The sequence below is a fragment of the Tauraco erythrolophus genome, chromosome Z (genome assembly GCF_009769465.1).
Source record: "Tauraco erythrolophus isolate bTauEry1 chromosome Z, bTauEry1.pri, whole genome shotgun sequence".
Lineage (NCBI taxonomy): Eukaryota > Metazoa > Chordata > Aves > Musophagiformes > Musophagidae > Tauraco > Tauraco erythrolophus.
In genome coordinates this window covers 52,045,557-52,180,260 of record NC_141496.1, presented here as the reverse complement: position 1 = coordinate 52,180,260, position 134,704 = coordinate 52,045,557, and the positions used below count along the sequence as shown (strand labels likewise).

The window sequence follows — 134,704 nt, the reverse complement described above, 5'->3', positions numbered from 1 at the left end:
GGGGACACGATTCCCCTTGTGATTTGTGTGGAACTTAAGACTGAGGGCCAAACTGGCCAATTAGTATTCCATATCATGCAGCGTCATGCCCAGTATAAAAGCGAGGGGCAGCCGGGAAGAAGGGCTTTTGCGCTTTGGCTCTTTTGCGCTTTGGCTTTTGCGCTTGCTGCGCTTTCGCTCTGTTGCTTTTCCTTCCTTCTCGCTCTCTCTCTCTCTCTCTCTCTCTCTGCCTCTCTCTATTTCGGGGCCTCATGTTTGTCCGGGATTGCAGCTTCGGGACGAGACGGGCTTCGCATACGAGGGGGTGGTGAGCACCTACACTGTATTAAATCATCTGTATTAAATCACTCTTATCTCAACCCACGGGTTTCCCATTTCTTCTTTAATTCTCTCCCTCATTCCTGGGGGTGGGGGAGGGGGAGTGACCAGCTGTGTGTGTGGGGTGGTTTACAACCTAACCCACGACATCCGGATATCTGTCTTTTGAAAATCTGCATCTATTCAGAAAGTTCCTAGCTCTAGCTTACCCTCCATAAACAATTTCAAACCACCTAGACATTATTAATCTCCTATAACAGTGTAACTCTCTTTTTAAGACTCTTTCATGATGACAAAATCTCTGATAAGGGCTCGTAGTACATCAAGCTTTATCATCATCACCATGGCTATAACAGTACCACTCTACAACACACAAACAAACTGGCTTTTGAAAATTGTTTTAGATTGCACAGAGTATCCATTAGACAGACACGTACAGTATGTCACATACCTACACTGGATAGCAAGAAAGAGCCCATTTTTTGGATGAGGGTCTGACCCACTGAATCATTTGTGTATTACTGACTGACTCACTGGATGAACCAAACATTGCAAAGAAGGGAATTATGTCAGATGAAAATGGTGACTAATAGTTCAGTTAAAAACTGAAATAGAGATAGGTGCATTATCCCATATTGCTTTATTCAGAAAGCAGAAGGATAGTGAACCCGTGGAGGTAAATGTATTTTTATTTCTTTTGATTTACAAATCCACTCATTTGGGGGTCTTTTGGCTGGGCACATTTTGTCATGTAGTAAAGATTCATAATCTGAAGCATAAATCAGTGTATGTATCTAGACACAAGGTAACGATCTTTTAATTCCATAATAGCCTCTATATGAGTATATACACAAATATATAGCATCAGTCACCAAGTGCTTTGGTGTTCCCTGTCAAGTGTAGGGCTCTGCTGAGCTAGGTGCTATACTAATAGGGAAATATTTAATGCCTTTTGTACTAAACAGAATGCCTTTCATTTTATCCCTGTGGTTACGGTCAGGCTTAAGGATAGAAGCAGCAATAACACATGGTCAGGGAAAGGTAGATAAGAGGCACTGCCATGAAAGATTGTGTATTTGCACAGCCAGAGATGTACTGTACCCTAGCTGCTGGCATGGCTATGCAACATTTATACCCTTGAGACACCATGGAGGACTAGAGAGAGAGAGAGTGAGCGGGAGACAGAGAGTGAGAATAAGAGGAAGAGGAGGGAGAAAAGGAGGAGACGATGGTTGTTCAAAGCGCAGGAGGAGCAGTGGTGAAGTGGGGGAAAAAGCAACTTATTAGCAGCAGTCAGCTATGAGGAGCTCCACTGGGGAGACAGAAAACGCAGCTTGAAGGCATTGGTGTGAAAACCATTGGCTGTGGTGTCAGTTTTGATGTGGTTCTGTCTCTAGCTGCTACTGTGGTTGCTCGCGCTGCTCACATCTATCACTCCCACCAGCCTGAAGGAGAAGGCAGGCTCTGCAGTACTGTTGGGTAGGTGTAAAAAATAGACAGCGAGACGGAGGACTGAGAGGAGGAAGGAAATTCTTGCCTGCAAGGACATGTCGAGCCTGTCCCACTAGCAACCCCATCGTTTAAATCACCAAAGCAACAGCTTAAGCTCCTCCAAGCACCCCAGCAGTAACGTGCTGTGCTGTGCTTGCTGTGCTGTGCAGGGAGTTACGGTTTCTTGGGTATGCAGGTTTGTGCCAGAAACCATCAGCGCCAGTGCATGACGTTGGATGGGAGGATTTGTGCTAGTTCTGTGAGTAAAGCTTTATACTCCAAGCTTCACAGCTTTATCACAAAGATTTCTTAAGGAAGAAGCTGAAAAGATGGTGCTCAGTGACTAATTTCAGACACTGTAAACCAAGAGAAAGGGAAAAGATATTCAGTGAATGTCGAACACATTCATGTCAGTCAACCAGCAATATCTTCTTGCTTGCTCTAGATGAATTATTGTCCTTGTTCAAGTCTTCATGGATTTCTTTCGTGTTTCAGTGGTATAATTATTATATAGGCAGAATCACGGCTGTAAATGAATTCCTTGTTCTATTTGTCAAAGCAGAGGGATCCAAGGTATGCTTTACTAGCTACGTGTAAATGACAAAGACTAAAAAGAAGTCAAGTTAATTAAAAAGAGATGAGAATGTGAATCGATTGTTTTCCACGGTTGCAATTTTTTCTTATAACCCTTTATGCTCTTTCTTGATGCACTCATGTGAAAAATAATGCTGCTACTTGAATCAGTCTTCCAAACTCTTTTCAAGTCTACTGTGCACTTCAACCTTTAACGACAAGCACTTAAACAAAATGCACTGTTCCACTGGATTTACTGTGAGCCTCTTAAGAGATTCCTCTGGTCAGCAAACTCACTTGAAAGCTTGACAATCTAGCCTTCTTTTTAAGTTGAAGAGGAGCTAATTTAAAATCACCAGGGAAATCAAATGTAGCAAATTAAAGCAGCAAATCAACAGAGGAAAGGTGAACAGAATTAAATGGCCAGTGATTTAACTTGTATTATCTCCTCTGATCATGGATACGTTATGTGAACGTCACCCCGCTTACTACCAGTGCTTCTTTGAGATCAGTAGGGTTGCAATAGCTACTTAACACACCTACTACGAGTAAGAATAATCTTAAAATACTTTTCCTTAAATGCCTCCTTTTGACTTCAGATAGCTGCAGTGGAATAAATCAGTACAAGCTATACGTCTAAACCACTTTCCAGGTAGCACGGTTTCTGATGTGATCACTTAATAAGAATTAGACAATAACAGAACTATGTTCAGATATATTTTTTCTTTTGAAATCAGTTACGAGCCTATTTATTTAAGCCATAACCCTGGCTTAGTGATCCTGAAACTAGTTATAAACTTGCTAAATCATTTTGACTTTAAAAAAAAAAAAAAAAAGAAAAGGAAAGCAATCTTCAAAGTAGGCTTTAGAAAACTGAGGAAGAAATACTGATGCTATCTATGCCCTTTTCCATTTCACAGGCTAGTGATATGTGTGCTTGCCCCAGATCAGCTCCCTCGTCACCCTCACAGGGATTTCAGCTGACATCTCTTGCAGCACGTTGCCTCCATCAACATGCAAGTTTATTCCAGGATGATCAACCTCCCTGTTCATGTCTTGTCAGACTCACCACTGTCTCCATGCGATGGCTCCCCGGTTACGTGAAGTAGAATAGTGTCATAAATAAGGCTGGGAGTAATTCAGCCTCATGCGGTCGGCAGTGTGGCCCCTGGGGTCTCCGAGCTCCCGGTCTTCTTAGAGAGAGGAGAGGACTGAACCCAAGCCTTGCCCGAGCCATTGAATGGTCCCCAGACTACAAGATGGACGAAGCTGCCACTTCAACTACATCAATGCCAACATAGCGCTACTAAAAGCTCTCCCAATGGAAGAAGACTGCACGACCTGAAGCGGAGCACATGAAGTTTTCCTCTTTTCACCCCGCAGCCTCCTGGTCTGATCACCCTAGCTGAAACACACCTTGTGTTAACCTTTGGATGCACAGTCCTGTATGACTGTGGTTTATCACTTGACCTTTTAAAAACTCCATTGCCCTGTGGAGCTCTCAGCTCTCTGAGGTCAGCCTTCTGACCAGCTCACCAGGGTTACCATCCTCTTGGATCTGCCAGGGGCGACGCTTGTGTGATTCTCTCTTTAATACATCTCAATCTGGACGTGTCAGGCTGGCAAAACCCCACCACTTGAATTGTTTAAGTCAGATAAAACACTGTTTAGACAGGCACATGAGGCCCTTTCACACCTATTCTCCCTGAAAATATTTCAGAGACAAAACAGACCTTGCGCTAAGCAGGAGTAATGTAGAACTGTTGTGACTTTCTAAATGGCTAAAAATAGCACATCATGGGAACTTCTTTTTCTTTTCCCCAGGTCTGGTAAAATGAGAGAAAAGTAATCATAAAAACACTGTCCTGTTTTACACAGGACTAGATCTCAGAGCTGAGATATAGTTATGAGCTGTCAAATCACACACAGGTTTTCATAAGATGCAGAACAAAAACCTTCAACCATATTTTAGGTCTTTGTTTTTGCTTTTGAGTTTTTTTTCAACCTCTGTACTGTCTACTGACTCTTTGCATTTTATCTTCTGTGCAGAAAACAGGGATCTCTTAATTTTCCAATAATTTTACAGGAAAACAGGTTTTCATGCATTTTTTGGACTTGGCTTTTTCAATATCTCGGCCCTGAGATATGCACATGAAAAGATCTTCAAGATGCTATCTCGATCTGCTCCCGGTTAACAGGCTCTGTGAAATCCTGCCCCACTGAACTCAAAGGTATTTTAAGGTAGATTGCTGAAGCGTTGGACTCCTTACGTATTTCCAGGGGCAGCCTAGAGAAATCTAGCAACACATGTTGCTCTTTGAATCTAATGGATGAAAAGCAGTTCAGGGCAGACTCACGTCTCTGGCTTTCTGCTTGCTGCTGCAGCTCTATTTATTAATTCTGCAGTGGGTATTTTATAGGCACCATGCAATGCCAGCTGAAGGTTACCACAGTAAAGCAGAAAAAAAGATGAGGACTACAAAGTCATTGGCAGTTTATTTTAATTCAGCTGGAAAGAGCAACTTCTGCTTTTATCATCCTTTGTATTTGGCAAAGGTTAGAGTTTATCCGAGTTTCACAAGCTGCCAAAATGCTGAGTAGATCCTGCCATTGTCTCAGTGAACACTGAATTGCATATTAATTGAAGATCTGAGGCTCTACATCAAACAATGGAAGCGTAACCAAACATTGCAAACCTAGGACGTGAATGTCTCTGGAGCTAGATGGGAATGTTTCATTTAACAAGACCCTTTAATTGTTTCCTACAGAAATGTTGCTAAATCCTTTGAAACTTTGGCAGCGTTTTGCTACTAGCCGCAGTTATTTTCTGGAGATCAGTCCAGCCTGCTTGCCTTGTGGTCATATCCAAATGACCAGGGTTAGGAACAGCCCCAGCATCCCAGCTCCTACAGCTGCTCGAGATGACATGCCTCATGGAGATTAAACACCTCACCTCCCACAAGGCCTATTGATCATGCACACAGGCGTGTTCTTACCTTTCTGCTTCCTAATAAAAGGAGAAATAAGATGAGGCCTATGAGAGGAGCTGTGTATCTCATCCTTCCAGGAGGTGTTTGAGTGCTGCAAAGGCAGAAAGCAGCAGCCAAGGGAGGAGACCTACACTGGCAAAGTGACATTTGCACGCTGTTTGAATAAACAGGAGAATCCAGTCATGCTGGAATGCATTAAGAATTTCCACCAGCCACAGACAATACAACATCTCCTGGATGCCATTTAATGCACGCATATAGATAAAATAGAAGGAGGCAGAGAGAACTGAGCATTTATCCAATATGAGATACTAATAATATAACATATATTACTAGAGGTGGAAATCAGGAATAATGCCAAGGAATTTAATGTATTCAAACACATACAAAAACAGGTCTGGTAATGATTACAACATATTTGAATTGTGGAAATTGTTCTAAGCTCTTTAACTGCATAGGTTTATTCATTTATGGAAATTTGCCTTGGATCTGGGTCCAGCTTTGTTGCTCAGTCCTTCTTTTGTAGCAGTCCTGATCAAAAACACAGAATTCCAGCATTTATAAGTTTACACATCTAGGTATGACTCCTCTCTTGCACGATTTGTTTGTCCCAGGAAACACTGTGAATTGAATCCCAGCTTCAACAATGTAGAGGTAACTGGCAATAGTTAGTATCATTGTGGCTATCCCTTGCTTTAGAAGTAGAGTCACAAATCCAGGTTATAGTGTTGATATGGTATCTTAATTGCATACCTACATCCCTTTCTGGATCTGACTCCACCAGACTGCCCTATGTATATTGTGTGCCATTTACACAGGATATTTTGCTGAGTATATCCCTAGACATTGTTTTTCTCATTATATTTGTAATGCAAAAAGCAAATAGTGCACAAATGTAGAAGACTTGCAAGTGTAAGTGATTAATGATAACGTATGTAGTTTTAATGGATCTTATTTTAATGGAGAATGGATTACAATCTTCAGCATGCAATGGTGTAATTTTAGATGTGGTCCAAATGTCTAGGAATCAGACATTCAAGTAGGAAGTAGTTGAAAGTACTAAGTATGTGCCATAATTTTAGACTCTCAATGCTGTAAACTGCAGCCAGGAAAATTTGTATCCCAGGGTTGGATATCATCCAGAGAGGATCGTCAGGCTCCTACAACTTCTTACAGACTTACCATAGCAACTTCCTTCTCCACCTCATCCATACAGCTGACTGCTTTCCTTCTGTCCCATGCTTTGGAGATGCACTCATAGACACTTCCAGTAAATGCATAGGGCAACCGACTCTTAAGATTGCAAAGAAAGGATCGGTGAACTAAAAGATGTTAAGGCTCTATTTCCATATTCAGTACACATACTTTAAGTAATAGAGATTTCTTGAGTTTCTTCTATTTCTTCTCTCATGGGCATATAACTGATACATTATAAAAACATTGTCCTACAGCTACTGGAGCCAGAACAAAGCGGTCATGGTTTTGAAAAGTCATTTATCACCAAGTGCCTCCTCTATATAGTTAGACACGCATAACCTGTGATTCTAAGAGGCAGCAATAAAAAAAAATAAAAACAACAAACAAACAGCAGTGAGATAAGGGAGATAAATTCGGTGAGATAAGATCTATTTTATATAAAAAGCTCTGTATCTCTCTCCTATCTGTATAGCAACATTATTTTGCCTGTTGTCTGTATTTCACCTAATTCTTCCAAATGCTGTTTTATTTCATAGTTACTATTTACACACACTAGCATTTACATGTTATACGTTATAGATAAATCATATTTAGCGCTGCTGTTGCAATGTTAAGTTCCACAAACAAGAAAGTGTGCGCCAGAGCATCACCTCTGAAAGAAAAAGTTACAATGTAAAACTGAGTTCCTAAGGTAAAAGATAACTATTTGCGATTTACGTACATGTTCAGATGTGACTAAAAACCCCCACGCTGCTTCTGGGTCTGACAGGTCTGACAATAAAAGAATACTTCCTAAGTACAACTTCAAAGAAAAGAGTAACTTCATTCATAAAATAGGTCACCAACAAGAGCTGTCAGGTGGAAGGAAACGTAGCAAGCAAGAAGCATGGAAAAGTGGAAAGTAAATTTACTGAGATCTCCTTCACGGAGAACCTCCACCTGTTTTCATTATTTCTGGAGAATTTTATAGCCCTGCTTTTCTAACACTGGATACAGAAACTTTAGCAACAACAACAACAAAAAAGCCATGCAAAGATTACAGAATTTTCTTTTTTTTTCTAGCGGGTGTTATTCACAGTGCAAAGTCAGCTGGAACATATAACAAAATATCTTACAAAGCTTCGCCTCCATATTGCTACACGCAATACAAATAAGGAATAGACTATATTTAAACTCCGCTATTTTATTTATTTTCTCATTCACCACTGAATTCATTCAGTCTTGATCTTCCAATCTTGCAACTTGATGGCAATTAGTTCTGTACTGGAACTCCCTCTTCAAAGTGTTCAAAAAAAGTTAATTGCTTAGCCAGCAATTTGGAGACAATGGTTACATAGGGGCCCCATTAGCAAAAATCTGCATCCAATATGTTACCTGTTCTTTAGGAATTGCTGTCTTCTTTCCATCGGTTTGCTTGCAAAACACGTTACAAGCATCTCCCATTCTTGTGTACAGCATAGCTGGGGCTTTTCAAAGAGGTGGCCACCCTTACTTAATTACCTGTGCAGTCATACAAGCTGAGCTAATAAGGCTAATTGAGTTTCCCGTGTCACGCTGTAAACTCATCCATTGAAGGGATCCGTCTGCTGATCTAAATTGCTGGTGCGTTTTGCCTGTCTTCTAACAACTGGTGGACAGAGAAAATACAGCAGTCACCGATCTTTAAAAGTCCTCATTTATTGCTGTTTGCCATACAGTACTGTTTACAATGCTCCCCTACCACACACACTTAAACACACGTGGACATAGGGCACTCGCTATAGAGGGAGCATTGTAAGAGTCAGTTGTATTTTAAGTTTGCAACATGAGCCGTTTGTCTGGCAGCACAGTGCGTACTGTTTTCTCATCCTAAATCTAGAAGGCCGAGAAGTTGAGTCTATCAGTTCAAAACTAAATATGGATCTACAGGACTCCCCAGTTTTTTTGCAGCCACATATGCAGCACTGGAATACCCAGCTTGCTTTTTCCCTTGTACTTCCTCCCAAAGAGGAGCTCTAAAGGGACATTTCTTTGGCTGCTGAATGCCCTGTATTTTCTCTCTTCACTAATCATGCATACTGTGCGATGCAGAGTTTGAACTGCTAAGCATGGTGTGATTCACTTTCTTATGTGAAAAAAAGGCAGGACTGCTGCACTTCACATCGAAGTCAGTGAGTTTGTAACTGCTGAGACTTTTAATGATTGATGAGAGCTTTGGCATGGTAGTTTCTGTTTGGAAAAGAGAGCTTTGAACTGGCGGATGAAATACGAAGAGGAGAGACTTACATAATGGGCCCATCTCCCCTAATCTCCTCACCAAAGAATACACAAGGAAGAAAAACAAGGAGGCCCTTGTAACCCTTGCAGTGACAAGCGCCTCACTTAATGTATTCAGTTACTTATTAGTAGGCAAATATCAATCTAGCACAACAGTGTGCAAAGTCAGCAGGGGGTCTGAATCCTGATGTTATTTTTCCCACCGCTGAATAAATGATGCCAACCACCAGCTTCAGAATCTCATGCTCATTAGTATGTATGGAATGAGTGGAATAAGCACTGGGAGATTTATATGGTTCTGTATTCAATTTAATTAATAAGAGACGGTGCTGATTTCTGGAGGAAAGAGGCAATGTCCATAGATTCCTGTGCACCTTTCATTGTTATTGGTGATGTGAATCTATCACAGCATGGAGACCTTAAAAAGTGCCCTCATCATCTTCTAATCCAACTGACCTTCATTAAGTAGACATTTTAGCAACATGCACATTATAATCTGCCACCACCATTAAGGTCACTGTAGAGTTTTCATTATAAGCCTCTTTCTTACAAGGTTTTGTAACTCTGCTGGAAAATTTAAGGATAACCAAGAAGTACTTTTTGCAGTATTCTTGTCTATTTTTAAATTCTGGACAGGCCAAACCAAAAGGGAACAACATAAATGTCATTTAAAACAAACAAACAAATGTACATCTATCTGCTGGTGTCAGACACCCAAAAGCTGAATTAGGACTTGGAAATCAATGTCTTACCACACTGAGGTCAGCTACAGTTTCACCATTGACTCCAGTGAGACAAGGAATTGAATCAGGCTTTCCAGTCTTTATTTTATTTTATTTTATTTTATTTTTGTTTTATTTTCAGTTACAGTCTTCTGAATTTTCTGTTTGCACAGTTACGAGGCATGGTTACAAACTGGTTAATGTTAAGGATTTTGCATCTCGAGTGATGTTCTGGTCCCACGAAAGTTAGTGACAAAACTCCCAAAGACTTCTTTAAGGACACTTCCTTACCCCAAGCACTTTATCCCACATCAAACATAGCTCATTTATAACTCTACTTTGGTTTTTATTCAACTGAACACTCAAATTAAAGATTTCAATAGAATACAGGCCCAAGGAAAAACTTAATACTCTTAAATCAAGTTTTATTTGTGTCTTCGACATAGGATGTAAGTAGATATTAAAATGCACATATGTTTTCTGCTGTTTTCTGTGAAGACTAATGCATATTCCACACAGAGCTGAATGTACAATCCAAGCAACATCCACAGGAAGTCCCTGCCAAAAGCAAGGAATAATGTTGTTTTCAGGACAGCCCCAATAAAGAGTTAGTCACCAAGAATATTGCTATAAATGATACCCTTGGCAATAATGTGTGGATTTATTTTTCAGCTAGTGGGAGTTTCATCACTGATGGCACATAAATGAGGAAGCCTGTAGTTTATTTCATGCAAGCTGATGTTTTCCTCTACATTTCTTTTTTATACATAGTCTTGCCACTTCTGCACCTATGAGGTATCCTTCTTTATCTACTCAACTTCCACACATGCAATGGTAAGAACACACTACTACACTACCTTTGCTAAGATGGTTAAGGAAAGGATCATGGTTTGACTCGGAACTCAAATATGTGCCTCCAAGCAATGGAAACCCTCCTTTCATGGTGAGTCATAGAGGCTTTTCCTGGCAGTCAGCTTCTGCGTGGTCTCTTGCCCTTTCTGTTGAATCAGTGACAAATCATCCAAGCGTCTTTCACCCGCTTCCCCTGAATTTTGTTGCATCAGTATCAGGCCCAGTGGAGTGACTGAAACTCACTTAGGCAGGGCTGGAATGTCTAGCCTGTGATTTACCTGGGACAGTCACACCCGGGAGCACCCAGAGCTGGCTAATGATTGCCAGGAATGAGCAAACATGGGAAGTCTCCGCTCCCTTTCCCTCATTCCCTGGTAATAGTGCAGGCTTCATTAGTGAAATGCTTTTCAGCTCTAATAATCACCAGGAAACTCCAGTCTACAACTAGGGAGGGGCTGTAAGTGACAGTAACACTGTTGTCACCATCACCCTCTGACGGGCCAGAAGCTATCACCTCTGTGCCCAGTAAGAAACACCTAACCCCACAGATACCTGTACTAGCTTCAGTGCAACTTATTGGGGAATAAAACCCTTTTAAATATGAGTGCCACTGGTAGAGTATAGACAGTTATCTCAAAAAATCTAGACTACTGAATTTGCATCTCCAGTGTTGATGTTATTATTTTTCTGGCCTAATGCAATACAGGAAAAAGCGAAAGAGAGCCCTTTCTACGTCAGTAAATTGAACTAGTGCTAGAAACGCCATCCTGTCAGTTTTCCTCTTAGAAAATGGGCTATGGACAAGCAGACAATGGAAAATATCCATTTCAGCTCTTTTTCTTGCGTATTATCTTTTCTAGAAAAAGCATACTCAGAAATCACTGCAAAGACCCCAAAACCCCCCACTGCCAGTTCCCCATCGTATCCTGAAAAAGCCACGCTGTGCTACAAACAGACGGCTCATCCCATCTCCTCCCTTGGAGAGGAACCATTTTCTGCTCTTCCCCACAAGACATCAGGAGTATTAACTGGCCCGTGGCGAGGCCAGGTGCATGGAGAACACAAGAGAGATGTGTTCCCACTGCCTCCTGCTTTCGCCTCGCTCACAGGTGTGAGCCCAGAGGAGCCGAACTCCAGCCAGCCCACCCAGGGACGATGACCGCTGGTCGCCCCGGTGCCTTTCCAGACTGATCCACCATCCAACCCATGTCCCAGAGCTCTGTTACTTCCTGGCTATCCTGTGTCACTTTTTCCACGCAGAATCAGGTCCAAACAGCTCATCGGGCTGTGCAGGGAGGTGACTGACACTGATGAAAACCGCTTTGCCAAAAGCAGGACACGCTCTTTTCTTCCCAAATACTTTGTCATGTCTTTCAACACCTTTTCAGTCACTCCTCTGTATCTTAGCAGGCCATAATGTGTTTGACATTAATTTCTCCTTTAGTATGTAAAAATATTCATATTGTTTAAAAGCAAGTGTAAACCTAGAGCAACTCAGCCTCTCATTTCTTGTTGTTTTAATACAGTAATCTCGCAGGATTGAAGGATAAAACCTGACTAAAAGATCATTCTCCATCAGCTGCTCATTTGTCAAGCTTTAACCAATCCCATTTTTCCTACATTGCCTTACTATATCTTGCCAATCTTCTGCTTCACATACAGACTATTTGCTTTCTTCTTTTGTTGGTCCTCTTTCTCCCTTTCTCCTCCCTACCATTACTTCTCTCTGTTTTTTTCCTCTCTCTCCCCCCCACTGCACACTCTGCTTCATAAATTTTCTCAGCTGGAGCCTTCTCCTCGTCTCTTCCATTTTATCCTGGCTGCTCTTTTCCCCCTCTGTTCTTCTCTTTCCCCCTCCTTTTTTTTTTTTCTGTCTGTCAGTTGCAGACCGTTTTTTTCTTCCTACTGCCATCAATTTGAGGGTTAAAAAAAAAAGTCGTCAGCTGGATGAGATTTAGTGTTATGAATTAAAGTGTGTGTGTTGGGGAGGAGGATGGAATAAAGCCTCTTTATTTCAGATACTGAAACCATTAAAGGTTTCTCTTTGGTAATATTGTATTGCCTGGCAATTCCACTTACTGAGTGTTCCTAAGGGCTCAGTTCAGCTGAAGGGACACTGAAAGTAATGATTTTGATGTATTAAACTAACCACTTCTTATTATTTAAAATTGGATTTGCTCTCAGTTTGATGCTGTAATTGTATTTAAAACATTTTTTTATTATAATATTGACTTCTTTCAGTGATGTCTTTTCAATTATGATAATTTTACACTTAGTTCCCCCATCTAGATCTGAAATGTTCATTGCTTTTTTGAAAGCCAGTGCAATCGTTCACTTTGGACCATATTTATCTACTGCAAGAACACAGGAAAAGCCAAAATAAATCTCTTTTCTCACTATTTTCCTTAAGCTCTTGATCAATCCCTTGATTTTACAGAGTCCTGATGAGAACAGAAAATTTACCCCAGGAAAACTGCATGAATTTGACTTAACCTTCCAATCAAAATATAGTTTTCATGTTTTCAGAGAGTCTCTCTACACCTCTTCGCTTGCTGTCCAAACAACTCAGTAGTTAGTGTCAAACCTCAATCATATAAAGAGAAACAGTAGCTGAGAGACATATTTTATTCTGTTCAGTTCCTCGGCATACTGAAAAAGGACTCAACATCTAAGCGAGATGCTGCAAAAGCTGGAGGGGGGGAATTTCTGAAATGGTGAACTAAAAATGTAGAGCACAATACTCAAAAGGAAAACCAACATGAAGTAGCTGAGGAACATACTGTCCTCTTCCATAATAAAAACAATAGGAAAGAAACCCTGAAAACTCTCTTCAGATGCTCTCTCTACAGTTTCTGATTAATTTTCCTCTCAGAGACTCTAACTAGAAGAGACTAATGCGAGATCATCAACATCCAATGTGTGAAGAAACTAAGCTCCTCTCTGTGGAAAATCCGATAGAGTTCAATACCAAATAATTTTTCTAGTGACTGAAATAAGCACCTATGGAATACAACAGATCAGTTATATTCCTGTTGTGGAGCTCTACAGGCTGGTTAAAAATTACCACAGAGTCCATTCCTGGTGAAATTTCACAAAACAGATCATCAGCAGGTGAAATCAATATAGATGCACTAACATTCAATTTACGCCAGAGGACGATCTGCCCCATGTGTGTTTAGAGTAATTTGATAACGATCTCTGCAAATTTCTGTTGGTTTTAACAACTACTAAATTCTACATCACTTTCCCATATTGATCTTCCATGCTCTGTTGTTTTGGTTTTTTAACAGGGAACCAATCCCTTCACCATATGGTCCAGCCACTATCCACAGTATTCTCTGCTTATTTCACCGTCATGTAACACTCTCCTCTTCTGGGAACCAGATAACACAGTGACATGTGAATGTTGCTCACAGCGCAACATGAATTTCTGCTGATTTTTCTGGCACAGTACAGCAGGGTCTGACCAGGGCAGCCTCCTGCATAAAACATCTGCTCCGCAGCCTTGTTTGCCTTCCAAAATCCTCCATAGATGTACAGATCAACCTGCACAGAGTTGGCACAGAGAGACTCCCATTGGGTTCCCAGGCAGAGGCAAATCCTTCAGTGGAGCCGCTGGTATTTCCAGTGAATATTTCGAACTGCTTTCCTAAATTTTGCATGCTTTGGGTGCCCCTGCCAAGCACACTCCAGGTCAGCCTACAGTCATATGGGCATCCATTTGGAACATGTCTGAACAAAGGGATTAAGAAAAGCAAATCCATGTACACCATCCAGCAACCTAAAATGTGGTGTTTCTAGTAAGGTCCTTAGTTTCAGTAGGAATTTTGCAGGGATTCACCAACCGTTAAAAATCACATCCATGGAGGAAACTCATGGCTTACCTGTTCTTGATCTAACCTCACTTTACATGTTTACAGCAGTCTGTAAAATGTCTAGTGCTCGTAATTTTGACTCTGCAGGAGCCAATTAGGCAAAAGACCCGTTGCCGTTTTACATTAAGAGATTGAGAATTGGGTCCATGTTGGTTTTTATGAGTCTTCTTTCCTTTAGTTGCAGCATGTCCAAGAAGAGCTATGTGCTGATTAAAAACCTGCCCGCTTTCAGCCACATTTCCAGTAGAGCAGAGTTTGGTGAATTCCTCTGAAGTGATTAAAAGAAAGACTTTATTTTTCCCTGTGTAGGAGTAATTACTTTGCCAGGCATTCAATAATGTTGTCTTGACAAAAATCATATTTACAGTTTGATGAGCTTTCACTATTGCTGTAAGATGAAAGAAGTCAACACTCCTTTATGTTAAGATGTCCCTGCACTCAACATCTTGTTTTTATTTGTGGTGAGATATATCCCCACAGGTAAAAGCATCTCTTCTGATGCCAGAATGGGAGAGGGGGAAAACGAGGTACAACCCCTCCTAAGATTATAGGCTTCGAGTGCCTCCTGGACATCAAAATCATCTCATGCCTTTTTTTTTCCTTGGGCAAAACTCCCTAGTGTTTCTCCAAGAGCTGTCAAAATCCTCAGCTCTGCCACTCTTCTGTGTTGTTTCTTGTCAGCGTAAAACTCTGCCACACTTTGAACCTTTGAAACAGGGGCAAGAATGAACTGAACTGAATCTAATATGAACGCCTGACACAGAAATTGGGGAATGTTGCACAGGTTATTCTGACAGAGGACGACAATGAATATGTGCTCAATAACAAGGTGCCCTTACACCCCTGCAGTATCTCAACTCCTCAGAACTGTATGTAATGGGATGCTGCTCCTACAATCACATGGCTCTGAGAAGTTGGTAGAGTAGAAAATATGTATATACACAGTCTGGGGCTCAGCATGCCAATTGGCATCGAACTTCATAAACCCAACTGAAAGAGTCAGCTGCTGCCAGTGAAGGAGACCCAAGTGCCCTTCAGACCATGTGTCCCACAAACTTCAAGTCAACGTATTTCACACGTGTTTAGGAACGAGGAGAAGTAATGTTTTCATATGAACCCAAGTCAAATCTTTGGTAGAGATCTACTCTGAAGAGGAGCTGGAGTGAGTTGGAGAACTCTCTATAGCTTGTGTGGATTGTTCAGATAAGGCTTTTAAAATGCACAGCTCCATGGAGACCTCACCAAGAGTTCCCAACTGGAAAACCCACTGCAATCTACCTCTGCAGCTGCCAAAAAGCAGCCAGTGAAAAAATATGTCTTTTCTCATCAATAAGGATAATAATTCCCTTCTCCAAGCCAGTGTAAGTAGTCCACAGTTGTTAACTAGTCTAGGCAAAACAAATCAGGTTGTGTCTCTGTTTTCAGAAAATCTGTCAGCATGGAGAATCGAGATTTATATTCGAGTTCCACAAAAATAGTCTAAAAAGCTTGGTGGGAGAGAAAAGATGGGAATAGTTTACCGGCTTGGGTACAGACAGAGAAATGCATCAGGGAGTCAGGTGGAAAAAAAAGGGTGTTTTTTTAAGCCATGAAGACACGTCTGATTTTGCAGACTGATTCTAATAAGTCAAGAGCAGAAGGAGCAGCAAGGGAATGTGGGGCAGAAGAGCTGACTTTCATTTTGGCAGAAGGCTGAATGAAAAAAGGCCACAATGTGTGATGTAAGTGAAGGAATCAGACAGTGCAGGCTTGGAAATTAAAGACAGGGAAAGAAAATGGATGAATGGAAAACACTACTGTAAAAGAACCTGAACATAAAACTTTCAGCAACTGATGCCTTAGCTAGTACCAGTGCCTGGAAAACAGGACTTCTTAGTGCTTTTTGCTTCTTACAAAAATTTCATAATATAAAAATCTGGTCTGCACTTTTCAAAACCCTAAATATAGGAGGAGAAAATGCTCTCTGCCAGAGAGCCTTTTTTGATTAATGAAGAAATTCAAGTGTAAAACAAACCATTCAGTACTGCGGAAATATTTGTGAAGTATCTGAAGTACACAGTAAGGGCCCAATCTAGATCTGCTTACGGCTCAAACCCACAACAAAGTCAGTGGGAGTTTCGAACACCTCGAAACGTATTTAGTGATTAAGCGTAATGTAATGATTTAGTGTCAGCCTTTGGTATTGTTGAATGGGTATTTCCCGCAAATCCTGACTGTGTTCAGTCTCTGTCTTCGTTTCCTGACAGAGGGAGAAGGAGCACGAGAGGGCTCCTTTGTGGAAATGGGGTTAGGGGTCTTGGCAAATCAAGGTACATTGATCTGGTTTACCCCCCTGACACACGCTCGGGTACCCAGAAATTATTTGTACCAGTTCAGTTTCTCTAATTGCTTTCAGATCTAGGGTAAATTTGTTTCACTAAAATTTATCTGTCCCCAGCAATTACTCTGTTTGGTGCAGACCTCACTTCTGTTTTAGATTTTCAGGCAAAGAAAGAAAATATGTATTAAGTCTCAGTTCCTTTGGTTAGAAAATTACCCTAAGTATACATTCAGTTTAAATTGCCTGAAAGGAAAGAAGAACTTTTCCTTGATACAGATGAATGTTTTCCCTTGTAATCTAACAACTAGAAATTGAATGAATGTGTGCGTAATTTTAGATCCCAAATCAAATATCGAACCAAAACCAGTTTCTCAGAGTCCTTTCATTATCTGAAAATAAAAGGCAGAAAAACAGCTCTCATAAACAAGTAATTATTTTAATTTTAATACCACACTCCGTGGCCTGACAGTAAATCCCCTAGCTGCAGTCTGTCCTTTCACTTATCTACTTTGGGGGGAAAAAGAAAAAAAAAAAAAGTATAAACCATGTTAAAGCAATTGCACATGTAAATGAATCCCCTGGAAACTAGATACGTTCGCGCTGAAATAACTACCGGCTCTCCTCGCAGCGTTTTACTCCGGCGGGTCCTACAGGGTGGAAATCACTGCTAAAACTCTGGGGGGACTGCATGCCGCCGCCAAAGAAACGTGCACGCGGATTTCCAGCTCACCGACTTGGGGCTACTGTGTCGGGTCTGTACCGCAGCCCCCTCCCGCAGCTTGTCCGTCCCAGCCCCGGCGCTCCGAGAGGTCAGCGGGGCGCGGGGGGCCGCACCCACGGGGGGGCGGGTCGGACCCTACGGCGGCCGCGCCCGGGGGCAGCTGCTGAGCGCCTGGCCCCGCCGGGGTCTCTGAGCCCGCCGGCGGCCGCGCACCTCCCGCTCCCGGGGCCGCGGTGGCGGCGTCGGGGCGGAGGGAAGGCGCGGGAGCCGGGGCGGGCGGCTCAGCCCCCGTGCGCGGCGGGCGGGGAGCGGTCCCCGGTACAGCCCCCGCATCGGGGCCGGGCCGGGAGGATTAGCGCCGGCGGCGGCGGGGCGCCTCGACGCGGGGCTGGGGAGAGGGGGATTAATGTATTAAACGGCGCTTGCTCCCACTCCTGGCTGGATCGCCTCCGAGACGGGGATTAGCGCAGCGAGCGACCACCGAGGCGGGATGTGGCGGAGGGAGGGGGAAAGGAAAACAAGCGGACGGCCGAGACCTGCGCCAACTGCGGCCCCAGTCCCCGCTCCCCCCGGGGATACGCGGGAAGCGCCCGGGAGATACGGCCCGGCCCGGCGCCCTCTGCCAGGCAGCAACATGCGCGGGGCCTCGCCGCGGCCCCCGCTGCCGCGCCCGCAGCCCACGAAGGAGCCACACGCATCTCCTGGGGGCTGCGGATGCCCAGCACCGTCCCTCGCCGCTGCCGCCGCCGCCGCGGGCGGTCCGAGCTACTCTGGCCGCTCGTGGGCGCCTCCGCACCGCCGGCTTCGCGCCCCCCGCCGCCTTGCCGCGCCCCGCAGGCGCGGAACGACCGTGACGGTTCGGGGCGGCGGCAGTTCCAGCGGGGGCCGGGGGTGGCGGGTCCCCTTCGCTTGCACCTGCTCGACATAAGCCCGGTAACGTCCAGCACCGGCCCCGCGCCAGCGGGGAGGTGTCGCTGGCAGCAGCGTCACCGGTAGAGAGCACTGAAACGAGGAGCCGCCCCCAGCCCGCATCGACAGGCAGCGGCTCAGCACCAGCCCCGCCGCCGGCCTCCTCCTCCCGGAGCTCAGCGACCCCCACCCACCGCGCCCGCCAGCACCGCCCCCTCCGAAGCACCGCCCCCCGCCCGGCGGGGCGGGGCTGCCGGGGCGGGGCGAGAAGAGGGGCGGGGCGAGAAGAGGGGCGGGGAGCGCGGTGCGCCGGTCCGCCCGCCCGCCGTGATCCAGTCCGGGCTTTGTCTCCGCCTCCGCCGGCGGAGCCGCGTCCCAGGGGAAGGGAGGGGGGCGGCGGGCGCCGAGGGGAGGCAGGGCAGCGGCGGGCAGCGGCAGGGAGACAGCGGGAGACAGCGGCTCCCCCGTCCTCGCCGCGCACAGTCCAATGCCCGGCAGCCCGGGGCGAGGAGCGACTGCGCTTTCCTGCCGTGGCACGGCCAGTGCCTCCAGCCTAGGAGTTTTCCTGAAGCAGCCGTCACACCGGGAGCACTTTTGGTAGAGAGGGAGCAGGAGGAGACCCCGAAATGACTTACCTCCCGAGGCGCCACTGAAGGGGACTTACTGGAGTGGAACCGTAGTGGAATTTGGGTCCGGAGAGGAGTTGCTAACGCGCTTTTTTTTTTTTTTATTTTTTTGCTTCTTCTCCCTGTTCCCTCCTCTCTTTTCGCCCATCATTGGAAATGAACAAATTGCATTTGCAATTCAGAAAGTAGAAATATTAAATACTCCGTCCCCCAGGAAGCACACATGTAGTAATGACAAAGGATTGCAAAGGAGAGAGTGGCTCCAGTTTCCCAGAGAGATCCCCTTAAATGGATTACTAAATGGGACACTCCATCAGCTAGTTCTGTCCTCTAGCTGCCTAGATACATGCACCGGAAAGGTACAGTACTCCCCCGTCCGTATCCCTACCTAATGTTCTGGGGTTGCTCGGCAAGGAAGGCTCCCGGGTCGCCCCGGCAGGCCCGGGAGGAGCGAGGATGGTGCGTGGTTTAAGGCTGGCTGCAGCTTTTCTGTCTCGACAGCGTTTGCAGCGCCCAGGGAGGAGCAGAGCCGCCTGCAAGTGCACACGCTGCGCTTGCTGCTGCCACTTTCCAGGCATCTCGTGGTTTCGCCTTTCTTTTTTTCTTCTTTTTCTACCCGCCTCCCCCCCACCCCCGTCCCCAACTGCTGAACGTGTTAGCCTTCCTCCCTAGCCCCTTGTCACGGCTTGCATGCGCGGTGCTCGGGCTCCCCTCCGCCTCCCCAGCCCCGAGCCCCGCTCGCAGCCGGCCGGCGGCAGGGGGTCGTAACCGCCGGGGCGCCGCCGGCGGGGGCCGGGCCCGGGGCCACCGCCCGCTCAGCGCCGGGCATCGTGTGGGGCTGGGTCGGGGAGGGGTGTCTTTGTTAGGGGGACAATGTGGGCGCTCCGTGCAGAAGCGTAATGCGCGGTCTCCGCTCTTCTATGCAGGGTAGTTGGGTTGCGGTTGATTTATTTTATTTTATTTTTTATTTTTGTTTTCCAAGGCTGGGGTTGCGTTTTGGGGGAAGGGGCCGGGAACCGAGGAAAGTTCTTCCATGGCGCAGCCGCGGGCTTTGTTCGCGATCGTGGGCTGGGGCCGCGGGCTCCCCTCCCCACCCGCTCCCCGCGGACAGCGGCCGCCTTCCCCTCCGCCCCGGCCCCGGTAGAGGGGGGCTGCCGGCTGCCCTCCCACAGCCCCGGGGAGAAGGGTAGCTGTCGGCAGGGCTGCTCCCCGCCCCCTTCTGCCGGACGCCGCCAGCTTCTCCCTCGCGGGCCGGTGGCTCTGACCGCCGCTTCTCCCCGGCTGGCGAGCGCAGGCAGGCGGGCTGGTCCCGGCGCCGAGCCCGAAGGAGACCAGATCCCTCGGGGCAACCAGGCGGGCGGGGAGCATCGCGGGGCAGCCCCAGCTCCTCTCCCCGGCCCTACAGCTTGTTCAGCCCCTCTCCTCCCTCTGGCCCCGGGGGAGCCGGGCGAAAGGGCGGAAAAGAGAAAGTTTTTCTAAGGGGGAATAACAGGGTCGGCCGGCACAAAGGAATTCTGTTCGGCCGGCCCTCCCAGAGGGACTGCGGGCTGGCGGCGGGGCGCCCCGCGTACGTCCCGCGCCCCCGGAGAGCCCAGGGCCGGCGACGGGGCGCGGGGAGGCCGGGCGGGGGTCGGGAGCGGGGCGCCTCCGTGCCGCTGATGCTGAGATGGGGAGGGATGCTGAGGAGGGGGGACAGGATGCTGCTGAGGGGAAAGGATGCTGAGGAGGGGAGCGATTTTCCCCTACGTACACGCACACCCCGTCTCCGTGTACGCGCGGCCAGGGAAGGCTCCCAGCTGAGGGCAAGGTGCGTTAGGAGCCGTGGCTGCGGCTCCGCAGAGGCAGGAGCCCGCCCGCCCCGGGCTGCGCTCCCGCGGGCGGTGCGCTGGGGACGCGGAGCCGAGGCGCTGGGGGCGGCGGCGGCGGCTCGGGCAGCCCCTGGGGCCGGCTGAGGGTCAGCACCGCCCCGCGCTCCGCCGCTGGGGAGGGCGGCGAAAAGTTTGGGTCTCCTTCATCAGAGGTGGAGAAAAGTACCTGCTTCTTGCGAAGGCTCGGCCGTCCCACCGCCCCTTCCTTCCTTCCTTCCTTCCTTCCTTCCTGCCCGAGGGAGGCGTTTCCCGGGGGGTGGCTCCTGCCGGCGTGCGGGTGGGGGGCTGTGGGGGAAGCGGGGCTGAGGCTGAGGCTGGAGCCCGGTCAGTCGCAGCGGAGATGCCCTTCTGCCCGCCGCCACCGCCTTCGTCCTGCCTGGCTCTTCCCAGGGTGAGTCGCAAGGCGGTAACTGCTGGGTTTTCCTTAGGCAAACGGCTCTTGTCTGTTTTCTAACCTTGACCGCTTGTTCAGGGGGAAATTTGTTCTCCCGTTCCTCTCCCGAGCTAATTGCTGCTTTCGAAGTTTGTAAACATGCGCGTTTGTGCCGGCGTCCGTGCAGCGCCGATCTCTAGCTGCTGTAGACAGAAAATTATTTGACTAATAGTACGGCAAAGATAGAGGCTTTAGTCAGCTCGGTGATCAATTATAAAAGACGCTAATTCCTGACTCTGCGAGGTGAATGCTTGATCTTCCAAAGGGGCACACACGGCTTGCAGGTGGTGTAAATAATGAAGAGCTAAATCTCCATAACCATTTTCTGTCACAGGGCTGCATGCAGTGGCTTATTATTTGACACAGATTCTGCTAACTTTTGTTCAGTATCATCCGGCAACGATATTAATTATTAAGCTAACCTCAAACACAGTAGCTAGAGGCGTGATTTTCCCACTGTCTTTGCAAAAATTACTTCAGAGACTGCTTTTGGTTTGCGTTCGTTTAATCTCAGTGTCATCCAGTGAGCCATTCTCATGCAAGTAATCTTTACTTGGCGGGTAAATCCTTTGGCATCAACGTGAGAAAGTCCAGCGGAGTCAGGCTCTTTTAATCACAGAACTCATGAAGATTTTGAGGAGTCTATGGCATTTCTCTCAGAGCAAGATTTATGCAGCTGTTATCATGTTCAGAGCTTCCTTTGTCATTTGTTTTCAGACCACAAAAGCAAAATGATCTTGCTCTGGTTAACTTCTGGGTTGTTATTTTATTTTTTTTTCTTTTAAATGAGACTAATCTAGTGTATTGTGAGGAAATTTGGATCTACTCCAGCAAACCCCTTTCTTCATGGAATTGCCTTGTATATGGTGAAACCAAATACTAGCTTCAGTAAGATCGGGAAGGTTTGTCACTCTTAAAAAAGTACAGTTGCCAAGGCGTTTCACTGTCTAGGGTTTAATTTTATCTAAGAGGAACCCGTTTTTAGTATGGTAGCTTCCATAAGGTATAAGGCAAAGAGAATATATACTAACTCTCTTTGAAGCTAAACAATTTCCTCTGCATAACAACATTCATCTCCATTCTCCACCACTCTTCACTGGAGAAAATCTTTGGCTTTTGTAGAAGTTTTGTTCACGAGCAGCATGCCCAGATGAGGTTTCTGTCTGAATGCTAAATAAATTTTAAAATAGCAGGTAATACCATAAAGTATATTTGCAACATTTGCTTTTCATGTAGAAGGAATCAAATGCTTGAAACATGGGCGAATACTGTCAGGGAAGCTGAATCATGTGGTCACAGATGTTCTGTATATTCTCAGTTTGCATTAAAACTGCATATTCTTACCTAATGGCAAAACCAACCTTATCAACTGAACTTTTACTACTTGAACCAAAAAATAATTGAGCACTAACATCTATGAGAAACAGGACTAGCTAACATTCGGGATTATCGCATTTTAAGACTGAAAAAGGAGGTAGGTCATGCTAAGGATGAGGAGTTGCCTTCATTGAATTTTTGACAAGAAAAAAAAAAGTAAAAGAAAAGGAGAGAGATCAAATTAATGACCTGTGATAAATCCAGACGAGAACTGTTTGCATTAAAAAGGAAGTAGGTGATTGTGAACTTGCTTGTGCCTGTTTTGTGAAGGGAAGGGGAAATTTGTCATCTTGTTTTGAAGAGCCATACATAAATACACATGAAAGGAGTTCACATGGTTTACAGCAGGGGAGACATAAAATGTTTTAGGATTAAATTGACCTGAGCTAATACATGCTTTGCATCCAACTTGTTTGCAACAACACATTGTTATACTGTTGTATAACACAAATGTTTTGTGTACCTGATTCCCATACGCTATAGCAAGGAGTTGAAAACAAACAACCGCCTAAATTCTGGAAAATAACATTCAACTCTATTAGATGCAGCATATGCTGGAGAAAAGTTGAACTGTACTAAACCAGAAGTTTTCACTATCCTAATTTGATACAGATGCTACAGTATTTTACCTCCTACTATTCATTTATTGAGGAGGTAAATCTTTAGTCCTTATGCTTCCCAGTCTCATTCACCCGAGTAAGCTTTGCTCACCCAGCGCAGCCTTGGTTGCCCGAGTAATTTTCTGAGAGTAAAGGCAGTTGCTGAAATATTACTCAAACAGGGACTTTTTTTTCGTGTTTAGGCCCCAATCTGAAAGTACTGTTCTGTGTTGGAAATCAATACTTGGTGAGCAGCTAAAGCCGTGGCGTCAGTGTATTCGCTCTGGATCGACCTTCAGCGTTAAGTCAGACCTAGATCTGCGTGTTATGGAGCAAAATCGCGCCTGACAAATTGTGACAAGCTTTGTCTTGGCAGGGCAACAGAAAAATAAAAGCAATGAACAATGCTTTTTACTGGTGACCGTGTGAGCGTTTTATGCTCGTTAATTCTGTGTATAGGGATTGCTCTGGGGTGGGCGAGGCATACACAGAGATCATTTTGGCAGTAAGATTTAGCCAGTAGTAGCATGGAGTCTGGCTGCTCATCAGCAGCGTACAGCAACCGTGAACAGCCAGAAACAAGCAGCTGGGGGAAAGGCTGGGCCGAGCCTGACACCTCTCTATAGGAATACTTTTATTTTTGGCCTGTCGCACCAGTCTATTCAGTGAGGAACACCTCGGATGTGCGTAGGTCTGTCACGGCAGAAGTGGATTTCCCCACTTCAAGCACAAACCTGGCAGACCGGAGATGGCATGCCTTTATGTTTTTTGTGTGCTCTCTTGTGAGACAATTAAACCGTTACCTATGGCCGTGGAAAGAAGTGAATGTTCGTGTTTATGCAGCGTTAAGAGATCTTTAATTGTCCGTGGTGAACGATGCTTTGGTTTTGGGTCTTGATTGCAACACGGCAAGTATGGCAGGACAGCTCCCGGGCACTGCTGTAGGATTTAAAGGGAAGAGTGCCACCTGCTGTGTTGTGATTATACATATAGCTTGTCCCCGCATCGCTTCTGGAGTTCCCCAAGCTGCTTGTCTGCCTACCCTATTTTAGCAGCTGGAAGATGTGAAAGGATTCAAAATTAAATGCGGTATGGGAACTGAGGGAGGGGAAAAAAAAAAAAACAAAACAAAACAGAAGAAAAGAGGTATGCACCTACAACATCGGGGTGTTCTGGAAGTCTTAGGAGGGTTTTATTGAAAGACAGGCGTAGAGGCATTTGTAGTTTTTGTTACTTCAGACTTACAAAGGCTGCCGCAGTTAATAGTGGAGCCACTGGAAATAGGGAAGGGGATGAGAGGTTTATGCCTCCCCCCATAAAATTATCATATTCTGAGCTTTCAGGCACCAGATGAACATAAGTGAGGCTGCCAGACTTATGCCCTCCAAAATCTAAAGTTTAGCTCCAGCTATAGTTTAATAAAAAAAGGAAGTAGATACCACTTTTTTTTAAAAAAAATCACAAAAACCAAAATCAAAACCAACAAAAAACAGCTTTAAAAAAAGGAGGATGAAAAGGAGAAAAAACCAACATGTATTATCCTGTAATTCGCTGCAAAAGCTCTTGAAGTTTTTCCTGGTATAAAACTGTAGTTATTTATCAGCTGAAAGGAGGAGTGTACTATGCTCTCTGTGAATACAGCATCATTTTATATGAAAGGAATTTTTCCCCAAGCCCCAAAGTGTTTCTTTAGTAGCTGAAATAGAGATGTAAAATGAAGTAGATAAACCAGCTATTAACGGAGCTGCCAGTTGTTGTATCTCTAGAGTGAAGACATATGGTAATTGACTACATTCAGTGATGACCTTTCCTTTAAAAGTATTGTTAATAATAGGCATTTCTATATAGAGTATTTATACTAGATACTTGAAATTCACATATCATGGACTACCCCATGCCATTTTTTCCGTTTTTTTTTTTTTTAGCTACCGACAAAGCTACTACAGAGGAACGTTTTGCAGACGTAGTTTTACAACATTCTCGCAATGCTGAAGTTAAAGAGTTTCCAGGGGCAGATGCACGGCAGTGCGGCACGTCGTTCGACAGGGCAGCATGTGTGCTGTCCTCGGTATGGGAAGCCTTTGGCTCGTTCTCCCTCACCCAGCCGTGCCTTGACTGCAAGGTTATACCCTTTGGATGGTACGGGCAAAAAAAATCATTCCTATGCTTTTATGATCTCTGTAGCCAATTGCCTTTAGTGAAAACTTAATGCTTATGAAAGTGGAAAGGAATAAAGAATATTTTTATTGTGCCATTTCACCTTAGTCTGAGACCATCTAGTGAATGAGGACTACAACACTAGTATTTTTACTGGAGATAATAGCAGAAGTTTGATTATGCGCTTAAAAAAAAAAAAGTATTCCTAACCCTCATCAATTTTGCAATGACCCTGACAGACTCACAGGGCCTTCTGGTAATGAAAATGTGTAGAGTATATAAATGGTCAGGTGTTCCAGTTCAGTGGATGGAAGAAGTACTCTCTTATATGAATCCTCAACACAATGGGAAAAATTGTGTCCAAATATATTCCTGACTGCAGCAAACATTATTTCTACTTTCTTATCTCTGCCTGCTCAGCTTCACTCAGATGTTCTATATACTGAGTGTTCCTACGTATGGTTTTGGTAATCAGATGTGAAATTTGCTATGTTGGTTCCTTCACCATTGTTCATGAACATTTATCCATTACTTGCACTCAGGGCAGCCGTTCATTGAAATGTTAATGAGAATTTCAACAATTTGTAGTTCTATAGAAGATTTTTTTTTACCAGGAAAAAAATCACTGATTTGTTGATGTCTTTCAAAATTTACTTTTTACTGGTAGATTGAGATGGATTCTATGCTAATTCCTCCTGCATTCCTGAATTATGGCCTAGCTAGGCACTGTCGCTGGGATCTTCATCTATTAATCATGGAAGCTGCTTTCTTATTCGGTTGCCATAGTTTCAGTGCCTCAGATAGTGTTGGGATGCCTTGGGAAAGGCTTGAGATATACTCGGACTTGCAAGCCGTGCAGTTATTTTGGCAGTAGTAGAGCTCTGAAGGAATAGAGAACAGCATCCAACATTATTCAGAGTTGGATTAAAAGAGGAAACTTCTGGATATGTCTCTCTGGACCTTGTTATGTGAACGTCCAGCTGATATTTACTCCCAAGATTTGATTTTTGTTTTGTCTTGCTGGTAAAATTGTACACTTCGGAGACTAATGGCTATCATTACCCATTGAGAGAGCAAGAAAGGCTTTTCATTAGTTCTGCTGATAAATGGTTGAGTAAATTAGGGCATTTAGGGTTTCCTAAGTAATCCAGGTAATTTGTTTTACATTCTCTTTTAACCTCACTACATACAAGGTGACATCATGTTTGAGACTTGAGTTAATGTTTATTGTTACCTTAAATTTAATAAAATGACAGTAAGTATCCTTTTGTCAGCTGCAGAGAAGCTTGAATTACAAAGTAGGGAAAGGGAAGTAAACTTTTTTTTCAGATAGAGCTAGTGCTCTTTCAGCACGGTGTTGGCATTGGCAGTATTTCTTTTTTAAACATTTCAATATCTGTTCACAAATATAGCGTTAAGACATGCATACTTTCAGAAATCTGGAGTTGTGAGTAGTCAGAAATAGCTTCTTTGACAAATGAGAAAAATGGTGAAGTAGTAAATAGGTCTAACAGGAAAGTAGCTGGAAGACTGACTTGTCAATGTAGTGCTGAATAGTAATTGTTTTGTCAGTTATGCGTAATATAAAATAATGCACAAACATCTTTCAGTAAGCAAATCACGGTCTCCTTTTTCCTTTCCCATTGAGAAAAAATTTTCATCATTTCTGTGTGAGCAGGAGTAAGCCACATGTTTTAGCAGATATTTAAATCCCACTTCTTTTGCATTTTACATTACAGTGTCTACAGAATTAAGTGATTTTCCTGCAGTTCTAATACAGCAATTTGGTTGTTGCACAGAGAAGCTTGATATGTATCTTCTGTTCGCACAAAAAAAGCGCCTTGAATATTCACATAAAGCAAAGAATGATGTTAAAAGCGGTGCAGTTTAGATTAAAGAATTCAGTGTAATTGGAACTAATCTGGAAAATTAGCCACTTTTTTACTTTCAGATGGTTAGCTTGCATTCAAAGATGGGTTTTAAAGCTTCAGCTTGGGACTTTACTACCTACTCTTGTCAGTTTTTCAAGTGAGATCAACAAGCAGATTGAGAACACATGCCTGTTATTTGTAAGCCACCCTCAGGAGCCCTACCAACTGAACAAATTGAAGTCCGAAAATTTCGTGCGAATTTTAAAGATGACAAAGCTTTGTTTGCTGGTAGGTGCACAGAAATTCTGTATTTGTAATTTTATACTTTCACATGGTATAAAAGTTTCTATTTTATAGTCTGGCTTTTGCATACTGTGTTGTATATGCATATTTTACATGAAATTAATCCTGGCTTGTTTCCTGGTAGACTCAGAATGTGCATGTAACTAGCTGGTCATTTTATAGTTCCCTTTAGAAGGGAGCTTTTTTGCGTAACAAAATTGTTAACGGTGGAAAAATGTCTTAGGTCAAAAGCAGTAGAGGTACAAATTTAGTTGTGGTTTTATACTCAGAATTTATTGTACTCCATTGAGTTTCAAATCGCTCTGCATAGAAAATGATATAAGCAGTTCTATAAGGTACGTTTGTACTTTAATATTAATGATTTTTATTGCTTATTATTTATTTTTGTGTCTAAGATGCAGAGAAGTGAGTGATAAGTGATCGTATGGTCAGTATAGAGAACCAGACTTGCTCCTGTTGGACAGCACAGAAGAGTTTCTACTGAACATCTCACCAAGCCCTTACACCATTTATAGTTCAATATAGTTCTTTCAGTTTATTTATGGTTAGTTGTAAGAGTTCTTCTGCATCCCCAAGCAGCTGAATTTTATCATCATATGTACTAATGTCATCAAGGAAAGAAAATAATAATTCCTAGGAAAGTAATTGTTATATTTGTGTCTTTATAGCAATGTTACGGAGTTTACTTTGCAGATCTTGCACATGTTGAATAGCGTCTTACTGCCTGAATATTCCTGGAAGGGTAAGGCTTGGCTTGGGCTGCAGGCTTGCAAAAAGACCTAAGGGAGAGGCAAGTTGTTCGTACAGCCCTGCCCACTGGCCCCTTGGAGCAGGTGGATGGGGAGAATGACGGAGGGCGGCCGGAGCCCTGGCCCGTGCGCCTGGGTCTGCGTGAGAAATGCTGCAGTTGCCATCAGCACGGGACGGGAGGATACTGCTGCATCTGGTCCCAAAAGGCCAGAGCGAGGAAGAAGATGGCATGGGATGTCTTTGTGCTATCTGGAGCTGCTTTTCTGCCACTCGCCTGACAGGCACAGTACTGCCTGCTGCCTGATATCAGGGTAGAGGTTGAGTCCCGTGAGATTGTCATTCTTGGGTAGTACTTTGCTCCGCAAGCATGGCTAAATGCAGCCTGGTGTTTGATTCAAAATGTCTTTTTTGTTATATAGAGAGGATCCCAGGTTGTTTAACTGCAATCTTGAACCTCAGGTCGTAGTCTGTATACTGGCTTTTCATCATAGCTCTCTAATGAAAGAAGGGCATTGTGCATTAAAATCAACTTCTGAATTTTATTTTCAGTACGAACAGAATTTGATACTATGTGTAGAAACTTCTAATAGCATTCAACCCATTCCACTTCTGAGAAATTTGTACTTATTAACTACAAATGCGCAGCTTCTGCAATTACAACCTACTGATCCTAACCATATTAATCAGAAATGGCCACGGTTAAGTTGATTTTTTAAATTTGCTGTAGTCTGTTATAGGAAGGTGATTATATAACATATTTTTAAAATACTGTGCCCATGCACTAAGACTTCCTTTTACAGAAATACAATGTGCAGAATTTTTTTTTTTGTTCTTGGAAAGAAATGAAAGAGGAGAGTCTTTTCAAGTTTTGCAAAGGAGTAAGACAAACTTTTTTCCTAGTGATTCTTTGAGATGCTTTTTTTCTCACCTGGTGAAATTATTCTTGAATTTCAATAGGAATTTGCTTTTCTTTAAAAAGAAATTAAGAATGGAATCCTTAAAGAGCTGTTGTGGGAAAAGGAAAGATTTTTGCATGAGCTACTACACTTTTTCATTATTATCTGCAAGGTGTTTCCTTTTAATTCTGTTGTGGGAAGTTCAGCATGTTCAGATACACTGATTAATTCCGTCACGAGATGCGTATATTGTAGGGTGGTGTCGTCTTTTTTGCTTTATCCTGTTCTAAGCATAAGACCTAGAGATATTGCCAGAACACTTCCTTTCCCAAGATTAAAAAAAAAAAAAGATCCTGTTCTTGTTCAACAGCATGTGTAGTCCAAAAGGCAAATTTAGCCAACCTGGAGCTAATAGCCTGAAGGTGTGAGATGAAGGCTGGTGACTGTCTGGCTGACTGTGAGAATAATGCAGTTCTGATTTGTCAGAACATTTTTCTTAGAGTGCTACATATGTGTATTAAAGTATCTATCAGAGAAAAACTTTGAAAATAAAAGGCAAAGCGTGGAGCAGAGTGAGTTCTCTGACACACAAATTTCTGATTCCTTTTCGGTGCACCCTTTACATTTTTGACCAACTGTTTTTGTGTTCATCTGTGCTTGTGTCATAAGCTGTCTTCTGTAGCTGAAATCCTGGAGGTAACATCATTTGCAAAAAAAACCTCCGGGCAGCACCCAACTCAAGTGCTGTTTATGAGAGAGAGGCGATTCAGCCAGGCCCTTTCTAGGAACATGTTGGTGCAACTAAATGCTGGTGATGTGCTGCAGAGGGTAGTCTGTATAATGATTGCTAATTTCGGAGAAGGGGTCTGTAAGAATGCTTGCATTGATTTACCTTGAATAGCAAATCAGTTCTTTAGACTTCTGTTTGGTATGTTGTTTTTTTGGTTTTTTTTTTCCATAAATGGTCTGTAATCTGTTTTAGTTTGAAACAGATGAAAGAATTCATTGTTGTCACAGTCAAAGAACTTAAAGAACTTTTCAAAACATGGAGCATCTACATGGATGCTTACATCACTGTTTTTTTTAGGAGGACTAATCCTGACCTCCTCCTTTGTGCCAGACTCTCGAGATCTAAATATCTGGATTCCGTGCTATAAGCCTCTATTCAAACAACTCACCTTAGCTTACGTGAATATGTCATCAGAACCAATTAACATTGCTCGTGTAGCTAAGTGCAGAGGAGCTAGGCCGAGGCACAGAAGTATGGGTTAGCAGGATCTAACTTTTGATCTGTTAACATCAAACAGAAAAATGAGGGCACAGTTTTCCTTCAGATTGCATGTCTGTTTTTATTTCACCAGGCGTGGGATTTGTCCAGGAGAGCTAACCTCGAAGTCTTTCCTATCGGTGACATAAATCTTACTGACTTCAGTAGGAGTCATTAGTTACAGAAATATAAAATTTTTGGAGGAAATTAACTCGTGAGCAAATTGATATCAAAACCATCAAGAAGGCATTGTACTGTAATGGCATCTGTACATTGAATTGATGTTTTAGCTTCAAAGAGTCTAGTATTGGAAATTTTTCGACAGTAAACCAGCAGAGAACGTGTTAGTAGAGGGGCTGGAGTGCTACTTCACAGCTGCGCTGCCTACTTCTAGACAACCATCGTATGACAGCCGGCTCTAACAACTACCCGCGCTTAAAAACAGGGTTGTGTAAGAATAAACACAACACATTTACCGAAATACATTTATAGGGGGAGGGCCTCCAAGATTTAAACAGATGGAATTTACTGAAAGAGAATCCATTGCATTTTCATCGCCTTGCATGTCAAAGCCTGGAAGAGGGCAAGTGCCTTTTCTTACCTTGACGTAGTGGCCTTAGAAACTGGCCCGGACTTTAAGAGAAAAAGACCTTTCACCTTTTGACAGCGTTTCTAAATGCAAGGGTGCAGCTCTAACTAATAGTATAAAATCTATAGAAACAGAAGAAGAGCCTGGTCACATGTTTTTATGCGTAAAGTGAGAAGTGCACCTCTTTTAAAGTTTTCCAGCAGCCTGTTCAACGGGGCTATTTACATTGTGAAACCTAACAGGAAAGTGCACTGTGCTTTTTTTTCCTTTGCATGCAGCCTGCCCTCTTGTGCTGCAGAATCTCAGTGCAGATGCTTCAGGCATCCAGATGATAGCTACGGTAGTGAAAAACATGGAACAAAAACAGGAAACGATGGACACAAGCCATGCTCTTCAAAGGCACTGATTTTGTGCATGTGTGTGTGTTGTCTTGCTGTTTGCAGTATAAGAAGCAATATAGTTTTCAGCTTTCTTTATGCAGAGACAGAGACATTAGAAAGTGGGTTAGCCAAACTGATGTGCAGAAAAGCTCTAGGAGTGAATTGGCAGCAATGGGTAAAGGCCATAATGCATATGATTAAAGTGAGACATGCTGCCTACACAAGGAATTGCTAACAAGATTCTTTCACAGCTTTCGTGTCTCAGCCCTGCTTTAACAGAAAATAAATTCATGTTTAGTTTCGGTGGTTGCGCTGTTTTGCTCAGCCCTACAGGATAGATAAGACAATCAAACTGTACAAGTGCAACCAGTTGAACGCAAAATAATACAATTTGCACTGAGCAGAAACCATGGCTGTGTGTATTAGCAAAACGGTGTCCCAGGTTAACGATCACTTGGTCTGTCTTGCGCTCCTGTTCTCTTACTGCTTAGTTCTTTAATAATCACAGGAAAGGAAGGCTAAAAGCACAGGATTAAGTTAAGGCAAATTAGTTGGGTATTTTAGAGAAAAGGGAAGCGAGAAAGAGATTCCATGTCCTTTAACCAATGTTGTGCTTTTTTTTGCTCCTGTTCAAACAAGAGGGTAGAAGTTGCTTCAAGCTATTAAATAGTTTCTGGCAGTATTTCTAGCACTTCCACTTGCTCGTATGAAGAATATTTTCTGTAGCTCAAAACCGTATTTAAGTACTCTCTTATGATTAAAGAACTTCCAGAATTTAGTATAAAGTTTTTGCAAGATGCATAAAAAGTCTGCAGCAGCTGTATGTTGTCTCACACAACTCATAGAAGAATAAAGAAATAGTAAGTCAACTAGTTCTTTATTTTAAAAGTGGCTAAGAAATCAGCTTGAAATGGGTTTGACCCACAAATCTAAAGCTATTTTAATTTTCAAATTTCCAATTGATTTTTTTTTTTTCACTTATTGAGAAATAATGTGCGTTTGGATTTGGATTTTGCCTCAGGCCATTCCCATGTGAACTCAGTTTCTATTTTAAACCATTTCATTTGTGTCTTGCTTGAGACACAGCATCTTTCAGCCTTCATTTTCTTAACAATAGTTGTATTATAGATCCAGAACAGGTGAAAATGCAGATTCTGGAAGTGATTCTTTTAGCCATCCAAGAGTTACTTTTGCATTAAGGACTCGAGCCCAAGTGCTCAAGTCTTAACAGAACAAACTTGCCAGGGTTAGCATGTTCTGGGATTTTTTTTATTTTTTTATTTTTCTTCTGTATCTCAAAGCAACATACGCATGGACAGAGTTTTATATGTTTTGAAGTAATTCTGCTCCCACTACTGCTGGTCTCCTGAGGTCCACACAGGCTGAGACATCAGCCAAAGGGCACAGCAGACTGACCAAGGTGCCTATGCTTACGTTCTGATTTTGGGCCTCTTGACTTCCCTTGTGGCTTTAAATTTGTGCCTCCTCCAAATCCATTTTTCCAGGGTACAGTGGACTCCCATCTTTGGAAGATCTTTCTGTACAGGTGATGCGTTTGTATCTGCGTCCTGCCATTGCTCTGTGGGCAGAGGCTTGCTTCTGAGCCCAGTTCACATGTTCGCCCTCTGCTCAATCTGCTCCTGGGTCTGAGATCTGCAAGATTCTGCATGTGGTTGTAGGCAAAGCCTTGGGTAGAAGGCTGCTGTCAAGCAGCTGGCATGTATGGAAGAAAGGTGATGTGTTCACAAAGAAAGAGCTCAGTTCTTCAGTATCATCTGGTCAGATCTCGCTTAAAAAAAAAAAATAGGGAGTTGTCTGTGTTTAAAATGTGTCATAGCTAAAACATCTAGAGGCTTAGAACAGAAACTACTCAAATACATGCATAAATAAATGAAACCTGCCACAAGAATTATGAAAGACTGCAGGCCTTCTCTTCCTGGGTACATCGTGAAGGTGATGCACTGGAAAAGCATTGATGATGCATGGAAATTCATCTACAAGTAAACAGGTTGCCTCATTGCTTTGTTCGCACCTGTCAGCTGCTGGTAAACTAGACTTTTCAGAGTAGGCATTTATTTATTTAGATTTCTGCTTTGCACGAGTTAGGAACTTCAGGTTTGGAGAAGTGAAGGCGGGAAGCCTCCAGTTCTTCTCAGTGCAAACCCCAGACACTGTAAGCATCTGTCCTAAGCCCTCCTCAATACTCACGAAGTAGCCTGGAAAACAGCAAGGTTGGAGAGGGTGCTGGATTTTCAGTGCGACCAACACAAGGTGCAAAGAGATGGAGGACGTGCTGTAGCACCAAGTCGTGTTGCTGAGAGTGGTGTCTCAGCAGCCCTAGCTTCATGGACACACTGCCAGCTCCAGCTCAGGTCTCGCCAATTCAGACAAGTAAAGGTGGTTTCTGCAACTCCATGGTGAAACCAGTTAGGATGAAACAGATGCCACTGAGTGACAAGACGGCTCATACTAACTGGAGAGATTATCTTTAAAGAAATAGGTGGGATGCACCACAAAATATTATATTGCACTCTTGTGGTGGAACCTGTGCTCTCCTAGGAACGTACGCAGTATTTCCATTGACATCAACAGGTGTGAAGCAAGGGCACTGTCTTTGGCCATGGCTTTGGCTTAGAAAACACTGGGACATTTTGAAGTCACTGCTGTCATTCTCTGCTTTAAGATCCATTGCAACTTTATGTTACAGTGTGAGATATATAAACATTTTTCTGGAACCTGCAAGACTAAATGGAAAATTAATGACAAGCTGTCTACCTTAACTGCAGGAAAAATTCTTACTTTTTGTCAGTTTAAATGAAGCCCTCTTCTTGAACTGAGTACTTCATACCTAATGCATTTTTTGAGTGTTAACTCAGCAGGCAAAAGATGGGAGCTGTGTTGTCCTGCTGAAGGATACACTGGAGGGAAAAAAAAGAATAGAGAATTTATCTGCTTCAATATTTGCTGTGTCTTTGAAGTGTTAATAATACTTGGAAAAGTTTTTATGTCAGGTTAGTGCCTACTCTGTGAGTTTATGAGAGGGATTGCAAAAAAGCTAGGAATAATTTGCAATTTTTTTTTTTTCCCCATACCAAAATCACTAAGAGGGTCCAGGTTGAGGTATCACTTTATCTTGACCGCATTTTTTTGACCGAAGCTTCACTCAAAATATTTTCATGAAGAAAAATATGTTTTTCATTGGTTCTCCCCAGTTAATTAAGTTGAAGTTAAATTTATGGAGGCATATTAGTGATTTTGGTATGTGTAATCTCTCAAAAAACATTATCTTTGGAAAGATAACATCATGGCTGAGTAAGTCAACAAGAAACCCATAAACCTTGAAATTATGAACTGATACAGCTGTGGTACCATACTGCTCTTGCTGGATCCCAGCTACTTCCCACAAGAGGTGGGACAAACACAGCTATGCAGAGTAACTTTTAAGGAAAAAATGGTTATAGGGGGCAAGGAAAGTAGCTGTAAGGTTGAGCCTGAGCGGTGGAAGGTTTTTAGAAACAGAGGGGTTAAAGGAATAGCTGTAGGTATATATCTATACTGGTACAGAGAGATGACCAAAGTGCCAAGGTATAGGAGGGGAGGGCAGGATGAAAGTGCTGTATTTCATTGCTCTCTCTACCTCACAAACCAGTATGCCGTGGGACGATTCCTTTCTGATGAGCTGTCACCATCTAAAGTATATAGGAAGCTTGGAGTGGAAAAAACAGATGGCACAGGGGAGATGCAAGCGACATCCTTTGTCTCTCTGCCTGATTTCTTTACCCTTCTCACAGAATTCAGTAGGTGGGGGAGGAAGAAATCCCAGATGGGACTCTGCTCTCTCCCCACACCCTCCTCCTTGCCCTGGGAAATCTCACGAGTCTCCTTTGACTTCTCCCACAAGCTATTGGTGAAGAAAAGAAGAAGGTTTTCCATCACTGCTGAGCATCTCAAGTGACTGGTTTGGAAAGGTGTTTTGTTTTTTTTGTGTGGGGAAGAGAGATTAACACGTAGCAGTGCAGAGAGAAGAGACACAGAAAAGAAGTACAGTAAGCAATTTTTTGTGGTAGTTAAGTCTTGGGCAGAGAGGTGGAAGGAGGCTTTACAATAGGTGCATTTGGGCGGAAGCCGCTCGTGGGCTGTATGATCTTCTTGGTGCCTGGCCAAGGGTACGGGGACGCATTGGCAGCCATGAGGGCAGGGCATTGGCCTTACCCTTCGCAGCTGGCTGGTCAGCTGGCTGGAACGAGTTCATGGCTTCTGGCCAGTTTCCACTGAACTAGTAAAACTTCCTCTAAAACAAAATCCCTGCACCTGGCACTGTTTAGGAAAATTGTCGGTAGCCTCAGCAGGGAAGCAAAAGCCTAGCTCAGCACAGAAGTCAGAATCCCTGAAAGCTAGATTTTGATATATTAAAACTTTTTTTAAAAAAAAATGGAAGCCTGTGTGTTTGAAGATAGGGTTTTTGTGGGTGGAGAAGAGAGAAGCTGGTGGCTCTGGAGGGAAGAGGCCGTCAGGTCTCTGCTGGACCCAAAACTCTTGTCTTTGTGCACCCAACGAGTATGTAGGGTTGGCCTTTACAGTCAGGGAAGGATAGCATTGGCGCAAGGATTGTCATTTTAAGGTACGATTGTCACTCTGTGACTGTAACTGCTGATGTGCCAGGAGGCGCATGAAGTTCAAAGCCCCTTTTCCAGCTCCAGACCTGGATGTCCGCAGAGGGAAAACATGCCGAGCCGGCTGCTCCGGAGTGAGCCAGGAGTGCAGCATGCTGGCCGGCTGGTACCAGGAGGCAGGGCAGCGTGTGCGGTGGCTCTGCCTGCCTCGTGGTGAACGTGAGCAATCTGGTGTTTGTCACAGGTCTTAAAACTAAAACCGAGTGTAAATAAAGAACCCTGCTGCGAGCGAGCAGGATTTTTGTAGCGGTTTCCAGGAATGAAACCAAACCTAAACTGCAAGGGAAATATTCTCTGCCATATTCAAAGTTTGTGTACAGAACTTTTCAAATAAATGCTCTGTAAAAATGATTTAATTCTGCTGTGATTATGAACTTTTGCAAACATGCTGTTTCATGGTACTCTCTTAAATAAATTTGATTAGTAACAGCTGTGACTCCTTAAGCCCCCCAAATTTTATTTTCTCGATAGAAAAGAGTTGAAAAAATCCTCAAATTGTGTTAAATTAAGATTTTGTTTGTACCTTAAGCTAAAATGTGCTTGACAACATGCCGGCAATAATTAGGTGGACACGCTACTGCTTGGAGAGGCTGGAATGAACAGGCTTTAGTTTGGACAAACCATCTTTTCAGTCCTTGGAGCACTTTGTGAGTATTAGTTGCTGCGTGCTGAACAGGTACTAAAATCTTAAGTTGTAAACGGTGCTGCTCAGTGACGGGCTGTCTGAACGCAGAAGCAGGCTGCCGTGGCTGCATCGTGAATCACGCCCCCCCAGCTCCCCCAGACTAGACGCGAACACTCACCCCCTTCCACGCACACGTATATCGCATATGTTTTCTGATGGTAGTGTTTGTTTCCCACTTGTGCCTGTGTTGGTTTGCACCCAGTGCAGTGCTCTGTGGGACAAGACGGCGTTGGGATGCTGAGGACATGGGTCGTCTTTCCCACCCGCTCCTCCCTCACGCAGAAAATATACCCCGTTAACGGACCAAGGATGTGCTCTGCTAGTGATGCCCTGTGCTGTTCAATTTGTTATATGGCTTCCCTCCCGAAAATGCAAAATTTCCTTTTACAGCACAGTGTGCAGCAGAGTTTCACCTTCATGAGGAAGATGGACAGCCCTGTCCCCAGTTATACCGTGTACTGTGACCGCTGCTGGTGCTGGCTGGCTTTCTGCGCCTGTTTCTCCGCAGTCCTTGATGTGAGCGAGGGCTGCAGGCATACTGTCCTATACGGCTCTGCTAATGAGCTTGTCTGCTAATTAAATAGAAAGACAAAGTTGGCAATCTCTTTGATATTTATTCTCAGCGTGTCCCTTTTGACTTGTTTAGAGTTTCAGGGTGGTCTTGAGGGAAGAGATTTGGTAAGCAATTGCTGAGTTTGTATTATGCTTTATCAACATTGAAATAAAGTTTGTAAAATATTGTTTTGTTCCTTCTAAGCCAGATAATGCAAGATAATTAAAAAAAAAAGTAAAGCTTAGCCCAGACCAAACTTAAAATTTAAAAGCAAAAAAAGCCACATGGGAAAGTCGTTTTGAAATTTATTAACGTTTCTGCATATGCCACACATGTTCAATGACATCTGTGATGAATGACAGTCAGAGGTTAAATAGCATTTGTTACATACTTTTGACCACCTTACTTGCACTTTGCTTCCTAATTCTACCTCAAGATTACTTTAACTATTTCAGCCTTCTTGAACAGCTTTAGGCAGCTGCCATTTTCTTAAAGGGGAAAAAAAAAAACCCACAAAACCCCAGTCCAGGATAGGAAGGGTACCTTTTTACCCAGCAAATGAAGAGTGCCTTGTCTAGAAGTACATTTGCCAAGGGTAAACCATGTTTTTTTGCTGAGGTAGGAAATAGGTTTAAAGCTGATATCCTCTGATCTGGTAGGGTGAGAGGCAGATGGCTGGACCCCCAGGTGATTTGTGTCTGCTCTCTCGCTGCTCCCTATCAAGCATCAGTGCTCTGCAGTATGCAGAGCAGGAGATTTCCATACCTCCAAGGAGAAACACGCTACTTGCCTCCTAATTGTGTGACTTACAAAGGTATCAGAATGTAAAGCATTAATGTGCCTACAAAAAACCTAGACTGGGTCATTCCGAAGTTTATAATTTCTAATTAGTTACTTTTTTTTCTGTCTGTCCTCTCTCTGTCCACCGCTGTAGAGGGATAGTAGGTTGCTAAAGCACTGAAGTTGGATATTCACAAAAATATGTGAAAAGTGGTACAAAACCATAAGACAGTTTAAATATGTGAAACACTACAAGCATTTGGTAATGCTTCTTCTGTTCATTGCTCTTCTCTGGAGCTTTGTTCATGGTTGTTGCTAAAGATGGGATACCAGGGTAGGTGGACTTCTGGTCATAATAGCCAGTATCTCCATTCCCATGTTCTGATGGTGTGAAGAGTTTTGGACATGTGCCTTGGTCTACTGTTCAGCAAAAGCATTACCAGTGGAGGTTTGCCTGCAGATTAAATGAAAAAATTTAGTGTTACAACTATGGCTCTTTGCTGGGGTCAAGTCAACAGAATAATAAAGGAAAAGTTGAGATAACTGTATGCCACCTTGGTGACACAGTAATTTTCATGGACTTTCCATACAGCAGAATGATTCGCAGCTTTCCACAGTTACTTCGTAGTACTAATTTCAAGCCCAAGAATTAAAGGACTGCAGGTCTGCTGGAATCAAGTAATACCTGAGAGAGTAGATCTCTTTGAAACCGTGAGGCAGTCCTGCTGAGTGTGGTGACCATCAGGCTAAATGCTTGTTTCAGCTGCAGTCGTTAATAGAAACAAGCGCTGCTTACATTTGTGTCTTCTATATGAGAAATTTGCATGTTCAAAAATTGGCATTAGAAGCAGACTGTATTACGAGAGTTTACAAAAATCTGCAGACATTAAAATTTGTGTTCAGGTGTTGAAGGATAGATGTATGTTATATAAGATGATCTCTCTATTTCTTGGTAGTTCATTAGCGTTCAGTAAGTACGAGAACTGATCTAGACACTGTAAAGTAAACTGGAAATACGGCTCAATAATTTTGCTTTGTACAGTTATTTAGAAGAGGAATGTGAGTTAATTATCAGAGACTTATGTACAGACTGTAGCTGGGAGAGTTGGACTAGCAGGGAAAGCCCCGAAGGTATTTTCATTCTGATTCCTTCGGTGATAGTGACTTGTTGCTAATCACTTTGTCTAGTTTTTTCTAAACAGAAGAACGTATTATTTTCTTTCTATATAAGGACATGAGATGTTATATTAATTGCCTGCTCTGTACTTTTAGTGGAAATACTAAGGAGTGATCAGTTTTATTATTTTGCTTCATAGTAAAGGCCAATGGTAAAGAGACTGTTCTACTGGAGATGCGTTTGATAATTTTCCCTCTCTTACAAATAAAGAGATTCTAGTATTTTATTTTCTCCAGGGTTTTGCTCTTACGGTTTAGCTTTGTTTGCATTGGTGGAGGCTTAAGGGAGATGTCATGACTTTCAGAACTGCTGAATATTCAAGGCTCCTTGCTGCAGCTGGTGGCACTGGAAGGCACAGTGCTCTTTCCAAGGGCAGGCCACAGAGCTATACTTTTGCCTTACCGGAACAGGCAGCACAGGCCTTTCCTTTAACCAGATCCCTCATCTCCTTTTGACGCACAGTCCCCACGGACCATTGGAATCAGGTAGAATGAGCCCATCCTGCCCCTCTCCAGGGTTTGCTGGGCTGGGCTCCCAGAACACGCTGACATCCGTCTGCAAGAAGTGGTGCTCAGAAGCTTGCTATTAACAGTGATTTGAATTCCTTAACCTGGGTCTGACCAGTGGCAGTAAAGTATGTCATTGAGTCTTTCGTAACACTCGGAGAGTGCTGTTCTTCTGGAGTCTCTGGAAATAGGAAGAGCCACAGTGGTGCCAAGGTCCACTGAACGGGTCTTCCAAATGATGAAACAAGGAAGCCTGCAGTGCATACGGAGGGACCAAAGGGTTCTCTTACTCCTGGAAATCCATTTAATATCATGGTTCCAGAAGCCAGAGCATCAAAGAAAATACTCAATGTTGTATAGCCTTGTGATAAAAATTGTAGGAGTTAGCAACACAGGCACACAGGAAGACTTTTCTTTGAAGGCATAAGTACTCATTGCGTTAGCTGGCAAGTGATCTTCTGGTGATTCCTAAGTTATCTTCAAAAAGGTGTATGTTCTTGTCAGCTGCCACTTAACACAAAAGATGACTTAATGAATAAAGAAATACAGAGTTTATGCATTAGTTGTCAGATACGTCAGAGTAAACAAGGAGACATTCCCTGTGAGCAGACAGTGTGTGAAACTAATTGTGTGCCTTCAGACTTTGGGGATAGGTTTTTTGCAAATCAGTCATTCGATTTAAGTCATGTTTTAAACAGCTCCCCATAGAGTGTGGGACTGGAAAGCAAGGTCGGTGTAGAGTCCATCCTGTAGTTATTAAAGCAGATGGTTGAAAAATGCAAGCAGACATCTGCATCTGCTTTGCGTATTTAAATGCTAAATGAAAAAAGAAAAAGCATCTCAAGTTCTGTGGGTCTTTTAGACAGTGAGTGTGTAATTCTGAGAGGAAACTAAGAGTAACTTCAAAAATTCAGGAGTGCTACAGCAGCATGTGAGGGAAACTGTGAAGAACGTGACTCTTGGGAAATATTTTTTTACAACTCATGAGAAATATGAAGAGCAGTGACATTGCAGTGTGATTCTTCAACTTTATACAAGAAATTTAGGCTGTCATCAGCAATCAGACTGTCACTGGGAAAAGAAGTATCATCTGCAGTGAACCCTTTTTTTTTTTTTAAAAAAAAGAGCAGTTTTCAGAACTTGTATCTGATTGTCAGTCCTATTGTATTTGAAAGTAGGAACTGAAGCTACTGAATCAGGGCTGATCGAGAAAAAAAACCACATGAAAAGTGGAGGTTGCTCTGAATAGGCCGAGGATAGTTCTACAGTCACCAGCACATCTAGCAATGACCCTATTAAAAAAATCTGCTAAAGAGCTGGGAATCAGTCCAGTAAATTTGCTGCAAATACATTCGCTGTCTAGTGAATGGATTTGCAGCAGCCCTGTGCCCGTACCAACTAGGTGCTCTTGTAGAGCAAACTGACAAGGAACCACATTTTTAACCCCCTGTATGAAGGCACTGGAGCGTAGAAACAGGAGAAGCATCATCATGGCTCAGCGTGCAGGGGTTTACCCCTCGACACGTGGTGGTTCTGTGGAGAAGCCCTATGTCTTTGTCAGCACAGAGCTCTGCCAGGGTGAATAAGCTCTGCTTTTTAGGGTCTTGTCATAAACTTGCTCTCTTGTTTGATGTAGACTCACTGTTGTTTTACCGTATCCATAGATATGAAGCTCGCATGGAGTAATATTTACTGTTCCTATGAAATATTCCATTAAATGAACTCATTTACTTAAGTATTTCTATACAGGAAGTGAAAAGGAGTATAAAAACTGTAAACAGAAGTATTTTCTGCTGATGTTCACAAATGAATCAGATAGGCCTATAGGTGTTAGGGATGTTAAGAGTCTGCACCCACGTTCAAAACCAGGATACAGCCTTCAGGGAAAGTAGATATGTTAAATCGATGCTAAGTGGTATCTCTCTTCCTTAGAGAAAGACCAAATGTTTGATAATTACTTGTCATGAAAAAAGCCCTGCTTCTTCAGTTCATGTAGAAACTGTATTTGCAGCCAACCATTGTAGCGTATGAACACTTTTGAAATAAAGTTAGTTGGTGGGAATGGATTTCTTAGTGGAATTCACAGTGGTTAGAAGGTATTATTCAACCTGGTCTCACATAGCTAATTTGCAGCTCTTTGAAACTCCTTGCTTTAGAGAAGTGACAATACTGTAATTTTGAGAGTTTGAAAGGAGGGGAGGGAAGCGATAGACCCTGACTGTACACTCTATGGAATAACGTTCCTGTTGCCTTTAATAGCTTGTAAGATCCCCAAGAGTGGCAGAAAGCTGTGGGAATCCTGCATGTGGCACGATGAGCCTTTAGAGCAGCCCTTGGTTACGAAGCCTAGCTTGGGCATGTGCTGGGGAGAGGTCTGTAAAAACCCTGTCACAGCCAGGGACCGGCCATACTATTCCTGGAAGTCGGTAGGATGCAAAGATGCATTGTTCACAGCTTCTTTCCCTTCTTTGTTTCCCATAGAGTGGTGTTTTGGGAAGCAATGGTTACGGGCGCAGCCTGGCAGCTCTGTGCCAACATCAGACAAGTCCTCTTCTGAAAAAGTCCTACTGCAGCTCAGCTGCGGAGGTCTGTGTCTGGTTCACCCTTGGAGCCAGGATGACAGCACTGAAAGGGGCTGAACCAAAAAATTTTCTCCTAGAAGCTGGCCAAAAAAGTGCTGTTCATGCTTGCAGTTCAAAAGCAGAAATAGTTCTTTATCGTTAAACAAACCAGGTTAAGGAAATATTTCCTTAGCTTTCGTTTTTTTCAACTCCCTTTAATTTTAGAAGACTTTTTTTTATTATTATTTTTGTTACTCGTTGAACATAGAACATACTAAACTGCCAGACTTAATCTGAAAACCAATTATAGGAGACCTCAGCTTTTCTGCGTGCCTTATGGAGTACAACACCTGCACTCCACAGTCGGAATTCTCCCTTGATAGGGCTGGAGCCGTCTTCCACCAGGGCAAACACAGACTTCAGACATGGCTGGCTGGAAAGGGCTGGAAGACTTACCACACGTCAGGCAGCTGTTTGTACTGGCTGTGTCCTTATCAGAGAGTTCAACAACAGTTACCCGAGAAAAGGTACTTTTATTTTGTTTGTTCAGTGAACATTTGTAGTTCATAGTTGAAAAACACATCTCAAAAAGCTGTGGTCTGGAAGGAGCAAGGGAAACGAACGCCTTGTGTGTGCAGATGTCATATGGGGAGCTGGAAAGGAATGAGGGGAACTGGCAAACTGCTGCTGGCAGGATTGAGGTGGGAAGTGGGTTCTTGTGTGAAGGAACAGGCCAAAGCATGTCAAAGTCCTGCACTCTTACTGCCTCAGCTAAGTTTTTAAATAACAGGAACAAGGGAGGTGAAATGTCCTGTGCTCTTACTTGAAACGCCTTTGCTGCTTTCATTGTTTCCTGTAGTAATGCACAGGATATCCAACTGATTAGCCACAGCAGGCTATGTGATCTTCACAACATCTACAGGAACCTTCTAGGATGTAATCTCTTGCTGAACCTGCAGAATAAACTTTTACAACTTACCAGCAACACTAAATATTACTCCTACGTGTAAAGGTTTTGGAGAAACTGAGTACAGATGAGGATGTCAAAGATCTGGTCAGCTAGGATGATGTCTTACCATTTTTTTGCCAACCAAACTTGTTGAGGTCTCTTATTTTCTCTGTGGCTTTTATCTTCTCGTATCTTCTTTTCTGTATGTCACCATGTCCTTATTCTCCAGATCATAGATAGGTAAGACTCATTATCTGCAACTATGCTTTAATTAAAAGTGCATTAATCCCTGTATGAGTGATCTTATTCTGAAGTGGCCTTACCTCAGCTCAACATTGCATGCTTTGGAAGATTGGTATGTTTTAAGAATTAACTTTAAATTCACATCTTTCTTCAATTGCCATTACTTTCCTGAGGACCCCAGTATTGACAAGCTCCTAATCTTTGCTGCATTTCAACCAAATCCTTTCTTCCTCTGAAGGATTCGTATTTCAAGCCTTTCTCCTTTCTTCCCTGGCATTGCAGCTGCCTTTCTCTCTACGTCTTGACTGAAGAAGCCTCCGTGTTCTTTCTTTTGCTTAGTTTCTAACTCTTTACCTCTTGTTTGTTTGCCGTTGTCTTCCAGTATGTCACAACATCTCAGGAGGTCTGATCTTCAGGCTCTTTGATGCATTGTACCATCAGTCTTAGAGGAAAATCTGAATCACCTGAGATTTAGGAGATCCTTGAGAAGTGGACAACTTTGTATTTGCTTATCCTTACGTTATATTAATAAATATACTTTCTTTGTAAATAGTGAGCCTGTCATAGACTCGAAGCATTATTTACTCAAATGTGAAGAAAATGTGGATGGGGTTCAGGATTTGAGCTGGAGTTCCGGTTGCAGCCAGTTCTTAATTTTTCCCCAGACAAGAGCAACTACTGCTAACTCAACCAAAAATTTAATGTTGTATTGAAGGAAAAGGCTTGCGTTCATTTTTCTGTATCATTGAAAATACTTTGACCGATAAATAACCTGCTAATATGAGCAGAATCGTTGCTAGCAGAGCTGTTTTCGTAGCTAAATCATTTTTAATAGTGCCTGTTCTGGCAGCAACAAAGAGTGTCAGCTATAGTGTGTGCTTGGGAATGCATGTCAGAGGAACCAGGTCTGTCTGCACGATTAGCCACAAAACTTGTACATTTTTAAGCTTTTGTTTAGGTTATCAACCTTTATGTACAAAATAGGCAGAAATATCCACCAACACATCTCCATCTTAAAAGAATGGATGCTTTCCTGTTCTTCATCTTAATAAAAAATGGGTAGTTTCCTGTTGGCGTCAGAGTGAGCTTGAGCCTCGCAGCAAGAGAGAAACACTTGCTCTTGTGAGGTCAGTGGAAAAACTCTCACTAACTGTGATTTTGTTCCAAGTTCTTGCCAGACTGTTCTGAACATGTGTGGATTTATCCCCGGATGAAACAGCTGGGGTGCCCGTCATTAGCCCCCATCAGAGTGATCTGTGCTCTTAGCCCTCCGCTAACTGGCAGCAAGCAGAGCTGCTTTGGTGCAGGTCCATCTCTTCTTGCTCACGTCCTGATCAAGGCTGCTTTCTCTCCTGTACAGAAAGCTGGAATTCAGAAGAAGTACTAGTGCGCACATGGGGCTTGTGTGTGTGTCTAAGAGCGGTATATACTTGCAAAGCTTGTAGTAGTTTAAGTATTTTTATATTAACTCTGGTGCGTACATAGCTTCCAGTTTGTTCTGTTGATTTTATTGATGGACAAAGGTTAAAGTAAAGATAGAGGTAACCCTTCGATTGAACATAAATTCTCAAAAGGGAAAGAGAAATGGAGGATGAGAAAACCGGGAAGAGTCAGATCACCTTTCATGCCCCAGGTTCAGCTTGCAAGTGGATCCCAGAAGCAGTCCAGCTGGAATCCCTAGAGACGGGGGGGTTGTTTCAGTACATTAACAAGGAGTGTATCCAAGATACAGTTGCTCAGGTCTGGCCAGAAAGAAATAACGAGCACAGGCTCTGGTACTCTTTAAAGTTGCGCCAGTTGTAGCTGGCACTTACTCAAACCTGTCATCACCTTCGCTGCCTTCGAAAGAACGTTTTGCTAAAAGGTGAAGGCATATGCTTTTCCCCTTGTTTCATCTGCACAACTTTTTATAATCTTCGAGTAAATAAAAACACCACTTAGGCTTAAACAAGTCTCTAGTCATGATGCTGAGATTTATGGAAACTCAAATTCATTAGCTTGTTTTAATACGCTGATTATTCATCACAAGCAGAGTCAACAAATGTGAGTGCAGAAAGTCCTGAGAAGGGAGCCTCGTAACAGGATAACTGAATTTTTTAAGAGACAAAGAAAGAAGTTCAAAACCTGACAGAAAAAGAAAAGTGAAATTAAGGTATTCTGCAAGTTCCTTGATGTGGGAAATGCCATGACCTTCACGTGTGCAATTCTTGAAAAAAAAATTTCTTTATCCTTGAACTTAACGTGCTCTTTTTAGTCATTTGTAAATCAGGCTTTCTAGTTCATTAGGCAAAGAGAAAAATAGCAAATAATTTGGAGTGTGAGGGTGACAGACAGCGTTCATTATATTTATTATTTATTATTTCAGGGGGAAAGGCCCCCAAAGCTAGCTTAGCAAAACACCATGTTATTAAGCAATGCAAAGGCTAAAAATGTATGCTTTCTAATGAGAACCTGGGAGGTTAGCTGTCCATTGAATTCTAGTAAAAAGCATCTTGTACCTCATTTCGCTCTCACAGCAGAGGAAGTCGGGAATTGTACCACCGAAGCCAATGCCATTGTTGAATATGAATCAACCTGGTGGCAGTTAGGTAAGGATCTTTTATTTCAGTGGGAACCCAATGTGGAATTTTCTTGCAGAGCAGAATTTAAACAGCGAGAGTTCCTGCATAGTTTTCACTGCTGCTAGCATGGTGTTCTGTGCTGGGACTAGCGGGATGCATATTTTTCGGTAAATTGAAGCTTAAAGTACTTTGTTTTGTTGCACAGAAAGGAGCACCTTGTCAGTGAACAAATGTCGGTGAGGGCTGAGGTTGTCCTCAGAGCCTCTGAGGCTGCAAAAGTGCTTTCCGCAGTCTGCCAGAGTAGGATCTGCTGTGCATTTTTGCATGCTCTTTTTGTGATTGAAGGGATTTTATGAAATCTGGCAGAGCAAAATAGCTCACTGAAATAAAAGAGCACTAATATGGTAATGGGGGTTACAGAAAGCAAAAAACATGTGAACAAGGGCGTGATACAGCTACGCAGGAGCGTTCCCGTGTGGATAAATCCATCTTCTTTAAGGCTTACGGAACTTAGAGCTTTTTCCTGTCCTAGATACCCAGCCACATGTAAGATAGCAGCAAGCCTGCTAGAATTACTACAGTGTTTGAACCTGTAATGGCAATAATGTGTTAAGTACTGGCAGACAAAAGTTATGTGGGTGGACTATCATCGGCAGTATATAGTCATTAACCCTTTCCTGTGTCTGTGGCAGTCTCCTTTTAGCAGTTACTTCGACTATATTTTTAGTACACCACCTCGCATGATATATTCATTCAGAAAATCATGGCTTTCAAATGAAATCTCTCTGCAGTTGTTCTTTTTCTTCTCAAAATGGACACCTTGTTTTTATAAGACTGATAGATGGACAGACTGCGTTGTCTGGTTTCACTTCCAACAAGTTCAGGATTTTTAGACTAAGCCGATTCCAATTAATTAGTAATTTGCTTCAGCAAGGCCAACATGTAATTCAAGCTTTCCTTTAATGCTGGGTTTTTTCTTACTGCACCCTGCACCTGCCCCCCACCCCTCAAATCTGTGCAAAGGTTCTCAGGGATATTCAATCTTCAGCTCATAGGCCACAAAACTGATTGTTGAGCTTCAAACGCTTTGTCATCTTTTAGAGAGCTCTGTAGACAGTTTTTGCAGCAGGGACAAGGTAACTGAATTTTCATGTTACTGTCAGTATAGCTTTAATTCCTGTAGTTTACACTAAAAACTCTGACGCTGACTCAACTTTGCTAGTGGAAATTTATTTTCAAAGAGTTTTTGGCCTCTGTTTAGAGGCAGAGCAATAAAGTCTAGCCCAAGGGCTAAGAGAGATTAAAATAAAGCAGGGAAATGGGAGAATTGTGCCAACTAGGAAAAGGGGGAATTTCCAGGGAACGATAACATTACCATATGCTTGCCTAGCATCCTTTATTTGATTATCTTGAAGAGCATTACAAGAATTAATGGAGCCTCATAACTTCCTTGTGAGGCAGGTACTGCATTACGATACCGATTTGCAGATGAATAAATAAAGGCCTCGTGCAATCCTGGGACTCTCAGCGAAGTCATAAATATTCTCAAGAGATGGTTGGGAAGGGGTAGCAAAGACGAGCTAACGTATCATGCACCGGTATCTGCCGGTGAACCACCTGTACAGTGCTCAGTCTTCATTCAGCATGGCTGCCTGGCATCCCTCTCCTGGAGAAAATTGGCTTTGAACATTAAGAGGAGGAAGTTAAACCGCCTCCCAAAGAAAAGAACAGTTTTGGAGACCTTCTATTTCAGTTGGCTACTAGCTTGCCACTTTGAATAGCCACTCCTGTCCTGCTCTGCCTTTTCTCTCATGATACTTTATTTTACAGTTTCCCTTCTTGTTCCTCCAGTGCAGTTAAATGAGTTAGCAGTGGCTTAACTGTCTCTGCTAACACAGCGTTCGGCTCAGCAGTCTACAGGGAATTTCCTCCCTCTCATTTATTTGACTCTGATTTATTCTTTGGAGGGGAAAGATTGGGAACTGGGAAAAATCATACCCTTTCCAACCTTTAAAAAATAAGCTGCAAGACCACCAGTTGGTGACAGCTTTATATCTCCTGTGTTTGACCCTACCGGGGAGCACAACTAGTGAGGGGAAACTGCTCCACTTGCACCTCATCATGAAGAGCAGACTTGGGTTGCACTGGGACTAAGTGCTTGATCCCTGCATGCCAAAATACATACCTTCTAATGACGTGACAGTGGCTTCTGGCTTGGTATTGGGGATGTAACACAGCTCCTAGCGCAGGCTTGATTTCCAGCATAAAGCACATTCTTTTCTACCATGCATGTTAATGCATTGTCCTCCTTCCTTCTCCTAATAGCCCGTGAGATTTGAACTTGGAGTCAGCAAAGTAGGGGCTTTGTGAAGCACAAAAGAACACCGTGTTTTTATCACACCATGCCTATGTAAAGAGCTGTTCAACCATTCAGTGGCTGCTTGTATTGTGCAGCTGTTATTCTGCTGCTGAGAACATCTTGCTGTCGACACTGAAGTAGTACCTGCAGGAAACACTGGCACACTGAGCTGTTGGGGAGAAGCTGACCTTGGGGATTTGCCAGATCCCTGCACTGAGAGCCGAGGTATTTTCTCCTCCCATGCCTTTCCTGTTCTAAAATCCTTGTAAATAAGTAACGATTTTCTGTTCCGGGATTTTCACACGGTGGTGTCTTCCCAACGTGATGAAGGTCTGTGCTTCTCGTCTTCCAAACTCACCTCTCCGAAGGTGACGGCAGGGCTGTGATGGGTGACAGCAGCACTGTGCTGCCCAGGTGCTCGGCTGGGGGGATGTGGGTTTCTTGCACAACGGCCCTTTCTTGGCTGAACCCACGGTCAGTGTCTGGTCAGCCTCATCTATTTAAAGTTGGACAAGCAGGGATCCCAGTGCTGGTGGAGAGTGTGCTTTGTTTGCTTACGAGTTAACAGGAAATTCAACAGTTTCCAATTGAGCACAAACGACTGTGTGAGGACAGGGTGAAGGAAGCGAGCGGGGTCAGAAATAAGCTTAGCCTCATTCAGCCTCCAGTGCTAAATTTGGCTCTGTGCAACTGGGGGTACAATTCCCACTGTAGTTCAGGGCTGAAATTCTTCTAAGCAATTAATGCAAATGGCTATATTTTTAGCCTGACATCCTAAAGGAACAAGACTTGTGTGATCATATTGTCTGCGTATACGCTGTTGTCAGCTCCCAGTAGCTTGGGAGTTTTTGGGTTGACTGAGCCCAGGCTGCAGTATAGTGGTTTTCCAAGGTCCCTCCTGAAACCAGGCGAGCAGGTGGAAGAGTGTGGCTTCAGAGAGGCAAAGGGCACATGGGGAGCTCTGTCCTTTTAAAGACATCAGTATCAGGACACAGATTCCTCACAGCCAGGCTTTTACTGGTTCCAGTGCTTGTTTAGTAGTAACGTTTCCCTATAAATAAACAGAACGTTCCTGCTGTAGGGTTGTGCGAGGTTGAATTTGGTACGTTGAGTTTCACAGCGCCCGACACATCCTATAACATAAACTAGCAGACTAGCTGGTGCAGAATATTAATTTCATAAGGTCTGACTTGCTGGCTACACTCCCATTGACTTTATTAAATTAAATGGCAGTTTCGTCTGCCTACGTTTTTCAGGATCCAGACCTACAGTGTGCATATTTTTAACAGTTTGAGAATATTACAGTGCACGGCTCCTGATCTTTGCCATTTGGGGTACTAACATTGTGTGCCTTGTGCGGGAGATGTAACCCCATCAAAATAAGACAGTATTAGGAAAAAAATGCGTGGTAAAATGCATGGAAATCAATGAATGACTGTATGCAAGCGACAGCAACGTGTTGGGTAACAGTATGGCAGGCTGGTAAGTGATATGCCAATGTCAAATATCTATTGTATGTGCTCAGGACTTAAATGTTCTCATCTTAAATATTTGTGCTTTGTTTGTTGCTTTTTCATTTTTTCAGTTGTTTTCGAGAGGAAGGATGCTGAAGACACATCATCTATCTTTCTGACTGGATCCTTTAAATCCAGTGGGAGTCTTTCCACCGACTCTACTGAGAACTAATCTGATCCCTCATTTTAAAAATTAACCTGGTCTTTCTTTTGCTTTGAGGTGGTGTAGAAAATATTTAAAACCCTTGAAAGTACAATTTCAGGCTGTAAAACAGAACGCTGTAGATCCCCTTCTCGTGTGGAATTGATTTGATGTCTGGGACTGCCAAATTCCAGTCCAATACAAATTGCAACAGCTGAGTTACAATTTTTAAGTCAACCCTGAAGATGAGGGATTTACAACGGTTTCATGGGAGGGATGTTTATCTTCACAGCTGTATGAAAATAGAGGTCTATTCCATTTAGATTTATCTACCCAACTCCCATGAGGCACGTTAGGGACGTATTGCGTTGGGCTTTCTGCGGATATCCTTGATTCCTCTTATTTCTTGCAACTTCCCTTCCCACTGCCTGTGCTTCTGCCCCAACTCTGTCCTTCTCATCTCGCTCTTCTTCCAGCCCACCCTGAGGCTTAGAAGTCTTCTCCTCTCGTTGCGGGCCGTTTGCCAGCCCTTTCTGATGCAGCCGTCCACTGAGGTGTGCGGTTGTGCTCTGCAGGACATTTTCCTGTGCTTTCGTAACAAGGTTCTGTGCTGCAGACAACAGACATGATTACTATATAAATCAAGGCACACATAGGAAGCTGGGCCCAGACTCCAAATCCTTCATCTCTGAAACATAAGGACAGTTCTCACGCACAGGCAAAATTCCCTTGGCTCAGTAAGTCCCCAGTTTTTTTCAGTTTGGATCTCGCAAGAGCAATGTTCTTTGGTGGACCACCTGCCCTCCCACCCATGATCTAAAAGCTACTTTCCCATTCACTTATGATTAAAATGCATCTCTGAGACAACTACAGCGGTTGCTGACATGGAAGAGTGCATTTAAGAAAGTATTCAATGTATTTTAATGTATTTAGATGGCTTGTGATCAGAGAGGTGCTGACAGAAGTGATAGGAAATTGTCTTTGCCTCCAGTAGTGACCCACAGGACACCAACTGTGAACCTATATTTGGATGTGGCCATAGTAGTGGGGCCTGCAGTCTCCCCGTGAGCCAGCGGCTGGGAGGGCAGTGTCATCGCCTCGTTTAACACGTAGCATCAGTTGATACGCAGAAGACTTCCTTGTGTCCTTCCCTCTCCTTGAATTATTTCTGTAAGATGAAAAAGTTGATGAGTTAGTAAAGGAACAAAATAACACACACCCATGAGACCCAATTTCCAAGAGCGGACTCCAAATGAAAATGAGCGTGATACACAACGGTAGCTTTAATGATGTGTTTTCTTACTGTTTTGATTCCTTCCATCTGGCTTATGTCCTTCTCTTATTTCCATTTTCTTAGGAATCTCCTCTGAACCTTTTCCCTTTCTTCTCCCTTTGTCCGAAATTGCCTTCCTTCCCTTCTAAAGATTCCTTTACACATATCTGCATCTGTCCTCCTGCCTCACAGTCTTTTTACAGCTGTATTCATTTTGAAATATCCTCCTCATCTTTGTATTTTTTTGCTCTGTCTCCCACTTGCCAATTCTGTCTGTCCCTCCACACCCGGATGCCATGGCAGCTCTCCCTACCTCACCTGCTTCACCCATTCTAACCTCCAACTTCCCTGTTTTCATATTCTCTGTTCTATGCTTCCCGGTGCCCTGTGCTCACATCTGCTCCCTTTTTCCCCCTCTTTAGCCTTCCTCTTTCCTGTTTCTTTTCCAGGTTCTTCCATCCACTCTGTGTAAGTATGGCTGTACCTTCAGCCACTTCTATTCTTTAGTGTGGGAAATCTTTGTAGGAGTCTGAGAGTAGGCTGTCATCTGAAGTGTGAAATGTATTTTGGAGGTTGTGGTGGTGATTCCGACCTCCTTCCCATATTAAGCCCACTCCTGGTGTTCAGCTCAGAGTCCTTACAGATTCCTGGCACTGGAGGCCGTCAGAAGTTGGTTCTTCCATTAATGGATGTTACTGGATCAGTATTGCCTTGAAAGCCTCACAGTATGAGAACAGATTAAGACAGCAACCACATGGCAGTCAGATGTGGAGAGATGCAGCCAACATTGGCACAAAGGGTTGTTGGAACTTGTAACGACCTGTCATCTTTTGACATCTTCAGAGATGCTCAGGTGTATTTGTGCCTCTTCTGCGTTGGTCTTCACAGTAGTTTCCACAGGCCTATAACATAATCCCTGTAGGAGCACTGCTTGAATTATATCTCTCGCCATACCTAGCACTTGACACCATATTGGCTTGTACAAATGCCTTAGTACCTGCTTCTGCAACTGCTTGCCATAGTGAAGTCAATGGGATTTCTATATGCAGAATGAACGCCAAACTCCACTGCTTTAGAGCATAAAAGCTTCCCGGGAGTAGGGACCACATCTCTCTGTGTCTGTACAGTGCCGAGCACACAGCTGGTGCTCAATAAATAATACATGTATAGGCTTGGTAAGGAGTGACTCTTCATCTAGTGCAGCTGAGGTGAAACATCTTTTTGTAGTAAGAGGCGATGTGTTATCACTTTGACTGGTCTATTTTATAATTTAGGCTTCAAACGATGAAAGTATATTAACCAGCTAGTTCAGGGAAAGCTCGTTTACACCGCCTGCACACAATATGTCCCGTGTTTCAAACGACAGGAAGGATAGCTAGTTCTCTACAGCCGAATGCATAGTGATTAAACTGTCTGGGCACCGGCAGTAGGCAGCCATCGAACAGATCATTATTAAGATGGCTATAATTACAGAGTCACAGCAGCCCCTTGCAGTGCACTGGTAATCTGCTTTGAAGACTAGGGGCACAAAGGCCCATCTCCTTTATACGTTGAGGCCCAAGCTGTGCAAAGTAGCTGCAGATTTTTGTGTTACGTCAGTTGTGTCTTAAGCTGTTAACTGCTTCTGTCTGCTGTTGGGAAGCTGGCCTGTTTTCCTGGCCAGGGGGATGTGAGACAGAAGTAAGTGCTGAGTAAAAGGCTGCTTAAAAAAAAAAAAAAAAAAAAAAAAAAAAAGTATAGCTATGACACCTCCACAGGAGCTCTCATGGTATTGCTTTAGTCATTAGCTGAGTGGATACTTGAGCTTAATCAGTATCAAAGGGACATACACAAAGTCATCTATTTCATTAAGCTAATTTGCATGACTCGGCTTACCAAGAATCAAATTTTCATGTATTGTCCATCTTGCTGTCAGCAAAATAAGGGGAGGGGGAGGAGTGAATGGGAAGCACTGCAAGACTGAGATGTGGTGGTGTTTGTTCCTTTTTTCAGAGATAACCTGCTAGTCTCTCAGGAGCTGTCTTTGCTTTCGGATACCAAAGATACTGAGTAGTAATCTTTATAAAGCTTATTTTTAGTAACTTCTACTTGAAAATCCAACTTACAGAGCTTTATTAAGTGCAAGATCTTCAAAGCAGTGCGTGGTTAGGCTTTTAGCCGCTGCTGCGGTTGAAGAGGACGGTAAGTGTTGGTTTGGGAGGAGGCTACGGCAGGATCAGACTAGTTGACTGAAATAGACCTTCGGCCTCCTCCGGTCCCCGAGAGACATCAGTGAAGTGTTTTGTGTGTAGCTTCACACAACATTGCAGTCCCAAGGGAATTGCTGCTGCTGTTTGTATCATACCAGATCTGGCTGAGGCTTTAACAGAAAGCTGTAATGTGCTGAGATGGCTATTCTTGTTCTTCTGTTTTGTCCCTGGTGCTCGTGACACTGTCCTCCGTCCGTACTGGATTTTCGTCTTTCTATCTTTCTTTCTTTCTTTAAAAAAGGAAGGTACTATTCAGTACCTCCTTTTCATTACTGCTAGAATTGAAAACTAATGACTCTTGAGTGAAACCATATTCTTTTAGTTATACCATCTGGTAACTATTTGCATGTTAAACCTTCAGTTTGTCCAAGACATTGTGACTGAGGTTTGCTTTTAAGTGTGAATTTGTTGTGATGATTAGATTATTCTAGTTAAGCCCAGCTGTTGGAGTCTGATAATTAAATGTAATTTAACTTGATTGATTAGACAGCACGATGGAAAACTTTCATAAGACAACTGAAAAAATGTGGGGCATCATTTCTCTTGTTATTGAACCAAGTCTGAGTGGTGAATTCTGCAGTCCGTTCCCAGACCCTGCCCAGGGTTTTTCAATCATCAATGTTTCTAAAGTCTGCTGTTTAGGAAAAAGATTTGATAACAACTCTTTTGTTATTCAGGTAACTTTTGTAGGTATAGCTAGAAAAAAATGTATCTCTGACTGACCAGTTTGTAATGATGGAAAAACTAAACAAATGCATGATTATGAGTAAAATATTTCCAGTGAGATGAATCATCATGTTTGCGCTCCTTGAACTGCAAAACTGTCCTCCGAAGCCATGTCTCTGCTGAAACAGAAACTGCAAGAAATAACTCATCTGTCTTGGGGAATGCATCCCATGGGCGTGCATGTCTGTGTGATTCAGTTTTTAAGGACTTGATGCTGGACTGGAGATCGGCAATTGCATGTGTTTATTCAAGCCCCAAGCGTTGATCTGAGCAGTTCGGGATGTTGGAAGTCAGTTATTGTGGATGTTGTTATGCTGTAGAAACACTGTCAATATTTTTACAGTTTAGTAACTAAAATGTCTGCTTAGAGAAGGAACAGGGCCAAAGAAGACTTGTGTGGTTCAATCAAGAGAACTGCAGGTGGGAACAAGTTTTTTGTACCCATAAAAATTAAAAAACCCACTTTATCCACATATGTGTCTGTTGCCTATGTGGACTGTAATCTTTTCAGGAGAAGGCCTTTTTTTTTCTCAAAAATTGCACAGCACCTAGCATTCCTGGGGTAAAATACAAGTTTAGGAAAAAGTAACCAAAAGGAGCTCCAGTGCAGTAGTATCTTCTGCCAGTGAAGATGCCTTTTTCATTCTTTCTGTTGGTAGCACTACTTTAATCTCAACCAGTATTTTACCATACGGGTTATGGCCAGAACTTTGTTATTGCACCAGAGACAGAAAATATGTTACAGTCTTCTAGTTTGTATCTGGGTCCAGCCAGCAATAGAAGTGATAGCATGGACAGGACTGCGCAGGACATCGCTTTGTTCAACTGATGCAGGACATTGGCTGACTGTAGATGATGGGCAGTTGGTTTGTAAGAAAGCAGCATCAGTAATCAAATTGCTATTGTAGGAAGTTGTCAATTCATCTGTTGTGTAGGTTTGCAGAGTCAAAGAGAAAAGGGTCTAAGAAGGAGGAAAGGTGGAAGGCTGCTTGCTGCTGAACAAGCTCAAAGGAGAGGTTTCTTATCCTTGCATTCAGAACTGTGTTACCTCTGAAGTTGTATCTGGTTTTGCTAATTAGAGCTGCTTTATTTCAGGCCTGTCATAAAGGAGAGCATACCTTTTGTCTGCGTTTACATTAGAAATACCTTGAAAGCAGCATATTGGAAATGAAATTTTTTTATAGAGTTTGTGTGTGTTGGTTTGTGCAGCACAATCAATCTTACTTGAGAGAGACCTGGGCAGGAGGGCCCTACGGAGGATGTGTGCCTTAGCATTTTTATCCTATTGTGTTTGACCTTGTGTGTTTCTGAGCATGCAGAGCAAAAGAAGAGACTGAAGTGGAAGTTGAGATGAAAATATTTCTGTCCTCATTTGTGTTTGCAGTCAGGCAAAATTCTTCTGGATGACTGTGCCCTGAGGAACGCACATTAGGGCGACGTGCTTTGTTCCAGGTGGAGGGAAACGGTTCTCTTTGGCCGGTTGGGGTAGAGGAGACCAAGAAGGTTGGCACAGCAGTTGATCTGTCTCTATGACAGAAAAAGAAAGAACATGCCTGGTGAGCTCCAGGAAGAAGCAACTTGCTCTCTATCTTCTTTATTGTCCAATCCCTGGGAGAAAGCTACGACATCTCTCTCTCCTGGTTTCTCCGTATCACACTGGCCTTCAGAGCATACCAGCATTCAGCTAAGAGAAATAATGTCACAAGTCAGCTTTATTAATATGTAAATTAAGAGGTATATTCCAAGTTTAGTCATCCTCTGATCATCAAGAGCTGTTGTTTTATTTATGTGGAGCACTAGCGATCTTCTTAAAGCTGTCCAAAACAGGAGGGAAGATACCATCTGTCCTCACGAGCTTGCAGCAGAAATAACGTTCTCAGCTTTTGGGGAGCGTAAGGGTGTATGTGAGTAAGGGGAGTAATCTGTTCTGGTGTAAGGAAAGCCAAATCTGTTCTTGTGTGAGGAAAGCCAAGTCCTTTTACGAGGGAGAGTCCCTGTATGTAAGTGCCAGGAAGGGAAGGGATTGTGGGGAGCTCCTTCGGATTCGGAAAGGAAGCGTATGAGCATTTCTCACACCCTGTACGAGGGAGGCGTCGGATCCTTTTTTCAGTCTCAGAAATGAATTCTATTCTTTATAAAAGCCCTTTATTGTAAAGCATCGCCAGTTTGCAACTTCGTCTTGCTAGTCGTAGGTTTGCGTTGCCCGTCCTGGCTGCACGGTCCTCCATGCAGACCCTGTGCCGGTTGTTTCTTCCTGTCTGGGACAGGAAGTAGTAACTTTTAAGACACCAGGGAAAAAAAGTATGGTAATTTGCTAAGGGAAAAAATAAAATGGTTTCTAGCTGTACAATAAGGAGGGAAGTTGTGGTAGGCACCAGTATTCAATGAGGCGATCGTAAATTATTCATTAATTTCCACCTTTTTTCCCCTGCTTTTTAAATACTCAATATTCAGGTTTTTTATTTTTATTTTTTTGTAATAAAATTGTTCTTCAGCATGTTCCAAGAGTGCCATTTTTCTGTGGCTGGACATGTTTGTGACTCTATGTACAGTAAGCATAGCATGCTGGTAAATGAACTAAATAAGGTCTTTCTCCTTTCTGGAAGTTTTGTTGAGAGCATGGGGAAGCTCTGGGCTGTTTGTCCCGCTGAGGTACCTCTATGGCTGGTGTATAGGAAAAGCTGTTGCTGACAACCCTGAGGTGAAGCAGATGTCAGGTAACAGAGTCCCTCAGAGCTTCCAGAAAAGATTTTGTAGTTTAAGCGCTTTCTTTGAAAGTTACATTTTTCCATCAGAAGATGAGAAAGGCCTGAAGCAATGTCTTTCGGACCTCTTCATTGCTGCAAGTCATTGAGAGAAGTCTTCTTCCAAAAAGCTCTTCCATTGAGCCATCACAGACCCTTTTGTAGGTGGTATTAGTCCTGTTGTTCAGGATACCAGAAATTATCAGTGTTTATAGTCATAAACACTGATAATAGTTTATAGTCATAAACACTGCAAAGTCGACTTTTTCACAAGCACTGGTTGAATATAGGGGCACACACGTGCAAAGAATAGTCTCTTACTTAAAGCTGATGTGGTGATGTTTACCACAGAAGAATAATACCCATGAGATTCTGTTTTGAATTGCTCACAGGCAAATTTTAACAAGAAGAAATACAGCATGGAATGTGACCAAGAGCATCTGATTTGCTTACTCTAATAAAGCAAGAATTCAAACTAAAAGAACAATTTCTTCTTTTAGAAGATTTAAGTATAGCCTCAAATCTCACAGGAAATTTGGATGTGGTATTTCCGTTTCCTCACATTAGATGGGAGACTTTGCCCAAAAGCTGTATCAAGTTAGTAGAATTTAACTGAGTCTTTATGTAAGGATGTGTGCTTTTATGAGGATGAAAATATTAAATATGTACAGTTGTCTGTAATTGGAAGTCTTATAAATAGGTAAAGCGACATCACCCATGAGCCGATGCAGAAGGTAGGAGCTGTACAGCAACTACAGGTCTTTCCGAAGTCCAGTTGGAATCAGTACCCCTCAATCTGGCGGACGTCAGCATCGGCATTTCCACTGGCATAAATAAAAACAAGCCGATGCCCTGTGGTTGTAACTGCTAACTGTGTGCCCTGTGTGCCTGTGCTGCAAGCCGGAGTGTCAGGGCTCTGTGACGCGAGGAAGCGTCATCTGTGAGTCATCACTTAGACACGGAGGCAAGGCGTGACGTGAGGCTGCCGGGTTGGAGTCCGACTGAGAACGTCACACCTTGATGCCAACTTGGATCTCTTCAAGCTTTTCTAGCGAATTCAGCATGGTACGTGCATACAGCCTTCAGTATCGTTAAAAAGTAATTTGATTTTCTGGTTTAGTGTCTTTTGTGCTTTTTTCCTCTTCTATCTGCTGGCAGGAATTTGGGCCTTGGCTGTAAATCAGCTCCTGGCAGCTGATCAGCTGAACGTCCACGTTATTGAGGCCAGCCCAAAGTTAGAGGAAACTCTCTGCAGCATTTGGTATAAATCCCATAAGCAGCAGAACTGCAGAGTAAGAAATAAGAGCAGCGGTTTGCCAGCTATGCCGTCTTGCCTTCTTCCCTGTTCCTGCACAGGAATTTCTGTTCTGTCAGGTGAACTCAGAAGGATTCATTTGGGTTCAAAACCACCTGGCACACTTGTTGAAAACCCATAACTGTATGTGCTTAATCATCAAGCAATCTTGCTGAATTCGCATAGATGCACTCAGCTAATGAACCATTACTTTTCCTGCATCCCTCACCTTTAAGGAATGAAGTTGCAGGATGTGGGGAAGAAGAGGAGGAGGTTTGGGAATAGGTCTTTGCTTGTCTGAGAAAGCCTTAGTATTTCAGCTAGAGCCAAACTTTCTTCAGTGAACCCCAGAGTGAGAGTCTTTCTGACCCGGTGCTGGTGGATGTTATTTCATTGCTGGGATGATGCCTGCCTTCTCTCTGCTGCACGCAGCGTGTTTTTTTTTCTGCTCCACAAAATTAGCTGGGATATTAGTAATGATGTTTTCAGCATCAGTCATTAGCTGTGTGCTGGTGCCACGAAAATGACTTCTCTTCCCGTGTATCTCATTATTTGCGGTTGGAACCTGAATGCAGCCTGTCATTCCTAAAATAGCCGTAGGAAGTGCGAGCCGTATAGAAACGTCTTTGTCCTGCTGCGGGGCTTTCGGCGGCATAGCTCAGCCTGCCCCAGCACAGGACCTGGAAACAGGCTGCTGTCTCATCTGGGGGACAGTCTGGGTTGTCCTTGGCAAAAACTCTGCACGTGGTATCAAAAAGGCAGAGGATATTTCCCGCAGAAGAAGAGAAAGACTTTGCCTTGCTCCACCGACGAGCTGGAGAACGGATTAGAGGCTTTTCCTATCCATGAGGAAGCTCATCCATCATGCCCCATTCAGGCAGTCATACTCAGTGGGCTTATTCTCTCTTGCTACACTGAACCTTTTTCTCCACAGCTTTTCCAAAGAAGTAAAGCACATAATAACAGAGATACTGCTTTTGTAACTTGTACTACAGGCATTTGTCAATGCTGCTTTGACTTCCTTTTCTATGCCGCTCTAATTCCCTCATGCTGTGCTAAGAAGCAGGTGTGAACAAACGTGTAAGAATGCTTGTATTCTTCAGTATGTGGGTGAATGTGTGTCAGGAGAAGAGAGTAGTGTATTTATGTGGCGCAGGGGCTCATCTCTGTCTAACTGTAATCTTTTTCACTTTTTCTGACCCACATCACCTCGATTTTAAGTTTGCCCTTGAAATCACATCAGATAGTTCATGTTTCCTCTCAATAACAGACCTCCAGTGATTAAAGTGATCTTTCACTGTTCTATTAATTACAGGAATTGCGATTTTTATATTCAGAGGTTAATTGATGATATCTGCATATAGCATTTTCCCTTAAAATAAATTGAATTACAGTAATTAACCTTATGTCCAGGTTAACAGACAATATCATTTGTCTCAGCAGTATCCTGGAAGTAGGATTTTTCTCATGTGTCTATTGGTTTCTAGCTTTGCTTTTTATTTTCCTCGTAACCCTGAAGTGGTGGAATGGAGAGAAAAGTGAAAAATGTGTCATGTTGGCATGTTGAGGTGATCCCTTTACTCTAAAGACGTTATTGAGGATAAGGTACTTTCTTGTATTAACTTGTCCGTGAAGCTGTTTGGATTATTTATGATGTAAAATTTGGGAATTTGTTGGGCGTGAATCCAGGCAGAGCAAAGCTCAGAGCATGCCACTTGCAGCTAGCAATTACTAGCAAACTGCAGGAACTGGATTATTGCAAGCATCATGCTTGTCTCAGAGGAAAAGCAAACTACATAGATTTTCTGTCTCAGAGTCAGATTTATTCTGCTCCTTTAAGATTTCCAAAAATATCAGCAAAAAACATTGGGCAATGAGAAGCAATCATGAAAGACAGAGATCTATGAAATTTCTCTAAAGTTTTAATAAAAAAACCTTTCCTGTGATATCTGAGCTTTTTAAATTTGGGTGAATGTCTATGCGTGTATGGGTGCATGTGAATGGATGAATGTCTGAGGGAGAGAGATGTCAGAGGCAGTGCTGAGAGACAATGTTCCCAGTTAATGTGATTGTTTTCTTAGCACTTGGGGTCTTCTGTATTTTTCCCCTACCTGCTTGTCCTTATCCACAGGCATTTTTAAAATTTCCCTCAGGGATTACATTTGTTTTGTGGACGTATTTCGTTTTTGCAGTAACCTATTTCATGGTCTTCTGCAAGGCACAGAGAAACTTGAGAAAACAGATTTCATAAACAAATTGGGGGCTAAAATTATAAATACATATTGAGAACTCTTTGCTCACCTACATTTTTTATCTATCACACGTAACTTACCCTGATGAGTTTGCCTGGTTTCCGGAAGGAAAAGCTTTACCCTTTTTTCAGCCTGTAGGAGTTAGCTTGCCTGACCACAGCATGTCTGCACGTCCTTGTGCTGGGCAGCCTTCCCCAGAACGTGATGCCGATGTTTGGCCTGAGTTTTCCTGCTACCATGACTAGACTATTGCAGTGAGGAACAAACGATGGGCTCTCCAGAGGTGGCTCTCAGGGTAAACCACTTTTGGGTAGTATGAGGTCCACCGCTGGAGTAATTCATACGTAAATGGTAACGCCTGTCCTAGCATTCTCAGTGTTACGGTATATTTCATTCACGTTTTGAGGGCAGGGGCATAGTTTGGTGTTGTATCAAACCGTTGCATGCCAAAGTTGAGTGGTGCCTTGGGAAAAATGCTCTGACAAAACTTGCCGTTTCACTCAAGGCAAATGAAGCCAGGTTAATGTGTCAATTTTTGCACAAGTGAATCTAGGGCCAGAACTGGCCAAACTGCACAAAGGCTAAGTAGTGTGCTCTAATTACTTAACAGCTGACTTAAATGTGAAGGCTTGCATTTCTCTACTGTTTCATCACCCTAAAGAATAGACATTTTTGTTTCAAATAAAGCAGACAAGTTTCCTGAATTACACAACCAAGGTTCATGCATTAAATGCATGAAGGTTTCTTGCATTAACAAAAAGCAAAGGAGAATTGTCTGTGATTACACTGAGCTTTAAACACTGTGATGTGTTCTATGGAATCCTAACTTTTTCTTCACAGTTAACCTATGCCCTCGTATATCGATCTGCTCTGTTATGCAGATGTAAGAGGACTGGAAATTAAGTTTTTCTTCCTGGTTAGAGGGTGAAGAAGGGCTGCAATCCATTTAAGTATGTACCAGCAGTGAAAGGAAGCAGATGCTAAGTATCTGAGGGAATCTGACCTGAAGAGTTGGCTAAGCTGTAGGGATTGTTTTAGGATTACTGCCTGATCCTAATGTTATGTTTACAGCAGACGTGTGGCAGCTGAGACGTCTGCAGGACTGCTTCAAACTTTTAATCAGTGAAAATTGTCGATATGTGAATTGTGAAAATGTATCAGGCTTCATGTTTCCCCTTTGTTATCTAAAAAGGGAGGTGAACAAAGGGAGGCCACGTTTCTTTCCTGTTAACAGCTTTGGGTCACCTGGAGCTACGTAATTTTTATTCCATCTATTGGATGAGAGAATGGAAGGTCAGTTGACTGGCACTGATATTTCCCAGGCAAAGTGAGGGTTGGGGAGAGTAATGGTGTTGCTGGTAGTGTATCTGTTTTCTATTAAGCATGCTGAGATGAAACAGCAAAGTATATATTAGAGATGGCGTTCTCTCCTGTCAAAAGGCAGTGATTGCTACATTTAGCTCTTAAATCAATTCAGAATCTTGACAGAGGTTTGCTGAAGTCCCACAGATAATCAATAGTGCTATTTTTATCTCTTAAATGAGTGAGGCTTTTAAAAATAATAAAGACATCTTTGTAACGACTGACCGAGCTGTTCCAGAGTTAGGTCTGTTGCTCTGTGTGGTTGGGGGTGGTGAGTGAAAGGGATTATTTAGGCATTGCCTTTGTTCCATTCTGCAGGTTTATAACCCTAAAATAAAATCGCAGATGTTTCTGGCAGTCATCCTCCAGGCACAGATGGCTTTCCTCCCAGTTTTGGCAAGCCCAATTTCAGTATAAAATTGAGCAATTATTAGAAAGTGAAATATTGCATGATAGAATACCACTGCCACCACCATCAACACCGTGACAAATGGAGCGTTTATTGTTTCTGGTGCCGCGTGAGAGAGCTAGTGCCACCACCTTACCCCTTCCTCTAAAAATTGTACCTTTGCTGCTGCTGGTGGTGCACAGACAGAGGGATGGAACCAAGCAGATGCTTCGGCGAGGAACTGTGGCCATTTTCTCATTTGCGTTGGCTCTATATTTCAATGCAAATATCACTGAACAGGTGGCTGATGAGGCCCCCGTGGACTGTTTACAGTAAAGGTTACAACCAAAATCGATAGGCCTGAGATGCTTCTAATTCCATCTGGGAGATGTTCATCTTCCATCTGACTGTTCCCTCTCCGAGAAGCAGCATCCCATTAACGCCACAGTCGTCGGGGATGTCTCGCTCAGGTCAGCGGAAGTTTTCTCCTATTTAAGCCTCCGTTTGCTCTTTGCGTTTTCTTTCCACGGGGTCGAGCAGTGATGTTGATCTTGACGAGACAGGTTGCCAGCGTGGAGCATGCTGAGTTTTGCCTACTGACTTGACACCTGCTACTGCTGTTCGGCAGGCCGGGGCTCGCCAGCGCTGCCCGGGGGTTGTCCAAATCTTTTCGGCTTACGGCTTACTGAAGCAGGAGGTAGCGATGTTACGTCTCATAGCTAATACTACCGTGCGTCATGTGTGGTCTCATCAAGTTGCAAACGAGGGGAGAGGAAAGCTGGTAAGGACTCACTTTTACACAAACCTGAGCAAAATAAGTGAGCACCGCTGAAACTTGCGTGAAAAGTGCTCTGTATTTTGGCTGAAATTTTGTTTTGGACGCACATTTTTGTGAGCCTTAGTGGGGAGATCCACATGGTCTGTGTGTCTGTGTTTCATCAAACTAGTAATGAAGTTTGTGTTATTCTTTTTAATGAAGGTAGATGCTGTTGACTACTATATGAGGCAAAATCGCTCTCATCGGTGTCTTTCCCTGGGGCTTAATGGTCACGTCTGGCGTGCAGCCCACAGCAGCTGGGCAATGAGTAAGCAGTACTGAATCCAATTAAAATGGTAGTAGAGCGTGTGTAGCAGAGGGCACCCATGCACTACTCTTATGGTCAGGGAGAACTTCTTGATACGCACAAAAATGAGAGGGAGCGTGCTTCATAGCCATAATTTAGGGTCAACAGGGATGCTGGGCAGGAGGGACTTCCCTCGGGCACTGCCTCCATCTCTTCACCAGCATCAGGATCAGCCCCTTGTTACTGCCTGTTTTGAAGGATTGCAAGTGATTACCCCAGTGCATTCAGGCACACGCCTCTCTAGCATAAGGGCCAGCTACCTGGAGTGCTAGAGTGCTTTTTTGGCCACATTAAATGAATGGCCAGCTGTAGAGACAACAGGAGCAGGACAGGAGAGGAAAGATGAATGATGGCCGCACCATCGGTCACAAAAAGATGTTGGAAGTTGGTAGTGGTGATGGGCACAGAGCTGGCATTGAGTCTCTGAGGCCACCTGCACCACTGTTCAGGTGACTGAGCAGCAATTGTTAGAGAAAGGACAACTTGAGCAAAAAGGCTGGCCATCTCAGACAGTGTCCTGCCGTGTGCCAATTCCATTGCCATGTCTGGTGCTCCATGCTGCGTCTTGCTGGTAGCCACTTGTGTCTCCTCTCTCTCTCACTCCCCAAGCACCCACTGAGCTTCTGTTTGCTCACATCTGCCTGATCCCCTTGACACTGCTCAACCAGAGCATTTTGCACCATCCCTTCTGCTGCCGGTGCAGCCACGTGAGGAGGCCAAGCAGCGTGCTAGCCCCCCACCTAAACAGCCCTAGACAAAGGATGCTCTCCTGAACAGCTCCACCATGATGGCTTAACTTCTGTCGTTTTCTGGGAGCTGCAGCCTGCAAGTTGTATTCCTCTCTTTTTGTTGTTGTTGCTGCATTATTCCTAATTCCTTTCTCTGACTTGCACAGAACTCTTGTCTTTCACTGTCTAGGAACTGTGAATTTAAAGGGGTAAAGAGCAGTAATGGCGCCTTCCACTCAGAGATTTCCACAGGCTTAGCCAAAAGAGATGAAGGATGCTTGCCAGCATCACATGGCAAAGCTGTACCATGGCAGGTAACAGTAGCCAGGTCGGCCGACTGGTTTCTGTGCTCTACCTTCAGCATGGCAAAGCATGTGCTGTGTAGATCAATATGTTCTTTTTTTATGTATGAGCAGATAGATCTTGCTCTGGAAGTCTCTTTCGATGAGACAATGAAGTAGGACTTGAGTTTCCAATTCACTTGCATGCTTTTAAAGCGTTTACCACAGGACAATCTTAAATCTTTTTGGTACCTCGGTTGTGCAGCTCAAATTGGTTGCTTTTTTTTTTTAATCTCTGCTTTTTTATGGTCCTTTTGTTTTTCCCAGGGTACGAAATGCTGAATGAGAAGGGCTATTTGCTGAGTATTTCCAGGGTCAGTTCACAGAGGCTGCTGCTTTTCGTGTCATGCATTTTTCCTTATGCAGTAGTTGAAATTCATCTGGCTTCAGTTTTTACTTTCTTCATTGTTTGGTTAAATGCTGTTCCTTCTTACTAGACTTACTGTCCTTTTGAAGAATAAGTTATTTCTACATGTTTGTAGAAACAAAAGAATTTGTTTAAGACGGTCATGGTTTTTTATGACCATTAGGTTTTCTGGTCTGGCTTCATGCATAACACAGACCGTTGAATTTTGTCTGTCAATTCTCACATTAAGCTTAATAATTTGTGGATCGAAGTGCAGCTGTCCTGTGAGAGCACAATCCATCGTGGTATAAAGAAGGTTTGTAATAAATGAATATAACAAGATCTACCCATTACTGATCAGGATTACTGTGCCATGGGAAAATTCTGACATGGTTACATACTTTGGTTTTACTTGAAGTTACGCTGAGGTTAGCTGAACATGAAGTGAGGCCAAAGCAACAAGATAGGAGGTTTTCTAACATGAATGAGCATCCCGTTCAAAACTGGAAGTTCGTCATGTAAAGTTGGTTACTGTCTCCTCTTCTTCCTTGTGACATAGTGTGATTATTGTTTTACTAGATTTCGGTATGCATGTCTCTTTTATTTCGTGAATGGATGAGATCACTGAGAGCTTATGGGTCAGGGTTAAAATGAGGGCAGGGACAGGTGACATAGTAGTGGTGGTTTGCTACAGGCCACCTGACCAGAAGGATCAAGTGGATGAGACCCTCTGCAAACAGATACAAGCAGCCTAACGTTCATGAGCCCTGGTCCTCATGGGGAACTTCAACCACCCCGATATCTGTTGGAGGGACAGCACAGCAGGGCATAAGCAAAATAGGAGGTTCCTGGTATGCGTTGATAATAACTTCCTTCTCCAAGTGACAGAGGAACCAAAGAGGAGAGGTGCTTCGCTGGACCTTGTTCTCACCAACAAGGAGGGGCTTCTTGGGAACATGAAGCTCAAGGGCAGCCTTGGCTGCAGTGACTATGAAATGATGGAGTTCAAGATTCTTAGGCAGGCAAGGAGGGCACTCAGCACTCCAGCTCACTACCCTGAATTTCAGGAGAGCAGACTTCGGCCTCTTCAGGGATCTCCTTGGTAGAGTACAATGGGATAAAGCCCTAGAGGGAAGAGGGGTCCAAGAAAGCTGGTTAATATTCAAGGATCACCTCCTCCATGCTCAGGAGTGGTGCATCCCAACAAAGAGAAAGTCAGGTAGGAGCACCAGGAGGCCTGCATGGATGAACAAGGTGCTCCTGGACCAACTCAGACACAAAAAGAAGGCCTACAGAGGATGGAAGCAAGGACAAGTAGCCTGAGAAGAATACAGAGAAATTGTCCGAGCAACCAGAGATCAGGTTAGGAAAGCTAAAGCCCTGATAGAGTTAAATCTGGCCAGGGACATCAAGAGCAACAAGAAAAATTTCTATAAATATATCAGTGATAAAAAGAGATCTAGGGAAAACATAGGCCCTCTCTGGAAGGAAACGGGGGACCTGGCTACCCGGGATATGGAGAAGGCTGAGGTTCTCAATGACTTCTTTGCCTCAGTCTTCACTGGCAAGAGCTCCAGCTGCACAGCTCATGTCACAGAAGGCAAAAGCAGGGACTGGGAGAATGAAGAACCGCCCACTGTAGGAGAAGATCAGGTTCGAGACCATCTAAGGAACCTGAAGGTGCACAAGTCCATGGGACCTGATGAGGTGCATCCGCAGGTCCTGAGGGAACTGGCGGATGAAGTTCCTAAGCCGCTATCCATCATATTTCAGAAGTTGTGGCAGTCTGGTGAAGTTTCCACTGACTGGAAAAGGGAACATATAGCCTCCATCTTTAAAAAGGGAGAAAAGAAGACCCAGGGAACTACAGGCCAGTCAGTCTCACCTCTGTGCCTGGCAAGATCATGGAGCAGATCCTCCTGGCGACTATGCTAAGGCAAATGGAAAATAAGGAGGTAATTGGTGACAGCCAACATGGCTTCACTAACGGCAAATCCTGCCTGACTGATTTGGAGGCCTTCTATGATGAGGTTACAGCATTGATGGATAGGGGAAGAGCAACTGACATCGTCTACCTGGACTTGTCCAAAGCATTTTGTACTGTCCCATACGACAGCCTTGTCTCTAAACTGGAGAGACATGGATTTGACAGGTGGACCACTTGGTGGATAAGGAATTGGCTGGATGGTCGCACTCAAAGAGTTGTGGTCAACGGTTCAATGTCCAAGTGGAGATCAGTGACGAGTGGTGTTCCTCAGGGTTCAGTACTAGGGCCGGTGCTATTTAACATCTTTGTTGGTAACATGGACAGTGGGATCGAGTACACCCTAAGCAAGTTTGCAGATGACACCAAGTTGTGTGGTGTTGTGGACACACTGGAGGGAAGGGATGCCATCCAGAGGGACCTTGACAGGCTGGAGAGGTGGGCCTTTGAAAACCTAATAAAGTTCAACAAGGCCAAGTGCAAGGTCCTGCATGTGTGTCGGGGCAATCCCAAGCACAAGTACAGACTGGGCGGAGAATGGATTGAGAGCAGCCGTGAGGAAAAGGACTTGGGAGTGCTGGTGGATGAGAAGCTCAACATGAGCTGGCAATGTGCTCTGGCAGCCCAGAAAGCCAACCACATCCTGGGCTGCATCAAAAGAGGTGTGGCCAGCAGGTCGAGGGAAGTGATTCTGCCCCTCTACTCTGCTCTTGTGAGACCCCACCTGGAATATTGCATTCAGCTCTAGAGTCCCCAACACAAGAAGGACATGGAGCTGCTGGAGCGGGCCCAGAGAAGGGCCACAAAGATGATCCAAGGGCTGGAACACCTCTCCTGTGAAGACAGGCTGAGAGAGTTGGGGCTGTTCAGCCTGGAGAAGAGAAGGCTCTGGGGTCATCTTCTAGCAGCCTTCCAGTACTTAAAGGGGGCCTACAGGAAAGCTGGAGAGGGACTTTTTACAAAGGTGTGTAGTGATAGGACAAGGGGCGATGGATTTAAACTGAAAGAGGGCAGATTTAGATTGGATATAAGGAAGAAATTTTTCACTCAGAGGGTGGTGAGGTACTGGAACAGGTTGCCCAGAGGAGTTATGAATGCCCCATCCCTGGAAGTGTTCAAGGCCAGGTTGGATGAGGCTTTGGGCAACCTGGTGTAGTGGAGGGTTTCGCTGCCCATGGTGTGGGGGTTGGAACTAGATGATCTTTGAGGTCCCTTCCAACCCTAACCATTCTATGTTTCAATAATAATGATAATAATAATAACAACAACAATAATAATTTGTTCTTATCTCAACCCATGAGTCTCCTTCCCTTTTCCCTTTTAATTCTCTTCCCCATCCCCTGAGGGTGGGGGAGAGTGAACAAGCGGCTGTGTGACGTTTAGTTGCTGTCTGGGCCAAGCCACGACAGTTTGCAAAACTTTTATTTGAAGACAGTTCCTGTGCTCGCTCGGTATCACTGTCTAGCTACTCCTGCTTCATCAGACACAGCGTTCACAAGCACTTTTGATTTGAAAGTCATTTCAGTACAGTTGCAAGTGAGAACATTTGCATCACTCCCAGGAGCCCAACCAGACCTGAGTATTTGCTGAAAAGGAAATTTGTCCTAAAAATAAGTGTGACCTTCTTGAATCAGCACTTTTCTGAAATTCCACTGGAACAGTACAGCTCTTTCCACCATTGTAAGAAAAACAAAAGTAACCTTTATGTTTTAATAATTGCCTCCTAGTAAAAAGCTGCCTTTGGATGCAACTTGAGTCCTACTCTATGTTACTTTATTGACACGGGCATTGATACAGGTGTGTAGTCCACTTGAATTTTTGACAGATCAAAGTAGACACTTTCCACTTACTTTACATGAATTTAAACAACTGTATTAGCAATAGAGCAATGGAAAATTATGCTTTTTGTCTCTCTTTTTTCTCTTTTCTTCCCCAGAAGCTACCCCTGAGAATGACAGAGAATTTCATACACTTAAAAAACTACTAATCTGGTCTTTTTTAGAAGGCAGTTCATTTATCAGTTAATTATTTTCAGGTAAAAGAAAAAAAGATCTTGCCCGATAACACATACATAAAATGACAAAGTAAGCGTGCTGGGCATTGTTCGTTTTCCTGGAAGCTGTCTCCCATATTTGTTTACGTGGAGCGGTACTCATGTCTGAATGGGAAGTAGGGAATGACGGTGCAGAATCACCCATGGGAAAAGATTTTCAAGCTCCAGAGTGGAGTGGCAGTGATATTTCTGCAGTACCATAATGCTTTCCTCATAGCATACACACGTTGTTAGATAGTGGATGATGTGCTGATCAGGAGTAACAGAAAGCAGCTATTCTTACGCTCAGAGTCTCACTGTGAGCCAAGTGGTTTGAATTGTCAGCCTGTGGATACTGTGGATGAATAAGGTTCAAGTGGAAGAATTGGATTGCCTGATAAGTTCTTCCCGTTAAACTGTTGCTCCTCGCATGTGTTTCAGAAGAGACTTCTGCGTTGGACTGTAGCAATTTCAAGAAGGAAAGAATTTCCATCTATTTGTGTGTTAAGATAAGGCACTTTGTCACTTTGCAGTGTACTTGCAAGTGTAAAATTTTTAAAGCAGCAAAATTACATTTCGAAAAACTGTGTAGAGAGAAAAGAACTGATCCCTTTAATATGTCTGTCTAACTTTTAATTCAAACTTTTTGAGGGAAACTTGTGTTTCCAAGTATTATATTTACTTCTGCTGCTTATTTCTACTTTGGGCTTTCCTAAGGGTCCTAAATGATGTTTCACTGGGCATGGAAACAAATAGAAAGAAACAGTTCCTGCCCCAGAAAGCTAACAGTCAAGAGAAAATGTAGGAGGTGATTAAATAGACAAATGGAGGAAACAGGTAAAGAAAGTGTCTGCAGGCAGACATAGCTGTGTCAGTAATCATACACAGCTATCGGCCTAAGCAGTGTTAGATGGAAATGCTTCTCTTGGGGTTTGTGTGTACTATCTTCCAGTGTGCATTCTCACATAAGATATAATAGACAGACAGTGTCTGCCTCGTGTTGCGTTTATTCTTGCTATTTTTATCTTTTACCATCCGTCTGACACTTTGTTCAGTTAAGGTGTCAGTCATTGCCTTACATTAAATTATTTTTTTTCTAGTCTCACTTTAACTCGGTCTCTCAGTTATTTTGTTAATAGAAATAGAGAATCGGCCAAGTTTCCAATTTGTGTGTTTGAATAATAATAGGCAAACACAGAGTATAATAAATCATTAGTCTTTATGGACTGTATCAGCCCGCAACAGAGTCCCTATTCCAATCCACTTAAAGGAGCTGAAATTTTATTTGAAAGCAAGTATTTGATAAGACAGATTAATTATTTTGACGTTTTTCAATTGGGTAAAAGATGAGGAATCAGCTGTGTCTGTGAAATTACAAATGAAAATGCAACACTCGAGACTTGTTAATGCTTTTTTTGGCATCGAGAAAGGAGACATAGGTATCTAATATTAAATGGTCTTGCAGAAGGGCAAGTTAGCACTTTGTTTGCCAAATTAAGTTTCAAAGACTATGTAGGTTATGAAGTTTGACTTTCTGCCCGTAAATCTTGAATGACTGACAGGCTACTGTAAAATAGCTTTGTTCAAAAGGAATCTTTGGCAGGCTGCATCAAAGGTTTGAAATTCTGGAAGGGATGAAAAGAAAACCCCACTTTTACACTGATTTCCCCTGCAGTCAACGTCTCTGTTAAATTTGCCTGGGAATTATGAGCTATTTACTGTATTATGTGCTGTTTTCTATCACTGTATCTGAAGGCCCCTGTGGTTCCTTTTATCTTCAAGATTTAGGGATATTTTTGTACATGAAATGTGAATGAGTGAATGCGTCAGTGGAAGACAGGGAAAAAAATGCTGGTTTTAGACAGTTCTGTTCTCCCTTACTTTATCGCAAGTTGGTATATTGGTTTTATGGCACCTAAATTTATGGGTACATATTTTTATGGTAAAGCCCAATGACATGTTCTGCATGCGACATCAAGCTCCCTCAGTGTTTCTTCACTTGATTCACCGCTCTGCAGGGTATGAATCAGTCCCGTAGTATAAACCTTAATCTCTTTTTAACCAGAATAATGTAGTGGTTTTTTTTTTATTTATGGTGTGTGTCATCGCGTCATCATCTAATTATGTAAACTAAAGAAGGGGAAAACAAAATATTTCCTGGAAAGCTCTTGTCAGCTGTCGATCAGTTCAGGAGAAGAAGTTTCTGTACTGCGTGTAAGCAGCTGAGGCAGAGAATTCTTTGTAACTCACAGGTGCTTAAGTTTACCCTCAAGCAAGATGTGGCACTGCTGGGGCACGGGCTAGAGGCAAACAGGCCTGGCAGGGCAGTTTCTGCTTAAGGAACACGACCTACCTCCTCAGGTATGGTGAGAGGCTTGAGGAGAGGGAAAGCTCCCTGCCTTCCATTGACTCTCTTTAGCTTTATGTAGGCAGTGCTTAAAACTGAATCAACAGAAGGCGCTTAAGCCCTTGTTTGTCTTCCACAGGGTGAAGTGAAGAAGTGAAGCCTCCCAGCTGAACTACTATGAGGTCAGAAGCCTTGCTGCTATATTTCACACTGCTACACTTTGCTGGGGCTGGTTTCCCAGAAGATTCTGAGCCGATCAGTATTTCGCATGGCAACTGTAAGTATAAAAGGCCAGAGGACTTCACTTGCTTAATACTGATCAGTGGATTTCAACAGTATTTTGTTACAATTGCAATGAATAAAGTTGTTTTTCTTGATGTCTCCCAGGTCAGCCAATTTTATAGAATCATAGAATGGTTTGGGTTGGAAGGGACATCTAGTTCCAACCCCCTTGCCATAGGCCAGGACACCTTCCACTACACCAGGTTGCCCAAAGCCTCATCCAGCCTGGCCTTGAACACTTCCAAGGATGGGGCATCCACAACTCCTCTGAGCAACCTGTTCCAGTGCCTCACCACCAATCAGAGGGAAGAATTTCTTCATTATATTTAATCTAAATCTCCCCTCTTTCAGTTTAAAGCCATTGCCCCTTGTCTTATCACTACATGCCCTTGTAAAAAGTCCCTCTCCATCTTTCTTGTAGGTCCCATTTAGGTACTGGAAGGCTGTTAGAAGGTCTCCCTGGAGCCTTTTCTTCTTTCTCTTCTCTGAGCTGAACAACTCCAGCTCTCTCAGCCTGTCTTCATAGGAGAGATGCTCCAGCTCTTGAATCATCTTCGTGGTCCTCCTCTGGACCCGCTCCAACAGGTCCATGTCCTTCTTGTGTTGGCCCTAGACCTGAATACAGTACTCCAGGTGGGGTCTCACAAGAGCAGAGCAATTTGTGTTCTCTGATACTGATACAGGAACACAACTTTTTCACGTTACTTATGACTACTGGATGGTAAACTTCTTGATCTTCCAAAACCATCCCTTTTCTCTTTCTCAAACAGAGACACTTCAGTAGCATAATCAAACCAAACATCTTGCTCTATCCGGCAGCAAAGGAAGGAAGCCTTCTCCTCACTCCCTGCTTCATAATCAAAGTGTCTGTCACCTGACATGTGAAAATGTAGTTCTGGATAACCAGTGAAGCACCTCAGAGTGTCAAGCATAGCACACTGAAGTAACTGAGTTCTGAAAACATAATTTGTTGATCTAATACAAATAACTGAACTTACCTCTTTGAGCTCTGATGGGTTCAACTTTAGCACCAGGCATTTTTTGCTAAGCTGGAAACTTAGCAAAAAACCAAATCAAGACAAAGAATCTTTTGTAACAGAACCTCTTTTCTTTCTTACCAGCAGTAATTGGCAAACTCTGTGAAATCTAGGCTGACACAAACAGCTGCGAGTCAGTATTGAGATTTGCTGGCTGAACAGGTGGGGAGCTTTCTGTGCGTCTCGCCATGCAAGTCAGGCTTAGCGTAACCGATTCGTTCACATTTACCTCAGCTCAGTTACAATTACTGCAAAGAAAAGTCTTCCAAAGTCCCAAAGGTTCAGATGTTTGAAAGGAAGTCTTTAGCGCCTGGGTCTGTAAAAGTATGCTGAGTAGCAAGTCAGCAGTGAGTAGGCTTATGTTTAAGCCTGCTTTGGGTCAGGAATTTGTCTTTAGAATGAATCTCTTGATTGTCCCTGCTTATTGTGCTTTAGGGTGGCCTTGGCACCTGTAAACTAGTCTGTCTTGGGTAACACCAAGCTGAAAGTCAAACTCCTGGGGGGCACTTGTTAGGCTCCAAATGCTAATAGGCAGCTGGGGTACAAGAACAGGGCAGAGCTGCTCTGAAGCAAAAAAGATTAAGCTTCTGAACGTAAATCCTGCTCGGGCAGTCTTAATTTGTTTCTGCAAGAGTTCTCAGTGTCCGATTTGCAGGAAGTTCTTGTTTCTCTCCAGGTTTATCACCAGGCTTTTCTGACACATGGCATGCTCAGGTGCTTTGCTGAAGCCGTGCTGTGAATCAGTACTTTGACCAAGCTTAACAGTCAAAATACTTTTAGAGGACAATAGCTGAAAACACTGAAGCTGCGGCTGAGTTTCTGAAGAAATAGACTCCCTCCAAAAGCTCCAAGTTTCTGGGAAAGCATATTGATGGGGAAGAAGCTCAGGCATAGCTAGGTGCTAGTCAGCTCTGTGTAACGTGCACCTGCAGCAGTTCTGCGTTGATGATGATGCGTATCAGAGGTTTATCCTCCTCCTGTCTTCTAACTATCATTTTGTTAACTTAACTAGCTCCCTGATTTCTGCATCTAGATGTCATGATCATGTGTACTTGTGAAGTCTAACAGCAAGATGGCCCTTGGTCAGAAGCGTTCGCTGTTGTTAGAGGTTGCACACACACACCTGGGGAGCAGCGGCACACTCTGTGTATGCTAAGGTCTCAACAAAAGAATAGTGGGAACAGAGTGAATAAATGCTCTTGCTGACTGGTAGGTTGCGGGGAAAGATGACTTGTTGGTAGCATAAGCTCAGTATAGGGCTTACAGTCAGTGGTGTTGTCCAGTTTCCAGAAGAACTGAAGTATCAGACTGGTTGCCAAAATAATATGCAGTGACTTTCATTTTATGAAGTTCAAGTGGTGGTTTCCCACCGTTCCTCAGAAATCCCCACAGCTGTTCTACAATGGCACTCCAATCCTGTAGGAAACCCAGGGAGTTGGCAGTTTGAACCAAAGAGAGCCGAGTCTTTTGCTTCAGCCACTACCAGCCCAGTCATTGTGGTGATTGATGGGCCACTGGGAAAGAGCTTTGTCCTGCTCGACACACTTTGGCAGCCAGAAGCGAACATTTAAGCTCTGCAATCAGTGAAAGAAAAACTGTGAGAAAGTGCCATGTACCTGTGTGCCAAGAGCTCCAGAACAGCTTTACGCTCCAAAAAACCTCACAGTTTTAGTCTTCTACAAAGGTGATGACTTTCTCCTTTGCAGCTGCAAAGACTAGCCTTGAAGAGCTCTCCGGCCCTCTGTGCTCGTGCCTTCCAACCCCAGGCTGTACTGCCAGGGCAAAACAGAAACCACAGGTTTTGGCCGTAGCTGGGCCCCGTGGTGCTCCATGTTAGCACTGTTGCAGTTTGTGATTCTCTTTTGACTTTGTTTTTTTTTTTCCCCTTCCTGCAGATACAAGACAGTATCCGGTGTTTGTGGGTCACAAACCAGGACGGAACACCACACAGAGGCACCGGCTGGACATCCAGCTGGTCATGGTCATGAACAGGACCCTCTACGTTGCTGCTAGGTCAGTAGTCCCCTGCTTTGCTGCTCCTCCCTCGCTGCTTTCAGAGGGGATAGGAGAAGACAAGGGATATTCCGAGTTCTTCTCTGCTGGACACCTTATTTTTAGGATTTTCTCACACTCAGAGAGAGCTTTGCAACCTGTGAGTGAAACTATTGGAAACTTTGTTAGCCAGTTAAGTGAGGTTCAGTTCTGCGAGGTGCTGAGCTGGTCCTTTCAGGACTATACACCTCTGCCTCCCTTTGAGTTCAGCAAGAGGGAAATTGCCAGAGAAATTGTTCAGCCCCGCGGAGGAGAAAGACCATCCTCATCCTGTAATTTTGTTTGTGCGCACCATTAATGACGTTTTTGAGAATGATTCTGCTGGTGCACAAATGGGTGTTTGGATAAGAGTTATTAAACTAACGTTGCTGGTTTAGGCATGTTTTTAGTATCTTACGACAAAAAAGAAACAAATACATTTGCTACTGTTCTTTTGTTGTACTCAGCAAGGTTAATTGAATTTGCTGTCAGGATTTTTTTTGAGAGCTATACTGTGCAGTTACAAGCACATGCCTTTTTACAAAAATTGCATATAGAGCCACCCATTCAGTGCGTAGCTCAGCGTGGCAGCATCAGCTTCAGTGGAGCTACACCGATTTATACAGCTGCCAACCTGGCATGGATCAGACATTAACACTTCCTCTCCCTGCCTGTTGTTAGCAAAGGAGATGGCTAACAGGAGATTGCTAAAGGAGATTAGAGTGGGAATTAGTCAGTGGATGCAGGATGAATGCAGGAAGGGTCCAGATTAGCAAGGGTGGGTAGCCCGGTGTAGGAGCTCTTGCACCCAGATCCTGTTTGGGACCTCTCTGCAAGCTGCCCCTCTGGTTGCATCTTGTTTCCTGCCTGTTTTCTGGTCCTTCTCCTCCGTTGGAGAAATACGCACCCATCTGTGTGTGCCGCGGAGAGCCAGGCTGTTGCTGCAGATGGGAGAATTGGTGGGTGGGATGGCTAGGAGGTGAGAGGGAACAGCTGCAGAGCAGGCAGCCTCTCACCACCAGCCCTGTCCTCAAAGCCCTTGGCAGCCCCCAGGAGCTGCCTGGCTTTTTTCTCAGTCACCCGCCGTCTCCCAAGTGGCCGGACATGTCCTGTGCTGGAGATTAGCTGCACAAAGTAATTAGCTGCGTTACACCAGCGAAGTCCCTGGATGCCTTTTTCACACGTTTACGTCCCTGGCTGCTAGAAGACCATGCTTCTGCCCGTTCCCCTACCCAGGCGTTGCAGCTGTACCAGCTAAACTCAGTCCCTCCGTCACATATGCCAGGTTGTGCGGTGTCTGGGTGTCAGATCTCTGGATTCCCGCTTGTGCCAAGCTCTTGCATCAGGTCCGGGCAAAGGCGTGTGTCCTTCCGTGGGAGCTGTGGTGGCCGTGGCTGTAGGGCACAAAGAGTGGGCAGCCACGCAGCATGGTCTCCCCACACTTTGCCTGAGCTCAGGGGTTGGTATTTTTGCTGCATTTAGTGTGATAATGAGCGGGGCGGGGGAGCAGGCTGAAGGGGTTTGAAAGGTGGTGGCAGGATTTCCTCCTTTTCATAGCTGAGTTCCCTTCGCTTTCCTTATTTGTTTTCCTTTAAATTAGGAAATGGTTTGCAGTGAGAAGGTGGCAGATCTGCTTTGTGGATTTTGCTCTGCTGTGTACATAGTTTATTCCCAAACTGAGATTGACGCAATTAGACTGTCGCAGTGCCCAAGCAACTGGCATTACAGAAGGAAAACCCAGAGAAACGTTTTGGGATATGAAACCACTGTGTGCAGAAAATATATAAAGAATGCTGATACTTAGGGGATAGTATGAGTACTGGTATGTCAATATGCATTCTTACGTATTATGCAGCTACATATTTGTGTAAAACAGTTTACTACAATGAGAGTGCTTATATACTCCTAGGGTCATGTGATCTACTAAAAAGAATAAAGACCTGGTCTGTTTTGTAGTTACACAAGCACAAAAAATCTTCTTATGCTTTTTTCCTTTGGTAACTCAAAAACTCTTTGACATACTCTTTTCCCCCTCCACATGTTGCTGAATAAAATGCCTGCTGGGCTGAGAAGCCTAAGTGATACAAGTTAAAATTCAAAAGTAATTTTTGTGTTTAAGTAATGAACTTCAGAAAATGAGTCATCCTTTGATAACTTGTGTGAATGAAAGTCTATAACTGCCGTACCACATCTCCTTTAGAGGTAGTAGTAAATCTAGAGACCGAAGCAAATGTGTACATAGTCAAAGGTGTTTGTCAAAGAGTTTTGTAACAAGATTCATTGAGAACTGTAGCTAACATAAATCCCTCAGCTATCGTATTAGATGTTGCTTTCATGCTGGTTTTTTTTAGACATTAAAATACAGCAATGCTAAATTTACATTTGTACATAATTATCTGAAAAACAATCAAAACAAATGATTAAACATTGAGTTTTTGGGTTAGGCTTGTTGGGTTTAGGTTGTGGGGTTTTTTTGTTTCTTCGCTTGTTTTAGAAAATCCAGTGTTTACTTTGCCGACAGTTTCTGTGCACAGGAGAGGACTAACTCAGATTTGAGAATCACAAACACTTTGTTACTGAGTGACTGGTGTAGAACAAAATTTCTGTCTGTCAGTAACTTATGTTGTCTTACGGGATACATGACTCCTGTATTAGCTATCACCAAATAAAATTTTGTGTTGCTTCGGAAAGACTTTGTTTCGTGTTATCAGGCAGAGATATCCAGCCGATATAAATCGGAATAACTCGGCGGAAGCCTGTGAAGCCGTGCTGTCTGAGTACTAGGCTTGCAGTCTGCAAAGGACCAGCTCGTTTTCTTTTTTCTCGTGGGAAGGGGACTCCCTCGCTCACTCTCTCACACTCGCCCGCACCCACGCACACACCCCCTTTTCCAAGTTTGCTATGTCTCCTCCTCCCGTTGTCTTGTGAGGTGGCTGCTTTTGTTCACGTTGTCAGCCACCCCTCATGTGTACATAGCCAACGGTTTACAGAGCCTGCGAAGCATCGGGATGGCTCCCTCCTCATCTGCAGTTACGCTTTTCCAGAGGATGCCCTGAGTGGCCGAGGGTCATGCACAGCCGGTGGCATTATTTAAATTCCCTTCCTCCACAAGATTATGCCATGGCAACAAAACTCGGTTCTGCTGACTGGAGGTGGGAAAAACGGAAGCTCTAGGATTAAGTCGATTTGTGTTAGAATAACTTAATTAGCAGCGAGCTGTACACATACCGCAGCGAGTAGATAGCAGGAGTTGGGCAGCAGTGGGAAAAGGAGGGCAAGGACAATCCCGCATTGTCTGTGGTTAGAGAGCCCTCCCGTGAATCTGACAGCTCTTTCGCTCTCTGCTGACATTGTCAGCAACTACGTTTCACATACGGCGTGAGAAAGGGATATGTATTTTGCCTGTTACTGACCCCCTTTCAGATGGTCCCATAACTTAGCGTTTGAATTTTCTTTGAACTGTTTCTTGAAACAGAAAGTAAAGTCATCTGAAAGCTGTTTTATTGAGAGTGGAACTAAATAACTCCAGACTCATTCTGAGTAGCACCGCTGTGTTTTCTAATTGTCATGTTTAAAAAGAGGAAAATCATAACCGCTGGAAAAAGACTGATGATTAAAATCAAGAGCTGTGCTGGAAGAAGGCTTTCAGAGCTCCAGCCACACCTAATTTGCAATTGAAGAGATTTTGTTTCCACTTTTATATAGTAAGAGTGACAGAAACAAATAGTGATGTATATAAAAAGGGAACCGTGCAGTAATCTGTGAGGCCGATATCGTGCTAATAGGTAATTTTAGTCCAGCACCAACCCTGACCACTGCTCTGCCAGTAAAGTCAGGCAAATAATAAACGGCAGCATTAGACCAATCTTGGAAGTAAATGACAGCTCAGGTTTTACAGAGTCTGGAGAAGAAAACCCACGACTCCTCCGTTTGGCGTCTTCCAAAGCAAACAGCCTCAAGCGCTGTAGCAAACAGTAGGTTTTTAAAAGCCATTTCCCCACAACAACGCTGCCTCTTTTCTCCACGTGAGAGAAGCGTTGCTTATTCCTCTCGTAGCAGTGTTTTGTGTTTGCTCTGTTTAAGAGACTACACTGCTTCCCCAAAACCCAGTAAAATGAAGCTAACCTTGAGAGCAGGGATTTCTAAAATGGAAACAGTTTGTATCCTACTTTCAGCAGACCCCTCCAATGCTGTGGATCATGCTCCAGCTGCACAGCTTCCTGCATTTTGAAAAAGCCAATGTTATTTCAAGGGAAAATGAGATACTCAGTCCTAGTCCTAATTTGATGTGGTGGTTACTACAGTGTTGTGGGTTGGTTTTTTTTTTTTTTCAAATTTTACGTTCCATACAGAGATGTCCTTGTTCTCCACTTACGCAGAGGAGAATGTTTAAAAATATCTCTTTACCTGAGTAACTGAGTCTATTTCCTCTTTCCAAGGAGAGATTGGCAGGTAATCGTAGAGAGGGACAAGTTCGCAGGAAAACAGGGCAGTAAATGCAAGCAAGAAATGTGAATGTTTTTTTCAGAAGGGTATTATACGGTTTAGTTTGGCCACCAGTGTGTGAAGAGAAGAATGATTTCTGGAAATAGTTTTGTGGCTGTCAGCCTTTTGCCTACCATATTGTCAGTCAAATTATCACAGCTGAGGTTAGACACATGATTAAAAAAAGAAAAAAAAAAAAAAAGAAAAAGAAAGAAGCATTAACCTCTTTTTGACCCTGAATGGCTAAGTTGGCTAAGTGTGGCACAGTGACTGCTAGCCCAGGAATCTGGCAAAGGCTGCCTAAGAGTTATTGCAGCTGATTTCAGGATATGCAAAAACATCTGCATGCTAGGTCGTGGCATCTGCTGTAGGACCTATAGAACAGAAATTATATGAGGATCATCTCCTTTCTAAAATCTCGTTTGTTCAAATAATTGCTTTTGGGAAAGAATCTTGCTTTGAAGTTTTGTAGCATTTTTCTTTTTTTCTTAGTGGGAAGGAAAACAGTTTATATATGAAAGTGTTTTTCTGGGAGAAGCAGGCGATGCTGCCAGTAATGTAAGACCTGTGATCTTTTTTTTGAATGGATTATGGATTATCTTGTGATAGATAGCTCTCTTCGTAGAAAATGAACTGTCTGACTACTCCATTTGACTTTACATTCCTTTGCCTTTGTTTACAGGGACCATATTTATACTGTTGATATGGACACATCACATACAGAAGAAATTTATTTTAGCAAAGTAAGTAGCTTTTATCATCATCCAGAAACCAAGGACACTAGAACAAGCTTCAAATAAATAGGAAGATGACATTGTTTCAAACAACTTGCCAGCGCTGCTGTAAAAACTGTAATAAGCAAGTAAGATGGCATTGCTAATCATATTTGGGGAAATCTAGAATGGCAATCATGTCCTCTGTGAATTTCTGATAAGTGATTTAGCTGGTCTGATAAGCAACCGTACTGAAACAAAGTGAAGTCCCTGATGGAACATCTGTCAAACATCTATTCATTTATATTCAACAGTTTTCTATAACAGCTGTACTATCCCAATTAACTATACTGAAACTTTCATCGTAGAAAGCAAGTACTATTTACATATTTTCATGCACACATATTTTATTCACTCATGCAAGTACTTACAAAATAAAATCTTATTATAACATCACTTTGTAGATGTACTCACATTATCTCCGTGGGAAGTTACATTCAAACTAAGAAGAGCTTTGTCTGCATTACCATGTTGTATATTAACATAAACATACTAGTAATAATTTCCTTTCAGCTCCTTTGCATTGCATTCACATCGTGTAATATGTGCCAAACACAGCCTTGGTCCAGCAGACCATACGAATTTGGGCATTGAATGAATCCCGCTGTAGGAGGGGAGAGTGTTTCATTATAACTATAAATGATGCTGAAGGCGATCTTAAGCCAAATTACTCATCAAAAAGTGAGGGTGCAGGCTTGTATTGGAAATAAACGGTTATGGTTACTCTCTCGCGTCAGAGCCCTTCGTGGATGCACAGTGCCTCAGTTTACTGATGGGAAACACTGTCAGGATTATCGTGGCAATAGTGTCTAAGGTGTTACTATCTTAGGCCATATGTTTTAAAATAAAGTTTTATTATTAATAATTAATCAGCCTACCACGTTTGACCACTGCAGAAATACGGCAAAAAAATCCAGGCTGGGATTTACCAGTAAATGTTCTGGAGGAAGGGTGTTAGCAGATAAAGTCAGCAGTGTCTTGATAGGGGGAGGGCCCTCTGAGCCTAATAGCCGAATTGAAGTGATAAGAATCACCTGAATTTAATTTCTTTGCCGATCTAAAATGTCATATTCCAGAATACATATTTCATTTAGAATCCAGTTAGGGTTTATAGTTCATAAATGTTTATTCTAATTTGCAGAACAGTATCAAATTGAAAGAAGAGAGCATCTAGTACTTTTAAGAAAAATGCGTGTATTTTTCTAAGTTGTCCTATTGCTGAATTCCGTTGGTTTAGGCTTTAAAAAAAAGGGATACATTTCTAGTCTAATGAATAGATGGTAACACAAAATTAAGTGAATGCTCCACATCACTGATCTTTCATTGTTGTGGTGAATTAATCATGGAGGAAAGGTGCAGAAAGCTTTCAATAAATATATGTTCAACAGCTAGTCTCCCCTAAGGGACTTCTACTTCTGAAATCAAATGCAACAACCTCTGGGCTCTAATTGATTTCCTTCTTGATCCTTGCAGAAATTGACATGGAAATCTAGACAAGCTGATGTAGACACATGCAGAATGAAGGGAAAACATAAGGTAGGCAATTTTCATTTCTTCTGCATCTGCCACTTTAGTTTAGTTGCTTTACTATTATCTCAGGCTGCTGTCTGTGATGTGGAATGGATCATGCCATTCACTTCTTGCCAGTAATTGCTTTTTCCATCAACTTGCTGAAGGCTTTAATTTGCAAAAATAGTTTACTTTTAATGTGATAAAACATTACGACAGGAGCCACAGCGATATCCTGAAATACTTAAAGCCACTGAGAGTTTTGGACATAATGCTTAGTGCACTGATTTTGCTTACCATTGCCTCAAAAGCTAAGTGCTACTGTCGGTCCTCCTGCAGGAATTCACTGAGAAGTTTGTGTAAAGCGTCAGAAAGTATGAATATGTACAGTTGTAGAAGGACCGTTTCTCACACCAGTTTTACCCTACGGTAACCTATGACTAGCACGAGTGGTATCAGAATTAGATGCAGACTCTTTGATTCTTTACACCCGCTTCTCCTTCCAGTTACAGATGCCAATGAGTTGCATTGGTGATGCTACTGTCTTACAGCAACACGGATGAGAAGGAGATCAGATTTTTCACTCCTGGGGAAAGCAACAGCTCAAACAAAATTCTCCTATGTGAACAGTAGCAAAATCTGACCTATAATACGAATGTCATATCTTCAGTTCTTTGTAACCATTTTTAAGCCACTAGAATATAAATCAATTGCGTCTTACTCATTGTCAGTTAAACATAGTTGAAATAAAGCCCAGAATACCACAGCGACTACCAGCCAATTTCATTTTAGACCTGACAGTGAAATATCATGGCATAAAAATAAAACCAGACACCGAAAATGCAGTAGTTTAAATGCTTTTTATTATTTTTCTTCAGGATGAATGTCATAATTTTATTAAGGTTCTCCTAAAAAGAAATGAGGATACACTGTTTATCTGTGGAACAAATGCATTCAACCCTTCTTGCAGGAACTACAAGGTGGGTGATCTGTTTGTCGGATTTCTTTTATGCCTTGTCTTTCTCTTGGATTTATTATGACTATGCTGGCAACAGCATGAGGTTGTCATTCAGTAGGGCATCATTCAACCCTGTAGCATTTATCCTGACTCGTTTCAGTGCTACAAAGCTCAATGTCAATAGGGTTTCTGAGGATTGCTCAGATCAATTACCTACATGTTTACAACTCCTGCGCATCAGAGTTTATTACCACTTTGCATTGCCCTCCGTAGGTGCAGAGTCCTTCGTATCCCTGCTTGGGAATGTGGTCACTCCTCAGAAAGTTCCTTCACTTGTCACTGACACCCACATGGAGTCGTAGACTGATGCTGAGGGTTACCTCTGGAGTAGCATGCTTTAAATGTCTCTGTTGTGCTGTTCTCAATCCCAAAGCCAGTTCTCAAGATGCTTGAGGGCTTAGCACAGCAAAACCTGAGAAGATTAGTAATGGGGACCCAGCAGATATAGAAGCTGTAGAGATCCTATTCCATTGTGTGCTGTAAAAGTGATTGACAGTGGATCTCCACAGGGAAAGGTACAGCAGGAGGGTGATGTATTCCTCACTAGCTGGGAATCTGCAAAGCGAAACGTTATCTAGAGCTGTGTAGAAAATAGTGCTCGTCCATGGATACTCAACATTAATTCCTTGACCCCAGTTTTTTCCTTTGACATAATGTGTCCCCGTTACCTGCATTTTAACAGGACCCGTTTATTCAAATATTTCCCATTTTCTCAGGCTTGTACCAGTATAATGTGTTATAACCCCCAATGGTGGATGTCTCTGGAGTAGCTTTGAAATGAATTTACTCAGGCCCTTGATATCCAGACTCTGCTTTTGCAGGCATTGCTATGTCCCACAGGTTATTTCTCATCCTTCTTCAGGAGGGAGAAAATTCAGCTTTGATAATGCTGCTTGTGATAAAGTCACAGCACAATTCTCATCCATTTCATTGGGTTCAGAGTTATTGTAAAAAACAGAGTAAAGACATTAACATCCAGGAAAACGACTTCCTTAGTGGTATTCACTGTGACTGCTGCTCTTCCTTGCTTTTTCTGCAACGCTGCTTTGCCTTGTTTAGCCACCGTGATGGCTACAGTCTAGGAAACACAGGAGAGAAGTTCAACGTAGTTTTTTCTTTCAGTCTGTGGAAGAAGAACCAAACTTTAATAAAAATACAAACCTGCCTCATAGTAACTGTGTGGTACAAGTAGCTGCTCCGTTAACAGCAATTTCTTCTTTTCTTCCTTTCCTTGCGTCCTGCTCCTACCATACAAGAAAGCATCTTGTTCTCAGCACTGTATTTAGTCTTCCAGCACAGTTGGCCATTTTTTAGCTCTCAGTGCCATTAACGCAACTAACGGATCTCAACCAGTCTCCTTGCTAGAAAGCTGTCTTTTAATACAAATGCAGATTTTGTTGGCATCCTGATGTGAGGGATATAAATGGCTCTCCTTACCCTTACTGCAGGTGTTTCGTTCCCTGTGCCACATGGCCTCTGCAGACTGCCTCGCCTCTTGCTGAGATGCAGGGGCTGGATTGTGGTACCTCTGGGAGTCACCAGAAGGTCTCTCCAACACCTGCCCTGGCTTTTCCTCCATGTATTTCTGCGCTATATAGAGCGAGCACTAAAGACGTGCTGAACAGAAAACAGGGCTGATCCTCCACCCTGCCCAGGGAAGTGTGGATGAACCTGGGGCGTGGGGCTCAGCGCTGGGAAAGTTGCTTAGGACTGTAACTCGTCTCCTCTCACTACCACTTGAAATGCTTTTCAGCCCTTGGGTAAACACGACTAATTCCCTTCAGAGTGGATTTTGACAGGAAGGATACGTGACAGAAAACAAATGATGACAAATCGCTCACTGGAGGACTTGGGTTCCGTAACATACGAGCTAAAAGTTGATTGAAATAGTTGATGGTGCCAGGTGGGTTATTTTTCATGCTCTGTGAAGCTGTACTGTACGTGATTTATACAGTATGAGCTGCTCAAGTTACTTGAATATACTGGAAAGATTCTTATTCGCAAAATATGGTAGTATGAGAATCTTAAAGAGGTAAGAACTATACCTTTCTGCCATAGCTCACTAAACCCTCTTGAACTTAGTGTAAAGTTGATCTGTATATTTGTATCATTGTCGGTGCCTGGGGTGAATTTATTTCCCAGGAGTTACACTTAAGCCTCAGGTTTCACAATTCCTGCACAGATTAATTCTTGCCTGATGGTAAGAGGATTTCTCCGTGGCACAGACTCAACTGATACAGTAAGACTTGGAGAGCATCCTTCTGAGTATGCAAATCAAGGAAGAGAGCACCACTGTTGAGACTAGAGCAGAAGGATCTCCGGACTTTGGGGAGAAAAATGCACACACAGATAATTGTCCTAGTGTTGTTTCTTCTGACTGCCGTGGCTTGCAGTCTTTTCTGTGTATAAGAGCGCTTCTGTTGGATCACTGTTGAGGATAAATTTTGAGTCCATGCCAGAACCACAGACCACATAGCCTGCTACAGTTCAACAGGAAGCTTGTGTACAGATAAAATATAGACTGAAGACTTTTGTAAAATGTGTCAGGGTAAGCGTGATTAGCTCCAAAAGAATGCCGGACTTACTGGGCACACTTTCTTCAGATTGATTTTAACGCCCTGATTTTTGTCAGGTTTTTAATTCATAGTCAGGGGGACAGTTGGAGAAAGGACCTTCCTCACTGCCTAGAAAAGAAGAAACACTGTCATAAGCCTCATCCTGGGTAAGAAGTTTTGTTTCTCTGTCTGAGGAGCTCCCTTTCGTTTTTCAGATGGATACCCTGGAGTTCCTGGGAGATGAATTCAGTGGGATGGCCAGGTGTCCCTATGATGCAAAGCATGCCAATGTTGCATTGTTCGCAGGTAAAGTGATGGAGATAAACCTTTTGCTTTCTGTCCTGCAGCCCCAGCTTGCCACAGCACTGTGCCTCTTGAGTCAATAATGCCAAAATCTAAAAGGTAGAAAAGGAAGTGAATAATGACTGAAAATAAGGAGCATAAGGAAATCGGTAGCATGGAAGCCTTCCCTTCTCTATCATAAACATTGCCTGAAACCTCTGTTTCCAGGTCAATATTTCAGTATTTCCTGGATTCGTGATAATAAGATGCCAGACCAGTGTGAGGCACCATTTCTGGCTGCATCCAACTTCTGCAAAAGTCAAGGAAAGTCAAGGCTTGTGTGAACTTCGATGAGGAGTGGGCAGGATATGCTCTTTAACAACTCTAAGCTTAAGTTAGCCTTCATAATAAAAGGAAGTTAGGGAACACACTGTGATGTGCCCTTTTCTAGATCTAGAAGGAAAGGAAGGTGATTTTATTTTAAAGCAGAAAACATCTCAATGTGGTGTTGCCAGCTGTTGTAGACAAAGGAGAGAAGCATGTTGGTTAATAATGATTTATGCTGCATGCAGCAGAATACAGTTAACTCTGATTTCTACTACGATAGTTTTAAAAGTGTGTGCTTATTAATGGGGTTAATTTAGGCTGTTGAATTTGTGGTATTTTCTCTTCATTCAATTGATTAAATTGTTTCTTTATTAAACTTCTCTTAGTGTGAACCCTGCTGATCTTGTCTTAGATTTGGCTGTAAAGTAGGTGGTAAAGATAATACAGAAGTCACCCGTGATAATGTCAATCCTCTTCAGCAGGTGTGATGCTAGAAAAAAGAGCCTGGGTGCTCACGTGGAAATGCTGTAGCTATTCCGCTGAAGGTTTAAGAGCGTGCAAGTATTTCAGCTGCTCTCAACTGAGCCTGTAGCCAACGGGCTGTATTAAGCAATACTGTGTTTGAGGTGGCGTCATATGCCTCACAAAGGAGAGATTTTATAGCAAGTTGCAAGACTTTTTTTTAACTCTTCATAGTGTAAATAAATGAGTCCTCTTGTTTCAAAAGTAATGGTGATGATGATGGTGGTAGTATGTCATTTCTTAGTTACATTCAAAAGAACATGAAGTAGAAATTCTCATTGTAGCAGGTAATTCATAAGCCAGGGAAAGAGAGAGACACTTCCAGAGAAAGATTTATCCTATGTGTCTCAGATTCCCTATCCTTAAGGTGGTCTGAATGACCTTTCAGAAGGGCCTTTCTCACTATACTGGCCAAGAAAGTGTTTATGACCGACTTAATGTAAACACTTAACTTGCACGCAGCAGAAGTTTAGTAAGATGACTCCCACTCTGTCAGTGAAGAAATCCTCACATTATTGGAAAATAAAAAGAACATTTATAGAACTTGTCATACTCTTTGACGATGATTCAGAAGAAACTTGATACTGTTCAAATAAATGCTTGTAGAATATACCCTGTAAATCTACTAGCTTCAGAAAATCACTGTTTGATATGCCATACATATTGATACTCATGACAACTTTTCAGAGTGCAGTGAAAAGCAGTTTCAGCACCATTTAGGGCACTGATCCAGCTCATCTGATCTGTTGGTTGCACTTATGTGACTATGGCTCTTCTTGCAGCCTGTAGCTATTACAACTGATATGTGTGAATTGTAATTGGTCACATGGTCTTCAGGAGCTTGGCAGGAAAGAAAGTAAATGTGTGATTGTGTTAACATGAGTTCAGACATCCATATCTAAACAATTCAGCTTTTTATTCTATTTTAAAATTGGGTTTAGTGTCTGCATTTTCTGTAATTATTTTTTTTCTGGTTTTGCTGAGAAAAAAAAGCCCGTTCTTAACTAGCCAAATAATGATGGGAATTGTGGGGCTCAGATCAAGAGTACAGTCCCAGTAGTAAAAAACAGTCTGATTTTTAAATCTTGAGCTGAAATTAAATATTGTCCTTAAGTGCGATGAGGAGAGCATGACCAGTAGAAGCCTCTCTGCCTTGTCTTGAGTAGGTCCTCAGTGCTGATTTCTTCAACGCCCAGCACCCAACATAATCTCTGTCAAAGGAGATGCAGGCCGTTCTGATTTTTATGTAGAGACAACAGAGACACAATTTGCCATCCTTGTGCTATGATGCTTGTGTTCTTACTAGACATCGTGTTCCAAGATCTGTCTCACAGCTGAAAACAGCCCTGTACAGTTACCATAACCTGCAAACAGATTAGACAACAAATACCATTTTGAAATGTTATTGGAGCTCATGCTTTTACCTCCCGGCAGTTTTGCATCTTTTGCTTGGGGTGCCATTTTGTAGATCCTTTCTTGTTGCTTGTCCCACAGTTCTTTAAGGAACGCGTAATTCATGTGGGAAATGCCTAAAACAGATTTTGGAAAACAAACATAGATAGGCAATCCTCCTCCCTCTCTTCACATCCCTGTTTTGCCTGGGCTCCCTGCATGCTATTTAATTTTTTGCTAGTGATCTTTGGCAGAGGAGAAGGGCTCTCAAAGGAAGAAATTTGCATAAGTGTCAATTAGCTGGCAGTCCCTGAGACAGCTCTGGTTTGCCCTCCCAGTTAAAACTAACAGTTCTGTCGTGGCTTCCCCATATTTATTTTACTCATATTTGTAGGCAGAATTTATAAGCGTTAAACCAGAGACATGTGGAGGGAAACTGGATAGGGTAGTTCAGTATGACTTACCTAAACTGGAGAAGAATTACTCCATAAGGTTTCTTCTCCCACAGCATCCCTCTGAAATTACCATTTTGGAAACCAGTGACTTGCTTATTCAGCACTCAGTTCCATTGACCTAACTGGACTTTTTCCCTTCCGTGTTCCTAAGGAGATTGTGATGATTTTGTTTGCCCCATCTCATTTGACTGATGCAGAGAAAGCAGTTATATTATTTCTAATGCTCCTCTCCTCTTGTTTCTTCTTTCCTTCCTCCCCAGAGGGAAAGCTGTACTCTGCCACAGTGACCGACTTCCTTGCAATAGATGCAGTCATATACCGGAGCCTTGGAGACAGCCCAACTCTGCGGACAGTTAAACATGACTCAAAGTGGTTGAAAGGTAGATAAACAAACAAAATGAAAAAAGCAGCATCTCTGATGAGAGTCTTGGATTCCTGACAGACCTCTCTGTCATTTCATTTCACCGACGCTTTCTGGCAGAAAGAAGGAACTAAATTACATCCTTTCCTTACACTGATCTGTTTATCTCTTTCCTTCTTCTTCTGACCCCAAGTAACTGGACCTGACAGAAGCTGTGAGCTTGGTAGATCAGAATATATATTCCAGCGAGCTTTCCAAGCTGAAATCCATCAGTTTACAGCTGTTGGATATAAAGGTTGGAACTTGCAGGGCTCAATGTGCTTGGACTGTGTTTGAAAATATTCCTGCCCCAGGACTGCATTAGGTAACAGTCAAGGCTTCGTGAAGTGTAGAGGGTTTGTCCTGAAACGTTAAGTTTCATCAATGAAAATAAAATTATGGGAATATTGCACAAAGCCTTTCTTTTATGGTTCTTAGAGACTGTACAGCTGCCATTGAATTAGGCAATTTCTGTGCTCTGAATGCCCTCATTGTTAACAACGGTGCTGTTTAGCTTCACGTAGGCGTTATGAATAGTTAGCATACGCAGTGATTTGAACAGTGAGCAAAGCCATAGTTTGAAGTCTTTTTCTGCCTGCAGAAATGTTTTGCCAGGTGCCGACTTTAGCTGTCCCACTTTGCTTGCTGCTACAGACAAATGTGGGCAGAAACAGTTACAGGATTTGTTATTCTCTCCACACGCAGCCTGGACGCCGTGAAGAGCACTGCGTGGACTCCTCAAGCCTACCGTTAGATATCACCTCTTTACCTTTCCTCGTACTCCAAGCAGGGCAGACCTATTAGTGGCAAACACTTAACTACCTTACAGTGACGTTGCGCAGACTTGTCCCCGACTGTCCTGTCTCCACACGTGGTTCTTCTGCAGTGGTGACATTGCTAGTTTTGAAAACAAGTTTGCAAGTTTGCCTAATGCAAGCCTTTCACCTTTGGATGTTGTTTATTTGGCTTCTCTTTGCATGCTCTGTGCTGTACATGGTGCCTAAATAGGATATCTTGGGTTTTTTTCCTAGAACCCTACTTTGTCCAGGCAGTGGACTATGGCAATTACATTTACTTCTTCTTCCGGGAAATAGCAGTGGAGTACAACAGCATGGGAAAGGTAAGGGCAAAAACATTGCCTTGAATGACTTTGTCAGATGTGTTAGGAGGAAAACATATGCTATTCTTGGACCAATGCTGTTAGGAGTGACCTTGAAATGAGAACCATAAATCATGATGACAAGGTCATCGTTTTGAGAAGATTCCTATCGCTCAAGCCAAAAGGTTGGTTGGAGTGAAACATTGCACTGTCTTGAAAGGGAACAGGGTGGTTTCTTACTGTGATGGTGTATGCTGGAATCTCTTTTCTCAAATCGTAAAAAGCACAAGGCAAATGTAGTTAGTTCAGTGTAGTAGGTAATTGTTAAAAATGGATTCCAAAGCAGGGAGGTATTTTTCTTTAAGAAATCTGAATTGGAGCGCCGAGTAAACAGAGGCAGGAATTTTATGCTCTACCGTTCTGCAAAGAATAATTAAACACTTCCTACATTTTTGCTAATTTCACAATGGCTTTCTGACTAAGCAGTCAGAAAAGCTGACCAAGGTCATAAAGGTGGAGGACAGGAATAAAAGACCAGCAAGATTTGCATAGTTTTTAAGTGCTGAAAACACAAGAGTCAGAGCAGGCAGCGTGGGTTGCAGGGATTGTGAATATAAAATGTGCTTTTGTTTGGGGAAATAGAAAGCTAAGCAGTCTGTATGGAAATGAGTTTTATATGGGTTGAGAACAGATCTCCTGAAGGATTTATGGCTGTATAGTAAATGCCACAGCCTTATCTTTTATAGCACACTGTTCCAAAGCTGAATTTTTCTCCTTTTCATATTTGTCACAGATTATGGAAATGTGAGATTAAATTAAGCACCTTGCTGTGTTATTCTGAGTGTTTTAAAAGTAGAATTCCAACAATCTTTTAGTTCAAACAAATGTTTCATTTTCTCCGTTATTTTTGCTCTACTCCTTCCAGGTAGTTTTCCCAAGGGTGGCTCAGGTTTGCAAAAATGACATGGGAGGATCTCAGAGAGTGCTGGAAAAACAGTGGACTTCCTTTCTCAAGGCTCGTTTGAACTGCTCAGTTCCTGGCGATTCACACTTCTACTTTAACATACTGCAGGCGGTTACAGATGTTATCCATTTCAATGGTCGGGATGTTGTTTTAGCAACCTTCTCCACTCCATATAATAGGTAATAGGCGCAATAACCTTTTACCTTCTGTTTCCTTTATGTTTTGCTTTTCACTGCAGTTTCTTTTTACTTTATGAAGGTACAAGAAATGATTGCTCATATAATGTAATTATTATGTACCACATGCTCACCAATAGTTCTTGTTTCATTTTAAGATACTCTGGTATTTCATAGTATATTGCACATATTGCTTAGTGCATTTTATATCTGATAATTCAGAGCAGCTTTCAGCTATTTACTATCTGGACATGTTCCTTGGACGTACTTTTCTTTACATGGGAATAATTCAGACTGACCACCAAGAATGTGGTGCAGCATGTAACTTGCAGAATGTTATTCCAAAGAGAAAAGACAATATTTTTTTTCACAGAGAAAGGACTGGGTCTGTCTTGTTTACATCTAAACCCCCAAAAGCCATGTTAGTACTCTTTCCTTTTATTTCCTGCATCCCTACTGACTCTTGTGTTTTCTCCTGGGAGAGCCAAGATCCTAAGCTGTCCTACTGGCTGGGGAGGAGGGTCCCCAGAACACCTGTATTTCATTGTTCACGTGTTTTTCCAAAAGCATCGGTTCATCTGCAATGAATTTATTACCATTATGCATTATGACATGTTTCTCCAGAAGTTATTAGAAGAGTAACTGTATCTAATTATTGAGGTCTCCCAGAGAAGCTAAAAAAATAGTAGCGTTCTAATTAAAAAATATATTGCTGTTTCACAGAGTAACGTTTGAGCTGAAAGGGGAACTTTATTGCTGAAATTCGTCTGGTTTTGCTGTACGCTCGCCACCTCTTGTCAAAGCCTGACCTCAGCGAGGTCTTGCACAGAACTGACTTAAAATGAGAGTAAGCCCGGGCCTGTAGTGTATAATTGCTGCTTTTGACATCAAAAGGATAGGAACAGCAATGGAATAATTATGCCACCAATATGGAATACAGGCTTAAATTAAGATGATCTCTTTTTATGCAAAGTGGCTTAATAAAAACAAATGAACAAATGAACAAACAGATTCAGCATCGGAAAACAGGTTGTATCTTGAGATTCATCTCAAAATTGAGATTGTCCTCCCTCTCTGCTAGTATTTCCTGTGGTGTGTCATGAATAATACTTCTCTTTATACCCTGCTTTTTAAAATCTAAGTACTTGGTGTTAAAATCAAGGTACTATTTTACAGGCCTCAGTTCTTGCCAGACATTGAAGGTGACAGCATGACAGACATCTGCTGACATGCACCAGACAGAAAGGTGCATAGGCTTGGAGACACCTCACTAACAGTCCTTCCTCTGGCATGGACGCGTCTCTCTCATTCCTCCTCCACTGAGGAAAAGCTGCAACAGATGTCTTTGATCTCTGGAACAAAGCTTGCCCCTAGAGTGAGCTGGAAGAGATTCCCCAGCCTAACCTGAGGTCAACCAGGGTAGGAGCTGGTGGTGGGTCGTAGTCCAGTGGTCGGGAGATGGCTTGGCTGTGACCCACAGTACTCCATCCTTATGGCTGTATCACACTGTGGACCTGTAAACTGCCATCCTCAAGAGTAAAAGCTGCTGCAGTCTTCTCACCGCAACGATCCCTCCATCACTGTGTAGTTACGTGTTGAGCGCGTGTCGTGGTTGATGCTGATCCAGCAACTAAACTCCACACAGCCGCTTTCTCACTCCAGTAAAGTGGAGAGGAGTAAAATATAATAGAAGGACTGAGGGTCGAGACAAGAACAGAGGGAGCACCCACCAACCATGGTCCCAGGCAAAACAGACTCAGCGGGTGGCGCTGGCCCAGCGTGGGCTGCCACCCGGCCGGGCACCAGGGAGAGCAGGGGCAGCACCCCCCTCCCCTCTCCTCGCTTCTGGGCAAGGCACCCCTTTCTGGTTCCTTTGTCCCAACTTAAATAGGGCAATTCGCAGAGGCGGCGGTTGGCTCAAACCCCGAGGGGGATGGGAGTCCGATCGGGTGGCCAGAACCAGGGAGCAAATCCCCTCTCCTGCCACCAGAACCCCCTCACACACATCAAACCATCACAGCGCAGTTCTCAGCGCTTTTAGTTCTGTGTAACACACCTCAAGATTTTAAGGTTGTTTTTTCTTTAGGGCTTAGTTCAGCAAAGTGCAAAATCTTCTAGTTGGAGTGGGTCTTGAGGTGTCCTTTTAGGCTGAGGTCCTGTGTGTGACCAAATATACGCTTGACCAACCCTTACATCAACATGCATGCGGCTGCCTCCATTTAGAACTCTTGCTGTGTAGTATCACGTTAGGACAGAGCTTTGAAGTTTCCTTCCATATAAAAACGCAGTCTGTGGAGATCAAAGTAAGACTAATGCTGCCTCCCTACTTGTTGTTTCCTTCAGTAATAAGCATTTTGGAACCTTTTAATATTCAAACAGTTATTTTTCTATCAATTTATGTACCTTTATGAGTTTAGTTTTATTCTCTCTAGCAGTATTATAATTCCTACGTTTTTTCTTTGTTGTATAATAACCTACTAGCTAAAAGTAGGATTGAAAGCCTCAGCCAGCTGGGTTCATGCTATTTACCTGATAAAATCAAGCGATGAAAGTCAGACACGAATACAGTAGTTTATGTGTAAAAAAATGAAAGGTGGGTAAATGAATAATTCATGCTTCCAACTGATTGACCATGGGAAACCCCTAAGCCTTTCAGAAAGTATGTAGGTAAGGATATAATTATGTTTAGACAATGCTATCGTGCAGTTGCATCCAGATAATCAAAAAGTTGAAATTTACAACTTTATGATCTAAAATTAAAATTGAATTTGCCTCTATAAACTCTTTACACCTCATTAAGTTCAGCAAATTCCTGAGCGCAGTTAACTCCTTTCTTTTGGGAAAACTTGGTGGAGATCAGGCTGTGGGAGGATGGAGTAATAACGTGTGAATGCCAGGTCAATGACACGTTGCAGCATGCTCCCAGTTTGATCAGCACCAACTTCTGAACTGTCTGCAGTGTATTTTTGAGGCACAACAGAGACTGTGAGAATTAATACCGAGACATGTTGTGACTTACAAGAACTTAAATTTCCAAATAACGGGCTCTGAATGAGACTGGCTATTACTCCTCATGCATCGCCAGTGGTACCAAGAGTTTCCCAGATTTTTCTCTTCTTCAGGATTATTGCAATTACGTCTTTCTATAGAGGCTTTGAAACAAATTGTGCTGGCAGGAGCTGTCTGCTGATTGCTGTATTTCAGGCTTTTCCATGGGGCTGTCTTTTCCTGTCAGTACTCAGAGGTTACATAGTTCAGGATTGAGTAGCCTGTGACAGGAAGACTTCTACAGAGCATGTTTTTCATTCAAGATTTTATGCATAACTGCAGAATGAGTAACAATTTCTGGGAAATGTCACTTTGCAGCATCCCTGGCTCTGCAGTGTGTGCCTATGACATGCTTGACATCGCCAATGTATTTACTGGGCGATTCAAAGAGCAAAAGTCTCCGGACTCCACATGGACGCCAGTTCCTGACGAACGAGTGCCCAAGCCCAGGTATGTTTCATGTATAGTGACATTATTCTGTTCCTGCATGCAGCATAAGAGGGTTCTGATGGTTTGAACAGCCTCGTAAGGTGCAGATACAATTGCAGATACGTGATGTAGCTAGTTTAAAACAGAAGTTGAGCTGCATTTGGATCTAAGGTATGCAAGTGAGAATTTTTCCACTTAAACAAGATTTGTGTAACATAAATCAGGCCAGTGTCAGATCCACTTGGTCAGAATAATCTATCACTTAAGAGGTGTGAGTTACACACCTGTTGCTAATTGGTTCAGTAATGTATATATCTCATTACAAAGCCTGCACCAGTTCTGCGGTTTGCAATCCTGCGGTTAATATGCAATTTATGTGCCACAGAGGATGCATTATGGGGAGAAAAAAACAGCATTCCATCAAAACGGAGATTCAGTTTGCCTCATTCCTCCTATGAGTTGCTTTCCCTGCTTCCATTTCCCTCCTGTTTGCATGTGGCTCCTCTGTTACACTCTCTTTGTGTTTCCTACAACCATACGAGCTGCTGTTGACAGCCACTTGTTAACTCGTTTAACACCAGTGACATTTTGCTCTGAGACTATGATATGAATGTAGATAAAGCAAATTCATTTATCTCGGTCAAGCTCTACCACTTTAATATGTTTTACATTGCCTGTGATATCTTGCATAACTCAAAAGAAAAACACATCTGAAGCTCCGTGCTGGCAACTGAGCTTCTGCCTAAATCTGAATTTGGCCCATCACGTTTTAGAGTTGCCAAGTATAGTATCCCTGTGCTGTCTTTATTCTGATGCTGTCACTTAAGAGAAAAGCCTGGAGGTGACTAGAAAATCTGGTAAATTCTGTGTCTGTTTTCATTCTGAGCCTTAGTAAGGCACCAGCTAGCACTGTTGCTGGATTTTCTTCTCACTTTTGCAGTATTTCAACAACTCATTGACATGATGGGCTGCCTTGGTAGTGCAAGGCTGGAGGAGGGCTCCAAGGTCGCTTGTTTGGAACTTGCTCGGATAGATGATATTGGCGGGGAAGGGGAAAGAAGAAAGAGAAATCTTCTCTTTCAGTGGGAAGGAAGAAGAGAAAGTTTCCTTACAAGTTTGTGGGATGAGCCGATAACAGGCTAACAGTAACGGTGAAGACGGCATAATACTGCTCCTTCTAAGCCAGTGGGGGACAATGTGAACTGAATCAGGGAACAATGTTTCATGTAACATTCGGCCATCAATCTGCTTAATAGAAATAGTCATTACTTCTAACTCATGTTGAAATGCATGAGAGGCACAGGAGGCCTTTGAAGTAGTGTCATTTTTATTTGGATATGTCTGTATGGTGCAGAAACATTAGTGCTCATGTTGATCCTAACATTTCCCTGAAACACACTGGAGCCTTTCTAGGGCCTTGCTTCCCTTTTTGGCCAAGATGCACAGAGGGGTTTACTCGATTAAACCAGTTTTGAGATTAAACTAGGATTAATCCAATCATGTGATTAAGATTTAGGAGGAAATAGGCCTATAGATTAGATACACAGAAACGCTAGGTACCACAGTGCCAGAACGCCTAGTCTGCTGCCTGGAGCTCTCTGGGAACGTCACCTCATGAATCAGTGCCCTTGCAAGGACCTAGGAGACCTTGTGATGCCCTTGGTTTCTCCTTCTCTCCTTCTGCTGCTGATTGTACATGCAGTTACAAGACAACCAAAATATTTTGGATACGAAGAGGTAGCGCACACAGTCTCTGCATGTAATAATGTTCATCATGCAGCTGTGTGTTACCAGACTCAATGACTCAGCTAGTCCCCTCCAGTCCTGTGCTACCTTCCTACATAACATTTAGCTACCTAAGGTTTGAATATTTATCTAAATCTGAGCGACTGGCGCTATATTTTGTTCAAATTGTCATTACTCCATTGATGTCAGTGGTTCTACCCACATCGGAGCAGATGGAAATTAGACATTGCAGCGCATTTGTGCGTGGGTGGTCCGTCTTTCATCTTCCCATCTCACAGTGGCTCAAAGGCTTGAAGAATTGCAGTAAGATATGGGATCGAGTGGACCTTTTGTTGGAGAAAATAACCCACAAAACAGGCACAACGTTTTGCTGCTTCCTGTATGGGGATGACCTGTCCCAGCAGGAAGGTTGATTTACCTCTGAGGAGCAGGGTAGATTTTAGGAATAGGTGAGCAGATTTGTGTTTAAGATGTCAAAGAACAGTCAGTTAACATTTCAGTGAAAGTCCTCAATGTGCTACCATTCTTAAGTCATCTCATCTAAATTGAAAGAAGGGTTAAACCAATGTTTACACAGATGCTTGTTGGATTGTCTTCTCCAATAGTCCACTTTCTACCAGACAGGACTGAAAGCAACATTCTTTCACACATGCCAAAAAAATCAACTTCCTTCTGTATGTTTGGGACTACTTTTATTCCAGGAAAGAGCAGTCAGCTAGGCCAGTTACAGATCAGAAGGCACCCGTGCAATAGAGCAACATCAAGCCAAATGCACACATGCAGTGATTAGGTTCTGTGTGAGAGGATGAACTACAAGCTCTGTGTGTCACACTCCAGCTGAAGAAATGCTGGTGCTTCTAGGTGACATGTTAAGTCCTTTTAAGCAGAGGTTAGAGCAGGATTTCAGGCTTCCCATGAGAGGCGGAACAAGTCCACCAAACTTCTCAGTCCTCCATTTAAACCCTTGTGACGCACATCAGATTTCACTGAGGGCCTCATTGGAAAAGGAGATTTACATTGGGTGTCAAATAAGTGTTCTGGCTTTACTTTCTTGTTTTATTTAGGCCTGGCTGCTGTGCTGGCTCTACATCATTAGAGAAATACGTAACCTCTAACGAGTTCCCGGATGATACTCTGAACTTCATCAAAACACATCCACTGATGGACGAGGCTGTACCTTCCGTTGTCAATCGACCCTGGTTCCTGAGAACGATGGTCAGGTATGTACCTCCAAGTGGACTCTTGTCCACATCGTAGCTGTCAAGTTGTGCTAAGAGTCTTGCTCAGAATACTCTCAAACTCTGTAAATGTCATCGGTGTGCTGGACGTGGATCCAGCCAGGAATGATGGCAGCGCTTAGCAGATGCTGCAGAACTCCCTGAGCAGCTTTCAGGATAGCAACAAACCTCAGTCCTTTCCAATCACGCTGTGCTGAAACCGGATCTTGGAGGAGATGTCATGCGGGGAAGGTTGACCCGCCTGTTGGCTTATCGGTCAGTGTTTGAGACAGCTCTGTAGAAAACTTTGGGCAAGGATCAGGAGACAGCCCAGGGATATGTACACAGGATGCAAACATGTCTGTCAGGATATGTCCGCAGGATATGAAGATGTCTGTTGGGATATGTACTGGTATGTTTTACTATTTACAGAAGTGTACAGGCAGAAGTAATCACATAATCTGTATCCTTTCTATGGCAACAAGAGAAAAATAATAATGAAGAGATTTGAACAAAGACTCATAAATCAGCAAGCCTCAAATACACCATCCTCTTCCTATCAAAATACATTCCCACACTCTGCTGTGGTCACTATACTACTTATCTGCCCTCCAGCTGTGAACAGAATAATGCGACTAACTTTTGCCATATTTTCCCCTCTTTCTCCATACAAGGTTACAGTTTTGTGCTGGGCAGTGCTTTGCTCTGGAAAGGCTGACTTAGTTTTAGTAATGTATCTTCTATCAGGTTTTTATGTCAGGTTCTGTCTCTCCGAAGAGAGACAAGAGCTTTCCTTTGATTGCCACCCAGATAACTGGTACCAAATCAACAGTACTCATTTTCAATAAATTATGTCATCTCAAGATTCATTATCGTCTTGGCACTGAACTCGCTTAGTGGCAGTTGTGTGGTTACTATTAGTGAGGTAAAATGGATGTTTAGCCTCTCACTATTGCACTGGCACAGCTTTTCCTGCCAAAAAAAAAGTTGAATGTAGACTGGTTTTCATTATTACTGCTTCTTATGTGACAGAGCTTGAAATTTAAAAAAGATTCACTGTGCTGATTTTCTTTCCCTGCCTGAAGAACTCACCAGGCTAGTGTTTTGCTTTTGATTGGAAGGATAATTCCTAAATGGCCTCAGACTCTTAGCACCCCTTCAGCTTTCTGCAAACACTTCTGCTAGCTATTGGACATATGGGCATGCAGACAAACATACGAGAATTCCCCACCATTTGGGGAGCCAAACTGGTACAGTCTGTGTTGACTTCGAGGGTTATTCAGCTAGGAAAGTGCTTGAATATGTTATGTGGTTGCTGAAGGCCACTACGCAGTTATCTGAAGTGGAAAAAGTGATTAAAAAAAAAAAGCAATCTAATTCCATGTGATGCAAAATGCTGTATTATTCTAGATACCGCCTGACCAAAATTGCCGTGGACTCTGCTGCTGGGCCGTATCAGAACTACACGGTTGTTTTCTTGGGATCAGAGAAAGGAATCATCCTGAAGTTCTTGGCACGGACAGGAAACAGTGGTTTCCTTAATGACAGCCTGTTCCTGGAGGAGATGAACGTTTACAATCCTGAAAAGTGTGTATCTGATTCTTTGTACTCATGTACGGGTGACTTTGAACTTCCGATTTCCCAGAAAGTAGGTTGTCCCACAAAAAGAGAAGTGGTTAGAGAAGCCAAGTTTTTTTGAGTAATTTTAAATTGTTTGGGCAGGGGATGTCTGCTTATCAGTCTCTACATAGCAATAAGATTTTTTTTTATTCAGTATGTGTAGAAAATAGCCCATCCTATGCAGCAGTTGATGGATAATTAAAAGTGAAATTCTGCAAAGGAAGATTAATTTTCTAATCCTACAAAAAAAAAAACCCTGATTCCTCTCCAAATAACTCAACAACCAGCAAGCTGCTCTCCAAGGGAAATTTCCCGCATTTCAGCCTTCCTCAAATATGCCTGAGGGGGCTTTGAAGTGGGCCATAATCATGCAGAAATTTCAGCTACTTTGAGTGCTGGAGAAGAATAAACACAAAAAATGAAGGACCCTTAGAAAGCTTCTCTGGTGTGCCGTCTCTCTCCACTTGTTCCCTCGTCCCATGCATTTTTAATACTTGCTTGTATGTCTGTCAGTGGTTTTAGTGGCTATTGCGTGTACTTTTCCTTGGCTCTTTGAGTTCTACCATTCTCTTTTTTTTTGTGGGAGTTTTTCGGGTTTGGGATTTTTTTAAGAACTCTTTTGTAACCTTATCTCACTTTTTTCCAAATCAGGTGCAGCTACGACGGCGTGGAGGACAAACGGATCATGGGCATGCAGCTTGACAAGCCCAGCAGCGCCCTGTACGTCGCCTTCTCCACCTGTGTCATCAAGGTTCCCCTGGGACGTTGTGAGCGTCATGGCAAATGCAAAAAGTACGTGTTTTGTGGTGGCTGTCAGAAGCCCGCACTCCAGGTGTGGGCAAGGAGGGAGCGCTTGTGAATGCCACCTTGTGCTCTTCTTTCTCAAGGGCCTGCATAGCGTCCAGAGACCCCTACTGCGGATGGATGAAGGAGAGCGGGGCGTGCACACAGCTGGTCCTTGGCTCCAAGTGAGTAAGGGCTCTGGCCGGATGGGCCATCAAACTCTGGCAATGGCGCCGGGCGGTCTTGGGCAGAGCTATTTAAAACACGGGGCTCTTAGGGAAGGAAAAATGTGGGAAGTGTTTGTTTCCACCTAATTTGCATTCACCTCTGAAACATCTCACAAATTTTTTCGAGGTGAACTCTCAGCTTATTGGTAACTGCTGAAGGAGGGGGAAGAAGAAAATGAAAGAGCTGTACTAAGGTCCACATGTTATTGAAACGAGGGAACTGGATGGGTATGTCTGGACCAGCCCACACTGGAGCCATCACAGCTGATTAAAGAGGCAATAGAATCCAAATTAAATTACTGAAGCAGTTTGTCCACTGAAAACAAAACCAGTCCTTCTAATTTACTGTGCATTACTAAGAGGAATCACAGAGCACAGTAAGAGCTTAAAGCAGATTCAGAGAAGTGCTGGATCTCCCCTTGCTTAACAGCAGAATTTAATTATTTTATAATAATGAAAGTCTATGAAGGCTTGTTTAAATGCGGTTACTAAAGCCTCTTTGCGGGGAGCAGACCCATTTCAGAGCTCTCACTTCTTGGCCACATCTGACACACCTGGTGCTTGCCTGCTCTGAGGTACAGTTCTACTTCCTCACGGTAACGGTGGAAGTGTAGTGCAAGCACCGCACGACCTCAATAGCCTCTCAGCTGGCCCTACCTAACCCTGCTTCTGTATGGGTCTTCAGTATATAATGGATGAGTTACCATACCTGTGCTTGTGTCTCGTTCCTGATTTGCTATTTTGATTCAAATTGTTTTCTCCACTGGGGATGCTGTAGCTATATCTGTCTGTGTGTGCTTTACTACAAGAGCGTGAACTGTTCCTCACTGGACATTTGGTACAATAACGTTAAAATGCACCTGTGTCCGTATCAGGTTTTCTCAGCATTCCCAAAGTGCTTGAGTCTTTTTGCACTTCCATGGCAAGTTGTAGGGAACTTCTGTACCTTTCTCTTAAAAGCAGCTCCCGTGTTTATCGATAGATCCATCAAGACAGAGGCAGCACAGCTTGCGGTGATGCAGTCCAAGGGCAAGCAAGGCAGGTCCCACTCTGTCCAGTGTGTAGCACATAGGAATGGGATCCAGATCAACTGGGAAAATGTCTAGTGAACCTCTAAACTAGCCAACAGGAGGCAGAGATGTTAGATGCCCTCCTGGAATAGGTGACAGTCAAGCAGGAGTTTTAAGAATGTGGAGTTGGGAATGAGGTGCCTGCAAGGGTAATTATGCCTTAAGGGCAAGATCCTAACTAATGTAGACAAGGGCTTGCGCTGGAGGTCTTCCAAGGCACTTGTCATTTGCCTTTGACCGCACAGGAAGTTGGAAAAACAACTTCACTAGTTATCCAAAATCACAGGCGGAGATTAGGAGCGTAAACTGGGCATGTCAGCTGGAAAAGCCTGTGAGTGCTTTTCAATAGAGCCCCTTGAGTTCAGCGGAATGGCTTCTGTGGACTGGACCTTACACCTGGCAGCCTCATCCAGTGAAGTACTTAAATGATTGCTGAAATGCAGGTTGTCTTCCCCCAGCACAGTACCTGCTCAATGGGTTAGCTTCCTTCTCACATCAAAGTATCGGTGCACCTTGTCTACTATATGGACAACTTAAGAAAGTATCATAACTGCTCTTGATAATATCATATGTTATAGAGTTAACAGTTTAAGAAATATGAATCTGTTTACCTCCATTGACAATGAGGCATGCAGTGCATTTTTAAAAAGTAATAATAAAAAGGCAAAGCATCATCAGAAGCCAAGAAGTTATTAAGCAATGAGGAATAACTCAAATGTCTCTGTTGCAATTTTTCAGTCTTTGTGTGGAAGTTCTAAAGAAACTGCCAGTTTCACGGTGGGGCTTTATTTCAGTTGCACATGTGGTAATTTCTTTCAGATAGTGCCTGTGACTGTTGTTATTCATACTGTTTTGTTTCTTTCTATTATTTAGACTGACATTTGAACAGGACATAGAACATGGCAATACAGATGGCCTGGGTGACTGCCAAAGTAAGCAAAGCTTTTACCCTCTCTTTACCATGTGTCACAGCATCCCGTGAATGCCTCAAATCACCATTACCTGTTGGGCGTTCTTTTGTAGCAATGTAAGCCACAACGGGGCAGCAACTGCGGCTAACGATGCAGGTTCAGAAGAGGATCACTCGTTTAAATTTATTTAAAGAAAACAGCCCAGTTGGTGTGATTTATACAAACACTGGACTTCAAAGTGGTTATGTAGTGAGAAAACCTCAGTTCTAGGGGATATTAATTATAGCAACGATGTAATGAATTGGGTGTTCATTGTTTTTATTAGCCATGGTGGTTTGGTTCTTTATGTAGATGTACAGAAGTGGCTTGGTTTCTTGGTGTAGACTGTGACTTGAACTACATTCCCATGCAGGACAGGGAGACAGTGAAATATATCTTCAGCTTTGGATCCAAATCAAGAAGTAGGAACTACTTAGTTTGGGAATCTTAGTGGGTTTTACGCACAAGCTGGTCAACGTGGTGGTATTGAAGGTCAGGCACTACTGACTGACCCCACCTAAGAAATTTTAATAGTAAACCTTAGGTACTGAAGAGCTTGAGTTGGAAGCTTAAACACAGTCTTTTAACATTTACATTTTGCACTGAGGTGCTTAAAAGTGCACAGCTTGTACTGCATGCAAAGAAAGCTTACATGCTGATTTCTGAGCCTTCAGGAATACCAACATCTGTGTTCAGGACAGCTCTCATTCCAAATGTTCTTACCAAGGTTGGTTGAGTTCTGAGCCCCAAATATTATTTATAAACCTTATGAAATCAAGAATCACATTCTTCTCAATGCAGTTTGCACCAGTGCCTGTAGATGCAATAAAACTGCTGAAGCTGAGGAAGTAATGTACAGTGAGAGACTCATTACTTTTTCTAATATAGAGCAAAATACTGGAGGCCTAGTGTGTGCCGTGGGATACAGTGCAGGCCAGCTGCTCTGGAGAAAGCTGAAGCCTTCTCATGCCCTGTGCATTCTTGTTCAAGAGCCATTTATTACTGCGATCACTGTGCTTGAAGGAGTGCAAGGATTTCAGCCTCTGCACGCCCCCCATCTCGGCTACACCTCCCTCAGCCTTTGCCCTAAGACAGGGTTACGTAGGTTGTCTCTAAGTTTTTCAAAGGAGGTGTACATGTAGTCGCTCCTGTGCTCCGTGGAAGTGGGTTAGCACCAAAATCAGGTCAGTTCTCAGCTGGTGCAGCTTTGCCCTTTTCAGCCAGTTCTGCCGTCCTTGGGCAAATAGGTTAGACAGGAGAGCAGGGTACCTGATATCAGTTAAATATAAAAGAAGGGTAGGAGATTATTCAGAAACAGCACGTTGTGCTCATGGAGGGAGATCTGCTCCTGTGCAGAGAGCAACAAAGCCCATACCCTGCTTAAATCCCTCTTTAGCCCTGAATGATGCGTTGAACCTTGACACTGCACAGGGGTAGCTTTCACTCCCTGCCAGCCCAGTTGATCTTATTACTTCGTGTGGTCTTGAGTCATGTGGGTTTTGTCCTCATTGACTCGCGTTGCTGGCTGCATCACTTATGGTGCCTTGCATTAGGTTAGGACTTGATCTTGCAGAGAAAGCCATGGCAGGGAGGACACTGGCCTTCCCACTTGGTACCCCTTGCACAGGGCAGGTCACAAACACTTGCAAAGCCAGACATTGTTTTCGGGTATGTCTGAATATTAATTTTGCCTGGGTCCTTAGGGTACCAATCACATACGTACAAATATCAGCTGAAGCACGGAAGGTTGCTAGCAGCAAACTATTAAAAAGAAAATACGAGAGAGAATAATGATTTTTCCCCTGTTATTTGTCTTTCAGATTCCTTCGTAGCCCTGAATGGTAAGGAAGTTCTTAGTTTTCGTTATTTACTGACAGCAAATCCATTTTGGAGGAATCACTTTTTACTAAACTTTTAAGTATTTTCATACTTTTGTTTTATTTAATGTTTCTTCCCAATTTATTTTGTTCATAGACATTTCAACTGCTTCACCTGATCATGAAATGTCTTACGACACAGTGCATGGTCAGTTTATGGGTGTTTTTAAAAATTCTCCCCAGATCCTTGTGTTAGCTCGTAGTTCCTGTACTTAAATAGCCATTACCCCTTTTAACTTGTTTTGTCTTCGTTTTGAGGGCCTGATTCACTAATCGCAACCAGGATTAAGTCGTACCTCTTGATTTTCAATCTGTCTTTTCTAGTTCTCCCTCAAAACTGTCTCCATTGAATTACAGTCAGATATGGCCTGTTTTAATGGCATGCCAGCAGACATGATTAAGACCATGCTTCATCTGAACACTCAGACAAAGGAATGCTTAGGGACAGTGATCCATCTTATCTGTTCACCAGGAAAGACAAGATAGCAGCTCACATCCCACTCATGAGTTGTCCAAGCTGGTGTCATGGCTGCTACAGCAGCCAGTCAGAGATACCTTAGGGAAAGGAGCAGAACTGTGCCTGGCGTACAGAAAGATCTCTCATAAGAAAAATTAACCTGTTACCCATGTGAGTTGAGACTGGGTTACGCCTCAATTCCTGAAGGTCCCTGTCACTTCTAGGGTGAGTTGTTTGTGTAGACCATGCTTGCAGTATCTTAATGCCTGAATAGGGCCTGGTCTGTAAAAAAAAAAAGGGATTCATATAGCAAATTAAATGACCTGAGCTGAAGAGGAGCATTTCTGCAAGCCTAGAGTAGCAGTTTCCCACGAGGCAGCTGTTAATCTGTGCTCACAGTACTTTCCACCACTTTGTTCTGTATATTTGGAAGTGGATTACGCTGGTACTTGAGTGCAGAATAAATGTCTTTGTGAGGAATTATTGCAGAATAAATAATCACTTTACATGCAAACCTAGAATTATATTGCAATAGTCTCAATTGTCTCTTTATAGACATCCTGAACAAAGACAAGTATTCATAAGCTAAGAGGATGTGTGGTATTGCTCCCAGTGAAGTCAATGATTTTCCATGTGGGATGGGAGCTTTCTTGTGAAGTTGCTTTCAGGCCGTACAAGACTAGGAGCTCACCACAGCTAGGGCAAATTCAGCATATGTTTGGCAGGATGCAGCAAGAGGTAGGTTAGTGTGCAGTTGTAAAGAACATTTAATTGATCCTTTCATCTTGTGCCTGCAAAATATGTAGGTACAAGACAGAACCAGTGACAGCTCAGGACAGCAGAATATAAATAACTGGAGGCACAGTAATGCTGTTCAACCTTTGTAAAAATAAAATAAAATTCCCCTCGTTGTTTATTACCAGGAAATGGAAAATGTGCAAGTGAAACTTGTTTGAAAGTATGATAATGAACACCAGTGTAAGGGAATATACAAAAGCAAAGACAAGTTGAGACTTCATAATGTGCAGAAGACTCATGGTTTCATCTGCATATACAGCTTGCACTTTCTTTCATTTTAAAATGTCTGTATTTCCAATGCACAGAGCAGTAATTAAAGAACAGTGATAACAAAATCCATACTGCTGAATATGAAGATAAAGAAATTGGCCTCAGGCATAGTGCTGATGTGCCAGAAATGTTCTAGGTTTCGTGCTTCTAAGTGCATTTGTAGGCTGCACAGTTACAGCTGTGGAGCTGTGGTTCTGGATCCTGTCAGCTACCGTATTAGTAGGGACTTTAGCAAAAGCTGGTACTTTAACCTGCCCAAGAAAGTGGAAAAGTGATTCAAGTGAGCAGCAGAGTGAAAAAGCTCAGTCCCAGGGAATACGGATAACAGAAGGGAGTCCATTTTACTTTCCAGGCATGTCAGGCCACAAGACAAACTCCCTGAATTAACTCAGCTCTTGAAGTAGAACACCATGGCCAGACGCAATGGAAAAATGCTGACCCAACATTAATGTTAGTTCCCATTCATGCCATGTCTTTCATGAATGATTTCATTGACCCTTCTCAGGTACATCCTGATAACGTGGTCTCTCAGCAAGTCAGCTCTTCCTTTTATGGGTTTAGTTAAAAGAGCCATTCTGATATTATTGCAGTCAATCTTTCTTTTCACCTACTATGGCAAAATGTGAGAGGAAATGTGCTAGTCACCTCTGTTGATGTTCCACATGAGGAGTGTAAAAATTCCAGCATGAGGTAGTAAACCAGTCTCAGTAAACATGCTCGTGTTTGCTAACTGTAGTGACTGCTCTGAGTGATTTTTTTTTTTTAGAAAATGAAAATTTTATAAATGGAGCATTTTAATATTATTGAGTACAGTTAAATGCATAAATAAATGATATTTCGTATTTAAACCTCAGAACACTGGGGTGTACCAGCATACCAACCTAGTGAATGCTTAGGGTGCTTTTGGATCCAGTGGGCTAAATATATCCAAAAGCATCTGAAACTCCAGTTGCAAAAGAAGTCTTAAGGCCTGATTCCCTTGCTTTACTCCAATATAAATCAGCTCACTTCAACAGACAATCTGCCAATCTGTAGCAGCGTGAATGAAAGGAGAATGAGGCCCTTAATCTTTGTATTCTTGGCATCAGCCTCCTCCCAAATTTGGCAAGTCGGTGCCCTTTTCTGGGGCAGTCTCACGTGGTTGGTTGTAAACAAGTAAAGTGCAAAGTCCACACAGGTGACTGTTCAAGTGCATCCTTTTAGACAACCAAGGAGAAGATAGCAGGCTGAAGGTCTGGCTGAGGAAGGTCAGAGAGAAATGATGCAAGAGTCACATATTTAAACAAGGAGATTAGGCTAGATTCCTCTGAAAAATTGTAAGCAGCTTCAATTACCTTTGGAACATCAGTTCTTAGTGAATTGGGCCCTTATTTTACCCCCTAGCCGTAGTCCTTTCTCCCTCTGTAGTATTGATTTAGCCTTTCCCTCTAATTGTCTAATTAGGTTGCTGTAGCTGTTAATAGGGTAGTGTGCAGACATCTTAACCTCTGAGATCCTAATGACTTGTGCATATTAGAGGAACTATCAAATACGTATTGAATCCCTGTCTTTGTTTTAAACCTGAAAAAAAACCACCTTATATTTTACAAGTGCACTTCAGAACGAGCTATAGTTACAGGAGTGCAGCCCTTCTGCATCATTATCTGTGCCTGTAGACGCTAAGTGCTTTTACTCTCCTTCTGTTACTTGATTACAGCACTCCAAATGAAAAGTTTTTGCAAATAATGGAAGCACCTAAAACAGTTTGGTTTTTTTTAAAGTGTGTCTATTTTGGTTTTACACGTTTGCTTTCCACAAAGAATTTTGCAAAGCACTGTGTCTACCATTTTTCAGGTGATGTGTTTTAAAACAAAGGCAGAATTGGGTTTTTTAGATGTTTAAGTATTAACCAATATTAACATAGAGGTACTGGCCACATCTCAGATATGCTAAAGCCTCTTTAAATTGCAGCAAAGTCTATTTACACAGTCAGAGTGGTAAAAACGGTGTAATGGGGAAAAAAAACCACGCCTGCTACGTGTTGCAAACTATACAGCACGTCGTAAAGGTTTAATAATGGCTGTGTTTGAGAGGGCCAGGACTGGGTTGCCTGCCACTTCAGTCTTTGTTTATGAGAGAAACTTGACTATCTATCTCATACGTTTGTGGTGCCGCTCTGCTCAGAGGTGAAATTCGCCCAGCGGGACTGACATTTCAGGCACCTGTGGGGGACGGTGATACTGCTTACGGGAGCAGCCACTGCCCAGTAGTGTTTGCAGAATACAGCTCTGACATAAGTGGGACAGGCTATTAAGGTATAATCTTCTTCTGCCCTGCTTCCTCAGAATCAAGTGGGAGAAAGCGTATCTTGATTAGGTGTGGAAAGTTGTCTTCTCAGTGTGTACTAGACTAACGTGTCCATAACAGAGCGAATAGACTGATTTCTCGCGTTCGTGTGAAACCGTTCTCTACCTAACAACCATCTGGTACACATTAATATCTTCACAAAGCCTTAGCTTTCCATTACGAAGAAGTTCTCTGTGTGTTTGCAGCATATGGTTTGTTCAGGAAATCTTTTTTCAGAAAATGTGTCCCTTAGGCAAGTATTTCCTCTAGATTACTGTATTAAGAAATGTTTTTCTTTAACTATACTTAACGGCTTTTCCTTAGAATTCCCCCTTTAAGCACACCTAAAATGCAAGTGTCTGGACAGAGATACGGGCGTATAAATGCTCTCAAACACAGGCATAAAATATGATTGCTACTTGGCAAAATTTTCTCCTCTTTTACCTCCTTATCAAGCTATGACTAATTGCTTTCTTGTGTTGAGCGCAGCACTGTTTGTAGGCTGACCAAGTATCTCGTACATGTTATTGCAGTTGCTGAATGGGGTATTAACTTGGAGGCTGGAACCCCATGAATGCTGGCACTGTGGTTTGCTCCTTAGGGAAAAGAAGACATGGAAATCTCATCATTTCCATTTTCTGGCCTGTTCTCTGTGCCATTATTTCTCTTATTTCTTGGGGATGAGCACAGGATTTGACAAGCGTAAAATGGTGTAAGGGGAAAGCTTTCACGCTCCAGCGTGTTCTTGTTTCAGGAGGGCACATGTTTTCAGTCCCTGGACCTCTCTACCTGTCCTTTTGGAAACAGGCAGCCCTGCTGCAGGACTGCTGCGGAGCAGGCAGCGCGTTTGGATTTGGATCAGAGTCCCTCATCCATCTAACCATGTGTTCCCAATGCTCCTCAGCCCTGCTGTGGCTTACGAAACTCTTTAGAAGTGGATACTGTTTGGCTTTTCTTTTCTATTTGAGTGACATTAAAAGCTCTGTCTTCAACAAAATACAGCCTCTAATTCGCTGTATTAAAGAAAGATGGGTGAAGGAAACCACACTTCCTATCATGACAGGTGAAAAATAATGCAGTGCCCTTGGCAGTATAAGCCTTAAGCCTGAGGTCCAGAACTAAATTGTGTTAATGAGTAGCCATAGTGGCTGTGGGTTGGCTCCATGATGAGAACGCTGTGAATCTGACCAATTTTCCCTGCTAAGCCTCCTATTCACAGGAGTTAGTTGTGTCTGTGTCCGGTGCAAAACACAGTCCACAGCACTGCCATATTCAGTCCTGTGCGCTAAATCAAAAGGGTTCCTCTGAATATACGGAGGAGCACAGACATTTTCTTTCTCTGTAAGATGATTAATATGCAGCAGGACTTCTTTAAATCATAGCAGCATCTTAATAGAAGCTGCAGCTTTTTATCTGACTTCATCCACAAAGCTGGTGAAAGGGCTGGATAAAATGAAACACATGGGTGCATCGAAAAGCTTGGGAGCATTGATAAGCAACATTTATAGGACAAGGGGCAATGGATTTAAATTCAAAGAGGGCAAATTTAGATTAGATATAAGGAAGAGATTTTTCACTCAGAGGGTGATGAGGCACTGGAACAGGTTGCCCAGAGAAGTTGTGGATGCCCCATCCCTGGAAGTTTTCAAGGCCGGGTTGGATGAGGCTTTGGGCAACCTGGTGTAGTGGAGGGTTTCCCTGCCCATGGCAGGGGGATTGGAACTAGATGATCTTTGAGGTCCCTTCCAACCCTAACCATTCTATGATTCTATGATTCTATGATTTAGATTTTTAATTGCTAGAGTGCAATTGGGGACCTAGGTCCATCAGCGCTCTCTGTGCTTCTGAGAGCTGGAGCTGGATGGTTTTAGAAGCCATCTGAAGTAGCCTTTTGAGATGCAGCATCAGAAAGCTTTACGCTTATCCAGTGACTGTTTAAAATAACATACAGAAGCACAGTCTCTACCTGCCCAGCTATATGCCTTAACTATGAGACTTTAAATTTGGGCTCCTTGCGTTGCTCTCTCTCTGCCCCGGTGAGTCTCAAATTATTTTTCTGAGCAGTGGAACATCATCAAGGGAAGAAGCAGGCAGAGGGCCCCTGCGAGGGCAGTCTGTAGCCTGGTGATTGGACTCCTCTCAAGGGAGACTCAGATCTAAGGGAGGAAAATTAATTTTCAAGGCTTTTAAAAAGGAGGCAGGAGAAAGGAGAGCTGCCGTCAGTCTGTCCAGCGGTATCTGAGGAGAAAGCGTTGTCTGCCATTCCGTCTGTGAATAATCTGATTCTGTTAGCTTGTGTTTGAGCATGTTTCAAAACCCCCTTTGTTGATGGGGAGTCTTTCAGGGAAGTAGGTAAAGGGAACTATATTTACTCCACATCAAATTAACCAGGCCCAGAGCTGCTTGAGTCCTGCTGAAAATAACTCATTTTGGTGCATGTGCCAAAAGGTAGCTTTGAGAGACGTGTGCATTTTTAAGCTCAAAATGTTGTGATGTGAATGGAGTCTTGGTGCACCCTGCCCAGCAGCAATGGAACAGCCCCAGCCACTGGGAAGTCTGGGTTGGAGCCATCTTTAAGAGATCACAGGCTCCAACCACTCCAAGCGTTTGGGTGCCGACATCTCTGCCCCAGTTGAACTGCTGTTAAAATCACACGGTGTTTCCAGTAAGGCATGTCCTGTGAGCGTGCTGTTTGTTGGGATGTATTCAATTGGTCAGGAGCTTGTCAGCTTTACCCAGGATAGCAGTCACCATGTGTAGAGTAGTCATACTGGAAAAAGAGTGTGCAAGAGCTCTAAGAGGAGGCTGTGGCAGCAGTTGCTGGACCCATGGGTTGGTGGGCAGATCCACGTAGTAAGGATGTTCGGTTTCTTGCTTATCTGAGAGACATTTTGGACCATCAGCTCACACGGGACCGCCAGTGAGGGTGCAAGCGTCCAATGGGCCCTGCACGTTTCCCATCCGGAGGGCGATACTGCAGTGTGAGCACGCAGGTGCTGGGCAGCCCTCCGTGTCCCCGGGGACATGGGGCAGAGGTCCACTGACATTGCTGTTCCATAGCTCTGCTGTCATTCCCCTTCTGTTTCGGCCGTGTTAGAAGTTGTTCCAGTTTAAATTGTTACTAAAATCACTTTTTAACTGAGCCCGTACCAGAGAGCGTGGGCTGACGCTTTGGTGTCAGTCAGGAGCGTGCGTGGGATCCAGCCGGAGGCTGCTGGACTCAGTTGAAGCGTGCTCACACGCTTCCACACACGTTTAATTCTGCTGAGTAAAAGCCCCCAACCGCGAGCTTGGTGGTTAAGAGGTGCCCGAGGCATGCGCGCACCTCTTAACGCCGTCCGCCGGACCGGTCGGGAGTTCAGTCCCCCCGATTCCCGGGGGCGATGCTTCCAAGAACTCGTGAAACGTTGCTCGGCCTGAGACAGGACATTTGCCCGTCACGGAAGAAAAGCAGTTGCGTGTGCTCCTGAGCGTGGTGAGGCAGCGTGGTAAGTGACTAATGAGACTTGTCTTCCCTACCTGTATTTATAATGTAAACAGGACACTCCAGTTCCCTAGTCCCAAGCACCACCACTTCCGACTCTCGCGCTCGACAGGGTTATGATGCTAGGGGACGCATGCTGGATTGGAAGGATCCGCTTGGTTCATCTGAAAATACAGATCCATATGTGGCAGTTTCATCCCATAATCATCAAGACAAGAAGGGTAAGGCCTTGGAAATGACGTCCTGTGGCGAGGAGGGAGGGGGGGAAAGGACTAAAGTGTAACTGCTTCCAGCTGGCTCATAGTAACATGTAATAAAACTCCTGTGCTATAATTAAAAGCTTATCGTAAAGCCTGAAACTGAACAGCCAATCTCGGACTCAGTCCTAGATAGTTCACTGCCTGAGGAAACCACACGGAACAAACAGAAGCGTATGCCTTTGCAGCGTGTGTTGCGCATGTGTACGGGAAGCAAGGAAGCTGCGGGGATTTAGCTCTCTTTAAACTTGATCTCCCCCGTTGTCTGGCGGAGGAAGATCCGTGGCTTCCCATTGTTCTCAAAGGTGCACTTTTATATTGCCTTTTTGTCTCAATCCCCAGGGCAGCACAGCAGATCTTGGCTAATTTCACATTATTTCTGTCTCTCCTCCACTACAGACAGGGGAACTGAAGGTCTACTCTAGTTTAACCATTGGAGTGAAACTGATGCTAGTCCTAGCCACTGAGCCCAAGTCCTGCTGTCTTCAGTGAGACCTGAGCATCAAATACCTTTGAGAGTGGGGGCTGAGGAGGTCATTAGTGTATTTTAAAAGATACGAAGGTAACTGCTGGTGGAGAGAAATTCAGTGTTGCTTTTTTAAAGCACCGAAAGGTTAGGATTGAAGTGCCATTTCACGATGTTCAGCCCTGTACTGAAGCACACTTGGGTCTAATACGAGTGACAGTCCTGTTATTGGGCCTCCAGTCCCCCTTTGCTCTACATAACAGAGTATTAGGCAGAGTTACCTAAATATGCCACTTGAACATGCTTAGAGAAGGAGAAGCTTTTCTCCACTGTAAGGACGGTGGTGCCCCCTCATTCTGTCTTGGCCCTCCATCATTCTCCCAGCTCCTTTTAATCTATGTCTCAAAAGGTTAAAATGGATCCTTTGTAAATAGGGGACTTAGGTTCAAATAGCTCCACTGCCTAGAGAGATCTGAGTCCTTGCTATTCTTCTCCAGGGTGTTCTTAGATCACTACGTTCAATTTCTTCTCTGCTGAAGATGTTTCTCTCTGTATGGACTAATTAAGTACTTGGTGGGCCGGGAGGAGGATGGGTAGGAGCAAAACTCACTTGCTGAGTGGTTGGGGCACTCACCAGGGGCAAGAACACACATGAGCTTCAGTCCTTTCTGCTATGAATACTTGATATAAAACACTTAAAATATTAATTGAAATGTGGATTCCAGTCTCTATCGTTCATGCATTTTACATGAAAAACTCATTAGATAAAAGCATCAGCTGTTCCTGGAGAAGCTACTGGCATGCCAGACCTGCTGCTTTGCATTGTCTGCCCAAACTAGCAGGTTACTAAATCATCCTCCATCCCCTCCGTCTGACCCAGTGAATCTTGGATTGCCTGCGTTGGCTGTGGAAACTTTCAGCAGGGGGTAATGAGCACGTTAATGTCGCAGAACAGTCCTCAGCAGAGCAGCACGAACAGCTGGCGGCGATCTGGACCCAGACGGTGAACTCGGCACCTGTTATTCACAACAGCCCCAGACACGGTGCCTCCCACAGTCCTGGGATGTCCTGGATTTCTCACTGAACTCCCCAGGATTGACCTCAAAGAGCTTTCACGGTCCCTAGCCAAGAAGGCAGTGGGCATCACCTGGCTCGCCCAGCAGAGATGAAGCCTGAAGCGCTTTTCCAGCTGAGGGGTCCGGTCAAACTGGGCAGATGTGGTAAAACTTCCTGAGATGCCATGGCAAGCATTAATCTAATAGCCTTGGCTTTTAGGCTTCATGGCGGGAAATGAAATATGAAGATCTGAATTCCCTCAGGCAGAGGATGTGAACTTGCCTCCCACCTCCCAGCAATGAGCTTTTCCTACAAAAAAAAAAAAGGAAAAACTCCCATTTGCTCTTCTTCCTTCAGTGGGGGTTTAGCAGTGGCCCCGGTTCGAACAATTTTTTTTCAGAGCTTAATCCTATAGACATTCTGGGAGAATAACTACAAATCTAAAGCAAAAAAGTGAATTTCTAGAACCTGATGAGGCTTACGGGTGAGTGAAGCACAGAGCTCCTCTGCACCCTGCAGAGCCGAGGGCTGCTGAGCCTCCGCAGAGGAAGAATTTCAGGCAGGTGCAGTACTCAAACTCAAAACGGTAACTTAGGGTGCAAGGGACTGAGGGTGCTGAAGTCAAAAGCTCAGATTCGTAGTTCCTGCTTAAGCTCAGTCTGAGATATCGACCTCGTTTTTTAATTCCTCAGCCATTGCTCTTCAGCTGCAGAAGGACAATTCAGAAAGAGTGATTTCTGGGTATCACGTGTGTAGAGGAGGGGAGGCAGATAAGCCCGTGTGCTCTTCTAAAGATGGCGTGTGATTTACCTAGCACTTCCCTTTCCTCTCAGCAATAAATCAGTGATAATGCTGACGGATGAAAAATAAGGCTTTTTTTTCTTTTTCCGTCCAGTCTGCTAGCAACATCTGGTATTCAAAATGCTTGAGGTGAGAGGATGTTTCTTAGAAAATCGAGTGTTCCCTCTTCTGAAAGTAAGTGGTGTCTTTCTCTGTTTCACCCTGAGAGGAGGGAACGTCTTTAAGCAAATTTGTTGAGGAAGGAAGGAAGGAAGGAAGGAAGGAAGGAAGGAAGGAAGGAAGGAAGGAAGGAAGGAAGGAAGGAAGGAGGAGATCCTTGAACCCAGCTCTTCTGCTGGCGTCAGAGAGGGGAGCAGCTTCAGAAACCAGCGAAAGTGGAAAGCCTGGCCCCTTATGTACCCAGAGGAATGCAAAGACACGTCTGCATTTTAATGGCACTGTTTGTTATGTGTGGGTCCCTGCTTCACAAATCTTTCGCGAAGCAATGCTTAATAGATGGAAAGCTAGCTCTTAAAAGCATCTCGTATGCCAGTAGCAGCTTCCAGAAAAGCATGCAGTGAAAATATTAATAAATGTGTAGCTGTTGGATTCTAGTCATTTTCGCTTGAATTCACTGACTGATGAGGTGGCTTACATTCAATAGGTCCCTCTCCAGGGAGTGATGGTTACCAAAGAGCCTTATTAGCACTTGACAGGGTCATTTAAATATCATGCATTCTTTGGTGCCTAATTATGAATATTGACAAAGCTGGAAGCAGTCTACACACAATCTAAACAATGGCGGCAGAGGTGACCGCATGGTTGTTTGCCATTACCATCTACCTGTGTGTTGTTACTCCTTGCCTTGCCCGGTCCAAGCTCAAAATTACTATTGATTTGTTATTTTAAAAGGGCAAAGGAAAGAGTTCTTACACAGAATTAAATCAGAAAATGTTACAAAATGTTACGCTTACTATCCTTTTATCAAGATTTTGTTTTCCCTTTTGCTGTAATTTCTTTTAATTTCACACATTCACAGAGAATTTTTTTTTTTAAAACATTTTGTTTTGCAAGGTGCTTTGTGGTGTACTTCATTGGTTGTGTCTAATCCTTTGGACAGTGTTTTCTTTCTTTTCCTGGACTCACAAATGACTTCTTACTGATTGCACTAATTGTACAGAATCCACTCACTGCTTTCTTTTCTGTGACACGGGTGCTTTGATGATGTCACATCCATCCATATGCTTCACTTTTAATTCAGTGCAGGCATCTCGGGGAATATCTGTGGGGGCGCGAAGAGAGGGTTCTTTAAAAGGGTTGACTCATGGGAATGTGACATTTGTGTGCCACAGCTTTAGTAGCTAAATATACTCTGGGATTGTTGTTTCTGAGCTACATCACATTTCTTGCCAAGACGAAAATGTGTGGTGCAACCCATAGACTGAGAAGTATGTGTTGCCATCCTGCAGGCATTTTCATTTTGGCCATTAAGGGACTTACCCTTCCTATTGCAGAACACACAAAAAAAAAAAAAACAAAAAAAAAACAAAAAAACCCCAGCTCTGATTGGGCAAACTGCACCCCTCTTTTCTCTCCTCCTCCATCTCCTCTCCAGAAAAGAAAAAAAAAAAAAAAAGAGACAAAGAAAAGAAAAAGAAAAAAAACATGTTCTAGAGTATGTTTATGTTTTGTTTCCTTTCTTGCTGTGTTTTAGTGTTAATTTAATTGCGTGTTTCTCACCTTTGTTGAAACGGTTTCCCTAACCTCACCGTCTAACCTTGCCCCTGCTGCCATTGTACTTGGTCTCCCTCCCTCCACAGTCGTGACGCTCCTCCTCTGGAGCGTTCCAAGGCTTTACCCTCTACACTCCAGTAGTACTGTAGTGCCGTCTCTCTCTGTAGTCGTCCCACTAACGAAGGGAGGAGTAGACACATGCTGGTCATAGACAGGCCTGCGTGAAGAAAACAAAGTGATTTTCTTCAGGAATAGCTGGCCTTGCCCCCCGTCACCCTGCTGCCCTTCTCTGCTGCCTCCTATGCTTCCTGCCTCCTTTCAAAAACGCCTCATGCTTTCCAAGTCCTGGGTTTGATAGTGCAAATGCGCCCGACTGCTCAGCGTTCTCGCTCGCTCCCTAAATGCCTGGAGCCTGCCTCTTAATCACGGCTTGATGAATGGGTTGCAAATTCAGCTTACCATGTCGTGGTTCTGCTACAGCTTCTTCTCCGCAGCGTTCGGGTGGACGTGGCAGAGCTGAGCACTGAATGACGGAAGTGTAGCATTGCTGTTAGCGGGCTTAATAGTTGTGTTCTTACTTGTCTCAGCACTCATTAAGTGAAGATTATGAAGTGGTATCTCCTTTCCCTAACAAGGCTTTTGTCAAATTCCATGTAACAATGTACATTGGAGATGTCCCATTCCTGAAAGTGTTCAAGGCCAGCTTGGATGAGGCTTTGAGCGACCTGATGTAGTGGAGGGTGTCCCTGCCCATGGCAGGGGGGTTGGAACTAGATGATCTTTGAGGTCCCTTCCAACCCAAACCGTTCTGTGATTCTATGAACAATGGTAAAATGCCGATTAGAAGCGAGATATGATGGATGCAGTTTACAGAGCTAAGAGTTGCTGGTGCATTTGGATGTCAAGAATGCTCCTGTAGATACAGTATCTGGTAGAAGCTATTATTTTATAGATTATAGAATCTGTATTATTATTAATAACTGCAGCCCTTCCTCTGGTACAGGATTAGATATCGTTAGCAATAGTCAGCTCCTCTGTTTGGAGAAGGCTGTGCTATTGGGAAGCCCAAGGGCTGTTCATTTCAAAACCTGACTCCAGAAGATATTTCATATTGTACACAAGTGGCAGTGTTACTAAATTTTACTGTGATTATCGCTACTTGAAAGATTTGCCAAGTGCTGACAATGCTTGTCTCCGGAGAGTCTGCAAATGTTCAGGCAGATTCTGCTGCAGAAGTGAGACAGAATTATATCAAACTTCAGGTACAGTTGTGATAAAGAATGTAAAGTGCTGATTTAACAAGATACTTTACAAGTAGACATGAAATGAGAGAAAAAAAAAATCTGTGGCAAAGCAGAACTTCGGACCCTTTTTTGCATAAATTAAACAACTGGTGTTCATCATGGGAGGGCTGAATTTTGCACCAGGAAGAGTATTTGCAGAGTATGTTTTTACACAAAAATGTTGTTATATGCTAATATATGCGAGGATCTAAAAGATTCAAAGTGTGTTTTATCAGAGGAAGCAGGGAGAAGTTGTTATTATCTCACTGGCATTTTGTAATAAATCAGAAGAGGGTTTAAAGTGGCACAATATCTGTCAAAATTTATCCTTTGGGTCAGTGTTTGCAGGTCTAGAGGAGGAGGGTTTGGATTTTCAAGGTGAAGCAAATACTCTGTATTTGATCCATGTCATTGTCCTGGCAGTGTTAGAAGGAACTGACTGGTCCTAACTAAAGCCTTAGACTAATGGGAGAAGGAGCTGCACCACAGTCAGTTTGCCTGGATGGGGCTCAGGAAGGGCTATACACTCAAAGCATGTGTGCCTGGAGAAAACTACACAAACATTGCTATTCTTGCCCGTGTCTCAAACCCTCATACACACAGACATAAGGCAGATAGCAAATACTTTGCAGTTCACTAACAGTTTCAAGTGCTGAGGAAACACTGAAGATTGAATCGGACCAGATCCCTCACTTACTGTACTTTAAAGTCTTTTGCCCACAGTCTAGTAAAAGAATGCTCTGAGAAAGGGAGGAGAGAATTTGCCCTGATTCCTCCTATGATTCTGTGGCGTTTGTCTGAGATTTGAAGTAAGAGGTGTGGTTACTCAGAGTTGTAGTGCTTCTCAAAGGGATTTCACCTCCACAAGGCAATGTGACATGGGACTTAGTCCGTTTAAACTTTTATAGATCCACATCTGGATTAAAACCTACTTACTTTTCCTGTTAGGATTTAAACAGAGGTTGTTTGGTTGAGTCTATGCTAAACAAAGTCCTATAGATATTTTTTCTAAAATGTTCTTAGGTAAATTAGCATCAGCTTACTGTAAACATCCCTGTTTCTAAAGGAGGGGCTTATTTACGTTTGTCACATAGACTGCTGCTCGGGTGAAATACTAAAAAAATCTTTTTTTACAACCAACCAACCAACCCTATATTTGTCTAGAATGGCTCTAATGAGCAACTTGTCCAGGAACTGAATGTCTCAGACTGATCACAGCATACCTCCTGTGGAGCACCATTTTACCTCCGTATCAGATAAATACCAAAAAGCCATTGTTAGCAGTTAAGTGGGACCACATTTCTCAGCAGAGTTTTTAATGGCCAGATACCTGTGTCACCAGACCAAGCTAATAACTAGCAAACATCTCAGAAGATTGACGACTTCACTACATTGGAGTTGCTGGCATCTGGTGACATGCACCGGAGGGCTGTGTGATTGGGATTAAGGATTTGTCCCGAGGAATGACACTGATCCTTCCTCTGTTCTGTCTTGCGTGTACGAGCTGTCTGCTCCCAGAGCTAGAGACAGCTAATCATCTCAGATTGCATCCTCAAGTTCAAACAGTGGCAGTAGAAAGCTAGATGCTAATTAATAAAATGGAAATTGTATATAAAATTAATGAAAGAAGAATGCTGGAAGGATGTTTCTGACATCAGACTTTCTTCAAGCTTGTTTTCATTATGTTTTTGTAAGTTTCTGTGAGAACAAGAGCAAGGAGACAGGGAGGAGACAAGGCGTGCAGAAAAGATGGCAGGAGCTAAGTCCTCAGCAGGGCCACATCCTTAAAGCCAATTTTAATCAAACATGGGGATTGCAATAGAATACAGGGCAGTGATTTCATGTGTTTTCTCTGTGACTAGGTCTTCATTTCAAACCTTACATAAAAAAAAGCCAGTTTTCACTGCAAAAGATAGTCAAAGAAGAGGAAATCAAAATAATGGAGGGGTATATTCCAACGCACACCAACTGCCTGTGTCGCACCTAAAGAAATGCCTATACTTCAGCACTGGCACTAACTTAAAATTTTCAGAAATCGAAATGTTTCTACATTTCACTAAGAATACTGATTTCAGATTTAACTAGCAGAAGTGGAAGCCTGAGGAGAAAGATTAGAAACAAGAGCCATTTGCTATTTTGGTAGCCAAAAAAACCCGTCATCGGTAATAGAAGAGGTTGTGTCGATCTGCAACCCCTGATTATGAAAACTATCAACAGAGCTTTTCTGTCCCCAAATTACTGGATCCTACAAATAAAAGAAGGGTGAAGTTTAAAATAGAGCTCATCAAATGTCAAATTTGGCTGCAGGAAACAGCAGGTATCCTTGACCTGTAATTGTCCGCTTGCATAGATTTAAAGTCAGGCTATCCATTTCCAGACTGCGATGAGCAGCAGAAGCTTGTCTTGCTAAAACAGGGAAAAAGCATCATTGCCCCGGGACCTTGATCTGCTTTTTCAATAAAAGAGGCCACATCTAATTTGTCAAGACATCTGCTCAGGGTTCAGGGCATTAGAGCTATTGTGTGATGGACTAGATCTCCAGCTGCATTCATCCGCAGGCACCCGGTGAGGACAGCTCGGTGGAGGAACACAGGCTGCCTCGTGCTCTGGTTTGACCCTTGTAGCACTGACATATTTATCAAGAGCTGGGAATTCACTGTAGGGTATGCTGGCCCCACAGGGCCACTACTCTATCTGGAAATAGCGAAGGATAATTGGTGGACAGGATGTTGAGTAACACCCAGTTTCATTTTTGTGGCGTTCACATTGAGTATGGGGAGACGTTGCGCCATACAAAGATGCTGGATTGGGAGGGCAACCTAGCAGTTTAAATAATGGATTTCTGAAACTGCTTTGAAATTTGGAAGGATTTAAGAACAGAAAATCTAGTAGCTGAAAGACACTTAAAGCGCCTTTTGGTGTTAATGCCAGTGTACAATTAAAATGTCAATATGCTGTTAAAGATATTTGAATAATTCATTTTTCTAATACAAGGTGTGCCTAGTTTCAATAATTATATTAATTAATAAGTAAGATGTCCTGTAGTGATTTTACAATGACCTAAACATTGACAGTCCTGGTCATATAGAAACCTTTTAGTGAATGGTAGCAACATCCCTTTCAGTATGTAGGAAGGATCCTGACTGACTCTTCTTTTTTTCATAGTTTTCTTTAAGACTGTAAAAAAGGCAAGCTTAATTCTTTATGTCAGGATGAGCTGGTGCTTACTGATTAACAGCATGCCATTAATTAAAAAAAGAAAAACCTGGAGAGGGCATAATTTAGATTTTGCCATGTTAATTTTATTGAACATTAAATACAGATAACAAATGTCATCATGTTTGGAAAGCAGTCATTCTTATGAATATCCTTAGTTTAGTCAGGTGTTTAGGCAGGTGTTACTTCGAGCTCTTTAATAGTCATTAAGTGAGACACTACAGTCTCTAGTATCCAATTACTTTTGCTATGACTTTTGCTAGATTTTAATCATGTGTTTTAAAATTTTCTGTGCTGGTAGCTGAGAAAGAGGATAGGGAAAAATATGTTTTTATTCTCATGTTACAAAAAGAGTCTTAAGGGCATTTTATTGAGAAGTTTTGAAGCAGATAGTGCAAATTTACCATTATATCAAAAATGTGCATCCTGACATCCCCATGAGGAAAAAAAAGAGCTTCATTGGCCAAGCTGTGAGTTTTTGAACAATCTCAGGCCCTCATGCCCAGAAGAGACTTGTCACAGTTAGCCAACTAAATACACAGACAACTCTGTGTGCATTGAGCATTGGTGCTGTGACTGATAAGCACTGTAACCACCAGCTGATAGTCTGATAGCTCTCTCTGCCCCAGCAGATCAGAATAAGTCAGAGTCCCCACTGAAGTAGATTTTAACAGCTCCATTGACATTAGAAACGCTCAGGGCAGTTTATAGAGAAGTTGCTCGGGAAGCATTAAGAGGCATTTCTGGCACAGCTCTACAATACAGCAAACATTTGGAAATGGCCAACAGTGCATTCATCACCAACTTTTTGTTGGCTAGGAAGAATACCTGTAATAGTCTGAAATAGTGAGTCCCAGTGGATAGCCTCCAGACCAGTTCCAGCTTCTCACATCTACCAATGTGGTTAGCACTGGATATTAAACTGTAGTTCTCCCACCAGCAACCAAAGATCACTATCTTCTGTGAAATAAAATCTCAGATGAACGTTCAGCTTGATAGCATTGTCATAACTGGGCATGAACTACTAGATAGTTCTTTCATATGCCCAACAAGGATTTTTTTAATTGGAAAATAACACCAGCTGCATGCTGTCAATAATATGCCGTCTTGTTCATGCTCCATCCCATCTTCCCCACAATTGTGATAGAAAATAAAAGAACAGCTGTTAAAAAAAAGGGGGGGGGGGGGGGGGGGGGGGGGGGAGGGAAGCAGGCACAGTTTTAAAGCCCTACAAAGCTACTGTTATTCACTATCATGTTCTTGTAGAAAGAAACAGAGGGGTTTTTTGGAGAGCCTGAAAGATCTGCAATTACTAAACACAAACAGCACTAGCACAGGTAGGGAATCTAAGCATGCACAGAAACACCTCTTGAACAGCAGCACACCAAGGCTTCATTAAAATAATTCCAGAAGTCTTTTGAGAAACACATGTTTTCCAGGTGCTTCCTTATTCTTTAAACCAGAAAACTCTACCGAGTTCCTGTTTGGAAGCAAGCAGGGTGAGTGAGACAGAAGCCATAATGCTGAGTAAACATGGAGTACCGTCAGTCTTTGAAGAAGCTGACAGAAGTGTTGCAGAAAAGGCCATGGGTAGTTTCTTCGAGGCTGTGGTCCGCGCTGGAGAAATTTAATTCCTGCCACCAGCTTATAGCGCCCATCAAAACAGTTCAACAATTCTCCATGTATATTCAGTGCTGAATGAGCCCCAATCAGTCTCTCCAAGGAGGGCACAGAGCGGGGGTGCCCTCTGTCCCTTCTTCTGCCTGCTGTCCCCACTGAGCCTCTTGCATTCACCACAGAGCCTGCCCAGAGGTTTGGGCAAGCACGGCCCGTAATAAAGAACATAAAGAGCACTGCTTTTTTTTTTTTTTTTGCAGATAGCATTTGGCTTTATCTCTACAAAACACTGGTCTCTATTCAGTATCTTAAAGAGGTCTCACAGTCCTACAGCACTTTGTATGCTTTTTGTCTAAATATGACCAAGCTACAGGCAATGCCCTGAGGCACTCATCCAGTAAGACCAATTAATTTTCCATACCCAGGGGGATTTGTGTATCTCAGAGTGCAGTTCTCAACTCATTGAACTAAATTACTAACATCAAATCAGTGGGTACTTTCATATACCCAGCGTCAAGACCTGGAATAACAATACAGTTTATCTCTACTTGCTCATGGCAAGACAACTCGATAACATCAGCTGTGCTTCCCCAAAAGGTTTAGTTTCACCTACACTGTATTTAGAAAGGAAGAAGGAAAATAAACATATATCACTGAGAGAAAAGAATAAAAAGAGGCATTGACCTCTCACATGGAAGTTTGTATATCTGTTTGTAAATGATGTATCTTGAGAACTAGTCTACAGATATGAAAAAAGCCTGTCATGTTCCTTGTTGTAGCACCTAGCTTCATGTCAATTAACCAGCTGTGCGAGCTGCCTAGTTTGCCTGCAGCAGTGGGAGATGCGGGCTTAAAGAAAGACCATGAGCAGAAAGTGAACAAACACTACAGTAAATCCAGAAAACGGAGATTTCATTCAGTACCAGAATGGAGTGAAAGGCTGGTGGAGTTGTATTGCAGAGACACTGCTGTTTGTGAAATGTGTGATACGTCAAGTACACAGGTACATCTGCCTGGCCTGACGCTGGACAATCAGGAGAGTGTCTGAATGGGCTTTGAATGTATGTTGGAGAAGACGCTGGTTTGCACACACTAATGTGGTTAGATTGCTGCTGGCCCCAAGGGCAACTTGCTTGGAGCAGGGGCAGGTACCTGCTTGCCAAAGTATGTCCTCTGAGATGAAGCTACAGGTCCACCTCATCCAGAGAAGCAGACTGGCCATAGAAATCACTGGGCACATTATAAAACGCACAGACAGGAAACATCAGTGAAGTTATGGCATCAAAGTGTAAATGTACATGCAGTGCCTGTCAGGTGGGGAGGTGATTTTAAAAAAAAAAGTAAAAAAATGCAGAGAACTATAAATGGGACAGACAGAAAAATGCATGAAAGAAGCCACCACTGGAGACAGAAAATAAAGGAAGTGGGAGAGAGAGATAATAGCATCACGAGGACAAGAAGTCCATCAGGGAAACACTGTCTTTTACCTCAGGAGGTGGCTGGAGTAACCCTGCTTGCCTTACTGGAGATACTGTGGATTTGAATTAATGTAACTGAGAGGAAAGAAGGCTTCTGATATTTATATTGGAAGATTAGTGAGACAGAGAAAAAGAACTAGCGGTAAAATTAGTCTTGCTGACTGTTACGGCCAGTGTTTCGTGCTCATCACAATTCCTCAGTCACTTAATGTATTCAAAGGCAGATGAGGCTATGGGACTGCAATACAAAGGGAAACGATAAACCTAGCATCAGACATGTCTAAGCCTTTTTTTTTTGGCTACAGCACCAGCCCTGCAAATATTTCTAGAAGAAGCAGTCTTTGTCTTTTACTGATCACTGAGAGCATGTTTTAATTCTTAAGTCCAGGTCTTTTGACCACACCTACAGTGTTCATGAGCGTAGGAGAAATGCAGAGTTAATCCACAGTGTTTGCTTTCTATCACAAAATATACAATGCTGATGTTTTCCTGACAGAGGAGGTTTCATCCTACCTCTGTGTAAGAGCAGACCTAACCTGGGGTCCAGCCATGTTCCTAAGGTGCACCAGCAACCCAGCTGTGGGCAGAAGGACCGTCCGTAAGAAACACGGTCTATGTGGATAAGAAAACATTGTTGGCTTGGTCACATAGCTGTTCAACAGTTTAATAATCATTTCCAGGGACCTCAGGTAATAGGATATATAGGGTCCCGTCATATCATTTAAATGTCTTGGATGTTTAATAGATGGTTCCTTTGTTAATTCAGCTGTGATGCATTCAGTTGCACTAGTAGCTCAAAACTAGCGTTTCAATTTTTGTGTCTTTAAAGAAGATCAGAGCTGATGAGGAAATAATTTTTGCTTTTAGGTCATACACAGCATTTGAAATTTAACCCCTCTTCTTCCGTAAAGCTGCTTTGACTTCAGCCTGCTAAGCAGAGCTGCTTATGTTGACATTCAGCAAACTTCACTTTTCCCTGTTGTGCAGAAAGGCCATAGTTCAAAACAGACTGTAAAAAAGGAGAGGGAAAAGCCACAGAATTTCTCAGTGACAGCTTCTCTTTCCTTGACATTGTTCATAAAAACTGCTTCCAGAAAGGCACCGGGCTGCCCAGAATACATAATGCCCACAGCAGGGGAAAAAAAAAAAATACAGCATTTGTTCTGCGCCATCAGAGGAGCTCCATGCAGTGAAATGGGAACTGTGAAGATGAGAGATTCACTTTGCAGGCTGCAACAACTTCTCTGGAGCCCTGAAATCATGCATATTCAACCAAACATATGTAAATCTGGTTTAACCCAGCTGTGAAAGATCCCCTGAAGTAAACTAATAAAGAGCAGCTGGATATGTTTAAGCCCATCCCAGGCATAGTAGAAAGGTCCCAGAATGTGCACTGAGCTTTTTTTACGTCATTAGAGGAAATGCAGCAGACTTTAAAGGAAACTTGTGTTTTAAGATGCAAAGCAGCATAAAGTTTGCCTCTGCTGAGACAAGCTACAAAAGAATTAATTTTCCTTGACATTCGGATTTTATGCTTCTTGGTTTAACTACTGTGAATGCCTATGCTTTACTTTTTTAAAGGACCTGCTATGTCTACTTATTCTCCGTCACACAGAGGCAGCTAAAATTATCGTTGCTCACTGGGAAAGGGTGAGAGGTGAAGGAAGTATTGAAATCAGGAAAGTTCAAAACGATCAGCCACTGCATACCACCTGCCAATGGGAGAGAGGTTGTCAAGCGCTTTCTAGTGCAAGAGCTGGCCTTCAGCCTAGCCACTGGGACAAAAAAAAAATGGGCTGGCTTCAAGACTGTAATGGCTTTCGTCATTACATTACAGATCCAGGAGGCTGTTTATCTCGAACCTCCCATACCTGCAAACTTAATAAACTGGTTTATTTACAGAGATGCTGCTTAGAAGTACCACAATTTTAAAAACCTCTAAGAGCTCGCTATTCCAGTCTCTTTCAGGTCTGCCTCCCCTTCGTTTCAGTGAGGGTGGGAGTTGTCTGAGCATGAATTTGCTGGTTCAGATCTTGTCATTTCCATCTATAATAATCCCTTTCAAAAAAGAGGTGCTCGTTTCTAATTTCTCAAAAGACACAGGTGTGGCTATTGTGTAGGTTTTGTATGGCTGCTGTGACGTGCAGAAAAATTGCGTTGCAGGCGCGTAATCAAACTAAGACAGATGAAATCTGTTGCTTCAAGATACACAGGTTATCTCATATGGACATGGTGGACATGTTTCTCTCTTGCTTTATTTATCTAGCTTTAAAAAAAAAAAAAAAGAAAATGAGAGTTCTCCATCTTTCCACTGAGAGCAAAGCCTCCTGTTGATCTCCCTTCTTTTAGTAAGTTGCAAGCATCCTTCTATAGAGAGTCATGTTGACAGTCACTCATCAAAAGTGGACAGAAGTGATATAATTTGGACCAGTTGAAAGGAGAAATAAAACCACCCTTAGAGATCAATAGATGAACCTATCCTGGAGGGATTGCTTCTGAAATAGGTCTGATAAAGGGCCAAAAAACCCTGACAGAGGCCGCTATGGCTGATCTGATTGTTTAGATCCTTTTCAAGGCTTTGTTACGTGTTACTTCAGGCACATTATATATTGATTTTCTTTTCATCGTTCCGAAGCACAATTTCTCCTCATACCTCTAATGATCCCCACAACTCTTCTAACTGAAGTTTTGTTCTTGATTATCAAGTTCATTCCTCTCTCCAAGCACATGCATCCACTCTTTTTTTGCTGGGTATCTCAGACTGCTAGCTTGGGCCACTGGCTTTGTGAGCCGTAGGGTGTAACCCAGGGGGAGATGGATTACTCTTCTCCTCACAGTCATGCAAAACTTACCGTTGCAGGCCTTTACAAATCAACCGTACAGCTTTACTGCGAGGGGAGGGAAAAAAAAGGCATTTGCCAGCAGCTTTAGCTATGAATGTTTGAGCTGTTTTTTTCTAGCTGGTGACACCGAGAGTCCAGAAAAAATGAATACTGGGTAGGATTGCACTGAGTCAGCAGAACAAGTCCTTGCAGCCAGAAGGAAGATGAAAGAAAACGCTTACTTGATGTTTTCAACAAAGCAATTCCAATAAAGTGACAAATGTAGAATCATTGGGATTATAATGTAGTTGGTTTACGTCAAACATTGAAATTTTTCCTTCAAGAAAAACATGAGATAAGGTCTCAGAAATGCATGGTAGACTCTGGTCGTTGCTGAATTTGCTGTCACTTTAAATCTGGGTGTCCAGTCTAAATTCGTCTGGTGTTTTTTTTTTTTTTTTTTTTTTTTTTGCTCCTATTGCTGATTTAAAAGGAGGAAGAAAGCTTGTTAATACCTGCAGGGATTTTCCAGGCTGAAATAGTCTTTTAGCAGCATGAGGCTGCCTGTAAACACAGTTCTAACACCTGGAGACACATGTTGAAAACCTATTCAGTGGTATTTAAAAAAGGTATTCTGAAGCCCATAAAAACCTCCATTCATAATGAGTCTATACCAGCGTTTCTCGCAAGTCTAAGCAGAGGGAGATGTGCATAAGACAGAAGCTTGCACTGAAGAATGAAATTAACTGCCAGGTTTTCCTCTTAAATAACAACAGTAAAGAAATCATTGTGCCTTTCTGGAACAATGACCTGTTCTCTGGAAAGTCTCAAGTGATTTTGGAGGTGTTGGAGATGGAAGTGGGATCATTCCCATTTAGCTAGAGAGGTGAAGTTTAAGACAGCAATGACGCTCGCTCCCTGGCCACTGTTAATGTGTGGTCTAGACATAAATATGACCTTACTCCCTGATAGTCATTCCCTCACTTCCCTGCCAAAACATCATTCTTCATTTCCCACTTCTGCGTTTTGGTTTTGTGTGTGCCACCATTTTGGGTTATTACTTTACCATCTGTTGCAGGCAACTTTGGAAAGCTAGACAATGACAGCTCCCTGCAGAGGTGATCACAGAGCGTTCTTGGTGCACATGGCATGGGGTCATCTCGTCATCCGGGATAGACCTCTCGCAGCCATAAGTCATTTCTGGGACAGAAGTGTCTTTGTCTCCATGCTGCAGCTATCTGTAGTGCTCAAAATGAAAGGCGTTATTTTTGGTGGTGGGTAACTGGGTTATTCACACACAGGAACTTGTTGTTACAGGACCAGGTATTGCTTTCTGCCCTCTGAGTTTTTCTCACTGACTTCGGCTCGGTTGTGAAAGAAGGCAGCATCCGAACTATTGTGTCATGAACAGAGCCTCACACTAAGCTATTCAATCTGGGAAGTCGTTTGTTGTTTGGTTCTGTTCATCAAGTAGTTGTGAGGGTTATAAGCTGGAATTTCAGTTTGTGCTCACTGCGAAGTGTACGCCGGAACCAAGACTTGGAGGGATGTGGCCGTGGGGCTCTTCTTGATGTTCTGCCATCCCTGTCCCTGGTCACAGATGAGACAAAGAAATTTAGGCTTCATCATGGGACATTTCTTTTTATACTGTACATGCTAAAAGGACACAGCTCTTTTGCTGGGCCTCTGTAGTTGAGGTCTCCTTTCTGCAGTTGCCTGTTAATTGCTCTTCTCCTGAGACCAGACACCTTACCTTAGATCTCTTTCCAGGTAGACCTTTGATCAGTACTTTTCAGCTGCAGCTTTTCAGCACGTTTTAGCTCACTTTCATTTGCTTCTAAGAAAATAAGTCAAAGACTTTACGGAAGTCAAAGGCTATCATACTTGATGTTTCCCTATAAAAAGTAAGCCATTTATCCTGTCAAGAAAGGAAGTTTAATGATTTAAGAGTGATTTTTAACGTAATCTATTCTTGGCAATTTTGCTTTGGCCTTTTTTTTTTTTTAATTACTTTATCATCCTTTGGGTGCTCATAAAATTGATTGTTTAATGACTTTTTCTAGTGTCATTCCCATTCTAAAAATTGTACTGGCAGGCCTGTCTGTTGTTAGATCCTCCCTTTGGCTCACCTCAAAGGCAGGTAATATGCTTGTCCTTTTCCAGAGCTCTTGATGCCCATCTTGCTCCAGCGTTGTCCAAGATACTGCACAGTGCCTAGAAATTGCTCTGGCTATCTCCTTAAGCAGTAAGGGACAAATTCATTTAGATAATTTGAAAACATCTACATTATCTGAATATTTTTACCTCTTTTCTCTGTTCTGGTCGACACTTATTCACTGACACCATTACATTTCTGATCACAGACCAGAGTGGGGATTTTTGCTGGGAAGTGGAGCAGGGAAAGGAGTAAATGCTTCAGTCTCCGTGTCTTTCCTTATCTGTCCTCCTTTGTTGAAGTTTGTGGTACTGATATTGATTATTCTTATTCAGTTATGCTCATGCCATGTATTCTTGAGAATGATGAACTCTATTCCTTTGTGATTATTTTATCCTAATTACATTTCTGCCCTCGGAAGTTCTTTCCTCGTAGAATTAGAAGGAGCAGAACATAACTAGAATAGCTCCATCAGCATTTTCATACAATAATACTTCCAGCACTGTGCACATCTTTCTTTTTTAACTTTTTTTTAGCAGATACAGAGGTACAGTTCTAACCCTTGAATACTTTTATTAATTGGTGAAAAGAAGCAGCCTCATCTCCTTCCAGCTGACAATGATCTAGTATACAGTACATCTAGTGATCTAGTATATCATTGTATTACCTCTAGTCTTTTCTCTGTTATTTTCACCCAGAGACGTTCAACAAGTCTGTTTCTTACCTTTCCCGGAACTTTAGAAAAAGCGTATGTATTATTGACATAAAATTTAATGTCTCCTTGCTTTTTCCCTAACTACCTTCAGTGAACAAGCTAGAGCGATACGCTACTCGTGTGATTTATTCAAGCACTAGCTTATGTCAGAATTGAAACACTTTGAAGGTTTGGAAACATTTTTCTTAATGTCCTCTTAACCAACCAGCCAGCCAACACTGTGTACCTTACCTACAAGCTCAGCTGGAAGAAAGAATAAATTATGTATAGCAGAATAATACAACATCCTATTAGGTCTCCTCTCTCATTAGATGAGTAAGAAGAGGTGATTTCGTGTGTTCAAGACTGTTAACAGTACCGGGCATACTGACTGAGAAGATGAATGGTGATGTTAGGAGATGCAGATAAAAGGACATGGGATGAAATTACAGAAAGGTAGTGGAGGAGGAAGGATCGAGTTGTCTACGGGAATCAGAATGGCCATGAAAAACGGAGAATATCAGGTGACTAGCCTGGCTCTTTTCGTAGCCAGAAATAATAGTACATCACATGTGGGAAGACCCCGAAGTTGTACTCCCAGTTGTGATTTGCAAGGGACAGAGCTTGACTTAACTGGAAGACTTCAGGGAGATGATAGATAAGTGTCAGCATGTTTGTGGCGTTAGCGATGTGTAAGGTCTGATCCTTGAAGGTGCAAATACTTAACCTCATCTACGTCTTTGAAGCTTTTTCAGTTTTACTACTATTTTTACTACCAGACCTCTCCCAAGTATAATGTTAATACGGGTAGTTCTGTCAACAATATCCCTTTCCAAAGAATTGCTGGTTATTATCCGTGGTGATGGGTCTCCAGGTACTACAGAAAACAGTCAGTAGTGTGGATGAGCAGTTCAGATGACGTAAAATGAAATAAACGATGTATTTTCACATTTCGAAAGAACATATTGCAAACAGGAAAGTGCTAGACATAATATTTTAAAAGTATTTCATTTAGAATACTTGTTTTGTTACTAAATATAAGATAAAAATAATATTGTGATATTTATATCGATCATATGTTACAGTGTGGTTCCATAGCGTTTTATGCAGCCAGCCCAGTCAGTTTTCCAGTACATGATGTCTTAGAAGGATGTCAGATAATACATAACCATAAGACTCTTCAGTAGCAGATATTTCCTCAAAGCTGGGAGTCCAAATATCTTACTTGACTTTCAAAAATGTAGGCCCTGCATTTTTCTGATTATTTTCCCCATTTGTTTTAATTCTTTGAATAATGAGTGCTAATGAATGATGCTGGACTGAGCCTTGGGGACTGTGCTGTTGTTTTAAGAACTGCAGGATAGGTGAAAGCACACACAATCCAATCTGTAAAGTGGTACAAACACTGTCCTTTCTGTTTGCTTTCAAACTGGCTTGTTTTGGGGACATAGTTGGGATCACAGACTTGCTTATTCATCCCAGTCTATGAAGGCGGTTACTACTGATGCTAGGAGCTTGACATGTTGATTGACAACAACATGCAATTATCAACCTATTTCATATTAGATTTCCACCCCCCCGTGGTCATGACATTGATGGTCATGACATCATGATGCTGAACATTTCTCATACTTTTTCGTTACTCAATTGTATCTATTCCCTGAACATTAATGCAGGGTCAAATCTTGCCCATCTTATTTAATTTAAGTTGAAGTTGTTGGGATTGCATGCATAACTGAAGACACATGGGTGTGATCCATGATAAGAAATAAATTATATCGTTAACCTGACATTGTGTCCAGAGAAGATGTGCCTGCCTAGAGCAAAGTCGCTGACGTTAAATATCCTTTAACTCTAGTGTAGAAAATGTAGTAAACATCAGGAAGGCTTGAGCTCAAGAGGAACTAGCTGGAATCAGGCCATTTTAAGACCCTCATAAATATCAACTGATAAAACACCTGCAGCGTGAGTGACATCGTTTCAGCTACCCCTTTCTTGAACAGACATGGTCACTCAGTCTGATCCATGTGGTAATTTGGTAACGTGAGTTGTAATGGTTCAATATCCATTGGTGATGTGAAACTGAAGATTTTGTGTTGCTTTTTTATGTAGAGGTGCAGGTTTGTGCTTAAGGCTGTCGTTCGCAGAGCAGGACTTGGCCTGAAGCAGAAGGCTGAGGGTAGAGAACAACCTTACTTAGCCGGTAGGAAACATCAGATGTGGACACAACCTTGAAACCATTCCCTCGCATCCTGTCGCCGGGCACCTGAAAGAGAGATCAGCACTTTCCTCTCCATTCCTCATCGTCAGGAAGTTTTAGATAGCAATGAGGTCTCCTCTTCTCTAAGCTGAACAAACCGACTGTCTTCAGTCACTCCTCACAGCCATGCCCTGTAGTCTTTTCACCATCTTTATTGCGCTCCTTCGGACACAATCTAGTATTTTTGTGCGGTTGGCCCTTTTGGCAATCAGGGCACATCGTTGACTTGTGTTGACCTTAACCATCGGCCAAAAACACCGCATCCTTTTCTGCGGGGCTTGTCCCCCAGTCTATATGTCAAAAGATATTAGGTTAATAAAGCATGACTTTCTCTTCATAAACCTGTGCTGGCTTTGACTGTAGGTGCTTACACCCTTAAGTAGACACTGAGAAGGGATTTTGAGTCTTTTTCATGAAAAAAATTTGCTCTTAAGTGCTCAAAGGGGCATTTCTCTGAGAAGTTGGTGCATGGAAGGTGTCCATGAAGTTAGGCTTTTCAAGTTGAAGCTTTTCTTAACTTCATGCCCAGCAAGGAGTTTCTGGATAAGAATTAACATTCCCCTGATCATCCTTCCCACCCATTTAAGACTCTCTATTTCTGATTCTCCAGTTAATGACCGGAGACAGATTTACAAGTGTAAATAAATTTCATCTCAAAATGCAGCAGAGTCTAGCGTGTAAATGTCAGCAGGTGAAGGTCCACAGAAGACCAGTACCTTTGCAGTGAAATGTAGTTACTGCTGACTGTGGCCTAACCACTAGACTGTGCTTCTGGTCTATATACAGCAATTTTGTATGTGGATTTAAATTACAGAGCTAGGTTCTACTGCTGCTTGTTAAGTGCTGATGACAAAGAATAGAAAAATCTGCATCCTAAGCTACTGGGCTTTAAAAGAGGGTTCTCTTAGAAACACTTAATTTGAAGATTGTTTCTAATTATATATTGTTGTCTGAGATTTACTTTCCTTGCCTTACTTTTTTACTGTTAAGACATTTACATGAATGCAGGATCTTATTTTCTTAAGGAATTGTCTGCTCTTGCTAGTTATTCTCCTTGTGAAATTGTAATGCTCTATTTGTCACAGCACAGTAATTTCCGTGGCATCCAGCTGTGATGTCACATGCAGGGGCTTATGATTTCAAGAGCTGTTTTGCTTTTAAATATAAAGTTCCTGTCTCGTGAGCAAATATCCCTTGTCCACCTAAACACTGCAATTAAATGGGGACAGAAAAATATATGCTACAGAAGCAATAGTGTATCTAGGCAGAATACTTATCAAAGGTTTCCGTGAGACAGCGGCAACTTTTCCATGCTCTTTTAACATAGTTTGCTGAGGAGTATTTTGCATTTGGTTCTAATTCTGGGCCAGTAATACCTTCCCTGCCAAATACATGAAAAGGCATTATTCTAGAAGGAGTTGATTTGCGACATGAAATTTTTGTGTCTTCACAAAGTCTCAGGAGAGCCTTGGAGGTACATTTTCTGTCTCGCCATCTTTCCTGTAATAAGCACAAGGATTACATTTCCTTAGAGCATGTGGAGCTTTTAATGCTCTGGCACTTGGACCCTCTCTGGAGAAAGAGGTGGGAGAGATGTTCCTTCAACTCCTTGTCAGGCTGTGGCTGCTCCTTGTTAAGCACTAAGAACAAAACCAGAAATGAAAAAAAGCCAACTAGAGGCTCTGTGCTTGTGTTTCATTAGTGCTGCTGGCTTGGCGCCCAACTATGTCAGGAAAAACGACTTTCTTCAGAAATTCAGGGTATTGATTAACGCTGTATTAGGGACGTCAGATGGAGGAGGTACGCTCTGCCAAAGAAGCCGCTGCCTCTGACAGCGGGTGCTTGGAGAGCCAAGTAAGATTTGACAATGATCTCTGACCACAGCACAGGACTACGAGATGAGGCCCTCAGAGTCAGGGCTTTCGGATGAGAAAGCATAGGTGTCAGCACAGAGGTCGGCCTGTTCGTGTGTTCAGCACAGGAGAGAGCTTTTGAAATTAAAATAGCAAGGACAGTCCGTCTAGCAGGCTCGATAGATTTCAACACCGTGCTCTATCTTTCATAGTTATTTAAGCATCCTCCTGAAGCTCAGGCATGTGACATTGACTTTTAAAACCCATGACAAAGATAGCAGAATGACGAGCAGAGAAAGAAGCCTTACACAATGTGGGATGCACTTCTCTGGTATTTGCAGAGCTCTCCTCTCCTCCTTTTGAAGGTTGTTCAATGTGAGTGGTTTACTGCAGTAAAAATAAGATGGTATTAGCTGAGGAGAGGTTGGATGGAGGGTGAGGAGGAGTGAGCAGTGTGTCAGAGAAGGAGAAGTAGTAGCTCCGACCTGCTGAAGTCAGCGTCAGGTGCCCAGGGCCAGGATTTCAAACCGATTGCACTTGCCCTGCAATTAAATTCTCTCTCCCCTCCCGAACTTTGTAGTCTTCAACTCTGGATCTGAAAGCTGTACTGAAAGCCCACGGCCGCACGTGCGAGATGTAGCTGGCAGGTACAGTGTGTCTCCAAATTTGGGCAAGCTGATCAAAAATCACCTTGCAAAACACAAACAAACCTCCCGGGGCGTGCCTTTGAACAACGTAGTAAAGGATAAGTAGCTTTTCGCCGTGCTTACTTTGTTTAACCTCTGTGTGCTGTTTGTTGCAGGAGTGATCCGTGAGAGTTACCTGAAGGGTCATGATCAGCTGGTGCCGGTGACCCTGTTGACCATTGCCGTTATTCTTGCTTTTGTCATGGGGGCCGTCTTTTCGGGAATCATAGTGTATTGCATCTGCGACCATCGCCGCAGAGACGTGGCTGTTGTGCAGAGGAAGGAGAAGGAGCTGACCCACTCCCGCCGCGGCTCCATGAGCAGCGTTACCAAGCTCGGTGGCCTCTTTGGGGATGCTCAGTCCAAGGAGCCAAAGCCCGAAGCCATCCTCACACCTCTGATGCACAATGGCAAGCTGGCTACCCCCGGCAGCACTGCCAAGATGCTCATCAAAGCTGACCAGCACCATCTGGACCTGGCCGCCCTGCCAACCCCTGAGTCGACCCCAACCCTGCAACAGAAGAGAAAGCCCAGCCGCGGCAGCAGGGAATGGGAGAGAAACCAGAACCTCATCAATGCCTGCACAAAAGATATCCCGCCGATGGCCTCGCCCGTGATCCCGACTGACCTGCCGCTCCGGGCTTCTCCTAGCCACATCCCCAGTGTTGTGGTCCTGCCCATAGCCCAGCAAGGCTACCAGCACGAGTACGTTGACCAGTCAAAAATGAGCGATGGGGCTCAGATGTCTGTGGAGGACCAGAATGCCACCCTCGAGTACAAAACTATCAAGGACCATCTCAGCAGCAAAAGCCCCAGCCACGGGGTTAACCTGGTGGAAAACCTCGACAGCATGCCACCAAAAGTACCCCAGCGGGAAGCTTCCCTCGGGCCGCCAAGCACCTCGCTGTCGCAGGGCGGCCTGAGCAAGCGGCTGGAGATGCACTCTTCTGCTTACAACGTGGACTACAAGAGAAGCTACCCTACAAACTCGCTCACGAGAAGTCACCAGACATCGACCCTCAAAAGAAACAACACTAACTCCTCTAACTCGTCCCACCTCTCCCGCAATCAGAGCTTCGGCCGGGGCGACAACCCGCCGCCGGCGCCGCAGCGAGTGGACTCCATACAAGTCCATGCTGCTCAGGCACAGGCTGTGACTGTATCTCGGCAGCCGAGTCTCACCACCTACAACTCGCTGACGAGGTCGGGGCTGAAACGCACGCCCTCGCTAAAGCCAGACGTACCTCCCAAACCTTCCTTTGCTCCGCTCTCCACGTCCATGAAGCCCAACGACGCGTGTACATAATCAGAGTGGGGTGGGGCGGGGGGGAGGATGGCAATTCAGCAGAGGTTGCCCTTGAAAGCCAGTGTTCTGCAACCGTTATCACTCACTCCTCTGAGAAGATGGTTGTTGCAAGCTGAAGATGTGTTGGATTTCTGCTCTCTGGGAAAAGTGGAATATTTTTTTAAACCCGAGCCATATGACCCATGGTTGAAGGTTTGCAA

At 43.2% G+C, this 134,704-nt stretch overlaps 1 protein-coding gene across 4 annotated transcripts; it reads left to right on the top strand.

Moving 5' to 3' along the window:
• Nucleotides 1–71,410: 71,410 nt before the first annotated feature.
• On the top strand, nt 71,411–134,504 carry SEMA6A (semaphorin 6A). 4 transcript variants are annotated; one of them, XM_086628745.1, is made up of 19 exons: nt 71,411–71,510; nt 74,448–74,565; nt 79,751–79,811; nt 81,315–81,377; nt 82,229–82,330; nt 85,139–85,229; nt 88,162–88,281; nt 89,333–89,421; nt 90,326–90,543; nt 93,907–94,038; nt 96,828–96,983; nt 98,391–98,567; nt 99,252–99,392; nt 99,488–99,568; nt 101,554–101,612; nt 103,451–103,471; nt 103,605–103,655; nt 110,898–111,062; nt 133,315–134,504. In XM_086628745.1, the coding sequence occupies exons 1-19, from the start codon at nt 71,411–71,413 to the stop codon at nt 134,502–134,504; spliced, it is 3,135 nt and encodes a 1,044-aa protein (XP_086484871.1). The 4 variants fall into 4 exon arrangements, with proteins under 4 accessions (XP_086484871.1, XP_086484872.1, XP_086484874.1 ...); XM_086628746.1 differs by lacking the exon at nt 103,605–103,655; XM_086628748.1 differs by lacking the exon at nt 110,898–111,062.
• Nucleotides 134,505–134,704: the final 200 nt, after the last annotated feature.

Excerpts from the sequence above, each read along its gene's own strand:
- SEMA6A (XM_086628745.1), top strand. The coding sequence starts at position 71,411 with ATGAGGTCAGAAGCCTTGCTGCTATATTTCACACTGCTACACTTTGCT. Across the intron at positions 85,230-88,161 it reads CAATGTTGCATTGTTCGCAG|AGGGAAAGCTGTACTCTGCC; the intron begins GTAAAGTGATGG and ends CTTCCTCCCCAG. Across the intron at positions 96,984-98,390 it reads TTCCTGAGAACGATGGTCAG|ATACCGCCTGACCAAAATTG; the intron begins GTATGTACCTCC and ends GTATTATTCTAG.